The 124,005-nt window shown below is 39.0% G+C and overlaps 4 protein-coding genes and 1 long non-coding RNA gene across 5 annotated transcripts; 2 read left to right on the forward strand and 3 right to left on the reverse strand.

Annotated features, from left to right (window-relative positions):
- Positions 1-6,369: 6,369 nt before the first annotated feature.
- On the reverse strand, positions 6,370-14,550 carry spi1b (Spi-1 proto-oncogene b). Its single transcript, XM_047363948.1, has 5 exons — positions 14,160-14,550; positions 13,559-13,649; positions 12,280-12,476; positions 10,032-10,182; positions 6,370-7,610 (listed from the first exon to the last, which is right to left on the reverse strand). Exons 1-5 carry the CDS (start codon positions 14,199-14,201, stop codon positions 7,297-7,299), a joined length of 795 nt encoding a protein of 264 aa, XP_047219904.1. The 5' UTR covers positions 14,202-14,550; the 3' UTR covers positions 6,370-7,296.
- A 6,813-nt stretch (positions 14,551-21,363) lies between these two features.
- On the reverse strand, positions 21,364-26,637 carry LOC124866662. Its single transcript, XR_007037871.1, has 2 exons — positions 26,332-26,637; positions 21,364-25,722 (listed from the first exon to the last, which is right to left on the reverse strand). It is a non-coding gene; the product is annotated as an uncharacterized LOC124866662 (long non-coding RNA).
- A 6,472-nt stretch (positions 26,638-33,109) lies between these two features.
- slc39a13 (solute carrier family 39 member 13) lies at positions 33,110-55,863 on the forward strand. Its single transcript, XM_047364172.1, has 10 exons — positions 33,110-33,267; positions 40,744-41,109; positions 42,669-42,776; positions 42,997-43,139; positions 44,666-44,788; positions 46,376-46,465; positions 53,397-53,447; positions 53,565-53,697; positions 53,789-53,888; positions 54,931-55,863. Exons 2-10 carry the CDS (start codon positions 40,782-40,784, stop codon positions 55,004-55,006), a joined length of 1,152 nt encoding a protein of 383 aa, XP_047220128.1. The 5' UTR covers positions 33,110-33,267; positions 40,744-40,781; the 3' UTR covers positions 55,007-55,863.
- Positions 55,864-65,536: 9,673 nt separating this feature from the next.
- On the forward strand, positions 65,537-87,450 carry tmem276b (transmembrane protein 276b). The gene is given in 5 exon segments (XM_047363683.1): positions 65,537-66,290; positions 70,287-70,400; positions 82,321-82,458; positions 82,694-82,827; positions 82,829-87,450. Coding segments are annotated over 5 exon segments (879 nt in total). The 5' UTR covers positions 65,537-65,911; the 3' UTR covers positions 82,943-87,450.
- Positions 87,451-88,569: 1,119 nt separating this feature from the next.
- gas2b (growth arrest-specific 2b) lies at positions 88,570-110,114 on the reverse strand. The gene is made up of 8 exons (XM_047363682.1): positions 110,025-110,114; positions 104,782-105,020; positions 104,073-104,182; positions 102,080-102,221; positions 99,659-99,722; positions 98,583-99,150; positions 98,382-98,489; positions 88,570-90,125 (listed from the first exon to the last, which is right to left on the reverse strand). Exons 2-8 carry the CDS (start codon positions 105,005-105,007, stop codon positions 89,898-89,900), a joined length of 1,446 nt encoding a protein of 481 aa, XP_047219638.1. The 5' UTR covers positions 105,008-105,020; positions 110,025-110,114; the 3' UTR covers positions 88,570-89,897.
- Positions 110,115-124,005: the final 13,891 nt, after the last annotated feature.

The raw sequence follows: 124,005 nt of genomic DNA on the forward strand, positions 1-124,005 counted from the left end.
CCACTTAGGAAGCAACACTGATTGACAATCAATTTCACATGTTGTTGTTCAAATGAAATAGACAACAGGGGGAAATCTTTGGTGATTAGCAAGACACACTCAATAAAGGAGTGGTTCTGCAGGTGGGGACCACAGACCACTTCTCAGTACCAATGCTTTCTGGCTGATGTTTTGGTCACTTTTGAATGTTGGTGCTGCTTTCACACTCATGGTAGAATGAGATGGACTCTACAACCCACACAAGTGGCTCAGGTAGTGCAGCTCATCCAGGATGGCACATCAATGAGAGCTGTGGCAAGAAGGTTTGCTGTGTCTGCCAGCTTAGTGTCCAGAGCCTGGAGGCGCTACCAGGAGACAGACCAGTACACCAGGAGACGTGGAGGAGGGCGTAGGAGGGGAACAACCCAGCAGCAGGACCACTACCTCTGCCTTTGTGCAAGGAGGAACAGGAGGAGCACTGCCAGAGCCCTGCAAAATGACCTCCAGCAGGCCACAAATGTGCATGTGTCTGCACAAACGGTTAGAAACCAACTCCATGAGGATGGTATGAGGGCCCGACGTCCACAAATGGGGGTTGTGCTCGCAGCTCAACACCGTGCAGGACGCTTGGCATTTTCCAGAGAACACCAGGATTGGCAAATTTGCCACTGGCGCCCTGTGCTCTTCATAGATGAAAGCAGGTTCACACTGAGCACATGTGACAGACGTGAAAGAGTCTGGAGACACCGTGGAGAGCGATCTGCTGCCTGCAACATCCTTCAGCATGACCGGTTTGGCAGTGGGTCAGTAATGGTGTGGGGTGGCATTTCTTTGGAGGGCTGCATGGCCCTCCATGTGCTCGCCAGAGGTAACCTGACTGCCATTAGGTACCGAGATGAGATCCTCAGACCCCTTGTGAGACCATATGCTGGTGCGGTTGGCCCTGGGTTCCTCCTAATGCAGGACAATGCTAGACCTCATGTGGCTGGAGTGTGTCAGCAGTTCCTGCAAGATGAAGACATTGAAGCTATGGACTGGCCCGCCCGTTCCCCAGACCTGAATCCGATTGAACACATCTGGGACATCATGTCTCGCTCCATCCACCAATGTCACGTTGCACCACAGACTGTCCAGGAGTTGGCGGATGCTTTAGTCCAGGTCTGGGAGAAGATCCCTCAGGAGACCATTCGCCATCTCATCAGGAGCATTCCAGGCATTGTAGGGAGGTCATACAGGAACGTGGAGGCCACTCACAATACTGAGCCTCATTTTGACTTGTTTTAAGGACATAACATCAAAGTTGGATCAGCCTGTTGTGTGTTTTTCCACTTTAATTTTGTGTGTGACTCCAAATCCAGGCCTCCAATGGTTAATAAATTAGATTTCCATTGATGATTTTTGTGTGATTTTGTTGTCAGCACATTCAACTTTGTACAGAACAAAGTATTCAATGAGATTATTTCATTCATTCAGATCTAGGATGTGTTATTTGAGTCTTCTCTTTATTTTTTTGAGCAGTGTATAACCGCCTGATCGCGCAGGTCTCATTTATGCTCGCAAGATTGAGGCATTGAAATGGCCCCATAAACCAGCAGCTCCTTAATGTGCCTAAAACCAAGCGCAAACTTAGAGGTGATGTTTTCATTCTAGCTGCTCCAGAGTTGTAGAATGAGCTGCCCTTGCATGTCAGACAGGCCTCTTCTCTTTGAATTTAAGAATCTTATGAAAATATATTTATTTGCTGTAGCCCTAGGCACAGGTTGGTCTCTATTTTTAACTTTTAAAATGTTTTCTTTTCTTTGATTGTTCACATCATTTGCATATGTACAGCACTTTGTGGACATGTAATGCTGAAACACTCAGCTGGACTGGACAATATTCTACTACAGAGGTGGGTAAATATCTAGTAGCCATTAGTGTAACAATACACAAAAATAATGTACCTCAGTTTTAAAGTCATAGTTTTTCATTATGTTTCAATGAAGAAAAAAAAAAAAAGTATATTGTTTTCTTGTACTCTATAGTGAATGAAAACAGTTTACAGTTTCTGACAATTTAGATTTTAATCAATATGATCAAGAAGGGCCAGAATAGAGCTGACTGGAGATCTGGTTTGATTTTAAACAAATGATAAATAGATGTATTACACAGCACAATAACAAAACAAAAAAATAGGTCAGTATTGTAATTGTAAGTATTGTAACAATCCAGTGTCCCAGTTGTACTTGAATGCACCATATAAGCAAACCTGTTGGGAAAGCCCTTGTTGTCACAGTGACTCCTCTGACAGTATTGGTATGTGGTCATACTGTATGTCTGCTGTTGATAAAGCCTCACATGACACCTGAGGCTGATTGAACACTATAGGGAGCTGGATTTGGACTTTTCCCTACACCAGTCATGTTTACATTCAGCCTAAAGTCATTTAAGGTAATTTAGTAGTTGAGAGTTATGCAACTGATCACTGTTGAAAAACACCGAGATAAGGGCTTTCGTGTGGTTCACCTCACTTTCTCCATCATCGCTAAGTAAGAAACCTTATTGTTCTCTCAGGCTTCAGTGGTAGTTGTTTAAAGTTGAATAATTCCCACATTAAAGGTTCTGTCTGTGTCTGTCATTTTACTCGTGATAGTTCTGACCCACAAGCAGAAAACACTCTGAAGAGGAGACAAGATTATGAAGGAGATTTGTTTTCTTAAACAAGAATTAATGTGAAATGTTCTGGAACTGGTACGGGCAGATCGCTAACTGTACAGAAAGAAAAGGAAATGGCTGGGGAGACAAGGAACTATAATAGGACTGAACTAGAGAAAAACAACTATTGTAATTGAGGATACGCTTACTATGTAGGAGTAGTCTAACCGCCAGGGGTTGAGGGATTTGGGGTCGAAGCTCACGACACAGGAGTGTTTCAGAAGGTTTCTCTGGTGCTGTTTAAGTGAACTAGATGAGTACAAAAAGAGGTTCAAGGTGAAGGTACTTGCGTTGGATGGTGGACAGGGTACGCTTATGTCTTGGTCCAGATGATGGAGAAAACAGGAAGCTGCCAGCTGGTTGTTGTCCAGACGAAGTAAACAGGAATCTTGGATCTTAATCCACAAAAATAGGAGACCTTTCTCCAGAAGACGAAAATCCCAAAACAGCAAAACAATGCTAAGAGCGAAGTCAGGCATCAACAAAAGTTATTCGAAGGTTCAGGTAAAACAACCAGCAAAGGAGCACAAACAAAGGTTACTAATAGCATAGCACATAGCAAAGATTTAGTTGTGGGTGGAGCTTGTACCACTGAAGGCAAACACTCTGGCACTGAATTGCTGGCAGCCTCCTGCTTAAGTACACCTCCAAGCAATCAGCAGATTGGTTGCACCTGTCACCCAGCACACCTGAGAACTCCAGCATCATCTGAGAAATGAAACATTGTTAAAAGCACACACACACACACAACCCAGACCCCGACAGTGTCAGGTATGCTACATTACTTTGGTACAGGTGCATGCTGAACTGAAAGGGCTATACTGAAACTGTTTGGTACAAACACATCTATCTCTACACCTCTAATGGTGAGAGTCATTTCTTTTTACTTGGCTTCCAAAGAACTATGCATGGCTTATTTTTACTAGAAAAAATTGCCAGAGCTATTTGACACTAAGATGTTTTTTTGTCTTTCTTACCACCCTCTTCATTGTGTGTGGCGTCAACATAAACATGGGTCCTCATTCAGCTTTGTTTGTCACAGTTAAATTTTTTTAAAGCTTTTTCCACCAAAGCAGTTCAGAGCCCATTCTGGTTCCTGAACGTAATTTCGAACCAGTGAAAGACAAGAGGTTCCAGAGCACAAACGTTGGTTCAACTCGGGCACTGAAATATGTACGTTTCTTCTGCATGAACCATAATATCACCCATAGGTGCATTGACGCTGCAGATAATACAAGGAACAAGTACAGCAGTGAAGATGAAGAATGTACAGTATAAAATTTTATATATTTGCAAAACCACGCTAAACATGTATTATATAACTACCGTAAATTCCGGATTACATAGTGCACCTGATTAAAAGCATGCTCTAATTTTAGAAAGAAAACCAATGTTGTACTTGTACAGGCTGCACCGGATATTAAGCTGCGGGTGTCCCATGTTGTAATATGATTTACACAGAAAGATATAACACGTGAGGAATTTTTAACTGTTAACTTCATCCGTGTGGTAATATAAACAAATGCATATTGCAAATGCTTTTTTTCGAACAGTGGCTAACACGGCTACCTTTAAATATACGTACGTCATCAGTAACACAGAAATTTCGTTGCTTATGCTTTTTCACTGAACAGTGCACGAACAACTTTCCAATATCTCCTAACTGATATACACTGCAGCCTACCAGGTCAAAAGTCATTGATCGCCTACTTCATCTACTTCCTGCGCACTGAAACCTTCAAAGTCCTGTTGTTCAGTGTCTGAATTGAACAGCCTCAGGATCTCATCACTCTCTTCATTGACGCTCTCATTTGAGCGCACCCGGTCCTCTTCATCTCGCAGTCCAGCCATTTGAAACCCGTTGGTGATTTTCCATGTTGATGAGGGTGAATATAAATGACTGATTTACAATACCGGTAATTGAATTGTGAAAGTGCTCTTGATTTATCGAACAAGTTCATGGGACCTCTTTGAGCTACTCATCAATTTGATTGATCTACTGTTACCAGGCAAAATCTTTTTGGCAGCATGAAAAACAACATGCATTAGTCGCACTGTTGTATTGACCGCAGTGTTCAAAGTGTGTGAAAAAAGTAGCAGCTTAATCCAGAATTTACGGTACTTGTTTCCATTACACTCATGGGTTCTGAAAATGTGCAAATAAAAACATTTTACATACCATTGTTCTTGCACGGAGTCGCTGTCTCCTTTTTCATATTAACTGTAGTGAACGCTCTCTTTAAAATTAAAATGAACATTGAGTGCAGCTCAGCAAGCTCCGCTGTCTTACTACCATGCTTTTTCCCCACGCTGTGAGACGCCCACTGTTGATGAGTTATGCTTGGTTCCTAAAACAGGTGGAAACGTGTGTCGGTCCACAACAAAACACCAAAGTTTGAAGGCATGTAAACCGAACTGGTCCAAGAAAGAGAATGGAAAAACGCTTTTTGAACTTTAAACTGCTCTATTGCACAGTTTTAGTTCAGTACATATCAATTTCTAAGAGGACTATTTTTTGTTGGTTGAGTCACATAACTATAAGCTTTAATGACTGAGGCATAAAAGGCTCCTAAAGGCCTATAATATAATTTGACAGACAAAACAGGCTTTGAGCATCATCAAGGTGATTCCCAATGAGCTTATAGCAGAAAACTTGACATACAGAAAAAAATCACCTGAAGGATTATGGATCTCTCAGGTCCTGTGTGAGGTTTTTCAAACCAAATACATAAGCATTGTCCTTATGCTTATGTATTAAGGAACACAGAACACAATATCAGAAAGCTTAAAGAACCCACACAACTTTGAAATAGCTGCATGAAAGGAAAGAAAATGTAAAGAAATTAGAGCTGCTTTAAAATTTTTGCACAGCACGGTATACATGTTAAACACGCTTTTAAAATGTGTAACGTAAGATGAATCAGCATATCAGCTCAGTAGATTGTATTTTGTTGAGTCATGTCATAATCAGTCCTCCCATCTGGTACTTATGGACACAAGCTGACCATTGTGGGGAGCTGTTGGGTCTTCAGAAGCCTATGGACAGTTTATATGTACATACTTTACTGCACATGTTAACAAAACTGGTTTCTCTTTTTGATAATTTCTTTTGAGTTCTTTAATATTGTCATTAAACCACAGTGATTTATGTCTTTAAAACCGGTTTTAAATGTGCAGCAAATAAAGCTGTAAAACTTTCATTCTATTTTTCTGCAGCAAAGGTGGTGCAACTGTAGAGAAATAAACAAAATATCTTCAGATGAATAAATAAAGCAAAACCTACTCTGTCTTTTAATATATAATAAACAAAACACTTTCCTTAATAGATAGACAATAACTGGACAATGACATTCAATTTGTATGTGTGAAGATTGACATGAACAAACCAGTTGTATCACTGCAGAGTCCTCACACCAGTCATAAGCAGATCGCAAATGCCTGCAGTTGGTCAGGATTCAGTTATATGAACCATCGTGTGACAAGACACTTCACCCCCTCAGGCCTCCATTAACCTCAAAGTTCCTAAAAGTTGAGCATTTATCTTTAAGATATAATGAAAGATTATAAACTTCATATGTAAACCCAACATTCTTTAACTTCACAGTTTGTATATCTCTTGTACTTTTATTTTTTGTTTTAATTCTGATGTGTGTTAAAGTTACCTCCAAATAATCTCTGCAAATGGCACAACACACATTAATTAATGCACAATTTATTCTTTACGAGCAATTCTCAGCCATACAGTTTGTACAATTTATGGTATAAGAAGGCACAATATATATATATATATATATATATATATATATATATTACCTAAACACAGAAGATGTTTTTCTACTTAATCACATCTTTGCCTCCAGGCTGTTTAAATATTAGCCTGCTTATATAAAGAGGCGACATTAACACAGAAAATGTACACAAATAAGAGAACTTGTGTCAAACACAGTGGAGAAAATGGGCAAGGCTCAACGAGATGTGAGGACTGAGGGCCTTATGCTACTCAAATTGAGCCTTCTCATATTGATGTATAAATCTACAGCCTAAAAACATTCAGACAGGTAAAGAAAGACAGAATAACTGTTTAAAGATGAGCAAATTCGCTACAGAGTCTTCAATAATAGTCTTCAAAAACGTCTGGGCAAATCTATTAAGTCTTTTAAATAAAATTGCAGATACAGAAAAAAATGGATTACAGGAAATATGAAGGAAATAAAAGGAAAACAATTATATTTTTAATAGCTTTGGTTGCCTTTGCTTATGAAGTTGTATTAATTTATTAATTTTGTTTCTTTTTTCAAATACTTCACTTACAAATCACTCCCATTTGTTACATTTAATAATAGGTTTTTATTCTATTAAAGCGATACTTTGTATGCTTCTTATTTGATGTTTTTTACTGAGTTTTGCACCTTAATGACCTTTTATAACTCACCAAGTGGTTTCCCTGCATATTTTCTCAAAGAATGAGCCTAGAGACCATGAAAGCATGATGACTAAAATATGTACCATGCTCTTGGGAAGACTGGTACTGTACAATATCATCTTTTTCATTTCTATAACGCTATCTAACTGATCACCAGGTTCAACAATGTAGCTACAGGTATACTAGAAAATATTTACAGCCTAAATGTAAGATTTTCTCTCCAGATGACTCTTTCCCAACACCTCGTCGCTGAACTGGTACGTGAGCTTCTTCTTAATTTTTTTCACCTCGCCTGTTTTGCCGTAATTGCGCAAGGCACGAGCCATCTTCTGATATGTCATTTTTTTCCGGTTTCCCTTCTGGATTCCCCAGCGGTGTGCAAGAGCCTCCTTGTGTTTAGACGAAAACTGAAAGGTCCCCTTGTCTCTGTCCACCCACCAGATACTGTCCTTCATGTCTCCGTTTCTTAGAAGGTCCAACAGGAACTGGTACAGACGAATCTTTTTTTTGTTACCTTTGAGAAAAACATGGTGTTACATCATTAGAACTCAAAATCTTTTGTTTGAATACCAGAAAATAAAGCGGTGTTTATGAAGAGGCCTGGAGTCACAAAGCACATGTGTCAATGACACATCTCTTCACATTTTTAATCATCAATACCCACACCACCCCCTTTTTCTTTTGTCTGTTCGACAAGCTTAGATCAAAACTGCCACCACTATATTTAAAAAAACTCAATGCTATAAGTGCAAATTTAAACACAAATAAAACTGAAGAGCTAATAAATGTGCTGAGATAAGAAAAAAAAATGCTCATATAGCTAGACCAAAACCTTGTTGACAGACACAAGAGAGGCTCAGCTGACTCAAATAAGCTCACATAAAAACAAAGAGGGAGAGCATATATGTGTTTCTATGACAGAGTAGTGGAGTTAACCACAATTAAACAAACAGGTGACAGTCACATTTATACAGAATAGAAAAAATAGAACAAATTACCCCCCAAACTTTCTAACATTAAAGCATCTCTTCAGACGGTGTCATTCCCGGATGAACAAACGTCCATTGCTCCATAGCTCAGTACACGCATGCATCCTTTAAACACTGCACAACATATGCTCATATACTATACGTCTGGCCCACCACCATTAAACATGCAAAACCAGCAGTGTTAAAAGCAGTTGTGCAACCAATAGTTCATTCTAAAAACTTTGCTCTCAGCAGAACACACAGCTGACTAAACTACACGACAAAACCTTTTTTTTAATCCAGAAAGACAACTTTAACAACTTTGCCCTCTCCCTTTCTTAGTATGTTGAGTGGTGTTTAATATCAACAAAAACATTTTATCACTTGGCTGATCGTAAATGGCAATAATGCAGCAAAACTCCTGATGTCTGAAAAACCTCAAAATGCCATCAGAATGACTGGCCGATGTAAGTTCACAACACTGTGCTATTTGCTCCATTGTTTGCACAGCTGCTGTGCACATCACCTGCTTCATTTCTGCAATGCGTTCAAAAGCCAATGTAGCTAAAATTGGTGTAAATTCTCAGCCACCAAGGACATGACAATACTAAGTGTTTAAATAGAAGGCAATTGGACAACTTATCTTGTTTCATAAAGATGTTTCACCTCCTATCCCAAAGACGTCTTCAGTTCTAAGCATGGGTAGGAAATATCAGGCTTTTAAGTTAAAGGGTAATTAAGCGATGGACTTTAATGATCTTATTAGTGTAATTGTTCTGACTGCAATATATAAGCCTGATACTTCCAAAACAGTAGTCTTAATGAGAGATGACACGTCCTCAGAAAAACAAGATAAGTCCACTTGCTTTCTATTTATGCACCAAGGACTTGCTCAATAGGATGAGTAGTCGTCTTGCGATTGGAAAGTTGTGCATTTGATTTCATCTCTCTTCCAAGCCACATGTCGTTTTCTGTCTGGGCAAGGCACTTATTCCCGATGTAAAAGTGGTTTAAGTGAAAAGTGGTTTATAAGTATGTTTAGTGAATCTTCCATATAGCAGATTGCACTAAATACAGGCATGTAGATGCAAACACATCGAATTCAGCAGAGGTGAACAATCTGAACTTATTTTTCAACAGCTCGTAGTTGCCCTTGCTTCAGCCACAAGCACAGCAGGTTGAGAGGTGTTCAAAGAGACAAAGAAAATATTGGGAACTAAGGTTCCTGGCAAGATTCAACTATAATTGCTCGACATTGGAGAAAGGTGTTTCAACAAAAATAATTTATGTAGATGTTTAAATGTGCCGTCGGCACCTCGTAAAAGACAGTGAAAATGAATTAATTTTATTCACTGGGTAAAAAAGCAAAAGATCTTTACTGAAGTTCAGTAGTAATCACATAGTGAAATTATAGCACATAGTCTAGAATAATATGTACTGTGTTCATTTGGTATGTTTTGTCATAAAGAAAAAGCATACATTTGTGCCTTCCTGACTGTGATTATGCCTTTTCTTAATTTTTGCTTTGTAAATGAAAAAGGTTCTTTAGTTTCCGTTAGGGGGCTGCTGCTTTACTCGGCCCCCAAGGCATAAATCCGACCGTAGAGTATTATATAATTTTTCATTAAATATTCTTTTGCATCTGATTGACCCCCAATTTAACATAGTTGTATTCCTTCTATGCAATCTGCATGTCACAAATAGCGGTGGTCTTTGAGAATCCAAAGCCTGGAATGCAGTTTACATAGACACACTTTAATATCGGGGAATTTCCCCCTTAATGTATGGAAAATGTCCCATTTAATCTGCTTTTGTACAGAGAGAGGGGTGGTAGTGACTCAAATTTGCTATTTTAGGAGTGTATATGCCAATTCTGGTTTGCGGACTATCAGCACTAATAAACAGCTTTGTTAGTTCATCTTACTGTGTACAGTACATTAGTACGAAAAGGTAATATGGATCCTTACCTAGCTCTCCTGATGTGACGTAAGGGACTCGATCTCTCAAGCACTCTTCATCTGATACTTCGAGGGGCGGACTCCTTCCTCCATGCTCCTCATCATCAGAGCTGCGTGGGGTTACACGAGGTGGATATACAGCTCGAGGGAAGAAAGCTACCTATGTGTGAATCAAAGTGTCAAACATCAGTATAATTCAATTGTGAACTCATTTGCCATAAAAAAAAAAACTCCATAGTGGAACTAAACAGTTCCTGCTACCATTACTATCAGACTAGTGAACTAGTAGAGGAAATCAAGTTCATTGAGTCTGACAAAAACTATTAAAAGGTTGAATATTATAGAATATGCATAATCTCCCCAAAGGTAGCAGTTCAAAAGTATTTTTATGAAAACAGCCATAATCCAGTTTGCCTTTCTAAGAAGCCATGCTGTTGTAATATCTGTTAGTTGCATTGTCTTTCCTAAATAAGAAATATCTTCCTGTTACACAACAAATGATATCCGGATTGTGGCATTAGTTGCTCCAGAACCAGCATGCATCAACCAGCACTAACAGATATCATGCCCCTCATACCGTTAAATGTCTACCTATAGTCATAATGTTTAAGCAGGAGGCACAGAGGACGAAATAATTCACATTCCTAAGCAAATTAAATAAAAATTGGAAAACCACATTTTAAATTCCTAATCTAATTTAGGCCAGTTTCTGTTAAACACATTTCAAGTCACTCTCCAATACCTGTAAAGTAGAGGAAATGTTAGATTATCCCAGAATCTGGAAGTTTAACTTTAAGAAAATGACTGTTTCCAGTTTAGGACTTGCAGTATATCTTACTTTAAACCAACATGGGTTTAACTTTGACTGCAGGCCTCTAACTGATATGTGAAAAGTGCTTAAACTGTTGCAAAAATGACTGTAACCAGCTGATTTGTAAGGTTTACAGATGAGAATCGAAGATATAAAAGAATAATTTTACTCTAGCATAGTTTTTGCATGTTTTTGTCAAGGTTCTTTGAAAATATAGTAATGTCTGATATATAAAAAAATGTATAGATTTTCCTGCCTGTGTTCAGGCTGGTAAGATACACATCACTTTTTAACAGACAGTATTTCACACCATACCCCCAAAAAACAGACAAAAATACCAACTGTGTTGGGTTTCTATTATGTCTGTGAGTGAAAGAGTTTGGCACACACTCTTCTCTGCATGAGCTGTGATGTGTGTATGCATCGGTATCTGTGTGCATGGCTGGGTAAAGCTTCTCAATCTATTAATAACATTCTGGTAAAGACAAAATAAAACTGTTAAAGGTGGACAACGGCCCCTGCAGTGGCACAATAGACTTCCCATTGTATTTTTGGATGACATTTGTATTGATGCAGTGACACCTCTCATTTTCACCTCCCCCTGATGCAAACACATCAAACACGGAAAAAAAAATTCTTTGGATTTCGAGGGATACCTACAAAATGAACTGAAAGTTTGCATTTGGTCTAACCTCTTTGCAAATGGTTTTTTAAATTCTTTCATATTTCCAGTTATGATATCCTAACTCAGATATAAAGAGTGATCTTTGTAGTATATTGTGCCACACAAATATAGTGCAGGATTGTTTTACTTAAGCATTTGTTAAACGTGAGTGAAAAGTAGCTTGTGAAATGCTGCAACCACACAGCGCAGAAGTAAAATGGTTTCAGACTGTCGATACAGTCGGAAATGCTGAGCATAAACATTGTCCAAAAACCAGAGGCCTCTGTTCTACCTCACTGGCTCACAAATGGAGGCTGAAGCAGACAGATGTGACTTTAAATTAGCCTAGCAGAGTCAACAGGGTCTATTCAGAGAAAACACTGTTTTTAAACTGATTAAAAACTGTAAGAAGACTAAAATTGAAGTGTTTTTCTGTAACACGAAGATTCACTTCCTGATTTTAGCTACGAGTCCTGAGAACGGACTCTCAAATCTTTTTTTTTTTCATCGGATTTTAATCCAAAGTCTGAACTAAAAAATGCATGGTTGTTTAGGGGTATTAGGAGAAAGTTTTTATCAAGCTGAAGCTCTCTGTTTTCTGATGATTTCTTTGCCATCCCACAGAGTGAGCTGTGGCAAGTTAATATTATGATCAGTCTAACTCACCCTTGTGAGAAAATCTTTCTTCAGTTGTCATCACTTTAAAAAGAGTCACTTCATAGTTGGTACTGACAACAACACAAACAAAATGTGTTGCTCACACTGCTGACAGGAAAACTCACTGGTTGCTGCAACACATGTGAATGTGCGGCTAGGTTCGGGTCGAGCAGGTTCTCTGCTTCATACCGCAGGGGGTCGTGCCGTATGAGGCCAGTCGGATGGAGAGCTTGGACGCTCTGCAGCTCTGTGAAGTTGCTCTCTTGCAGGTTTTCAAACTCAACAGGGTGAACGTGGGGGTGCGAATGGTAGTCCCAGTGATCTACACAAAAGCGAAGGGAAAAAAAATTATGATGATGGCAGCAGATGTCTTTGCTATTTCGCACTGTTTCAATCATGTGGTTCTCAACATTTTCAGCCTGTATTCTTATAGACATTAACCCCCGGATACTAATTCTGAGTTACACCTACACACAAACAAATGTCCTCGACAAAAGTTAATAAAGCGGAGACACTTATGCAGATGTAGGACTGAGCACGTTTAAAAATACCCCATCAGAAGCAACAAAACGTCACTGCGCCCTGCTAATTCATAGTGCTACCTCTACTGTAAATGTGCAAAATATTTTTGAGTTTGGACCTTTCTTATGCTTCTATGTTTGGACTGGAACAAATTTAAAAACAGAAAGAGGGTGCCTCAACACAAACAAGTTTTTCTAAACCAATAAAATACAAACTATTTGCATTTACCTACATTTCCGAAACAAAAAACTTAAAGCCCCTCATTTGCTTTAATAGTATCCAACTAGACATTTTTCTTTACCTTATGCTGCCTTATAGGATAATTTATAAACTTTCTCAGAAACCAATATCAGACCTTTTTACCATAAACGACCTCCTACTTACACCCAATTTCAGTTGTTTTAGTGCAACATTCAAAACAGTTGATTTCAAGAGAAAGTAAAGCACTCGCTCATGTATTAACAAAACCCCAAGGGGCAAAAGTTGTTCTATGTCTGTAGATGTAGCGGCCGAAAGAAAAGGCATCTGTTTCCTGTGTTTCCATACACCCTAATGTGGTCCGCTCCAGCTGCACACGCTGCTTTCTTTTTATGTACAGTGAACCAGAAGGGTTTGTGTTGCCACATTGGGTCATGGACTTATGATAAAAAAAGGTCTGGATGAAAAACTTAATAAAATAAAAAAGAAAAGGAATACTTTATAAAAAAAACCGAGCTATTTATTGGAAACCATCAAACTTCATTGGATTAGTTTTATAAAAGGTATATAATTTACTTAATACATATAATATTCATTTGTTTCAGTTGTAGAGGATTTTTTTTTGTCAGTTTGAATGGAAAATTACTGCTTTCAACTCAAAGTTTATGTTGAAATAAAACTTACCTGCTGGGATGTCAGCATCTAGTACATATGGGTTATAATATTCTGTAATTTGATGTCTGTAGATGTCAGACTCGTACATTTCTTCTGTGTGCTGAAAGAATAAATAAAAAGAAAAAATATTCAAAAACATGTGAAAAAAACTGTAATGCTGTTTTGTGCTGTAACCCAACATGTTCTAACACTTATAAGTCCTTAAAGTGAATTCAACAACACTTCGTTTTTATAAAATCTTCACCTAATCAATAAAGTTCCCCACGCTTTAAATGAGATCAGACAATGTTTCTTGTGATAAAGTCTTTTTTTTCTTTTCTTGTCTCTGCAGTTCTGAAACTCTCGAGAACTTTAGAGTTTCGTTTTCATGTCGCCTGTAGTATAAAAGACTCTTACAATTCGTGTCTTTCACTCAACTTGAAGCAGAGACCACAAAAAGTCATCTTATATGAAAAAGAAATCTATCATCCATTCTCTAGTCTATGAAATATATTTTTTCTTTTACTTTTTTAATGCTCGTTGAAGTCAGACCGCACCAGAACTGCTTCAGCTGTCACACCCTAAGTCTCCTGAAGGTTTCAATAAAATTAAAGAAATAAAATATACTTACAGGAGGGATGAGGTAGCTCTCCATTCTGTATGAATGCAACATGGAGACCTCTTCTCCAACAAACCGACTCTGAGACACTTTGCTGGCAAAAACCCTCTCACAACCTTTCAAAACTTTTGTGGCACCATTGCACAATGTTTCAAAATTTCCTCTCACTCAACGAAAACCAACCCCAAAAAAATGTCCCTTATTGTATAGCAGGAGCTTGTGACCTTAGCTGTGCTCAGAGGCCTGCAGCTTGGTCAGGCAAAATCAAACTGAACGAGGCCTCGTTGTTGTTTGCCAGTAAAATGAAAAAGGAACTTTTTACTTCTGTAAAATGTCTGTGGGTGGGAGCATTCAAGTGTGCCTGCTACAGGTTCCTGGCTATTGATGATTTGTCAGAGAAGACCATGAAGCTTCATATTTATCAGCGATAAATGTCCCCTCCCTCATTGGCCAATCATCGTCAAGGACTCTCCTCAGTGACAGTTTCTCACTTAAAGATTTGCTTCACAGGTGATAAACACAGTCTAAAGTAAGCTGTGTGAATATATATTTAACTTGTTAACCTTAGACTCTGCACATCATTTTGAAGATTGTCTTATATTCTAACATATAACAACAGAACATCTATTTAAATGCATATTAAACACAATAGACAACTTCTGTTGTTGTATGAGTTCATAGAGTTGTTTTCACAGTTATATGAATTTACATTTCTATCAGAAACATTTAATACTGTTCGTGAAAATTAAAATAGCAAGTATAAAATTATATTGTCCAAATCATCTCCACATTTTAATGTGTTATTATCTGCTCCACGGCTCATGTTGTTGTTAACTTGTGCAACAGATCTAGAGGGTCTCCTTCCTGTTGTCCCCACATGGGACCACCTACTAAGCAGGAAGAAGCTTGAAGCTTTATCCCAGGTAGGGGGGGGGGGGGTACGGGGGCTTGGGAGGTTGGGGGGTCTTTGGGGGGGGGGGTCAAATTTAATGTAATTTTCTATTATCTCCTTATAGTCTGCTGTTAGGAAATGAGGTCATGACTCTAAGAACCAACAGCAGCTGACTTATTCTGCTGTGATCAGAGTTAATACCCTGCCAGGTTACAGAAGCGTCAATGGGCCTAAACAGGGACTAGCACGACCAGAAATGGAAAAAGAATGTAACACAAAGTTATTAGATAAAATGTACCATTTTATCAAGGACTGCATGAGATATGAGCATTTGTATGACCATTTATCACCTTAATTCATCAACATACTTAAGAACACTCAAATAAAATCTTCATTCATCATCATTGTTTAGGTGCATGTTAAATGTTTACAGGGTTCAAATGGAAATAGGAAGGCACCAAATGGTAATGCGTTGACACGAATTAGGGTTTACACACGTGGCGATTGAGTCAGTTCCAGAATACTAAAAATGCACAGTCACACACACCACCACAAAGGAAACATATTAAGATATATGTAAAACATTTTTTAGCCCTTTTTCCTAATTTGTTAAATGTTAAACTCTCATTCCTTACAGTAAACCCAGTTATATTCCTTAATCTAACACGATGCATATGCTTTCAAATCATTTAATTTTCTCACCAACAGACTTCTTAAACTTTCATTTAGCATAATAAGCCATTTCTACCCCATCTTCTCTGCAGATCCTTAACATAACTCACTGCACCATGCACAACTGGAAGATAAGATGAAGGTACAGTCTCCATGCTGTAACCACTGTGAGCCGTGAAGCAAGATATGGATTACAGTTTTGCAGCAGTTCATAGAGAAGCCACTGTTTGTAACCATCTACAAGAGGAACCGAACACCTCTGCTATCATACTAGGAAACAGAGAAAAGGTGGTTTGTTTTCATTTACCAGCACGCTTGTATGTAATATGCGCAACTTAACTCTGGTCAAAACGTCTGGGTGACAATACGGTTAGGCGTGTTTTTGGCAAGTCTCCGAGGCCACTGTAACAGCTGAAAATAAACACACATATCCCTGATGCTGAAATAACTGTGGAATAGTACAGTAAGCATGCGGCACAAATCTGAATGTGTATTATTAGGGCAGCTTGTTCAAGAGGAAGAATGCTGCTTTGTGATAAGGCTGTAAATAGATTACTTGCTGTACATTTAAAATACTTAGTTATCTTGATTTCCTAGCCAGGATCAGTAAAAGCGCAAAGTTCTCCTCCACACATAAAATACAAAGTCAAAACACACAAACAGCAAAACATATGAGTGACTATCACTGGAATCGTTCAGCAGTGTGTGTGTTAGATAAAGATGTAGATTTATATGTAAACGTTCTTGATTATATGCTGTGAAAAACTGCATGGAAATTGTCATTATTAGAGTCCCCCATCCGGAGAGCTGTTAAAACCACACAACCCCCCCACTTGTCTGTCTTAATCACAGCTGGCTGAGCACAACCGATGAAATATACAGTAGCATTTTCTGACTGTATTAATAAACAGAGAGAGCTGCAGCTTGACCAGCACTTTTTCCATTACAACTAGTTTCAGTTTATCCTAAACATTGAATGCGTTCTGTTTGATGCTTAATGCAACCTGACTGAAAATTAAAAAGTCATATTAACTTTGTAACCACTTAAATTAGCAAAACTCATCAGTACCATAATTAATAACATTTAATGTTCTCACAGAAAGTATAAAACATTGAGTCAGTAACAGAGAAATATGGTTATGAAGGCTGTTGAACATCAGTGTAACATTAGCTCAGTTTATCATTAATTTCTAAAATAGGTTGTATGTGCAGTAGTATTAAAACACAGTACAAATACTTCAGCATGAGTAAAATCTATGAATAAATCAATTGAATTTGATGGATAACTCTGGCTTTTAAGCACCACATAAAGAAAAATTGTGTTGCAAGTTTGTATTTGAGCTGTAAAAAAGGAGCTTTGTAGAGAAATGCAATACCTGTATGTTTCATAGATCTTAAAGTTTGGCTTAGTTAAGAAAACCTTGACACCTTAGATGACCAACAACATTCACTGACCGCTGAATTAGGTACACCTGTTTAAAAGCTTGTAGCCCTTCATTGCCAAATGACATGATAGTTTTCTTATGCATTTAGGCATTTAGAACTGGTTAAGACAACTTGCTAAAGTTAAACCATGGACAATATAATGGGGATAAAAGACAATTGAGCGAAGTGACTCGGTATGGTTGTTAGAGCAAGATGGCAGGAGTGAGTATTTCAGAAACTGCTGGTCTGCTGTGATTTTTACTCACAACCATCTCCCAGGTTTACAGACAACGGTCCTAAAAAGAAAAAATATCCAGTTACCGACATATTTATGGGCAAAAGTGCTTTTGTTTAAGTCAGCTATAGTGTAGAATGGGGAGACTGGCTTGGGATGATAGAAAGGTAACAGTAGCTAAAATAACCAGTCGGTACAACCAATGGGCTACAGCAACCAGATCAAATGCCACTCATGTTAGCTAAGAACAGAACTGAAGCTGCAATCCACAGAGGTTAACCAAAACTGGACAATTAGAAAATTAAAAACTGGTGACTGGTCTGATGATTCTCATCTTCAGCTGTCTCATTTAAACGGTAGGGTGGAAACACCAAAGCATGGATCCATCCTACCCTGCTCAGTTGTTGGTGGTGTAATTGTGAGGGAGACAGTTTCTTCACACATGTTGACCCTCTTAGCACCAATGGAGCATTATTCAAATGCGACAGACTGTCTGAATATTGTTGTTGACCATGTCCATCCCTTTATGACCATGCTGTACTAATATTATGATGAATACAGCAGCGTAATGCACGACATTGCAAAGCTCAGATCATCTCAAACTGCTTTCTTGAACATAACAATGACTCCAATCTAATATCACTAAATCTTAATCCAGCAAAGCATCTTTGGGATGTTGTGGAAAAGGAGATTTAAATCAGCAACAGCTGAATGACACTATCATGCCAATATGGACCAAAACCGAATTGAATGTTTCCAACATTGTTGATTCTATGCAAGAAATATTCAAAGCAGTTTTGAAGGCAAAATGGGGTAAAGCAAAGTGCAAGCAAGGTGTATCTAAAAAAGGTGCCAAAGGGTGTATATTAGTCCTACCAGTTAAAAGTTTGTAGCTCATTCAACCTTCATTCTGAATTTCACAAGGATTTTAGCAAGTCCCATCATTTAAAGTCTCATTGATTGTTCTTTTTTCTTTAAAAAAAATCCTACTACATTGATTGACTGACTGATCTTTATTTTTGAGTAAAAAGCAGTGATCAGGGTTCTTGAAGATACAGAGCAATCCACAAGATCTACCATGTAAGCATGGGGCAGATTAAGTTTACACTAATGGTCCCTCTATTCTTGTATTGTGGTTTAAATAGATTTTAGTTTATTCTTTGCATTAAAAAGACTTAATTTGCATTCAAATGTGCAAAAACCATTCAAACCATTCTTTCTAGGTCATTGTGCTGCACAGATTATTGTAGTTTTCTTATTCAGTGCTGACTGAGCCTCCTAAAATCAGAAACATTTAGGGTAGCTTCAGGAATGTACAGTAATTGTTTCAGACTCTTCTCATCTTTACATGACATTATTCACAATGTACAACACTCCCAAACTATTTTCACTGTTGTACTAAAAAAATTGTATTTTTGGTTTCCTGAACCATCTGCTGATTCAGTGTTTGCTGACCAATGAACTTCTGCCCATGTTTTTTTGAAAAGTTCAGCCTCTCTTGGAAATGATGATAGCAATTATAACAATAACAACAGTTTTCATTTTGGCTGCTTTTCAAAACACTCAGTATTCTGCAATTAAAACAAGACTTAAACCCAGCAAATACAACAAGCAAATTGAGAACAAAATACGTAACCAGAATAACGACAACAAATCAACACATATGATCAAGAGAAAGTAAAAATATAATGATATATAATAAACCAGACTTTTTTTTTAACTACCTCTTCAATTGTTCAATTGTTCAAATAGTGGGAATTTCAGAGAAGTAGGAGAAAGATTATGGAGAAAAAATCCTCAAAATGAGAATCTCAAACTTAGTGCAATGGTGAAAGAGGAGTCAGTGAAGTTTTTGACAATGACCATGGTATGTTAATTAGGTGGGCAATCAGGAACAACATTTTAAAAAAGCAAGACTCAATATGAAAATTAATAAAGGGGAAGTCTAAAGTAGCTGTGCTGCTGGATGTGAACAGTTTCCCATGGTGGTTAATGATGTTAATGGTGGTTGATGAAAGTAGGCAGAGGGAGCAAAAACATGCTTGTCTTACTAAAGTATAAGAGGGACAGACTCTGGAATCATCAGTGATGACTGAAACAGAGGGATATTTCACAAAATTTGGGTCAAACTATTTCTTCATCTCTCCAGAATGGTCAGACAAGGTAGAAAAAGAAAGAATTGCAATTGGGTCTCATCGTCCAGGGTGAGTAGATAGAAAATGTATTTAAAAATGGCTTCAGGGCTGTGCTCTGGGGAACACCACTTGTAACTGGGCTATTATATTAATATTATTATTAAACACTGAGTGCTACTTTAAGGGTAGGATGTAACACTGCCATTGATTTGCTGAGCTAGCTGGAACTCAGATGTGGGAATAACATGGCATCTGAGTTGGGTGCGCTCTAGCTGCAACTTGTAAAAATAGTGAGTATTGCAAATTCCAGTGCGGCTGGCTGCTATAAGTAACACAACCGTAGTGCTAATGAGTATTGTTTATACTTGCAATTTTTACCATCTTTTATATATGGGGCTGCCATTTTGGACATCAAATTCCAGGGAAGGTTAAAGACCTTTGACCTTCCAAGCTAGAATTCCTACTTCAAGGAACAGTTTTTATGTTTTTCTAAATGGGTATTCAGAAATCAGATTTCTGAGAGGGATGAGCACAAGGCAAACAGCAAGTGATTTGCTGCTGATAGCACTGAAAGAAAGACAGTTTTCCATGAGATGGTTTTTAAAACAGCAGTCGGAGTGAGAAAGACAGATCAGATAAAAGACCAGAGTCAGCTGCCATTAGCAGATCAGTTTTTGTTTTTTTGGGGGTTTTTTTGCTCTGAAGAATAAATTATATAATCATTTTTGAACAACTACTTTAGGAATAAAAAGCAGATTAGGGATTGGCCAGATGTTTTTTAGATTCGTCTCATGTGTAAATGTATTGACTGTTGAAGGTTCTGGGTTTTGAGAATATATAATATTAGCAGAGTTTCAGAAGAGTGAATGATTTTAAGAACCGGAGAGAGAGTAGGCACAGTGAACTGAACTAAACTAGTGAGATATGATACTGGTCAGTTGTCAGTTGTTTTACTATCTGTCTTCTTTGTATGTATTTCTTCTTTTTCTTCTTCTTCATCTTGTTAAATATCATTATTATTATTATAAAATTTGTGCAAATAATTTGTAAATTTGTACATCTGCTATCTATATCTATTTAATTTATATGAAGCAAAAAGTCACACATAAGTCAAGAGATGTGTTTGTAATTTACACGTCTTTGAATCACAGAATCATGTCATTGTTTTGCAGTTTGCTCACTATTTCACCAGTATGTGAGATTTTAAACAAAATGATATTCATGTACTAAAGATTATTTAAAATGTTTACCTCTATCAGTAAGTCATTTCTACATGTTACTTTTGAAGGTTCTTAAACTGGTTTGTTACCCAACTTTGCTACTGTGATAACATTTTACCACAAAGCTTGGTTTTAAAAAGGTGTCACTGTTTGCTTTCCTTGTGGCCTGAGAGATAAAGAACATGCATTGCACATTACATGCTCAACAAGAGCAACATGCTGCTGAATGAGGAACCTGGAACTTGTTTTCAGATTCAGTTCCTTGAAAATTGTCTTTCAATTAATACATTTACGCGTCATTTGGCCAGGATGATCCAGACCTTAACATAGGAACTTGTTGAATTGTTGGTAGAGTTTCTTTCCCCCTTTTGTGTTGCTTGGTGGCTAAGCACATCCACTTTAATCACTTTCAACCTTTTTGCCAATTATGAATGCAAAGATACTCTATGTTTGAGGCTATTAAAATGTCACTATCGAAGCACTGAAAACAGTACATGAATTTTGGTTAAATGTGTTCTTATTTTCTATCCGAACATAAATAAGTAACTAGTATACAACAGTTTTGTGACAATCGCTTTGTGCACACTCCATGTAATGGAGAATATTGTGAAAGCCAGAAACTACACCAAACAGCTTGTGGAAGATAACAATTTTAGCTTTATTGACCAAAGTTATTTCTTACAACTCAGCAATGTGATATATGCTTATAAAGTAAAGCCAGGATTAATTGTATATTTCTTATTTATCTACTTAATAAATAATAAATAAATTATTCAGTTCATGGTGATCTGCTTTTTTTTCTTTCCCATATTCTGCAGACAGATTGCAACCTTATAAACAGCATATAAACCATAACAGATCACATGCAAGTGCTTTTCTAAAGATTTATTTATTTACCATGTGCAAAATTACTTCAAGGCATATTTAATAGCATTTTAGATGCCTCCTACTTCATCATACTATCTAATTCTACATCAAACAGCCAATTTTATTTCTACTAATCTAGGTTTTGCTGACATAGGTGGGCCTTATTTACACAAAAATGCAATTGCTACATGAAAGTGTTAAAAATATTATTAAATAGTTAGGACATCGGGTAACACAATGACAAAATTGCCAATAGGTCTTTATCTAGTCATTTGAATAATTTCAACACTGTTACATATGCACCTTCATCAGGGCCAAAAGTAGCAGATAAAGTTGCAAACAGTAAAAAAGGCAGACTGCACATATTTAAAACAATTGTGGAAATGTTACAAGCCTTGTCTTTTCCAGTCTGCATGTGCTGTGGGGAAGAAGACCAACACTGAATTGACAAATTTATTTTTCATTTTTAGAGAAAATATAATGTTTTCTGGAGTCATAGTAATATTAGGATATAATAATTCCTCTATGTGATGCCAAAAACACTTAGTTCCCTGTTAACCTGTATATGTGGCCACTACAGTTTTAAAACCCAATAGGTTAGATGTCTATTCATCTTCAAAAGATTTTTCTTTGAGGGGTTTATTTAAAAGATGAAAAAAACAAATAACTAACTAAATATCTCAGTAACAGGCTTCAAATTGAAAATGAATGTAACATGAAGCAATATATGTCCAGGCACCACTGTCAAAGGTCATTTGAGAGCCTGAAAAATTATTTTTTAAGACCTTTTGAAAAACTGCAAGGCATCTGGCTTCTTAGAAGTGAAATACCACATTATGAGGAGTGGTTGAAGATGTCTGCACATTATTTGAAATTCCTGTTTACTTCAGCATTCACAGTATGACTGGGTTCAGACATCAAAGGTTACTATGGTAAAAATGGCTCTGGATATTGAAAACTGTTTTGCATCAGAACAACTTTGAGCTTCATCCTGAAATAGACAATCCCATGGCCTTTATCTGTGTTTATGTGATGAAAGTTGGTGTTTTCCGTGTTTCTTCCTAAAAAAGACTTTGTAGAAAATATTATTTGCACTTTCATGAGACAGCTGAAAAAAACTGTTCCTTTTTTGTAAAGTTCTTAGTTTAAGATTTATTAGCTTGTTTCATGTCATTTTATTTCATAACCTGAAAATTGTACATTTTCCACTAGAAAACTTCACAGGGTTTGGCTGGTGTAATTAGAGCAGTCTCACCTCCTCTTACCTACAGTCACCTTCATGCATAAAAAGAAATAAACAGTCAGTCAGTCATTTTCTACCACTTCTTCCATTGTGGGGAAGCTGTTGCCCATCTCCATCTGTCTATGGGCGGGAGGCGGGGTACACCCTGGACAGGTCGCCACTCCATTGCAGAGCAATAAACAGTTTTTCAAAAGTATCTGTCATTCTGCACTGCACTGTACTCCACTGCATCATTTTTTCTCATCTTTTGTGCCCACAATATGCTCCATCTCAATTTGTTCTAGAATGCCAATTTCACTGCATCAAGATGCTTCGGTTTTGACTTCAAAGTCTAAAAACCATTTTTCTCTGCTAAGACAGGACACAGAAAGAGAAAAATACTTCCTCACGACTAACTCCAACAACCTGCCAACATTAAAACATAAGAATCATATTCAGGAAGGACTCTCTAAACAAATGTATGTAGAGCTACAGGTTATAAACAAAAGTGAAATGATTCAGTCTCTCAACAGATTAAGTCTAACTAAAAATCTTTGCTGTCTATGTATGATGTGTGCTGCATCAATTTGTACATAAATGCTAGGGTAAAACAATAATTTGTGCTTTTTTTAATGTTATAGTGTCCTGTTTTTTATAATAAGAAATGAGAAAAAGGGTTATTGGTTTCTCTCTCTCAGGTTGTTAGGGGTGTTCTCTCTCCCTGCAGGTATCCTCAGGGTTCCCCTCGCCCTAAGTGTTTGTTCCAACTCTAGCAAATATAGAGGTCCAGTGTCCCTTATTATGGGCAGCCAAAGCAGACATAAGGGTCATATTTATTTTATTTGAGTTATGTTTGTTACTCACTGAATATGAAGCACTGTGTGTTGTGATTTTCTATATTTAAAAAGTTTGTTTTCTTAATATAAAACAGAAACAACAAGATTGTATGCATTGCTTTGGAAATATATTTGTATATCAAACACCCCCCTTACTGGAATAGAGAATCAGTTATACTTTCAGTGACTTGCTTGCCTTATTTTAGTGAGACGAAAAACTTTCAGAAGACTTGATTTCTACGTCTTGCAAAAAGTGCTGGTCTTTGGGAACAAGATACTTTTTTAGTTTACTCTCCTAAATGCACAAGGCCCTGTTTAAATGCGAGGATACGGCATCAATGCAGATTTTGTCATTTGCTTGCTATGTAATTTGAGGAACAAGTCTTCCTTATGGGCTTTGTAAATTACATGGATGTCCAAACTCTGGTTTGGATATGCTTTTTTGCAAATAAGGACATTTATTTCTTTAGTGAATGAGCGTGTTTGTGTTTAAATCTGAAACACACAAAGGTTCTTACCAATTCAGTGAGCATATTAGCACTGTTTGTGAGCAGAGGATCCATCCATCCATCCATCCATCCAACCATCCATCCATCCATCCATCCATCCATCCATCCATCCATCCATCCATCCATCCATCCATCCATCCATCCATCCATCCATCCGAGAGGTGGGGTACATCCTGGACAGGTTGCCACTCCATCAGATAGCAACACAGAGACACAACACTGCCATGCAGTCACATACACCCACTCTCACCTAAGGGGAATTTAGAAAGACCCAAGAGTCATGTGTTAGGGCCGTGGGAGGAAGCTGGAATACCCAGGATTCAAACCTAGGACCTTCTTGCTGAATATTATTGAATTTTCACAATAATAATATCTGAACTGATTAGTAAATATATCTTAATATTTACATAAAGTTGGACTAGGGTCACAGTGGGTCATATAATAGAGCATTCTGCTTTAGGGTAAGTCTTTGATTAACCATATCTCACCATGTGCTTCTCTTTAGCTGAACTACGTTTTTGTATTATATATTTTGATGCAGCCTCCCTGTTTATCTAGCTTCTTGCTTTAATGCAGAGCTGATCAAGTCTCTGCAAGTTGCAACAAAATTCTAACAGGTACAACAATGGGCCCTCTATTGAATAAAATGCCAAATAGGCATGTGCCCTTCCTACACTGACAAAAGTCAAAAGGTCTCCTGGTAAAATCATACATTCATACAGTCTCACTGTTCGGAAGGAACCACTCTGAAAGTATTAAAATCTGTGTTGAGAATAAGTGAATAAAATAAAACCTTCAGCATATTTAAGTGTAAGTGTCAAATTGTGAAATTCCTTTCTTGTGACCTGCACCTCTGGCCAACAGAGCTGCATTTGGTTTGGTTGCACCACAGGCTGTAACTGTGCTTTTCACAGTTTTCAGAGTAAACGCTGTCACAAGATATGTATCTGTGATGGCCAAAAGCATGCACAAACACGCAAACAGTTCTGTTGGCACCTCTTAATCATGGTGACATAGCTTGGCCCCTCGAGTCACAGGCTATATGGAGGTGTCAATGTTCGCATCACTGTTTCTCCATACACTTATTTTAAGATGCTACTAATACTCAAAGAAAACATTGTCTGCTGGTTTCCAAATACTTCTGCTGTTAAACTTTCCTTACTGCTACAAAAGTCTGCTATTTCACAATAACGTGATTTGCCTGATCAAATTTTTGACTAAACCCACAGCCATTTCTCAACAGGCATGCATACGTTTACAGTTCTATTAAAGTGCTAATTTCTGCTGATGATAGATTTTTTTTTTTTTTTACACCTTTGGAGACTTTTAAAATTTCACAGAACAGGGTGACAAGACTGTGCCCATGCTGCTTTGCAGAGGGGAATGACACGCATGACCACTGATTGTGGAAAACAGGATACAGGGTACGTCGCAACAGGAAGTGTTGCATTCCTCCTTTGCTGAACATCAGTTTGGCCAGAATGACTGCAGTTTGATGTCCACACTCTGTAACTCCTGCAGCAGTATTCAAATTTCGTAATCATCTTCGCTCACCATTTCTTCTGAGCAAGTTGAGTAATTCAGAGGAAAAAAGATAAAAAGACAAAAAAAAAGGTTTTTAGCTCAAACAAGGGACAAGCTGTGTAATATTTTTAATATTTGTGTTTTTTAGAAGCCAATAAAAAATTCCCATGTGCTCATTTTATAGGTAAATAAATCAATCATATTGTGAAGATTTTTTTTTCAAAACAACAGCTGTACATAATTGTGCATTCAAACTGAAAGAAACATAAATTTTGTTCTCCATTTGTAAATTTAGGAATTTAAAATAACTTTGTGTACAAAAAACCCAAACACTTGAAAACATACGTAGGATTTTGATAAAAAATATTTACATGCTTGTTTGTGTGTACCACATTAAAGACTTTGCAGGGAATCGGGTTTAGATTAAAACAACTGAAAACAAACAACCTGCGTTGTGTTCCTTGAATCAATAACATTTAAGTACATATTTTAGGGTGAAAAAAGCATTTTTATTCCTAAATCTAAACTTGCCAAACACAAAGCACTGTGTAATAACTGAGCAGGAATTCATATCAGAGGGCTTCTTAGCAAGAAAGCCAGGAAACGCCCACATTTTCGCTCAGAGAGCTGATGTGCTCGGCTCTTACCGTTGTCCTCAGAGCAACATCCAGTGCCAAGCTGCCAAAGGTGTCTACCAGGGAGATGTTGAATCGTTGGAAGCAAATTGCCAAAGGTGGTTGAAAAATGCAAGCTTTCTATATATCTCAGTATTAGCAGCGGAACTAAAAACTTCCTTAATTCTACCAATTTAGGTTGGTCCTGTAAGGCTTCTGCTTCTTCTCCTTGTTCTTCTTCCTTATTAAAACAAGAAGGTGACAAACGGTTCTTACGAAGTGAGTTTAGTTTGTCTGTTTCCCACAAATCCAACATATTACTGCCAGGACTTTATTGAAATAAAAAGCGCAAAACCCACTTTTTTCATTTTTGATTACTACCACTCAAGTTTGTTTTTTGCAAGTCTAACTTTTACTGTGCTTCTGACAAAGCTGTTTTAACATGAAACTGAAACAGACTGCAATCACTGTTGGGGACTATAGAAGAATATCACCATGATTTGAATTCGGTGGCATTGGGCACAACCTTATGAGATGACAATAGCTGACGCTTCCCCTTTAACACTGACTTGAAATATACAAAATGCAGAACAGACTGGTAGAATTTAAAAAATCATACATTTACAGAAGTAATTTGTAAAATGAGCATTGCTTGGAAAAGAGAGATGCTTTGATTAATACAAATAAGTAGGTTTCAAAAACATCAGGAAAAATTATCATTCATAGCTGGTCAAAATGGTTATTTTATATATCACAATTAGATTATTACAGAAACGCTGCAAATTGTTTTTGTGTACACATTGATACTGTGGTGATAACTAGCTTGTTGGAGATTGAGCATAAATGTTTGCGTTTTTCTGAGCGTAGAGAACAACAGTGTGCATTAAAATATGCTTATGAAAAAATGCAACAACATAAGAATAACATGAAGAAATTAGTGTTACTCTAAACACTGCAAACTGTATATATTGAGCAAATACAAAATAATGGACCTAAACTCACAATTTATAAACATGGACACATAAGATGCCATTTTTTTATGCAGACGCTCATGCAGGAATGATTATAGATAAAATTAACCAGCAAATAAATAAATGATCAAATTCATCTTAAATGTTCACGAGCTTGATCAGAAGCTCTGGTTAAACACTTAGCTAATTTGCCCAGTACATATGTGCAGTGGATTTTAGCTGACAAGAAAGCTTCAAACAATTTTTTGACGATATTTTACTTTTGATACAACAAAAACCAAATAAACTACACAGGATATTTCAGTTCTGTGATTGTCGGAAGGTCCATGTTAAGGCCTTTGTTTCCTGGCTGATAGTCCGCTGAGGTTTCAGTGGCCATCGTGTGTTTCACAATGACATGAAACGCCCGGCTGACATGCAAGCCAAGGGGACATCCAGCCCTCTCACTTCTTATTCCTGATTCCTCATTTTCACTGGACTCCACAAGCTTCAGCTCTCAGACAGGGCCTGGGGGTATTATTAGACAAGAGTGAATCACGAGGCACATGGACATTCATACGCATGCGAACAAACAGTGGAAAAGCACTAAAATTCTGTTTCTGTTTTTTTATATTTCTACACAAAATAGATCAGCGTTTAGCTCTGCAAAGTCTGCCAAATCTGCCATCTCGCAATGTTCCACAATTTATGACTTTAACTTTTTATAAACCATTAATTCCAAAACTACACAAAAAAAATAAACATTAGTCCAAATTTATCCATATAAGGCTTTGGGCCTCAATCCCACCAAACAACCAAGTTCCTCTTTCTTTCTTTATGTATTGCTCAAGTCAGACAAAGATGAGTCAGTGCGGATATTAATCATGCTTTTTGGTTATCTTCATATCTCACACTGTTAGGTCTGCCTGTCCGTTAGTCTATTTTTAAAAAATTGAGAACTTCAGACTTTGGTTAGTCTACAATTATTAAAAACATGTCTCTGAAGAGCACAATGTCCATTTAAACTCTGCAGCCTGTTTAGACCTCTGATATGATCTGATATAAAGCAACTGTTGTTCAGCAGGTTTGGTCAGCCTTTTAATGTTTTTGACAACTATTTGTGTAAATATAAATGAAGATGTAGATTGCTATTTATTCTGTAGCTTGCTTTAAACTGCCTAGAAACATGCAGGCATTTTTTGCAGCTCGAATCCCCAAAAATCAAAAGGGCTACTGGAAATGAAACTTCTTTAATTCATCTCAAATAAATTGCTTAAAGTATGTACAAAGTTTACAACAGAATCAATGTAAAGACTAATATATCAATACATTTAGTCTCATATAAGCTGACATTATCTCCTGACCCCTATTAAGACAAATGTCAATCCGCATTTGCATTAAATGCCTGTCACATGCACCACCTGGTGGCAGGGCAGTTGATTAATAAAAAACTTTTGAATGCTCTTAGATGGAAGGAGGATGAGTGACTGGTAGGAGGTAGGTGGTTGGGATGTGGGGTCTCAACATGGGAGGAATTCACAAAAATTAAATGCTTTCTATGAAGGATCAGCAATTTGTATATCTAAATACTTTAACAAATTAGATTTTTCAAAGCTTCCACATGAAGCAACTGAAAATTGAAACAAATAAATTCTGCAAAGTCCAAATTATTTAAAACAAACATCTTCATTTATCCCAATGAGGAAAATTCAGTTGCAGCAATACTTTTTTAATCACTCTAATTAGTCACGACACTACGTTACACACTGTGTGCCAAAAAAAATAAAAAAATAAAATGCATGAATACAAGGGATACAAGTGGAGGACAAAAGAAGGTGAGTCAGACCTACAAACTGCAATAGATGAACGTTATCTAAAAACTATCTCTTTAAAAAGTGATCCTCTTGAAATTGATAATCCAATGTATACTTTCAAGTTTTCAGTTCAGCTTACAGTCATTTGTTTATTGCCTTGTTGGTGCTGAAAAACATGGGTTTAAACTGTCAGGCTGAGTTGTCATTGGGATGTTTTAAAAAATTTAAATAAAGAAATGAGAACAAGATTTATCTCTTTGGCTACTGCAACAAAGTTCCCAGAGATCCCATTTAAAATGGATTATTTGCTGAGAAGTCTTTTATGTGTGGATAAAACATTTATCCACACAAAAAAGATTATTATTATGAATTATTTATGCCAATAATTCAATAGTCAGTAGATAATAAAAATAATAATAATAAAAATTTTTGAAAACGATCTGGGACTAGTTTGAGCTGACGCACAGATATTTATATATATGTATATATATAGAATGCATTAAAAACGTGCAATAATACAAAATCACGATCTTAATGCAGTTCAGGATACAGGTTGAGGTAGATAGCAGCTGTCTGGTGGTCAGGGTCAGGCCGAAGGTATAAGTGGAGTTTGCCATGCCAAGGGTTCCCTCCTGGCCTAGGGATCCTAAGAAAACCTAAAGACTTTGGACAGGTTTACAAATGCACCAGTAGTAGCACGCACATACAGAAGCACTTCAGCTTCACAGGGTTGTAATTTAAAGCTGACCTAATCATTTCTGCTGCTTCTGTCTGAGCTGAGAGAACATTTCATGTACCTCATTACTATTTATAAATAGAATAGCAAGAAGTGACTTTATTTTTGTTGTGCCCCATTGTAATGTGATTGAAGAAATGTGATACACCCGCTGCCACTTAAATCTCTAACTCTTTTCACATTAACAGTCATATCTGAGCTCCTGGTTTCAAGTGGCTGTAATGATTGAATTTAATCTTAAAATGTAATTCTGCTTTATACCTTATTGTTACAGTGTAACATAGTTAATTTCTTCTTTGGTTAAGAACTTGTTGCTGATGACGTTTCTCATTCTGGCAATAGTTTGAGTAAATGGTTAGTTGCTACTACTTCTCTGTACTTTTACGCTTACGTTTAGCTGTAGAAGTAACAAGCAACTGTCTGCAGCAGACAAAAAATATGACAAGGCTCCAAAATTATTTTAATTCATTATTTACATGATCAACAAGATGAGAATAATTGAATGTCATAATCCTCTCAGTTTTTAAAAACATTACAGAATCACTGTGGAAATTACATATGGAGAAAATGTTTACAATTAGGATTTTATCCCAAATGGTCAGTCAGTCAGTCAGTCATTTTCTACCACTTATTCCATAGTGGGTCACAGGGGAGCTGGTGCCTATCTCCAGCAGTCTATGGGAGAGAGGCGGGGTACACCCTGGACAGGTCGCCAGTCCATCGCAGGGCAATCCCAAATGGTGTTTATTCAATACTTAATGTGAAAGAACTGATGAGATTATTAAGCAAAAGCACTGTAAAACACACTTTATTGAATGCAGAATGCAAAAAGGATCAAGTATGGAATATATGAAAGTAGAAATTCTGTTCAAGGCTTCATACAACCTTGCTGGTGGTTGGATGTTTATTCGTCTAAATGATGATTCAGTGTTATATCTGCAGTGGCTCTAAAATGAATCCTGCGCAGAGGGCTGGGACACTCAAATGGTATTACAGTTCCCCTCCCTATTTTCTATAGGGCCATCTTGTCTGCCACATGCCATAACACATGTAGAGTGGCTTGTAAAAGTATTCATACCCCGTGAGCTTTTCCACATATTGTCGCATTACAACCATAAACATAAATATATTTGATTGGAATTTTATGTGAAAGACCAACATAAAGTGGTATACAATTGTGAAGTGGAATGAAAATTATAACTATAAAATTATAATTATGAAAACATTTTTTACAAAGAATAAACTGGAAAACGTGGTGTGCAAAAGTATAGTGCCTTGCGAAAGTACTCGGCCCCCTTGAACTTTTCAACCTCTTGCCACATTTCAGGCTTCAAACATAAAGATATAAAATTCAAATTTTTTGTGAAGAATCAACAACAAGTGGGACACAGTCATGAAGTGGAATGAAATTTATTGGATGTGTCAAACTTTTTTAACAAATAAAAAACTGAAAACTGGGGCGTGCAATTTTATTCGGCCCCCCTTGCATTAATACTTTGTAGCACCACCCTTTGCTGCAATTACAGCTGCAAGTCGCTTGGGGTATGTCTCTATCAGTTTTGCACATCAAGAGACTAAAATTCTTTCCCATTCTTCTTTCCAAAACACCTCAAGCTCAGTGAGGTTGGATGAACAGCAGTCTTCAGCTCTTTCCACAGATTCTCAATTGGATTCAGGTCTGGACTTTGACTTGGCCATTCCAACACCTGGATATGTTTATTTGTGAACCATTCCATTGTAGATTTGGCTTTATGTTTTGGATCATTGTCTTGTTGGAAGATAAATTTCTGTCCCAGTCTCAAGGAGAGCACTGATCAAAGATGCAGCCAAGAGGCCCGTGGTGACTCTGGATGAACAGCAGAGATCCACAGCTCAGGTGGGGGAATCTGTCCACAGGACAACTATTAGTAGTGCACTGCACAAATGTGGTCTTAATGGCAGAGTGGCAAGAAGAAAGCCATTGCTAAAAGAAAACCATAAGAAATCCAGTTTGCAGTTTGCCAGAAGCCATGTTGGGGACACGGCAAATGTGGAAGAAGGTGCTTTGGTTAGATGAGACCAAAATTGAACAATTTGGCCAAAATGCAAAATGCACATCACTCTGAACACACCATCCCCACTGTCAAATATGCTGGTGGCAGCATCATGCTCTGGGGGTGCTTCTCTTCAGCAGGGACAGGGAAGGTAGTCAGAGTTGAGGGAAAGATGGGCAATCTTGGAAGAAAACCTGTTGGAGTCTGGTAAAGACTTGAGACTGGGGTGGTGGTTCAACTTCCAGCAGGACAATGACCCTAAACATAAAGCCAGGGCTACAATGGAATGGTTTAAAACAAAACATATTAATGTGTTTGAATGGCCCAGTCAAAGTCCAGACCTAAACCCGATCAGGAATCTGTGGCAAGATTTCAAAACTGCTGTTCACAAATGCTCTCCATCTAACCTGACTGAGCTTGAGCTGTTTTGCAAAGAAGAATGGGCAAAAATTCAGTCACTAGATTTGCAAAGCTGGTAGAAACATAGCGATCTATTCCGATCTATCAGAAATAAAAAAAATTACACTGTGAATGCGATGAATGATAAAACTGGAGGCGCCAAAATGAAGGCAGTGAATGAAAACAGGCAGTGTTAAATTTGATAACCTTAACATTTTTAACATTAATATTTACCATGTTCTCATTTTAATAACCTCCAAATTAAACGGACTCTAATTTTCACAGAGGCGATATTAATCACGTGTTGGGTTTTACAGCACTCAATTTGACCATGTTCCGTATTTCACTCCTTCAATTCATTTCAAGTTATTCATTTCAACTGTATATCACTTTGTGTTGTTTTTTCACATAAAATTCCAATAAAATATATTTATGTTTTTGGTTGTAATGTGACAATATGTGGAAAAGTTCAAGGGGTATTAATACTTTTACAAGAAATGTTCATGTTTCATTACCTGAATCTTCTAAAATGATTTATAATGAAACATTATTGGTACAGAGTAAAATTAATAACTAGATAATACTCAGGTGTCTTATTAGTCTAAGTAATGTTTTAAGCCATGCTTGGATATATTTTAGAAATGCATCACAATGTTAAAAAGTGGTTACATGGTTGCATAAAATGGTTGCTGTAGCTGCATTATATACAGTAGACAGAAAGCGTTATTTTAATAATTTCATGTGTATTTGAAATTCAAAATCATCAATATATCCATCCCCCTACATTCATCCTTATTTGTTAGTCTCAAATATAATCCATTCAAATGTGTTTTTGTGTTTTTAGGAGGATACGTCCTACAATCTCCGGTGGGGCGGGTTCCACGCTGTGACTCCCCTCGCGTGTTTATATTTTCCCTGGTGCTCCCACTCATGGTTCCTGATACGTGGCTGCAAAGAGTCTGCTGGAAGTCACGCTGCTTTTCATCAAGGTCTGGATGGCAGAGACACACTGGTGCGCAGACTGTCGAAACCACAAGGTATGCACATACGAATAGTTCAGCTTCTGGTTGTATTTTTGGGGTTAGGGTTTTTTAAACCAGCTTTTTTTTTTTTTTTTAAATGGGAGTAAGTTTGTGAAACTGGTGCTAGCTGTAGGATAGCAGCCATTAGCGTTAAACTTACTGCGCGGCTACGTGTCTGAGGAGCTAATCTTTTTAGCCAACTGTGTCCGACTGCAAACCCCGGACTGTTATTAGCTTGCTAACTTTGAGCTACAAACATCAGAAATGGCTACTACATTATTTTCCTCACAAACCAAGTTGACCTCACTTTTAGCGTAATGGCGTCCCGAGTTTTTCCAGCTCATTTACTGCCGCAGTTCAACTGATTTTAATCAACATTTACTCCACGTGTTTTTGCTAACTCTCAGACAGGACGAGTGCAGAATATTTAATAGTGATATAAATCCGTGCATCCTTTATACATGTATTAAATTAAAGGTAGCCACTTCGGCTGGTCAGATACTAAAATAGGTAATGGAAAAAAAAGTATAAATAAGCAGCCAGCAGGAGGAAGTCTGACTGGAAGTCTGCTGCTTCTGGAGTTTTCCGTCTCTGTCCCAATTTTCAGCAGTACATTTCTAAGCATATTACATATTTCGTACAATGGTTAAATGAGTTGATGGCAGATTTTTGCTTATTATAGTAACTGAGCAGGGATCTAACTTGTGCATTACCTGGTGGTGATAATGGAAAAATGGCAATATAAACAAATGTGTGTGCTATAGAGTTATAGCTGGAACTTACACTAATTGCTGCCTGTAGTGGTAATAATTATTGGCAAAAGGTAAAAACTAACAAATTCACTTTGTTGTAAAGGTAATAACCACATATTAGTTGGTCAAGCACGTTGATCTTTCCTTAGAAACTTCTTCAAAGGGAAGTGATGTAGGTAAGATTGAGGGGACTCCCAGCTGGAACTGAATCTGACAACAGTGAACCACTCAATAAATGCTGATTGCTACTATAACTAATGCTATGTTACAGTAACCTCTGAATTTGGAACTTGGATCTGGGAATGACATCAAACCCAACTGATCGGTTTTTACCCTAATTAAGGAAGGTAAAATAATGTCATATTGTAGTTAAATCATATTTGTGTCTCTTAACTAGAAAGCAATCTGTGTCTTATGAACAGAAATTGTGCTTTTCCAGTCATACCGACTACTCAAAGTGCCTTCCACTAGAGCCATGTTCACCCAGTTGCACTCACGAATCCGCATACATTCACCAGCAGGCAACTTGATGTTAAGATCCTTGCCCAGAGGCACATAAACATGTAGCACACGCAAGCGGGAATCAAACCCACAACGTTTTGATTGAAAGACAACTATTCTTCCCACTGAGCCACGTTGTTTTTCCTTATTATGGGTATCGAGTATGAAATTTTAATATTGTTACAACCCTAGTATCTCATTAAAACAAAAAGGAATTGCTTCAAACTTTGGAGTTATACCACAGAGCTTTCTTTCTTTGTGACTTTAAATGCTAAAAAGTCTCACCCTAATCCTAACAGGTGTTAAGATAAAAACTATTGGTGTCGTGGAAATAGCTTCGGGATATGCATGAAATGTTGACCAAGTCAAGCTCTGATGTTAAACAAAAATCCACAAGTTATTATGGTTCCTCTGAAAATGGGTCAGTTCTGATCAATAAGTTATGGATTAGTGGGTAGCACTCCTGCTATGCTTTGAATTCACTCAAAAATCCCTTTTGATCAGTTGCAGCCAAGCTATCATTTTGATTTCTACTATAGTCTCCAGCATTCACAGGCGGTAAACATTATAGTTTTCGTCTCCATACCTAAATTTAATGTTAGAAATTCATTATTGCTAAAAAAAAGTTGCATCAATTGGGCCTTACACACTAAGATGATAGTCGTTCTTGTTTAATGTAGAAAGACTGCCTGCTATGCAGGATGTCTTGTACATTTTCTATAAAATTATGGCCAATTTAGAGTTATCTGTTTTTTTAATGTAATAGATAAAGAAATCCACCTATTAATTTAAATGGCAACATCCTCTAAAATGAAGTCTGTCTGTTTTCTAAGAAAAATACTCAATACCACTTTTGATACCACCGGAACATCTTTTCAATTCAATTCAGTTTTATTTATATAGCGCCAATTCACAACACATTGTCTCAAGGCACTTCACAACAGTCAGGTACATACATTCCAATTAATCCTAACCATTGAACAGTGCAGTCAGAGTTAGTTATTTATTCAAATTGGATACAAAGTTTTTCTGTCTAAGGAAATCCAGCAGATTGCATCCAGTCAGTGACTTGCAGCATTCACTCCTCCCAGATGAGCATGTAGAGACAGTGGACAGTCACTGGCGTTGACTTTGCAGCAATCCCTCATACTGAGCATGCATGTAGCGACAGTGGAGAGGAAAAACTCCCTTTTAACTGGAAGAAACCTCCAGCAGAACCAGGCTCAGTGTGAGTGGCCATCGACCGACTGGGAGTTTGAGAGAACAGAGCAGAAACACAAAGAGAACAAAGAAGCAATGATCCAGGAGTACTTTCTATGGGAAGGAAAAGTAAATGTTAATGGATGTAGGTCCTTTAGTCGTTTCACCTAGAAAGAAAGAACAGATAAACTCTGAGCCAGTTTTCAAGGTTAGAGTCTGAAAAAGAACACATATAATTAGTTACAGTAAAAGCTCAGTCAATCGACATGTCTAGGAGAGAGAAAGGGTTAAACACTGAAAGACAGGGCTATGTGGATCATCGGTAGAGGGTGAGCATTAAGTTGTTGCCAGCAGAAGCTTGGACGATTCCCCTCTCTAGAAAGGTGTCACAGGTAGACACAGAGCCAGGCCAGGTGTAGCTTCTAGAAAGAGAAAAGAGAACAAGGTTAAAAGCTGAAATAACAGCAAATAATACAAAATTGGAGAGTAGTGTGAGAATGTAGCGAAGAGGGTGAAAGTGGTCATTATGTCCTCCAGCAGCCTAAGCCTATAGCAGCATAGGTTTCTTGGGCACTGGGATGATGGTGGATCGTTTGAGGCAGGATCGGATCTCACATTTCTCCTGTGATTTGTTGAAGATCTTGTGAAGATCGGAGCGAGTTGATTTGCACAGGCTTTCAGGCATGATGGGGAGACGTTATCAGGTCCTCCAGCTTTCTTTGTTTTCATGCGCTGAAAGAGCCTGTTTACATCTTCCTCAGAGATCTTTAGTGCAGGCAGAGGATCTGAAGGCAGGGGGTTGGTTGTTTTACGGGTCAAATTTGTTCCTGAATGGGATGTAGAGGGGATGATTTGAGGTGTGAATGGCTTCTTGTCATGTCTGCAGTAGAAGCCATTCAGACGGTTGGCCAGGCGAGGACTCTGTTCAGGAAGGGTGCGGGGGCTCCTATAGGCAGTCAGGTTTCTCAGACCAGTCCATACAGCTGAAGTGTCACCAGTAGAAAGGCTGTTCTTAAGCTTCTCACTGTAGCTTCTCTTGGCTGCTTTGATCTCCTTTGTTAGTCTGTTCCTGGTCTGCCTGTACCGCGCCCAATCTCCGCTGCTGTGAGCTTCTTCCTTGTCCTTGCGCAGATTCCTGAGGTGTGGAGTAAACCATGGCTTGTTATTCCCAAAGGTGCAGAAGGTCTTGGTCTGCACACACATGTCCTCACAGAAACTGATGTATGATGTCACCACATCAGTTAGTTGGTTTAAGTCAGTTGCTGAGGTTTCAGAAACAGTCCAGTCTGTGCATTCAAAGCAGGCCTGTAGCATCTGGTTTGATTCCTCAGTCCACTTCATAACAGTGTGAACCGCGGGTTTGGAAGCTCTTAGTCTCTGTCTGTAGGTTGGGATGAGGTGGATTAGATAATGATTCGAAAAACCCAGAGCAGCCCTGGTAACAGCATGATATGAGTCCTTTAAAGCTGTGTAACAATGGTCCAGTGTGTTTTGGTCTCTGGTGGGACACTTAATATGCTGTCTGTATTTGGGGAGTTCATTGGAGAGGTTTGCTCTGTTAAAATCTCCCAGTATTATGATGAAAGAGTCCGTGTATTTTTTCTCCAAATCTGTAATCAGCTCAGCAAGATGTTTTTCCGTGGCAGAAGTGCAGCCATGCGGTGGAAAATATGAGCCAATTATTATAAACGAGGAAAACTCTCGGTGAATAAAACGGTTTACAGATTATGGAAAATGACTCCAGATCCAGACTACATGCTTTTCCCAGCACTTTTACGTCTCTGCACCAACCTTCATTTATATAAAAGCAGATTCTGCCTCCTCGCCTCTTCCCCGATAGCTCCGCGCTGCGATCCGCTCTGAACAGCTGGAAGTCCGGCATCAGCAGTGCGCGGTCCGGGGTGTTTTCACTCAGCCATGTCTCGGTGAAGCAGAGAACCGCTGATCCACGGAGGTCTGAGTTTTTACCGGTGAGAAGAAGCAGCTCGTCCATCTTGTTGTTTAGAGAGCGGACATTTGCCAGGTTGATTGAAGGCAGTGGTGTGCGAAGCCAGCACGCTTTCCCCTCCAACGCTTTCGGCGCAGTATCCCGTATAGTGCCGCAGCTCCGCTTGCCAGGAGCTCAGTGAACCTCAGATCGATGAAAGATGGTGAAAAAATCCCAAGAGAGGACTCTCTGATGTTGAGAAGTTCCTCTCTACTGAATGAGACCACAGGATTGTGGCCCGAGACGACAGTACTGTGACTCGAAAAACATAAAAACAAAGAGAGAGCGAAGCTCCGAGGCTGACATCGTCGGCGCCTTCTTGGTTGTGTTGGCGCCGACGATGTCTGCAATGTTCCGGAGGTGAAAGAAGGAAATCCTAGAAACCTGTTTAATATGGGATTTAAATGACATGTTCTGGTCAAAAATAACACCAAGGTTATTACCGGAGGTCAATTTAATGCCATCCAGGTTAAGTGATTGACTAAGCAGTTTCTTTTTTAAAGACTCCGGTCCAAAGACGACAACTTCTGTCTTGTCTGAATTTAGAAGCAGAAAACGTAAAGTCATCCAAGTTTATATGTCTTCAAGACATGCTTGTAGTCTATCTAACTGGTTGGGCTCATCAGGATTCATGGATAAGTAAACCTGAGTATCATCAGCGTAACAGTGAAAATTTATCCTATGCTGCCTGATAATTTGACCTATTGGAAGCATATATATAGTAAAGAGAATTGGCCCAAGTACTGAACCCTGTGGTACTCCACAATTAACCCTGGAGTTTAAAGATGATTTATCATTTACATGAACAAACTGGAATCTGTCAGACAGATGAGATTTAAACCAGCCTAGCGCTGTTCCCCTGATCCCTACAGCAATTTCAGCCTTTCTAAGAGAATATTATGGTCGACTGTATCAAATGCAGCACTGAGATCTAACAGAACCAGTACAGACACAAGTCCATTATCTGAGGCCATAAGAATATCATTAGTGACTTTGAGCAGAGCTGTTTCAGTGCTATGATGAGCTCTGAAACCTGACTGAAACTCTTCAAACAGGTCATTGCTGTGTAAATGCTCACACATTTGATTAGCAACTATTTTCTCAAGAAGTTTAGATAGGCACAGGGTTCTTTCTAGTGAACAGAACAAAAAAATGCTATAATTACAATATGACAATATTTTTTTTTCTTCTTTAATTAGAGCAAAACCAATAAGCAGTGGACACATCAGCCCTTGTTTAGAAAAATATAGAATTTATATAATCAGTAGTTTGTTTTATTGCTTCTGTCCGAGCTACTGCACCCTGTTGGCGGTTAGATGCCTCGGAGTTGTTCCCCCATCAAACCCAATGTACTAAACTTTATGTCAAACCGTAGGTTATTTATCCTTGTAATGTACGTCAATAAGGATTCTTATCCATATCCTAACAAAAGTGAAAACATTAGAATTTATACTTTATCATTATAGTGTGTGTGTGTAAAAACTTATCTATAACTAACAATAACAAAGGTCATTCCAAACACTTCATTATTTAGAAGCTGACTGAGCCGTCAGCTGATTAACATTTCTCTGCATTGACTCGTACCACAGTAGAAGGGAGCGTTGCGTTGTTCGGAACTGCGCATCTGGGAGGCGTATCTCGACCTGGGAGTTCAGACCAACAGAACACTCTTTAGGCTGTTGTGTAAGTGAAGCTAATATTTAAACGGATAGCTTTAGCTTATGTTGCCCTGAAAGTTTACAACTCTTTAGTCAGCTAAAGAGGGTGGCATATGCTTTTTTCTGGCTGTACTCGCCATGTTAGCAGAGGTTTATTGTTGTGGTCAAGTGAGTGACTGCAGGAAGAGGAGGGGCGGCGTGTCTCTGTTATTCCAGCGCTGCAGCCGAAGGAGTGCCACAGTTTAGGCAAATGAGACAGTTTATTTCGATTTTGATGCAAACATGCATTGTTGAATAATTCCTTTTTTAGTATCCATTATATCGAAATATCTATTATTTTGACAACCCTACTTCACTGTTGCCTTGCAGCAAGAAGGTCCTGGGTTCGACTCCCGGCCTGGTGTCTTTGCATGTTCTCCCCTTGCATGTGTGGGTTCTCTCCAGGTACTCCGGCTTCCTCCCACAGTCCAAAAACATGACTGTTAGGTTAATTTGTTTCTCTGAATTGCCCTTAAGTGTGTGCATGGTTGTTTGTCCTGTGTGTGTCTGTGTTGCCCTGCGATGGACTGGCGACCTGTCCAGGGTGTACCCCGCCTTCCGCCCATATACTGCTGGAGATAGGCACCAGCTCCCCCACGACCCACTATGGAAGAAGCGGTAGAAAATGACTGATGACTGACTGATGCTCGAATCAAGTTTTTTTTCTCCAGACACTGGGGATTTGGAGAGATATTTGGGTGCTGGCAGCTGCAGTCAGTTTGGTGTAAAAGACACGAACTAGAGAGCAAAAACAGTCTTCGGTGGCAGAGCCTTTTCAAAGACAATGGAATGCTTGTCAGATCAATAGCAAAACATGCTCCTAGTTTCCTTTGGCAATCTCTGTTGCCCACTGAGCAAACTGTCAGCTCTGAGCTCTGCTGTATGTTGCACAGAGATCCAAGTGTTTGCTGCAAATAACCAGAACCCTGGCTGTATGTCATTAGCTTCAAACTGAAACAGTTTTTACTGAAATTGTTATTTTCTTGGCTGTTGAAAACAAGTGGTCTGCAGTATAATGCGGTGAAGCGATCTGGCTCTATTTGTGAAAGTACACCTGCAGAGTGGTCAGAGCACAACATCATGGAGCTTGTTTAAATCACATACAGCTTTTGCTTTTTTATGTGCCCAGAATTTCTACTGCCATTACTTCAGTCATACATTTCACTATGAACCATTTTAGAAATTATTTGCAACCTAAAGGATTATCTCGTTATAATTTCTTTATTTTAATTAGTGGTTTATTTTATCTTTTTTGTCCTCAGTGGCATTAGAATCCAACCCTTTGAATGTAGCAAAGTAACACATTTAAACCTGTAGTTTCTTAGTCTTTTTGTCTCATCTTACTCTCTTACAGCGTCACTGGCTCCAAGTGTGTTTTGGGCTGTGGGACGGATGAAAAGTGGAGGTTTTTGGAAGCCCAGCTGGGCTGTCGCTGCTCTGCTCATCCCCGCTGCTCTGCTGATGCTCACCTCCAGGGGAGCATCAAGCAGCCAGAAGATGACACAAAGCTCTATGGCTCATGCAACAGCTACAGCTGCGGGACCAGGCCCTAGTCTGGCAGATGACCTCCCAGGCCTGCAGGCGGTCGCAGACTTTTTAACCAGTGAACACACGCATGTATGGCTCCTGTCCCTGGTGGGCTCAGTCGCTGTGGGCCTGAGTGGGATTTTCCCTCTGCTTGTTATTCCTTTTGAAGCAAGAGCTGCCCTTAAAACGGAAGGTAGGAGATAACAATATATGGCGTAACTACAGTTTAAAAGTGACTCATAATATTGATGTCTGTTTTGAGTTAAAACTCAGCATTTTCATTTTCATGTTTTCCCACTCACATGAACTCTTATTAAACCATGTTTTTGCCCAACTGATAAATTGCTTTATTATTTTGGAAGCAGATGTGTTTAGAGTTCAAATGTCTGTAGCAATACAATGAATCGTTCCTGTTTTGTCTTATCAAATGAGTTACATAAATACTAAATTGTTAAATATCTTCCTAAGACAAATGCATACAGCTTTTTTTTGTTTCTTCTGTTTTGCTGTAGAGCTGGTATAGGGGGTCATTCATGGCCACTACAATTATTTAAAAATGACAATTTGTAATAACAGATGGTAGTTTTTTCTTCTTCTTCGGTCTGTGGTTTGAAATTGAATAGTTTTGTGATGAATCTTAACCCCACACAAGAAATATTTCCTCCAGAGGGATCAACAGTTGTTGCTGTTGGAAAGCAGACATGCAGCTGCGTTTTTGCTGTTGCAATATAACGCACAGCTTGAGGAAGACTTTCAACAAAGGCAAAGTACACACACGGCTGCACATTATCTAAATTAGGGATATAATGTTTATATTATGCACTACAATGACGTGAGTTCAAAGCTTTTTTTTTTTTTAAAAGATCCCTGTCTGTAGTAGAGTTCCCTCTTCTGAGTGGGAAGAGCTTCAGCTGCCTAGTGCAACAAGAGATGAAACAGCGCTGTGTGCCAAAACATAAAAAAGCATAAAGTTTTGTACTTATTCTACAATGCTAGATTTAAATACAAGAGTGCTTTCTGTTTAATTTTATCTTGATGGTCAGCTAAAGCCGAAAAAGTTTAGTTTATTTTGTATTAAAGGTTATATTTTTGTTTGGGAATTATTTACATCTTTGTTGGATTACTTCTCTGAGCCTTTGAATATGTATTAATGAAATGGCAATCTAATGCAATTGTTTGATGTTGAATTGACTTGTTAATTACTCGATGATTACTTCTTAAAATAGGTTTGCGCACTGAAAATATCTGCAAGTAGCGGTTTAAAGCACTTCTGGATATGTCCAGTTTAATCCCGATGTGGAACTTTTAAATCATTCTGATAATCTACTGCACAGGTTTCTTATTCTTGTACTCCAGTGATCTGGCCACAGCCTGAGGGCTGAAACCTTTGACGGGCTCCACCCACACCAATGTGGTATTACAGATTTATTTTAGGCTGAGTGCTGACTATTGCAGCCCTAACCAGAAGTTCGTCTTTGGGAAGGAAACATTCAGGGGTTTTAGTTTCCGTAGAGTGTGTGGGTGTGTCATTATAGGTGGTGTAAGCATGGTGAGCTGTAATGTACTGTGCATTTAAGTGCCTCATATGTTGAATGAGAACAGGCTGAAAGAAGAGATGCTAATTCATAACAATCTCTTTAAAGCCATAAATTTGTATTTTTAGCTTATCATAAACTGTATTTAAAGCTAAAACAGCAAGGATATCTCTGTTAATCATACCGTGACATAATTGGTGCTGTGTTTCCTTGGCAGCTGGATGCCAGAAGCTGAAGCAGCTCTTGAGCTTTGCTATTGGCGGTCTCCTTGGTGATGTGTTTCTTCACCTCCTTCCTGAGGCGTGGGCGCTCTCTGGCCCTCCAGGTGGGTCTCAGGGGCACCTTTTTCATAAATGCAATCAAATTCTAATGTGTTTCCCTCTTGTGAAAACAAAAAATGGTTCATTAAAGAAAGAGATTTGCATTTATACATTGCTTCATTTTGTTCTGTGTCAGCTTTTAGAAGCAGTGTTTTGGTTGTAGCGCCAGATCTCTAGTGTACCTCTCATGCCCACATATTTACAGTCTATCTGTCATCTTTCCAGCTAGTAAACACAACCACTACATGACCCAGGGCTTGTGGGTAATCATCGGTCTGTTTGCCTTCCACCTGCTGGAGAAAATGTTCCCGGACAAAGACGGCCTTGAGGATGCCCCTCCAGATTCAGACATGAATTTTAACCTATCTGTAAGTGTTTCTGCTATTTCTCTTGATCTCGCATGTCAATACAAGCCTTCACATATCTGCGCCTTTGTTGACACACACTGTGCAGATGCTAAACTGCTTAGTCTGCACATCTGTCAGTGTTGTTTTGATTACTTGTATCAGATGACCCACAGCACACCCAGGAGTTTACAGCAGCTACACATTTTGAAAGGAATCCCTATTGATATTCTCGCCTGTCTTTATAAATGATGTGAAAAGCAAGTGCCAACATAATGTGAAGCTTTCTGCCTTTTTAAAAAAAGAAGCAAAGCAGATATTCATCTTTTTATTTAGGATCGTACTGTAGGTGGATATGGCCAGGCTGCTCCTATTTCCCCTTTGCCAGTGTTTGTGCTTCCCTATTGCATATGGCAGCTTACTCTGTATGTATTTACCCAGGTGCATCATCTACTTCAAATGCTGTCATCCAGTCAAAGGCTAAAAGCATTTATCAAAGAGCCGCTTAACCCTCACGGATGCTGTATTTGCAGCTCACAGATTTAAAACAGCTGTTCATATTTATATTTTATTTCTCTGCTTACTCAGAGATGAGACACCATGTCCAATATACATCAAAGCATGAGCTTATTATTTATTATTGAAGTGTAAGCTTTTTATTCACATTTTAAACTACTTCGGTAAAAAGTAAATGTTTATGCTAGCGTCTTGTTGCAGTGTGTTTTGTAAAGGCAGAATACATGCTCCATCCTGTCTTTCTAATGCCAGTGAGGGAAAGATTGCAATCCACGTCTCAGCCCCTCTCCTCGTGTCTATTTTTAGTGCAGGGGATGAAGCAGCTGCTTCAGCCATTTCAGTGTCCACAGGAGAGCACCGCTTTTAGGCAGAGGCAACAATAGACATGGACAGAGATTTACAGCGAGGGGGAGGCTATAAATGTTTTCTTGTAAAACATTAAGTGCTTGTGCTAATCTTATTTAAAAAAATGCAAGAGAAGTAATGAGCTGAACAGATTTAGTCATGAATTATACCAGTGTTTTGCATCGATGCATCATTTTTAGACAAGACTTGCAGATAGCTCTGCATTGAAAATGTGGCTCCAATCTGATGGAGATGATTTATAGTCCTTAAATTGATCACACTTCATTATGTCCTCATGCTTCAGTCAACAAGATGGAGCAAACATTTCCTTGTGGCAATCCGGGAGACTGCAGGTTATCTCCTTCTCGCTCAGTTCAAATGGCAACATAAGTGGTTTCTAAATGATGGAATAGGGAAGTTGGCTATTCTCAGAAAACAGAAGCCCTTGTATGAGATAAATATAGGGGTCATCTCATGTTGACTGTGGGTGAATCATTTAGCACAGATTAAAAGCAAAAGTGATTCCCATTTAGATTCCCATTAATTTGCTGTTTTTAATTCTGATTGGTAACACTGGGAGCTTTATGATTCTACTGGGGAAACTTTATTTCCAAGATACTGGCATATGCATGTCCTCAATTGATGACCTCACATGTACTGTAAAAGTTCAACTTTGTTTTTCTCCACAGTCAAATTCAGCTTTCAGCGTCAAAGCAGAGACTCAGAAACGGACACTCAGAAACAGACACAATGCTGAGTCATGGAAATCCTTCAAGCAACAAAGTCTCCAAGATAGCTCAGAGAAAATTAAGGTAATGTTGACAACCGAAACATATCCCAAAATATGACGAAGAATGGGGCAAGAGTGGGGATAAACATTTGACTTTGATATGGGCTGCTTATATAAGATACTTATATTTAATGAATTCTTTGCCTGTTAGGTCAGACAAGACCAAACGACAAAGTGGAAATACGGGGCAATGAAAAACGTTTTTGTCCTCTTAGATTTCTTCTGTTTTTTCTACTTTTTACATATTTTTCAGATCATCAAACTAATTTTAATATATAAGACGGATTAGATGAGTAAATACAAAGCACAGTTTTCAAATGATGATTTTATTTATTGAGGAACGAAAGCTGCCAAAACCACCTGTCCCTCTGGAAAAGTAATCTCCCCCTAACTTAATACCTCCCTTTGCCATGGCAACAGCTTCCATCTAGCCCTTAGTCTTTTACATCACTGTGGATGAAATGTTGCCCACTCTTCTCTGCAAGGTCATTTTTATTCATCCATATTGAAAGGTTTTTGAAAAATAAAACAGCCTGTTTAAGGTTATGCCACAACCTCTCAATAAAATTTAAATTCCAACTTTGACTAGGCCACTCCAACACATTCATTCTTTTGAGCCGTTCAGGGGTGTAGTTGCAAGTACAATTTGGATCTGTGTCCAGCCGTAAATACCAATTGCTTAAGGTCACAGCCTTAAGGTAACATCTTTTATGCTAGAAAGCAGAATTCATGGTTCAGTTACAAGTTATTCAGGTTTTGACGGAACCATCATACTAGCACTACCACACTTGACGGTAGGTATTTTTTTTTCTCTTAAATGCTGTTAGTTTTAGTCCAGGTGTAACGAGATGCACACTTTTTCAAACAAATTCCACTTTTGTCTTGTCAGTCCGCAGAATATTTCCCCAAAGGTCTTGGATCATTTTTTGGAAATGTGAGATAGGTGTATGAGGTTGTTTTTGGTCAGTAGTGGTTTTCACCTGGGAACTCTCTTTGCCCAATCTCTTCCTTATTTAATCATGAGCGCATATTTTAGCCGAGGCTACCAAGGTCAGCAGTGCTGCAGATGTCATTCAGGTTTAATTTGTGAACTTCTTGATAAGTTGTTTATGCAATCTTTGGGGAGTTTTGGTTGGCTGCCACTCCTGGGAAGGTTTACCACTATTCCATGTTTTCTTCATGTGTGCATAATGGTTTTCGTTGTGCTTCGGTGGAGTCCTGAAGCCTTAGAAATTGATTCTTATTTTTGCCTACTTGCCTACTACGCATGTTGTCAGTGAGGTCCTATTTAAGTACTTTCTGGATACTTCAGGGCTGGGTGTGACTATTTAAATTGACCGTAAAATGTGGCTGATTACAATTAATTCATGATGTTGGAACATTTAAGTAGGAAATGAATAAATAAAGCAAAGCAAAATAATCTGTGGAGACAAAATACTTTTTCACATCAGTGCATCTTTAATAAGCATGCATGACAAAATTACATTTTAGGTGTATTCTTGGCATCGATGTGAACCTCAGTGCAGTGTAATAAAAAGAACATGTTATGACATTACGTCTCAATGTTTTCTTAGGTTTTAGACCATTTTTTTCCGTACATGTGTTACAGACAAGTGGATACTTAAACCTTCTTGCCAACTGCATTGACAACTTTACCCACGGACTGGCAGTAGCTGGGAGTTTTTTGGTGAGCAAAAAGGTAGGATTTCATTTCACAGTATTTCTTCACCTCTACAAATCTTCCCATTTCAGATTATCTCAGCTCAAAGTTGCATTGGGTTAATATATGTTTTTGTGCATTTGTGTGTTGAGAAAGGCAGCTTCATTACCTACGGTCAAATAATCCAAAAGGAGCTGATGCTGTAAATCAGAAGTTAGTCATTAGTGCATCTTTTGCACTAATGACTAACTTCTGATTTTCAGCATCAGCATGAAAAGAAAAAGACAATAACTAGCTGTAGAAGCTTGGAGAATCGCGCTGTGTGGGGTAATAATTTGCTTCAGTGTGGCCGACTTCATAGGGGGAAACGATGGCAATGATGGACGAGTGGAAATGTCCGGATAGGTTCAAGAGACGCATTCATTTCGGTATTTTTAAAGATAGTCTAGATGGATAAAACGGCCGACTTCTGCTGGAGCCGAACAGAGTCACAAGCCAAAGCTGTTGTTGCTGCTAAGGGTGCATTTTACAGGAGAAGGAAAGAAAGTGTTGACAGAATTCATGCATTAAATGTTGGTGGTAGTTTATATAAATAATATCTTTATATACATTTTTAATTCCAAACATAAAGTAGTTGTTGTTGTTATTTGACACTTGCTATTTACACTTTGAAGATTAAGGATATAGAAGCAACTTTGTAAATATGACCAAATAACTGTTTTCTTGATAAGTTAGTGATGTAAAATGAGTCATTTTCAGACAAACATATTGAATTAAGGACAGTATAAATGTAGTGGTGGTTAATGCACACAATGTTTTGGAACTGTATTACTGACCAATTTAACTTACTACTTTATAAAAAATGTAATAATCTAAATATATTAAGAATAGTGGATTCAGAAGTTTTTTGTTTTTCGTACCAGAAGGCAAAATGACGAGGCAGTGGCAAGATTAGATGCAGATTCTCTGCATGCGAGTATTATGTTTTTGATTAGTGTACCCTGTAAAATTAAAACATGAAAGACACACCTGGGAGAACATTGTTTTGCTTTATATACAGGCTCGCAAACTTGGCCATCTAATTATGAAGACCACTGACTGAGCACTTGTTAGACGGCTCGAAGCTGTTCACATTCAGTGTTTTTATTTATTTATTTATTTATTTTTATACAAGCTTGTTTAAGAGGTACACCTTAAACTGCAGGAACATGGATTTGTAGTGCTTCAGTAGGTTACCATGTATCTGCAGTTCTGGGACATGAGTCCAGCTGGAGAGACAGAAGGCTAACAGCATGAAGTATTGATCAGTGTGCCACAAAGGAAGTTGACTAGATATTTCAAACATGCGCATGCAAGACTTTTCACCAACATTTTCTGTTTACGGGGGGTATGTTTATCACAGTTTTAATTTTGAAATATGCACACAAAAAAAACTACAATAAGCACAATGTAAATAAACCTGAAGAAAATGGCTGACAGACATTTTATAAACTAATATCCTAATTTGTTAGTCTTTTCTCACTTAGACTCACTTAAAATAAGCAAATTGCCATTTCTGCAACAGAATTAGCTTCAAAGGATTGAACTAAATCTTATTCCTTTCATTTTCCCTTTTAAAAATGTTTATCTTAGGTTTTTGAGCCAAGTTTTCTCATGAGGCTTCCTTCATGTTAAAGGGGACATATCATGCTTTTAAATCCTTCCTTTTCACACTTAAATCATTCAGTTGTGGTCTATATAAAGGTGCTGGTCATAAAATTAGAATGTAATGAAATAATTGATTTATTTCAGTAATTCCATTCAAAAAGTGAAACTTGTATATTACACTGCTCAAAAAAATAAAGGGAACACTTAAACAACTCATTATAACTCCAAGTAAATCAAACTTCTGTGAAATCAAACTGTCCACTTAGGAAGCAACACTTATTGACCATCAATTTCACATGATGTTGTTCAAATAGACAACAGGGGGAAATCTTTGGTGATTATCAAGACTCACTCAATAAAGGAGTGGTTCTGCAGGTGGGGACCACAGACCACTTCTCAGTACCGATGCTTTCTGGCTGATGTTTTGGTCATTTTTGAATGTTGGTGGTCCTTTCACACTCGTGGTAGCATGAGACGGACTCTACAACCCACACAAGTGGCTCAGGTAGTGCAGCTCATCCAGGATGGCACATCAATGCCAGCTGTGGCAAGAAGGTTTGCTGTGTCTGTCAGCGTAGTGTTCAGAGCCTGGAGGCGCTACCAGGAGACAGGCCAGGACACCAGGAGACGTGGAGGAGGCCGTAGGAGGGCAACAACCCAGCAGCAGGACCACTACCTCCGCCTTTGTGCAAGGAGGAACAGGAGGAGCTCTGCCAGAGCCCTGCAAAATGACCTCCAGCAGGCCACAAATGTGCATGTGTCTGCACAAACGGTTAGAAACTGACTCCATGAGGATGGTATGAGGGCCCAACGTCCACAAATGGGGGTTGTGCTCACAGCCCAACACCGTGCAGGACGCTTCGCATTTGCTAGAGAACACCAGGATTGGTAAATTCGCCACTGGCGCCCTGTGTTCTTCACAGATGAAAGCAAGTTCACACTGAGTACATGTGACAGACGTGACAGAGTCTGGAGACACCGTGGAGAGCGATCTGATGCCTGCAACATCCTTCAGCATGACCGGTTTGGCAGTGGGTCAGTAATGGTGTGTGGTGGCATTTCTTTGGAGGGCCGCATGGCCCTCCATGTGCTCGCCAGAGGTAGCCTGACTGCCATTAGGTACCGAGATGAGATCCTCAGACCCCTTGTGAGACCATATGCATCTGGGACATCATGTCTCGCTCCATCCACCAACGTCACGTTGCACCACAGACTGTCCAGGAGTTGGCGGATGCTTTAGTCCAGGTCTGGGAGGAGATCCCTCAGGAGACCATCCACCGTCTCATCAGGAGCATGCCCAGGCGTTGTAGGGAGGTCATAGAGGCACGTGGAGGCCACACACAATACTGAGCCTCATTTTGTTTTGTTTTAAGGACATTACATCAAAGTTGGATCAGCCTGTAGTGTGTTTTTCCACTTTACGTTTGTGTGTGACTCCAAATCCAGGCCTCCAATGGTTAATAAATTAGATTTCCATTGATGATTTTTGTCTTATTTTGTTGTCAGCACATTTAACTTTGTACAGAACAAAGTATTCAATTAGATTATTTCATTCATTCAGATCTAGGATGTGTTATTTGAGTGTTCCCTTTATTTTTTTTGAGCAGTTTATATTCAGTCATTACACACAGACGGATATATTTCAAATGTTTATTTCTTTTAATTTTGATTATTATAACTGACAACTAATGAAAACCCCAAATTCAGTATCTCAGAAAATTTGAATATTGTAAAAAGATTCAATATTGAAGACACCTGGTGCTACACTCTAATCAGCTAATTAACTCAAAACACCTGCAAAGGCCTTTAAATTGTCTCTCAGTCTGGTTCTGTAGGCTACACTATCATGGGGAAGACTGCTGACTTGACAGTCCAAAAGATGACCATTGACACCTTGCAACAAGCAGGGCAAGACACTAATGGTCATTGCTAAAGAGGTTGGTTGTTCAGAGTTCTGTGTCCACGCACATTAATAGAGAGGTGAAAAGAAGGAAAAGATGTGGTAGAAAAGAGTGTACAAGCAATAGGGATAACCGCACCCTGGAGAGGATTGTGAAACAAAACCCATTCAAAAATGTGGGGGAGATTAAAAAAGGGTGAACTGCAGCTTGAGTCAGGGCTTCAAGAACCACCACACAGACATCTGCAAGACATGGGTTTCAGCTGTCGCATTCCTTGTGGCACGCCACTCTTGAACAAGATACAGCGTCAGAAGCGTCTTGCCTGGGCTAAAGACAAAATGAACTGGGCTGCTGCTGAGGGGTCCAAAGTTATGTTCTCTGATGAAAGCAAATTTTGCATTTCCTTTGGAAATCAAGGTCCCAGAGTCTGGAGGAAGAGATGAGAGGCAGAGAATCCACGTTGCTTGTGGTCCAGTGAAAGGTTTCCACAGTCAATGATGGTTTGTGGTGCCATTTCATCTGCTGGTGTTGGTCCACTGTGTTTTCTGACGTCTTCCAGGAAGTTTTAGAGCACTTCTGCTTCCTGCTGCTGACCAACTTTATGGAGATGCAGATTTATTTTTCCAACAGGACTTGGCACCTGCACACAGAGCCAAAACTACCAGTACCTGGTTCAAGGACCATGGTATCCCTGTTCTTAATTGATCAGCAAACTCGCCTGACCTTAACTCTATAGAAAAGCTATGGGATATTGTGAAGAGGAAGATGCAAAACGCCAGACCCAACAATTCAGAAGAGCTGAAGGCCACTATTGGAGCAACCTGGGCTCTCATAAAGGTGCGTTCACACCAAATGCGATTTCTGCAAAAGGAGTGGCCAATTTACATGTTATCCCTATGTAGAGGCGCGTTCAGGAGCGGTGCGGTGCGAAGGACACGGAGGACGCGGCGCAGCAAGCGAAGCGGGAGCGGAACGGCGTGATGGACGAGTTGAAAAATCTGAACTTTTTCCTAAATTCGCGTCGCGTCAACCAATCAGGGACTGGATGTGGCTGTGACGTAGGGTGAAGGACCAAAGCGGAGAAGAAGCAGTTGTCAATGATGGAGGACCAGATCATAGTGGCGGTGTGCGGCAAGCCAGAGTTGTATGACTCAACTAATTACTTTTACCGAGACAAGTACAGAAAGGACCTGGCCTGGTTATGTTTAGGCACAAATATCTTAAATTTAGGAGATGTGGACATTAAAAATCGGCTGTTTTTTTACTGAGCTGAGATTTATTTACTCACCGAAGACAGATGGACAGGCGTTCAGCGGCAGGGATACAGCGCCGTTAAACCGTGGTGAAGTTAGTTTGAAGTTGGATGTTCAAGCTCCGCGGAGTTAGCGGCATCTAGCTCATGGTTGATCCGATTCAGGCATTCAGATTTTCCACGATTGTTTGGTACAGAAACTTATTGACGGTCCCTAGCGAACCACCGCGCGTCAGAAGAGGGAGCAACAGAGAGCAGCTAGCCGAAATCTGGGTGCCTGACTCGGATCGGCCGTGGGCTGGATGCCGCTGGTTCCGCGGAGCTTGAGTGTCCGGTGTCCGGCTTCGGGCTGGCTTCACTGCGGTCGCCGGTAGTTGGCGTCCCGGAGGCCGATTCGTCTCCCAACACGGGGCAGCAGATAGTCGAACTGGGTCCTGGATAGACGGAAGTACCGCTGAAATCGACCGTCATCCAGACGCAGCTCCTGGAGTAGGTGGTGGTTATCTCCGAACTGTTCCCGTCCCTGAAGAAACTGGTGAACCGAGGGACGTTGACGTCGGCGGCGTTTTTCGGCTCTCCACAAGTAAAACACCGTGATTACCCGTGAAATCCATGTCCGCCATGTTCAGTTGAAACCAGCAAGCAGCAGATGGAAGCTCCTCCTATTTGATGATGCGGCGAAGCGTTGCCGCTTGTTGCCGAATGCCAACGCGGAGTTCACGCGGAATGTGAAACGGGCAAAAGCACATAAATGAGGCGAAAAATTCGCAGAAATCACGTTTGGTGTGAACGCACCATTATACTTTTCATGTTAATTCTTTTCAGTTGGCCAACATTTCTAAAAATCCCTTTTTTGTATTGGTCTTAAGTAATATTCTAATTTTCTGAGACACTGAATTTGGGGTTTTCATTAGTTGTCAGTTATAATCATCAAAATTAAAAGAATTAACATTTGAAATATATCAGTCTGTGTGTAATGAATGAATATAATATACCAGTTTCACTTTTTTAATGGAATTAGTGAAATAAATAAATTTTTTTCACTATATTCTAATTTTATGACCAGTACCTATAAAGTGGAAGTGCAATGCTTTGGTCTGAATTCCTTGTTATTGTTGCTCCACAGGCTCCTCTTTTACTCCTGTTCTGAGGTGCGCTTGAGAGCAACTGGTTTTGGTTCTGTCTCTTTAAATGCTCTTGAAGCTCTTCACACCCCGCCCCCCTTCAGGTCAAAGAACGTTCCACTTTGACCCGTTCGGTCATTGTTGTAGTTTGATAACAATTATCTAGCAGTACAGGAACGAGACAAAAACGGCAAAACAAAGCAAAACTGTTTATGTAATACCATTCAAAACACGCAGTACAGTTCTGTCCTCAAGAAGCTAAAAGCAGCACACAGCGCTGACATAAGCAGAAGGCACGATGCTACAACTATCAAAACAATGGCCAGGACGTCATATCAACAAAATAAATTCATGTGTAAAATTAAGTTTGTCGTCATTTTAGCGTTACTTGCAGCTTATCGCTTTGCTGTGTCGGTCGTTTCCATAGACAGAAGGAACTGACGCCTTTATCAGATTAAGTCTTACAGCAAATCTTACTTGATACTGGCAGAGGTTGATGAAACACTCGTTCTTGAAGTAGGGAAATTTTCCCACAGATGTGGGGAACATTTCCATGAAAAATAAATTTTAACCAGGCACTTTGAACAGGTTCTGATGCTGAGGGGCGGCGTAATTAATTGTGTGGGTTAATACACCCAACCACCGACCCAGACTTATCCTCTTTAAAGCGTAGGCATACTTGAGTTGGACTACAAAATCGCAGTGAGAAATATAAATGGCAGATACGTGACATTGATCAGCCAGAAGTCCATGACCTTATTTAGCTGTTCCACAGCAAATAATGTGACGTAACAGTTGGAAAAACGTAACAGATGAGAGAGAAAACTCAAAACTAACTGAAAAATATGACCCAAACAGAATATAAGATATCTCTGCAACACCTGGAGAGACTAAATTCAGTACACAACAAAATATATTTAAAGGCTAAAAATTGGATGCATATGTCTCCTTTAAAACAAATCAAGTTTAAGATGATGTGTCTAAATCACCTTGTCCTTTGCCTCTGCTTTTAGGGTTTATTTATGTTTTGTTTTTCTGTCTGTCAGGTTGGATTTCTCACCACCTTTGCTATCCTGCTACACGAAATCCCCCATGAGGTGACAGAATTTTTATAAACCTGCATTTCAAATTTTACATAAAAAAAATGAAATGTTTGCATATCTTGGAGCTTTATAACATACCTGGCTTGTTGACAAAAATGTCATCATCCACAGGTGGGAGACTTTGCCATTCTTCTGCGAGCTGGGTTCGATCACTCGAGTGCCGCCCGTATGCAACTATATACAGCTCTGGTTGGGGTCTTAGGAGCTTGCTTTGCCCTGTGTGCTCAGTCACCCAAAGGCGCAGGTAGTATAAGACCATTTTACATGCAGCCACTATATTATAGATTTGTAAAATTTAACCAGTTTATCCATGAATAATTTTATTGTGTTTGTAGAAAACTCCTCCAGCTGGATTCTGCCTTTCACTGCCGGGGGTTTTCTCTACATTGCCTTGGTTAATGTTGTACCTGACCTGCTACAGGAGTCCAGTTTAAGGTAAATGCAAACTTAAAAGTCTGTAGATATTAAATAAAAACAAATTCAGCTGGTGTACAAAACTGGGCTAAAATCTTTTAGTCCCTTGTTTTATTATTGCCTTATATATTGCCTCCAAGGAGCCAGATTTTATCTGTTAAATTAATCTTAAACAATATTTCATCAGGCTTTTAAAATGTGCTTTACAGTGTTCCTTTAGATTAGGACTGTTTGTTTATGGCACTCATTTGAGCCCAGTGCCTTCTTGGAGAGAAATTACTTTTTTACAAAATTTATTTGAGACTTACAAATCATTCATCCTAAAAGGTAAGGCTGAAACAGTTAATCGGACTTATTCAACTTATTTAGTAATTGAATAATTGTTAACTGAAGTGTACAGAGATTAATCGATAAGCAAAATAATCGTTAGTTGCAGCCCTAATAATAAGTCTAAATACAAAGGTTGTGCATGGAATCGGTTTTAATTTAGACTTTCAGGCATTTTGTTGCCAGAAGCCTGGCGTAAACAAACTGAAGGATGATGCTTCTTGCTGGTCCTGTGTCAGGGTGTTTTCCTTCTTCCTGAAGACATGACTTTAAGATCGTTTTCATCTGCTGTTAGTGGTTGTTTAGGCCACACTTACAGCTTCCATTTGTCCACTTTACCCGATTCTAATTGTCAAAGGTCTCGATACTTGAAAGCAAAGCATATAGAAATCATGGGAGCTTTAAAACATTTTCACAGTTCAGTAACATTCTAGCAGAACAATCAAATGATGTCTGAAGGAATATGCAAAAAAGTCTACCTTTCTGTGCAATTCACAAACACTTTGACCATTTTGGCAACCCTTCACATCTCAGACAAGAAATTGAAGGCATCATTCAGCAACAGCAAGAACCATAATCACAGAATAAAAAAAACTTTTAAAATAAATAAGTAAACAATAGCAGTAGGCTGTTATTGATCTGTTCCACTTTTTTGTCCAATCGTATGACTGTTGAAGAGCTTACTGGGGAAAAAAAAGAGTATTTACATCTGTTTTTTTTTTTTGTTTTTTTTCAGACACTCCCTGTTGCAAATACTGCTCATCTTCTGTGGGGTGGGTACCATGGCCTTGCTCTCAGCTATTGTTGAGTGAACATGGGAGGAGACGGCTCTCTTGCCTTATCAAACACTACTACTGGAGGGAAATTGTCTTCTGCACCAGCCTCTCATTCACGGAAACATTATTCTGACGAAGAGGCTTTACAAGATCTCTGGCATCACTGTCATGGACCACTAAAGCAAATATCTGACAAACAACAGCACTTTATTTAGGGATGACTGAAAGGAATACCGTCTTGATAAGCAGACAGGATGTTAGTACGTGGACACTTTGAAATATGCCCTACTTAATTATCAAGGATCAGAAAAGAAAGTTAGTATGGAAATCTGTTACCAAATGATCTTTTAGACAATCATGATGCTTTGCACATACATTTACAACAAGGTACACGTGACATACAACCTCATTATAACAAACATAATAATTCTAGATCTTAACTGAAGTATTTCTAGCCCAGAGCAAGGACCTTCCTCTAAGTTTTTTTTATGTTATGTCACTGCTGTTTGCCATCAGTTTGTCTTCAAGCTTCTGAATATTTATTGAAAATGAAAACTGGTTTGGTTACCCTTTTTATTTTTATTTTCTTTTTTGTGTTGAAAAAAGAGCCCATTGGCAAGAAAAATCAGTTACTAGTGTTACTTCCTACAAAAGTACCTTTTTATCTCTTTGCTTTCCACACTGTGTAGCCTGCACCTTTCGAGCTTGTGCTCCTCACACAGCATTCGTCATGAACATTTTGTAGTAACGTTTGATGAAAATACTTGGATGCTCTTTGTAATTTTTGTTACTAACTGTAGTTGGGAGACTAGATACAGTTTTTGGAAAATTCATAACAATGGATAATACATGTTTTAAAAGACCTTTTGAAAAAATAAACATGTTTTAGACAACTGTGTGAAAGTATTTGTGTTTTATATTCTGGGAAAATATGACAAACCAACCCAAACAACTGCAGGGTTCCTACACAGTTTTAAAAGATGTAGAAAAATATGGAAGTTGAAAGGTGTAGAAAAACATGTAAAAAGGAAATAATTCAAGGAAATTGCATCTTATTAATGGACTTTATTCCCTGTTCCACCTCCTAAATGTTCCATACAATTTACCTCAAAATCTCTGATATTTAATCCATCACTCATGCAAGTATTTATCCTTCACTTGCACATCTGTTTGTCCTTCCATGCATCCTCCTCCCTTTTATTTTTTTTCATCGTCTATTTTACAGGTTGTTTTTTGAGCTGTTCTATTTGAAGCCAGAAACCTCCATAGAAATATCTTCAGTAAATTCATAGTAAACATTTATATGTATAGTACCAAAAGCAACGGAAAATGTTGATAATTGTCTGGAAAAGCTTGCATGAACTTTTAGCTTCGGTGTTTTGGAACCCTGCGTTTAGGTAACATTCATTGTAGTGATGGCAGAATTTTTAATCAAAATCTCGTTTTTATTAGTAGATCTGTATGAAGGCCTGCAGTTGTTAGCCATGCTACCTTGCAGCAGCAAGAAGTGCCTTCACTCTAATTGTGTCTGGTTTCTATTCTGCATATACAGGTCCTTCTCAAAAAATTAGCATATTGTGATAAAGTTCATTATTTTCCATAATGTCATGATGAAAATTTAACATTCATATATTTTAGATTCATTGCACACTAACTGAAATATATCAGGTCTTTTATTGTCTTAATACGGAGGATTTTGACATACAGCTCATGAAAACCCAAAATTCCTATCTCACAAAATTAGCATATTTCATCCGACCAATAAAATAAAAGTGTTTTTAATACAAAAAACGTCAACCTTCAAATAATCATGTACAGTTATGCACTCAATACTTGGTCGGGAATCCTTTTGCAGAAATGACTGCTTCAATGCGGCGTGGCATGGAGGCAATCAGCCTGTGGCACTGCTGAGGTCTTATGGAGGCCCAGGATGCTTCTATAGCGGCCTTTAGCTCATCCAGAGTGTTGGGTCTTGAGTCTCTCAACGTTCTCTTCACAATATCCCACAGATTCTCTATGGGGTTCAGGTCAGGAGAGTTGGCAGGCCAATTGAGCACAGTGATACCATGGTCAGTAAACCATTTACCAGTGGTTTTGGCACTGTGAACAGGTGCCAGGTCGTGCTGAAAAATGAAATCTTCATCTCCATAAAGCTTTTCAGCAGATGGAAGCATGAAGTGCTCCAAAATCTCCTGATAGCTAGCTGCATTGACCCTGCCCTTGATAAAACACAGTGGACCAACACCAGCAGCTGACACGGCACCCCAGACCATCACTGACTGTGGGTACTTGACACTGGACTTCTGGCATTTTGGCATTTCCTTCTCCCCAGTCTTCCTCCAGACTCTGGCACCTTGATTTCCGAATGACATGCAGAATTTGCTTTCATCCAAAAAAAGTACTTTGGACCACTGAGCAACAGTCCAGTGCTGCTTCTCTGTAGCCCAGGTCTGGGGAATGCGGCACCTGTAGCCCATTTCCTGCACACGCCTGTGCACGGTGGCTCTGGATGTTTCTACTCCAGACTCAGTCCACTGCTTCCGCAGGTCCCCCAAGGTCTGGAATCGGTCCCTTCTCCACAATCTTCCTCAGGGTCCGGTCACCTCTTCTCGTTGTGCAGCGTTTTCTGCCACACCTTTTTCCTTCCCACAGACTTCCCACTGAGGTGCCTTGATACAGCACTCTGGGAACAGCCTATTCGTTCAGAAATTTCTTTCTGTGTCTTACCCTCTTGCTTGAGGGTGTCAATAGTGGCCTTCTGGACAGCAGTCAGGTCGGCAGTCTTACCCATGATTGGGGTTTTGAGTGATGAACCAGGCTGGGAGTTTTAAAGGCCTCAGGAATTTTTTGCAGGTGTTTAGAGTTAACTCGTTGATTCAGATGATTAGGTTCATAGCTCGTTTAGAGACCCTTTTAATGATATGCTAATTTTGTGAGATAGGAATTTTGGGTTTTCATGAGCTGTATGCCAAAATCATCCGTATTAAGACAATAAAAGACCTGAAATATTTCAGTTAGTGTACAATGAATCTAAAATATATGAATGTTAAATTTTCATCATGACATTATGGAAAATAATTAACTTTATCACAATATGCTAATTTTTTGAGAAGGACCTGTAGTTTGCATGTTCTGGCTGTGGTCTCTACTAGTTCACTAGCTTTCTCCGACCACTCACAAACATGCATGTTACGTTAGCAGGTCATCCAAAATTGCCCTTAGGTGCATAGGTGGAAGTGTATGGGTGTACTGTTGTTTGTCCTGTTTGTGTAGGTGTTGAACTCTCATAGCAATAATCCAGTGCCTTTCTCTTTTTTTTTATTGCTGAAGATGAGCAGCATCCCTTTCGTGACTACAATGAGAGAGTTAGCAAAATAGATGGATTTAAATAAAGATGCACAGGTAGCTCACGGTGTCAAACTGACCTTTCTGCATAAACATGTTCACCATGAGAATTATCCTACTGCAAAGGGTGATAAATTGTCACATGGAAGTAAGGGGGGCAATGGCTCTGTGTTCACACATTTCCAGTTTCCGCTGTGTATTTGGCAAGCTTATAATGCCATAACGACTCAGCAGCAGGTCGCCTTCCTTAGTCATCAGGCTTTGAGCAGCTTAATGTCTGTGGGAGCCTTCTTCAGTCACAGCACATGAACACAACTATCACCGTTTACACTGCAGTGAAAGACGGAGAGAAAAAAGAGTAAACATACATTACCGTTCTTAAAACGGTTTGTTCCAAGAGTCCTGGGTCCAGACATTGCTACACGTATTATCAAACACTCTGACAGGACAATGGTGAGGGGGGGCAGCTTTATATTTTAACATCCATTATAGATTATTTACATTTGGGTTTTTTTTCTAGTTCCAGACTGTGCTATGAAATATTGGAAGTTCCTGGAAAATAAATAGTCAAGCAAGATCTTTTTTACACCGATTGTTCCAGCAGTTTACTTTATCACCAATGTCAAATCTGGATTTTAACATTAAGGCAGAGCCATCCCCACATGCACTCATGCACCTGTAGGTTTTCATTGACAGATGTTACTCCGGTAATGGGACTGCTTATGACAAGGTTGAACAACTTACTTTTTTACCTCAAGAATTCTTGATTTACATTTACTGTACTACGCAAAGGTCTTGGACAATCTTCCAGTATACTTTGCTTCCAAAGGGACAGGTTTTCGTTATCTTCTATGGATTTATACAGTTTCTCAAATGTTTTGATAGTCTTGAAAAGTTTTCCTTTGGACATTGAACACTTTTTTGCTAATTAAAACAGCCTTGTATCTGATTATTTTGAATCAAATATAGTTATTAGTTCATTAAGCCATCTAAGTCTGACCTCTAAGTTATTGAGATATGTTAGATGCAATGTTAAAGAAAGAAATAATGTTTTATCTACACAAAACAAAGACACCTTTTAAATTAGATGGTTTGGCACAAAACAGAATCCCCTCTTTATCTACTAAACAAAATCCTACCACTAACAAAATATGACATGCAAACTTTTTTGTTTTTGCAACAAAATTGTAATTTCTAAAGAACTATTTCCAAAACACTACATTTCTTGGCATGACCTGCAATTTGTCTAAACAAATAATGCAATTGGACCTAGTGCAGCACAAAAGAATATGTATCAGACCAATAAAGGCTAAGATACAATAAAGACGTTGAGAAAGGCTTCAGTCTTTTTTATTGAGCCAGCTACAGTATGCAAAGCATTTGTTAGAGGAATTACAGGAAAGTGTGACTCCCTTAAATCGTAATGAGGACTGGGTGAACATTGGTTTTCTTTATGTGTCTAACTATAGCTCTAAGGTCTTCAGTAAGTAGGCCGTTGCAGGGATGAAAAGCTTCAGGGTTCATATCATCTGATTACCTTCCCCTCATGTCAACAAAGATAAATATTTAAATTGCAGGTAAGCTGTTAAGAGCATGATCACTATCACTTGTAACCACAGTTCCAGTCAGATGTTCACACATATTGTGTGACACCACTGTCATTGGACTGATCCAGGACGGTGATGATTCTGCATACAGACAGCAGGTGGATCGGCTGGTACACTGGTGCGGTCAGAACTACCTTGAACTGAACCCACTCAAGACTGTGGAAATGGTGGTGGACTTTCGGAGAACACCACCCCCCTCACCATCCTCAACAACACTGTATCGGCCGTGGACCACTTCAGGTTCTTAGGAACCACCATTTCTGAGGACCTGAGATGGTCTTCACACATAGAAACTGTTCGAAAGAAGGTCCAGCAGAGACTACTTCCTGAGGCAACTCAAGAAGTTCAACCTTCCACAGGAGCTGTTGGTCATCTTCTACACTGCCATCATTCAGTCTGTCTTGTCTTCATCCATCTCAGTGTGGTTTGGCTCATCCACAAAACAGGACAGGTCCAGACTGCAACGAATAATCAGGAATGCAGAGAGAATAATCAGGGCTGACCTTCCCTCCATCCAGGACTTATATACAGGTCCTTCTCAAAAAATTAGCATATTGTGATAAAGTTCATTATTTTCCATAATGTCATGATGAAAATTTAACATTCATATATTTTAGATTCATTGCACACTAACTGAAATATTTCAGGTCTTTTATTGTCTTAATACAGATGATTTTGGCATACAGCTCATGAAAACCCAAAATTCCTATCTCACAAAATTAGCATATTATTAAAAGGGTCTCTAAACGAGCTATGAACCTAATCATCTGAATCAACGAGTTAACTCTAAACACCTGCAAAAGATTCCTGAGGCCTTTAAATCTCCCAGCCTGGTTCATCACTCAAAACCCCAATCATGGGTAAGACTGCCGACCTGACTGCTGTCCAGAAGGCCACTATTGACACCCTCAAGCAAGAGGGTAAGACACAGAAAGAAATTTCTGAACAAATAGGCTGTTCCCAGAGTGCTGTATCAAGGCACCTCAGTGGGAAGTCTGTGGGAAGGAAAAAGTGTGGCAGAAAACGCTGCACAACAAGAAGAGGTGACCTGGACCCTGAGGAAGATTGTGGAGAAGGGCCGATTCCAGACCTTGGGGGACCTGCGGAAGCAGTGGACTGAGTCTGGAGTAGAAACATCCAGAGCCACCGTGCACAGGCGTGTGCAGGAAATGGGCTACAGGTGCCGCATTCCCCAGACCTGGGCTACAGAGAAGCAGCACTGGACTGTTGCTCAGTGGTCCAAAGTACTTTTTTCGGATGAAAGCAAATTCTGCATGTCATTCGGAAATCAAGGTACCAGAGTCTGGAGGAAGACTGGGGAGAAGGAAATGCCAAAATGCCAGAAGTCCAGTGTCAAGTACCCACAGTCAGTGATGGTCTGGGGTGCCGTGTCAGCTGCTGGTGTTGGTCCACTGTGTTTTATCAAGGGCAGGGTCAACGCAGCTAGCTATCAGGAGATTTTGGAGCACTTCATGCTTCCATCTGCTGAAAAGCTTTATGGAGATGAAGATTTCATTTTTCAGCACGACCTGGCACCTGCTCACAGTGCCAAAACCACTGGTAAATGGTTTATTGACCATGGTATCACTGTGCTCAATTGGCCTGCCAACTCTCCTGACCTGAACCCCATAGAGAATCTGTGGGATATTGTGAAGAGAACGTTGAGAGACTCAAGACCCAACACTCTGGATGAGCTAAAGGCCGCTATCGAAGCATCCTGGGCCTCCATAAGACCTCAGCAGTGCCACAGGCTGATTGCCTCCATGCCACGCCACATTGAAGCAGTCATTTCTGCAAAAGGATTCCCGACCAAGTATTGAGTGCATAACTGTACATGATTATTTGAAGGTTGACGTTTTTTGTATTAAAAACACTTTTCTTTTATTGGTTGGATGAAATATGCCAATTTTGTGAGATAGGAATTTTGGGTTTTCATGAGCTGTATGCCAAAATCATCCGTATTAAGACAATAAAAGACCTTAAATATTTCAGTTAGTGTGCAATGAATCTAAAATATATGAATGTTAAATTTTCATCATTACATTATGGAAAATAATGAACTTTATCACAATATGCTAATTTTTTGAGAAGGACCTGTAGGTCTAGGGTCAGAAAAAGAGCTGCTAAAATCTCTGCAGACCCCACACACCCTGCACATAAACTGTTCAGAGTTTTACCTTCAGGCCGCCGCTACAGAGCACTGTTTACTAAAACCAGCCGCCACAGAGACAGTTTCTTCCCCCAGGCTGTTTCTCTGATGAACATTCAATAGAGTACAAAACAACAGCATACAGATGTTGCAAATGCACCTTTTTATTATAAATGTGTATATTGTACATTGTAAATATGTATATTCTGTAATACAAAAACAAAACCAAAGAGCAAAGTGTACCGGAGTCAAATTCCTTGTTTGTATGCACGAACTTGGCAATAAAGCTGATTCTGATTCTGATATTCTGTATGGACAGAATGTCACATTAACTTAGCTTGAATTAAGTTAGAATTTAAGTGGATTTTCTCTAATTCACACAAAATAATAATTATACATACAGGCTCAAATATATACATGACACCCACACTACTGTTTAGATAAATTTCCACGAATGAGTTGTAGAGAAACCACCTTTTTGAAAACATCAACACAGCCAAGTTATTAATTTTGCTGTTAGTCAGTATCTAGTAGGAACACACAGTTGTGTTCAAGTTTGAACTATATGAACCAAACCATCACTTCAAGTGAAAAAAAATAAATACAAACTGACCATGATATTTTGAAATAACCCACGATCCACCATGGCTCTTATTAAAAAAAAAGAAAAAGGAAAATGCTGGAACCCCAAAGTTACAGTCCACAGTGAAGTGTGTTTAACATCATGGGGTGGCCAAGAAGGAGGTGTCTGCTACAAAGTCAAGCCCTTCTTGCTCAACAGAATTTTGCAGCTGCCCACATGGACAAGAGAGGGTTTTTATGGTCAAATGAAACAAAGATAGAACTATTTGGTCACAATGACAAGAAGAGTGTTTGGATGAGTCTCAGTGAGACCTTGACACTTAGAACACTGTACCAGCTGTTTAGCATGGTGGTGGTAGCATCATAATAAGGGTCTATTTCACTTCCAGTGGTAATCTTGCATTGCAGATGTCTGTGGCAAGAAGACTACCTCTAAATCTTTTTAGCACTAAAGAAAAACCAATAACTAGATTATTACAACTTGAGTGCAATTAAGTGTTTGATCAGGGCAATCCTCCCAAACACACTTTGAAACAAGTTTTGAAAAGGATAACGTAGGCTAACAAAAAAATCTTTGGATTGGTCCTTACCTCAAGTCTTACGAAATCTGTGGACTATGCTTAAAATCTAACTCCCCACCAGAAGATTAACTTGTTTAAGTGATCTTTACCATTTCTAATAAGACAAGGGGTCTATATCCAACCTGAATCATTTCAGGGCCTTGTTGATGCCTTAAAGCATATGTCCGTAAAAGGCAACGTCCTAAGGTTAGACATTGATCTAAATACTATTGGGGGATTTATGCATATACAGTGCCTTGCGAAAGTATTTGGCCTCCTTGAACTTTTCAGCCTTTTGCCACATTTCAGGTTTCAAACATAAAGATATAAAATTCAGATTTTTGGTGAAGAATCAACAAGTGGGACACAATTGTGAAGTGGAATTAAATTTATTGGATGTGTCAAACGTATTTAACAAATAAAAAACTGAAAACTGGGGCGTGCAATATTATTTGGCCCCTTTACTTTCAGTGCAGCAAACTCACTCCAGAAGTTTAGTGAGGATCTCTGAATGATCCAATGTTGTCCCAAATGACTGATGATGATAAATAGAATCCACCTGGTTGTAATCAAGTCTCCGTATAAATGCACCTGCTCTGTGATAGTCTCAGGGTTCTGTTCAAAGCGCAGAGAGCATCATGAAGACCGAGGAACACACCAGGCAGGTCCGAGATACTGTTGTGGAGAAGTTTAAAGCTGGATTTGGATACAAAAAGATTTCCCAAGCTTTAAACATCCCAAGGAGCACTGTGCAAGCAATCATATTGAAATGGAAGGAGTATCAGACCACTGCAAATCTAACAAGACCCGGCCGTCCCTCTAAACTTTCATCTCGAACAAGGAGAAGACTGATCAGAGATGCAGCCAAGAGGCCCCATGATCACTCTGGATGAACTGCAGAGATCTACAGCTGAGGTGGGAGAGTCTGTTCATAGGACAACAATCAGTCGTACATTGCACAAATCTGGCCTTTATGGAAGAGTGGCAAGAAGAAAGCAATTTCTCAAAGATATCTATAAAAAGTCTCGTTTAAAGTTTGCCACAAGCCACCTGGGAGACACACCAAACATGTGGAAGAAGGTGCTCTGGTCAGATGAAACCAAAATCGAACTGTTTTGCCACAATGCAAAACGATATGTTTGGCATAAAAGCAACACAGCTCATCATCCTGAACACACCATCCCCAATGTCAAACATGGTGGTGGCAGCATCATGGTTTGGGCCTGCTTTTCGTCAGCAGGGACAGGGAAGATGGTCAAAATTGATGGGAAGATGGATGGGGCCAAATACAGGACCATTCTGGAAGAAACCTGTTGGAGTCTGCAAGAGACCTGAGACTGGGACGGAGATTTATCTTCCAACAAACAATGATCCAAAACATAAAGCCAAATCTACAATGAATGGGTTCACAAATAAACGTATCCAGGTGTTGGAATGGCCAAGTCAAAGTCCAGACCTGAATCCAATGGAGAATCTGTGGAAAGAGCTGAAGACTGCTGTTCACGAACGCTCTCCATCCAACCTCACTGAGCTCCAGCTGTTTTGCAAGGAAGAACGGGCAAGAATTTCAGTCTCTCGATGTGCAAAACTGATAGAGACAAACCCCAAGTGACTTGCAGCTGTAATTGCAGCAAAGGGTGGCGCTACAAAGTATTAACGCAAGGGGGCCGAATAATATTGCACGCCCCAGTTTTCAGTTTTTTATTTGTTAAAAAAGTTTGACACATCCAATAAATTTCATTCCACTTCACGATTGTTTCCCACTTGTTGTTGATTCTTCACAAAAAATTAGAATTTTATATCTTTATGTTTGAAGCCTGAAATGTGGCAAGAGGTTGAAAAGTTCAAGGGGGCCGAATACTTTCGCAAGGCACTGTATTTCATCTTCAAAGCGATTTTTTAAAATCTGATTTAATTAGAGAAAATAGCCAATAAATTCAAACATGTGAACCAATTTTTATTTTTTAAATCAAATTTGAAATTTAAAACCCAAACGTAGTGATAACATTTAGGTTGTGGAATGTATTCTGACTGGCACTGTTTATCTTAAAGTTGTTCTTTTGTCTATTTTCTTTTAATAAAAAGATTTTAAAAATAAATAAATGTTCGAATTAACATTTTTGAATACAGACTGTTAAATACAACCCATTTCATAGCCATAGATGAATTGAATGAAATAAATTACAATAGTTTTGCTGCTGTTTAATGCACCTTATTTCAAAAGAGGCTTAAATGTCATTTGTTAATTACATTAATGCAACCAAACATACACCTAGGTTTTAAATATTTACCGTAAATAAAAAGGTGCTTATCCAAGCATTACAAATGGTCACCACCCTCAAACAGAGCACATATTTCTGTCTGCTCCCAATCCCGCAGCAACCTGGAGGAGAGACAGCGCAACTACATCACTGCCCCTGCCTCTTCACAGCGTTGGTCGCCATCCATCCCCTCTCCTCCTCCTGTACCATAACAGATGGTGGGAACAACATTTCATGCACCGGGCACCACAACAATAGACCGCAGCATCCCGTCCACCCCGCTCCGGCCTTGCAGCATCATGCTCCCAGTGCAGGTCTGCAGGAAGCTCTGAGTGCCGTCGTGAATTGTTTCACGCCGGTACCAGCAAAACCACCACCACCACGGCCACGGAGAAACCTTCTTGCCACTGTTTGGGCTCTCCACCGAGCAAAGGAAGATGGCCGCTATGAAAATATTAACCAGCGCAGGGCTTTTCTTGGCTTTCTGCGCGCTGGGTCTTCTCGCCATGGCGATCTGCACTGACTACTGGTACGAGACCGACGCCAGGAGACACCGAGAGAGGTGCAAAAACTATGCCAACAAGCGAAACGACCCCGGTTACATCTACATTTCAAACCACAACCTCCCCCTTCAAATGCCTCCAAAGAGCGGCCCTGATGCTGCTCCTCTCGTTAGGGGGAAGCGGCACTTTCTGCCCGCGGCGTCTGCCATGGAGTCCCACTGCAGCCGACAGTTCAACTCTACTGTCTCCGGGCTTTGGAGGAAGTGTCACCGGGAAGGATTCGACCTGGAGACCGAGGACCTTATTTACAAAGGTAAACACAGGGGGGATGGAGACCTGGCTGTTGGCATGCAGCAGGCCGTGATGCCTGCTGCATGCCACAGTGGTTGGTTTCCGCGTAAAAATGTTTATATATTTGTTGGCAACTGTCCATGTTGTGACTATTCTCTGTCCATGGTGCTGAAAAGAACCATACTGTTACAGAGTCAAAGAGTGTTTTTACTGCCAAGCATGCTTGCAGCAGCTGATAATTTTCCTTTATGCCTCCAAGAATATATATATGTAGACGGTCTATTTTGTTACAAAAGGAAAACCGTTTTCTTCGTCATTGTCCCCTGTTTACCTTTTGGAGAGACAACACAATGTCAAGCTATTCTCTGGAAACATACAGTAGTGCACATTTTCATCCAATGATGCCCTATCAAATTCATTCAGAGTTACAAAAACTGAGGCAATGCACAAAAATAAGGGCTTTCCTAAAACAGATGTCTAAAGTTATTATCTTAGGGAATGTTTTGAGCTGGAACAGATGAACCCTTATTGATCAGCTGACCCTAAGACACCATAATGAATAGTGTCTCTTCCAACAACCCATTGTGTTAAGTATTAACTACATTTACCTCTTTTTGTAGCTGTCCTAAATGCTCCAAAAACTTGTGAATCTTGACAAATGGCTATGCAATGACAACAGAGTAAGCTGCAATGGAAAGTATTGCTTGCTATTTCAAATTCTTTTCCCTCTGTTTTATATCATAACATACTAATCTCCATGAGTTCATTGGGGAGTCCCAGATACAAACTGGCCTCAGTTTTAATACATAATCAAATATTTATGGCGGTTTAAATGGCGCCGGATGTAAATGTTTTATACAGTCAGATCTAATAGATGCTATTTCCCAGATTAGAAAGCTTTGTTTGTTTCAGAAATCACATTTCACTCATTTCATGCTTGAGTTGTTGTTAAGTGAAATAGCAGTACTAACAATGTAATTTGATTTTGTGCATAGATTATTCACAATGATCCGTTACCAAAGGATATTAATGAACAGTTTCCAATGGGCTATTTTCTGTTTCCAACCTTTTTGATTGTGTGTTTTTGAATAATATACACTGATATCACACATTACTTAACTTGTTTGGTTTTTTTATATCAAGCACGTGTACCTACATGTACACCAACTGATTTAATAGGCATAGCTGGTATTCATTGGGATTCTGTTTCATTTCAGTTTTCACCAGGCAGAAACCTAATATAAAGATAGAATTATTACTCCTACAATTGTAAATACACAGGTCTCATTTTATACCATTTACCAAAACCTGGTTAAGATAAATCATAAAGGAAGAGGCAAAATGGAAAACATCTCTTATCACACAAGTGCAGGATATCATAGCCTGAGATGTGTTGAAAAAAATCAGATATGTTAAATATAGGTGATATTATAAGGAATAATTTACATTTGTCCGATCTTCATTCTGATTGCACACATTTCTCCACATATTTTCTCAGGGTGGATTCTTCAGATCAGTCATTGGGAAAATGAGCACATGAGATTTAAAACTATGTATTTCCCTTGACAGTACATCTGTAATCATTGTTTGCCCAGATGTTCAAAAGTATATATTTATGTGTTTAATGTTTTAAACTAAGATCTGGTTGACAGCTTAAAAATGGGGTCTTACTTATTAACAAGTATATACAGATTTACATGTATTCATGCATATATTTATAAAAATATCAGGTATAGCCCTGTCGGTTTGGTATGCATGTGTACCAAACAGTACAGCCTTGTTTTATACATGAACACATACAGAACGTTTATGTGAGGAACTAAGTGTCTAATGCAACTTTCTGTAGTGCAACTTTAAAATTGACACTAAAACAAAACAGAGAGCACTCCCATCTATCACTAAACTCTGCTATTGGGAACATTAAGGTTTTCCATGCAGCTACAGTGGACTGAATTAAACTTTATGTCAGGCTACACTTTTGTCAACAGCAATAATGCATGTAGTTCACTCTGCACTTAGCTGAATTACTTCCCTTAAACAACGTCAAGCTGAGTGTAAATGTCACTGGTACTGGAGAAAAATCCGCTGACGTCCAAATTTGTTCTCAAATATGGGCAGAGTCGTTTTAAAAAATGTCTAAGTATCAGCACTGCCCATTTTCAAGTAGTTATATTGTTTTATAATCTATCTATCCAGGCATTGGCTATGCCTGCTTCTACTACTTTATTCATTGACAAAACAAGTAAGTGTTTTTAGATTTTTTTGAGATGGGAATTTGGGATGCACGGCAGCGCAGTGGTTACCACTGTTGCCCAGTCGAGGTCTTTCTGCATGGAGTTTGAATGTTCTTCCCGTGTATGTGTGGGTTCCCTCTGGGTACTCCAGCTTCCTCCCACGGTCCAAAAACATGAATGTTAGGTTAACTGGTCTCTTTCAATTGGCCTTAGGTGTGAATGGGTGTGTTCATGGTTGTTTGTCCTGTGTGTCTCTGTTTTGCCCTGCAAAGGACTGGCAACCTGCCCAGGGTATACCCCGCCTTTCACCTGTAGACCGCTGGAGATAGGCACCAGTTCTCCCAAGACCCTGTATGGAAGAAGCGGGTATAGAAAATGAATGGATGGATGGATGGATGGAGATGGGAATGTCTGAGGTTGTTATTAGCAGTGAATAGTCCCTTTCACTAGTCATCTAAAACCCGACCTGAGATACTTTCTTTCTGTCTCTGTGTGATTTATGTATGGACCAAAGTTGTAAGTTTGATAGAAGTCGACTTGCTCCTGTTATGCTTTCTAAGCCCCAATGTAGGTGGTGTCAGACCTACGTTTGTGAGCTGATGTGAAGTGAGGGGGGAGTCAAAGCAGCACTATTTTATCAGCAACAATTTTGTTGTCAGATAGGAGTTTTGTGATGTCGTCTTGATTTACATAAGCACACATCAGGACAGGCCATGGCTGCCTCTAGTGGTTGATACTTGAGGGGTTTGTATTTGTGGCAATTTTGCAGAACTGTTTTGTGAAATGCCAAAAACGTTCTTCTGCCTGTAGGATCCAGTTCTCCTTGCTACATTTTACAAATTGGAACATTGTTAAGAGACCACACACCTACAACGTAAATGACCACAGACTTTTTTTTAAATATATATGCTCTTTGAATTCGACGCAGGAAATCAGATTTAGCTTGCTTGACTTTGGTTGGAACTAATTTTTGTTTCTCCAAACTGAGATTGTTCAGACAGGTGTGGACTACAGGAAAGATACTGGCTGCTAAAAAAAACTAACAGAAATTCACTTTGATAATCCAGACTATCCCTTTAACAGAGTATCTTTTGTTAGCTGCTTTTAAAGCATGTTCAATTGATTTAAAAGCACCTTTAGATTAAATAACATTACTGAGTTATACATATGGATTTCATTATCAGTAACCTACCATATGAAACCTCAAAGATTCTTGGCATAAACAAAAGAGCTGTACCTCTATTAATGTATTAGGGGCTGCTGTTTTGACCGAAAGATTGTCTGAATTTTGGAATTCCTAAAGAAATTATAAACCTTTTCAAATGTCTTATTTGACCTATACAAGAAATTGCAGTTCATAAGCATAAATAAGTCCTTTTTTTAATATGTAGTGTTGCTTTGCTCAAAGACTGCTGGAAAGAGTCAGAGCTGGATTGTTGAGATGGAGGCTGAAAAACAAAATGTATGCAAAAATAAGATGTGATTCACTTTAAATCAGAACAGTTACGTATGAGACCTTTGGGAGTATAATCCATATACCACATTGTTTCCTAATCCCTCTTTAATTACTATGCCGGAGTGGGGAAAAACAAGGTTAAAAGGGCCAGCTCGGAAAATGAAAACTCAGACAGGGTCGAAAATAAATGCTATGTCTGTGCACACATCATCGCATTATCCCAGAAAAAAGAACAAAGGTTTAGACTGCAATTCTGACTTCACTCTCTCCTTCAATTAATCTTACTGCTCCAGCTATAACTGTCTTTTTAATTTTGTCTTTTTACCAGGAATGATTCAGAGATGTACCCCAGTCAAGTATCACTATTCCTCGTCCATCCTTCCAAGGAATTTACCCATCAACATCACAAAGACCATACGTCAGGATGAGTGGCATGCTCTCCGTAAGTCTGAGAGTCTTTCTCTTTTTTGTCACTTTTAATCATCTGAACTTTCCAGTTTGTCTGTTTGAGTTGGGTGAAATGTGAAAACCATGTTTTTAAGCATTAATGAGTATGATCTTGGATCACTCTTACTGGTTTTGCATTGCACATATGACATTATTTTCAAGTTGTCAAATGAATCAATCTGTCAGTAACATTTAACTTGTAGTTAAAGTGTTGAAATCATATTGAGTGCCTGTTATTCACAGTTGTTCTAAATATTATTTATAGCCTTACAATTTGACGTCATTACACAGCAGCAGTGGAGACTGTAATAATTAGTGGTTAGCTGCTGCTCAGGCAATAAATCAGTCATCCTCCAATAAGAAGGTTAATTATTTATTCGCTGGTCATCTCAGTCCATTTGTCCGCGAAGTTGCAGAAACCCAATTTGCTTGTGGATATATTAGGCATCTGTAGCTCGTGTGATTAGCAGCAATATGCACTTAATTTATAGAATAAGAAATGTGACTGAATGAGTAATAAAAGCTTATTGTCACTGGAACAATGTAAAAGTAGGCGAGAATGCTTTATTACATACAATGCTTTTTTTACAAGGGTAAATCTTGATCTGATGACCCCTCAAGAAACTATTTCTTAGACTCTATTAAAATTACTTGAAACTTTAGGTTTAGTTTAAGATTTTGCAGCTAGGGATAGGGTTGGGTGATAGAATCATATGATTTCTTAATTAAAAACTCTGCTATTCATTGATAAGATGAAGCTATTTAGTAGAATTTCATTATGAAAAAATGACATTCTGTGGAACCTGTTTTGTAGCCATTCTTGCTGTGTAGTGGAATTATTTTTCCCATCCTTTTGTCTGCTGTTTTGAAAAAGGACTATAATAACTATGGCCACATATTGGCATGATATATGGTATACACAAAAGCTCCACTTTGCCAGTGTCATAAGCTGCTCAGACCAACACAATTGCACAAGTCTTAGAATGACATGTTTAGTTTACAGAACAATAAAGTCACACAAATACTAAAATACTAATAACAGAACATTTGTATATTATGCAGGATAGATCTATTAGCACTGCTTTCATGATGCTGAAGCACCCATCTGAGCAGAGCCTAAAAAGATGTGCAAAGCTTCAGGTTTTGAAATTAAAGGGTCACTTACCATTAAAAGATGTGTCATAAAGGCTACAGGTTGTACAATGAAGGAATAATCACAAAAAGAGCTGCCAAATATTATTTAAATCCTGTGATTCCTAAAATTGACAGTGACAGAATCCAATTACACTTAGTGCGTTGATATAAGAACACTCTCTGATACATGGTAGAATTCATTCTTGCTGCAACAAAATATCCACAAGTCATGACACTTCTACCTCCATGCTTCACAGCTAGGAAAGGTTGTTTTCTTGTACTCCAGTTATGACAAATATGTTCTGTTTCTTTCTGGGAAACATTAGTCTGGACTTCGTGTTTTATGGGGGTGTCCTAATCTATTCCTACCCAGTAACTGCATTTTTAATGCCTTTACAGAAAATTACTGAAAAGGTTTTCCTGTAGTTTTTGTGGTTTATTTGTGTTACTCATAGTAAATGTTTTTCTGTTACTGGCCACAGATATTAGCTTGTAACTAATTTGTTGAGCTCATCAACTCCCCACCTACATCCTGTTATATCTGCTCATACCTAACCATGATAGCGCAGATTTAGATAGTATATTAAAGGCTTATTTGAAAGTATCTGTCTTTTGCTTTGCTCATTGAAGTTGGTAATGGAGGCTGATTCAGGCAGATGAGGCAATGCATGTGGTATGATCATTTAATCTAGCAAAGAAGAAACATTCAACCCTGGACAAGCAACAGAACAAGTAATGCAACCATTGTTAGATTAATATAACGCAGCAGTGAAATTAGTAGTGATGGACAATGATGGTTCCCCTGAGCAGAAATAGATATGGAGCTTTTCTCAGAATATTATTTCACTATGTCTCAAAATGATCTATTAGGTTGCTGTTGTGTAAAGTGATGGTTCACAGTGCATGTGAGAGATAGACACTGGCTTGTAAAGAGCTGCTTTATGTGACATTGATACCCAATATACATTCACTATATTAGGTACACCTTGCTAATACAATGATAGACCCTTTTTGCCCTCAAACTGCCTCAGTTTTTATGGCATAAATTGAACAAGATGTCTGAAATGTTTTTCAGAGATTTTGGTCTTTATTGACATAATAGTGTGACACAGTGACCGCAAATTCATTGGCTGCACATCCCATGATGTAGATCTCTCACTGTTGATATAAGGCAGGATGGATTCACGCTTTCATGTTGCTTATGCTGACCTGACCATTTCAGTGTTGTAGCTGACGTTGAGACTTATCGAACCAGATATCAATTTTCCTGTCTGATATTGTCCAATTTCAGTGACCCTGTGTATACTGTAGCCTCAGTTTCCCATTCTTAGCTGCCAGGAGTGGCACCCAGTCTGGTCTGCTGCTGCTGTAGCTCATCTGCTTCAAGCTATAATGTGTAATGCTTACAGAGATGGTATTCTGCACAACCTGGTTGTAGTGAGTGTTTCTTTAAGCTCCTGCTGCTTTTCTATGATGTCAAACTATTCTGCTACTTCTCCTCTGACCTCTGAAATCAAAAAGGTATTATCCTCTACACAGTTGCCACTGACTGGATATTGTCTCTTTTTCAGTCCATTCTCTGTAAACCTGAGACAGTGGTTGTGTGTGAAAATCCCAGTAGATCTACACTCTTTGGCATACTCAAACCAGGCCATCTGGAGCCAACAACGACACTATGTATAAGTCCGTTGAATCAGCTTTTTCCCCCATTCTTTTATGGTTTTATTGTTATGTACTGCGGTCTTCTTATTTGGATGTTTTTAAACACTTTACAAATCAATAAATGTAAATAAAATTAAAATTCTGATGCTTGCTTTTAACTTAAACTTGTCTTCAATGTGATCACCATTTCTGTTATCAACCAATTCAACAGGTTTACATAATAAAGCAGCCAGTTAGTGTATGTCTTAAATGACAGATTCATAGCTTTTACAGAGGTAGTGTCAGCATACCGCTGGGTCTAAATATGCATTTATTTTATTTCATACAATCATGATTAAAAAAACAAAAGCAGTACACCCTTTAAAATTGTAGGGTTGTACATTTTTCATACTTATCTGTTATTTTGGAAGTGTACCTAACTTTTCCACAAAAGTTTTCATTATAGCTTCATTGGTTTTTACAGTTTTTCTTTGTAAAAGACAGTGCATAAAGTTCAGTACATTTGCAAGAACCTGATAGAAAAGTTTATTCTTTCAAGTTTCATATACACACGGTTAAACCCAATTTTATTTTATTTTAACCAAAAAGTTTGTTTCTGAAAATAAGATCACAATCTTTCAAAAGATAACAAAACAATGTGAAACGAGTATCAGTTTTTATTAGCTTAAATTCCAATAAAAAAAATGCATGTTGAAATTATTTACACCCTCCTCAATAATTAATGGAAACAATTTTATTGGTAATACAGAAATTAAACCCTTCTTTGTCATGGTGGTTTTAATGAAACCCTTAAGCAGACACAACAACGGCCAGAGCAAGCAGTTCTTTTCAATGATTTATTTCTTTTCAGCAATAGAATGTAAACGTTTTCTGCAGGAAGCATGAACAATCTCCGAGCAGCTGCTTGGGGAAGAGACGACTGTTAGTGTGAGAGGATCCAGGGAGAAGTTCAGATGCTTGGTAGCAGAAGATGATCCAATCGATCTCATAGCCAGAGTTCTCCTGAGAAACAACATCAGATTTGTCAGAATCAGAATCAGGATAGACTTGGAGATGACGAGCGAGCTGGAGCCAGACTGTGAAGGGACTGATGATGGTGAGGATCTTGTAGAGACCCAGGAATTGTGGGGACAACTTGCGGGTACAGGACTTCACGAGAAAATCATTGGCAGAAAGCCAGGCCTTTTGTCTAGGTATGTATGCAGGGATCATCTCAGGATGTTTTCCATCTCCTGGTCCATGCGCTCGCACAGCCCATTGCTCTGAGGTTTGAAGCCAAAAGTTAGAGAACATTTGGCACCGAGAGCAGAACAGAATTTTTTCCAAACCTGAGAGATGAACTGTGTCCTCGGTCAGAAAGGATCTCAGAAGGAATCCCATGGAGCTGGAACATGTGCTGGATCAGGATTCTGGCTGTCTCAGGAGCTGAAGAAGGTTTCAAAAGGGCCACCAAATGACAGGCCCTGGAGAACCGATCAATTATGGTAAGTATGACAGACTTATTATTGGCAAAAGGGATACCGGTGACCAAGTCCAGGGCTATGTGAGACCAGGGTCTGTTGGGGATGGCAAGAGGTTGGAGGAGGCCATAAGGAGGATGGTAGGAACTCTTACCCCAAGCACAGATGGTGCAGGCTGACTTGTACTCCATGACATCCTTGTTTAAAGAGGGCCACCAGAAATATCATCGTATAAGGCCTACAGTCCGGCTAGTCCCAGGATGGCCAGAGAAACGAGAGGCATGAGCCCAATGACTGGTTCTGGCTCATACTAAAGAAGGTACAAAAAGACAATCGGGGGGCTCCCTCCAGGATCTGGTTCATGTCGGAGGGCCTGTTGAATTTGTCTTTCCAAATCCCAGGTAACAGCTTCAGTAGTGCAGCTTTTAGGGCGGATGGACTCAGAGGTTGTGGAGAAGTAATCGACTGAGATTTCTCTAAACAGGGAGTCAGGCAAAGAACAGGGACCAGCGGAACTGACAGGGTTTGAGACGTCGGGCGGACTGGATGTAAGCTAGGTTCTTATGGTTGGTTGATATGATGATGGGTTTGGCTGTGCCTTCTAGCCAGTGTCTCCATTCCTCAAGGGCGAGTTTTATAGCTACCAGCTTTCTGTCTCCGATGGTATAATTTCTCTCTGCTGAAATGAATCCTCTGGAGAAGAAAGCACAGGGGTGCTTTCCTCTCCATGGTTTATTGTCAGAGGTGGAATTTTGTAAAAACACAGCCCCCACACCCATGTCTGAAGCATCCACCTCCAAGATAAATTGGGAGGTCTGGTCAGGATGGACCAAGATGGGGACAGATGAGAACTTCCTTTTCAGTTCTGCAATGGCAGAATCTGCATCAGCAGACCAGTTGAATGCTCTTTTAGTGGAGGTTAGGGTGGGAAGAGGAGCTGCAACCAAGCTGTAATTACAGATGAACCTCCTGCAAAGCCAAGGAACCGCTGATGTTTCTTCCTAGAAGTGGAAGTGGGCCACTCCTGAACTGCTTGGATCTTCTGGGGGTCCGTCTTTACCTGTCCACCCTCGAAAACATAACATAAGAAGGTGATGGAGGTGGAATGGAAGTCGCATTTCTCAGCCTTGATGTAAAGGCGATTCTCCAGCAGCCGTTGGATGACCTGTCTGACATGTAATTTGTGATCTTGAAGACTTTTGGAAGAGATCAGAACATCATCAAGATAAACAGACATGAACTGGTTCCGGACTTCTCTAAGGACTTCATTGACCATGGCCTGGAAGACAGCTGTGGCACTGGTGAGGCCAAAAAGCATAAGTAGGTATTCTGAATGTCCCACATGCGTTTCAAAAGCTGTCCTCCATTCGTCTCCGTCTCTAAGGCAGACCAAATGGTAACCATTACATAGATCCCATTTTGAAAAGACAGTAGCATCCTGCAGAGTTGGCTAGAGGGGAAAGTGGCACCTGGGCAGGAACAGTCGTATGGATGATAGGTTGGAAGAGAGAGAGAGCCAGGTCATTGGTGAACACCATCTGGAGGTCATGGTATTTGGGGGGAGCATTAGAAAGATCAGGAAGATTCTGAGTACTGATGACAGGTAAAGGAAAAGGAAGAATGGCAGATTGTTCAGGAGTAGGGAAATACATCTCTCGTGGGTAGAGAGAGGAACTGGTGGCTGAAGCAAAAAGGCCTGGAGTTTGGTTATTTTCAACCTGGTTAGGTGGTGCCATCTGCTGCATCTGCAGGGAAAGATTAACGGCTTGGGTTAAAGAAGCTCGCTGTTCAATGAGAGACTGTAAAATGTGATGAGATAAGAAGACTTCCTTGCCCGGTTAACGATGTTTGTAATTATGCCACAGGGTTTTGTTAGCCAGAATGTTCTGTCATGGTGGTTTTAATGAAACCGTTGAGCAGGCACAACAATAACCAGAGCAAGCAGTTCTTTTCAATGTTTTATTTATTTCCATCAATAGAATGTAAAAGCCATTGGCAGGAAGCAGGAACAATCTCCGAGCAGCCACTAAGGTAAGAGACGACTGTTAGAGTGGTTAGAAATCAAGAGGAGATAGTAAATGTTTCTTTGAGAGTAGTTGTGCCTACTGTTAAGGTGAGTGAGATGAACATTCAAGGAAGGTATGCTAATCCACAGAACTGAGTTTGACAGGCGCTGGGTGTATTGACGAAGAAGGTTTTGTTGTTTTACTTCCAGGAGGAGTTCAGGGAGTTGCAGAGCGAGCGAGAATGGACAGGCAGGTGAGCTGCGGTTTGATGAGCGTACAGGTAAGCTTACTCCAGGAAATGTGAGGAAAAGGATCCAGGGAGACTTTCAGATGCTTGATAGCAGAGGAAGATCCAATAAATGTCTGAGCCAGTGCTCTTCGGGGAAACATCTGGTTTTGTCTAAAAAAAGCAGTCAGTCGAGGATCAGATAACTGGAAGCAAACAGGAGCTTACGTTCTAGTCTCTGTGTCCTGCTCCAAATTCCCTTTTGAAGACCTTCCTGATGAGCCTAATGAGCTGCAGCCACAAAGGCTGCACCTGTCAGTCACACCCTGTAACAGAATGGGAAGGAGAAACACCCAGACAGCCTGTGGACAGTTTTGTGGCTATAATAATTGCTGATCAGCTTTTTGCATATTTCTACAAGACAATTTATCTTTGGTCATAACTCTAAGTCTTTGGTGGCTGGAAGGCCTCTTTGCAATAATCCTAATCTTTATCTCCCTGCACAGATTCTCTATCAGATTCAAGTCTAGACTTTTGCTGGATGACTTCAAAACTTTGAAATTACATTGTTAGCCTTGCATAAAATTAGTAAGGCTAGTGTTCTGTTGACAACAGGTGATGGCTAACCAGCCATTGTGGTACTAGATAAAGCAGAAAGAAAGCAGTAGTGATAGACATTGCAATGCCAAATGACAGCAACATCAAGAAAACGTAACATGAGAAACTTTAGAAATACGAAGGGCTAAAAGAGGAAAAAAAAGGTGTGAGGAGTCAAGGCCACAGTAGTGCCAGTGGTCATCGATGCAAATGGTACCAAAACTTCAAGGAGTGACTGCAGCAGATTCCAGGAACAACCTCTGTTTAGAGGAGCACGGTCCAAGGATCCAAAATACATCAAGATATTGTGCAGAACCCTAGGATACAAATTCAGTTTGTCCTTTAGGTTTGACTTTTGGATAGCAGTACATTGAGTCAGACATGGTCAGAGGGACTGACTGGAATGAACTACAGTCAATTTATGTGAAAATGCTTTCCTATAACAAAACGGCATGTAACAAAATATCACTAATGTCAGAGAAAAAAATAGAACTCCAAAAATGGAACCCTGTAAAGGTAAATTTACTCAATTTATCAATTGAATTATAGACAGAATTTAAAAGATGACCATTAGAGGAAATACTTGCAAGAAAACAAAAATGAGTAAAAAAAATGGCTAAAATTTAAATAATATGCAACACTTTGTAGACTGTAGCTGGATTATGTCTCTTTTTTGTTGCTGCAAGAAGAAGGTGTAAGATATTTGAAAGAGATTGTTAGAGAGCTAGATGAATTGTTAAAGCAAGAGTTAATGTGCAATAGGTCTGTGCAAGACTGGAGTGACCACAACTCAGATATACTGTAAATTGAAAGAGTTTTCATAGATACCTAAACAAATTCTACTCTCTCTCTATTTATGCACATCTAGAAAATTTGTGATTTTCTTTCTTCAATTTGTCTGTGTATTGTTTCCTTGAATATAATGCCTAGCAAGCATTCACATTTTTGCCTCATTTTCTGTTTTTGGCAGAAACTTTAATGTATGATAACAGATAAGTAGGAAAGGGAGGGAGGGTGTCACCTCACTGTGGGGGAAGGAGCCTTAGCTTGTGCGGGAGGTCGGGAGATATTGACTAGAAATAGTCGAGCTCACCTCCACGCACAGCGTGGGCTCTGGAACCCATATCCTCGAGAGGGGCTGGATTATCTTCTACTCTGGAGTGGCCCAGGAAGAGAGGCGGCGGGCTGGGGTGGGTTTGCTTGTTGCCCCCCAGCTCAGCCGTCTCGTGTTGGGGTTTACCCCAGTGGATGAGAGGGTCGCATCCTTGCGCCTTCGGGTTGGGGACGGGTCTCTGACTGTCCTTTCAACCTACGGGCCAGGCGGTAGTGCGGAGTACCCGGCCTTCTTGGCGTCCCTGTCAGGGGTGCTGGATAGTGCCCCTCCCGGGGACTCCATTATTCAGCTGGGGGATTTCAACGCTCACGTGGGAAACGACAGTGACACCTCGAGAGGCGTGATCAGGAGGAATGGCCTCCCCGAGCTGAATCTGAGTGGTGTTTCATTATTGGACATCTGTGCTAGTCACGGAATGAACACCATGTTCAAACATAAGGGTATCCATCAGTGCACTTGGCACCAGAACACCCTAGGCAGGAGGTCGATGATCAACTTTGTTGTCGTATCATCAGACCTTCGGCCGCATGTTTTGGACACTCGGGTGAAGAGAGGGGCTGAGCTGTCCACTGATCACCACCTGGTGGTGAGTTGGATCCGCTGGAAGAGGAGAAAGCCGGACAGACTTGGCGGGCCCAAGCGCATAATGAGGGTCTGCTGGGAATGTCTAGCAGAGGCCTTGGCCAGGGACGTATTCAACTCCCACCTCCGGGAGAGCTTTGACCAGATTCCGGGGGATGTTGAACACATAGAGTCCAAGTGGACCATGTTCTCCGCATCTATTGTCAATGCTGCTGCCCGTAGCTGCGGCCATAAGGTCTGCGGTGCCTGTCGCGGCGGCAATCCCCGAACCCGGTGGTGGACACCGGCAATAAGGGACAGTGTCAAGCTGAAGAAGGAGTCCTATCGGCTGTGGTTGGCTTGTTGGACTCCTGAGGCAGCTGACGGATACCGTGATGCCAAGCGTGCCACGGCCCGGGCTGTGGCATAGGCAAAAACCCGGGCCTGGGAGGAGTTCGGTGTGGCCATGGAGAAGGACTACCAGTTGGCCTCGAAGCGATTCTGGCAAACCGTCTGGCGCCTCAGGAGGGGGAAGCAGTGCTTTGCCAACACTGTTTACAGTGGGGGTGGGAGGCTGCTGACCTCGACTGGGGACATTATCGGGCGGTGGAAGGGGGTCTCATCAATCCTGCCATCACGCATTCCGTGGTGGAAACAGAGGCTGGGGACTCGGGGTTGGACTCTTTCATCACCCAGGATGAAGTCACCGAGGTGGTTAAAAAGCTCCGCGGTGGCAAGGCTTCGGGGTTGGATGAGATCCGGCCTGAGTACCTCAAGTCTCTGGATGTTGTAGGGCTGTCATGATTGACACGCCTCTTCAACATTGCGTGGCGGTCGGGGACAGTGCCTCTGGACTGGCAGACTGGGGTGGTGGTCCCCCTTCATGAGAAGGGTGACCAGAGAGTGTGTTCCAACTACAGGGGGATCACACTTCTCAGCCTCCCTGGTAAGGCCTATGCCAGGGTATTGGAGAGGAGAGTCTAGCCAATAGTCCAATCTTGGCTTCAGGAGGAGCAGTGTGGGTTTCGTCCCGGCCGTGGAACACTGGACCAGCTCTATACCCTCTACAGGGTACTTGAGGGTTCATGGGAGTTTGCCCAACCGGTCCATATGTGTTTTGTGGAAGGCATTCGACTGTGTCCCTTGTGGTGCCCTGTGGGGGGTGCTCCAGGAGTATGGAATCGGGAGCCCTTTATTAGGGGCCATCCGGTCTCTGTACAAGCAGAGCAGGAGTTTGGTCCGCATTGCCGGCACTAAGTCGGACCTGTTCCCGGTGCGTGTTGGACTCCGGCAGGGCTGCCCTTTGTTACCTGTCCTGTTCATAACTTTTATGGACAGGATTTCTGAAATGAGCTTCCTTCGTAGGGTTGCCGGGCACTCCCTTAGAAATAGCTCGGAGTAGAGCCGCTGCTCCTTCACATCAAGAGGAACCAGTTGAGGTCGCTCGGGCATCTATATCGGATGCCTCCTGGACGCCTTCCTCGGGAGGTGTTCCAGACACATCCCACCAGGAGGAGGCCCAGGGGACGGCCCAGGACACGCTTAAGGGACTATGTCTCTCGGCTGGCCTGGAAACGCCTTGGGCTCCCCCTGAAGGAGCTGGAGGAGGTGTCTGGGGAGAGGGACATCTGGGTGTCTCTGCTGAGTCTGCTACCCCCACGACCCGGTCCCGGATAGAGCGGAAGACGACGAGTACGAGTACGGGTGGGAGGGTCATGTAATGCATTTTATTTCAGTCTGCATCTAGATTCTGATCTAATCACTCTATGGCCATCCTACTCAACATGTCATGAAGTGATGAGCTGATCTCTACCCCCTAGCCATGTCTTCCACATGTCAAGAAGTGAAGAGAGGATATCTGACCTTGTAGCTTAGGGAGGATGATAGGGTGGTGGAGGGGCTAAAAGGAAACAAGCAAAATCTGGCAGCAGCAGTCGATGTCAAGCAGGCAATTCGGCAGCAGAACATGATGTGCAGTGTGCATCAGGATGCTTTGCAGCTTAAATAATCCACTCAAAATGTTAGGGAAGCAGCAACACAGTTCAGGTTGACTAGCTCTTAGACATCACCTACGTGCACAATCACAATGAGAAAAATACATGACTTGGATGATGAATAATGTCCCCATAGATCATCAAAGTACAGCACCTGAAAGTTTAAAGATGCCACAGTTGAAATGAACTGGAATATTTTGTTTTTAATTGACTAAGATCAAAAAGAACTGATCCTAAAGATGCATTTGGCTCATTGGTAAAAATGCATTTTAATTCCTGTGTTGGGGTATTCTGAATTTGTGTCTGTTGGCTTTCTCGAGTGGCTCCAGGGTCCTCCCAGAGTCACACAATTTGTATGTTAGCTTAATTACTGACAGTTAATTGACCTCAGATAGAGTGAGTCATTGTTTTCATGTTCAGGGTTTTATTTAAGCTTCTTTTGCCTGTGATTTCACATCACGTATGTATATTCAGCTTTACTTGGCTTCATTATGTAAATTTTTTTTTTTGGCTTTACTGTGTTCAGTTGGTTTTTGCTCTGCTTTGATATTCTGTGTTTACTTTCTGTTCTTCCAGTTTTTGTCCTTTTAATAGTTTTTTTTTTTTTTTTTTTAGTCCAGGTGTTTTATGTGTGTTTTGCAGATCCTCATCTTAATTTACTTTGTAGGATTTTTTTAGTGGAAGGCCTTCATTTATTTCTATTTCTCTCAGTATCTTGCCTTGCAGCATGCTTAGTTATATTATAACTACCTAGCTTTCCATACCAGATTCTTAAATGTAGCCTGCATTTCAAAAATGTTGGGCCAAAACAATAATGAAATATCATACTTTTGCCTGTTGCCATTATATAAATTGACAGCTTCTTTATATGCATTTCTGCTCTGGTTGTTGCTATTGGCTTGTTTAATTCAGTTAGAAAATATTTTCCAAAAAGGAATAGTACTAACCCACCTAACTATTTTGTAGCTGAAAAAATAAAATTCGTTTATGATCAAATGCACCAAATAAATAACATGTTGTCAAAAAGTAAGTCGTTTATTGCCTCTTTTCAAAGCCATAACCTGGTTTTATTTGAGTGGTTTAATACAAGTTTCAAATTTTTTTTATTCATTTTTAAACCTCTAAGTCAACACTGACTCTGCAAAATTTCTGTCCCTTCAGATCTAAGAAGAATGACGGCCGGCTTTGTGGGCATGGCTGTGTCAATCATTCTTTTTGGCTGGATCATTGGAGTGCTGGGATGCTGCCAGCAGCATGACCTCATGCAATATGTAGCTGGCCTACTCTTTCTTATGGGAGGTACTGTGAAAGCACATATACACACATCCCCACACTAGCATGCAGACAGAATCTGATTTCATCCAATTACTGTGTGTATTTGGTGACAGCTGAGTGCACATCTGGGTTAACATGAGATATCAGATCAATGCCTTGCAGTAACATGATCCTGCAGTGTGATGTGCAGTGCATGTAGCAATTTAAGCATCAATCAGGACTCCCTTTAAATCACTGTTGGTCTCTTCTGCTCATACAGGAACATGTTGCATCATCTCTTTGTGCACATGTGTGGCAGGAATCAACTTCGAGTTGTCCCGCTACCCACGCTACATGTACGGCCTCCCTGAAGACATTAGCCATGGCTATGGTTGGTCCATGTTTTGTGCCTGGGGGGGGCTTAGGCCTCACATTGTTGGCTGGCTTCCTCTGCACCCTGGCTCCCTCCCTGAGCACTCCCACTCGCACGACGACCCACAAACCGAGGCAGGAGAACGGAACCGTGTGACAGGAGGCGTTACAAAGAGACTGACCCACCTAACGCACAAAGCACACCTTTCCATGTTTAACTCTGAAACCGTTCTAGTGTAATCACCGTATCACAACACCCTCAACGTGGCCATATCCTTTCAGTGTACAGTGTGCCTGATCTGTGACAAAAAGCAGCAAAATAAAGATGAACTTCACACATCAAATCCCTTGATGGACCTCCAGGAACATGAAGAACAACTTGTACAGCAGATCATGAATAGGAAACGTCTTCAAAGGCCTTTTTTTTTTTGGTGTTGTGTGTTTTGATTTCTGAGATACAGATTTGCTGGCACTTTAAAAGTACCAGATATCTCTGAATAGAATTATTCTTAAAATGGTGCTTTTTGAAATAAATAAAGCCACTCACACTCCTACAAAGGAAACACATACACAAACACATATCATATCAGTTCCTCTAGAAAGATCTGAAAACAAACATTAGTCCAGAACATCCTTTGAAAACTTTGATCTGTGTCATTGTTTGTAATTTTAAAAAGGCATCGACAATGCCGTGTTGTTGTTCGTATTTAGTAAAACACACAAACTGAAAAATTAGTCTGGTGTATAAGGTCCCAGCTTGTAAAAAGTATTACAGTTTGATCAGTGAGTTAAAACACGCTAAAGAAAATTAGCCTCAAAAACTAACTAGAAAAATGCACTTCTATGTTGAGCCAGATGTTTGTGTAAAATAGATGTTCTTTTTTTTTACATATTACTTTTCTGTCCTAAAGGTAAATGAGGCTGAGAATTTGCAAACCTATAAACCTGAACATTTAAAAAAAAACTTTAAGAAAAAAAACCAATCAAAACACAGCAGCTGTTGAGCTCTGACTGTTGATGTTACAGCTCATGCAGCTTACTTATAACCTAACAAAAACATGTGAAACCCAACTATTAGATTTAGTATATTTTTAACGTTTTATCTTAATGTTGGACAATGTTTTTTTTTTTTGCAATCTCTAAATACAAGCACGTTAAGGTATTTCAGAAAACAAGAATGCATTGGTAGTCATCAGTGTAGCGCCACACACAAGATTTCTCATCCTAATTATAGGGATACTGTATCTTCAAACATTGTGAGAAGGCCAAATATCTTCATATCATCTGCAATACAGAAACAAGCAGAAAATGGGCAGTGGTCCTAATCATATGTACTGCACCCTTTGCAATTATTGACCCCCTTGTAAAGATTTGTAAAAAGGCTTAAAAAAATATTTTATCATAGCAACATCATCTTAACCCAATAAAAAAAAAAAATCTACCTTTATGTACATTTATTCAGCAGGCAAAAAAAGTTCCATGTTGAGAATCCTTTTTTTTTTTTATCTGTGAAGTAGTTTTTGATATCCCTAACAATTCTTATAAAACTTGAGGTTTTCTTTTCTAATTTATATATTTGATGAGAGTGTTATGGAACTCAAGCTGGCACATAGCACAGTTATCACTGTGGCCTTGCAGCAAGTAGTAGTCCTGGGTTCTAATCCTAGCAAAGGCCTTTCTGCATAGAGTTAGCATGCTCTCCCTGTGCATGCATAGGTTCCTCCCACAGTCCAAAACATGCATGTTAGGTTGTTTGGTTCTCTAAGAAACCAATTACCTCTGGCAAGAACAAAATCAAATACAGACAATGAATGGTTTAGGAACCTTTAATTAGTAAACAGCTTCTGTTTACCTGGGGTACAAATATGATGTGACACAGTCCATTTCATTTTGCCACCAGACATTAGTATGGACAAGCAGCCCAGCTTATTTTACCACTATGCAAAGTGAGGAGAATGGTAAAGAAGGGCACTATTAGAGCACTGCAGCAAAGACTGGCATATTGGGCTCACCAAATCTATCTAACAACAGGTTGTTTGGGAGTTTTTTCTTTAACCATCACAAATATAAACCTGTGCAGTTTGCAAAATGCTTCCTGGACTTTGTCTGGAATTGTGTTCTTTGGTCTGATTAGACCAAGATTGAACTTTTCAACTGCACTCCAGGTGGTCTTGTATGAAGCAAAGGAAGAATATGTTTGGAAAAGCACCTCATGCCCACTGTCAGTTATGGTGGAGCATCTGTGATACTGTGGACCTTTTTCTCTTGCAAAGGCAAAGGCAATGGGAATCTTGTTAGAGTGAATGGGATCAGGAACTCTTTGAAATACCAGAAAAGGCATCCAAGGCTTTCAGAAGGATAATGATTCAAAACATTATTAACACATACAAGATTCTCCTCACACAAAATGGCCATCTTCTTCCATGGCCATCTCAGTCCTCAGATCTCATTCCTATTGAAAACCTGAGGTAAGCTGAAAAAGGGGGACACTCAGACAGGATCCAGGACTAGTAAAGTCTAGTAAAACGCCATCTCTCTGTATGCTGCAACCTTATAAGATGTTATAGGAGAGCACTAAATGCTAACCTACTGGCATAGGGGTTTGTGCAGAGTATTAACAACAGGGGTGCCAGTAATTACCCCACTTATGATTGGTAACAATAAAAAAAGCATTTCCTAACATGGATTTTTGCTAGAAAAGGTAGATTTGTTTTAAAGCTTGTTTAGATTTATTTTATACTTCTTTACCAGAGGTGCCAAAAAGTGTGGAGGGCGTTGCACATTATAAATGGAACAACCTCTTTGTAAAGAGGTTTTGATTTAAATATAATAATTTATAAAGATGCACAAAATCAGAAATGAGGTGTTTATTCCATACAACAAGTTTAACTCTGAGGTCAGGGTTACCTATCTGACAGTCTCAAAGATCCCTTATCAAACTGTAAATTTTATTTTCTGTTAAGCAAATACAGATTTTATTGTGTACTTACTTTTAAAATGTAAGACCAAGTAAAGATTTTATTGTCCATGTTTGTTTTCATTTGTAATTTGATCTTCAGAATCGGATATTCTTTAAAAAAGCACAGACAGTAATAGACTAGACACAGCCACTTGGTTTAAACACTGATGGAAAGCACAGCATCCATATCAAACAGGTTGTGTTTTTGGATGCAACAATAGTTATGAAATATGAAATGACTCTTTTCTAATGGCATTTCTGAAAACAAACTGAAGAGTAAAGTTAACGTTTTAAACTCTTGTTTTTTTATTTAAATTGGCAATGAGGATAAAGTCTAATTCTTTACAGTTCATGTGTTACAGAATAGTGTATTTGTGTATTATATTGTGAATAGCTCTGAAAGTCATGTTGAGCCAAAATGATATAAAATTCTGTTGAAAGGAAAAAGAGACTTATTTTTGTTTTTCCTAGTGATCATTTCAAGTACCAGGAACTAACAGAGAACATTCTCTTCCAGTTTATAATTGTTTCCCACTGACTAAAACACATTCATAAAAAAATATGACATTAATCATTGGTTCATAATGCAAGTTTTAATGTCAGGTGTTCATTGCCTGGTATGAGCCTTGATCATCCTTCTGTCAGCTATGTCGAATAACTCATTTACAAAATAAGGTGTCATAGTGTGTTAACAACACTTTATGTGATGTTCAGTCCTTCCAGTATTGCCATTTAGGAGAAAATTAGCTAACGCATGACTGAAACTTGTACCGTCAGTGTGTGGTGAGATCTTTGCACTTGGCTGCATCATGGAAAGGTCATTTAGCCTGGAGTCTAAGACAGATGTGGTTTTGTAAGGTTACACAAGAGAGCAAATGACGATCAGAGTGTGTAAGGAGCTTCATTTCATGGTGTTTGCTCAGGGTCCAGGCTCTTACATATATCAGAAACTCTGACTATGATATATAAAGACTTTTGTGTATGATTGTTACAAAGAAAATTATTAAATGCAATGCAACAAGATGATGTGGGTTTCTCCAGTTTTGGGTTTACACCCAAACTTATGTGCATTGACATAAATATTGCTGAAAACAGTTAACTATTTGTAAAGGTTATTTACTGCAAGTATTAAGTGTTGTTGGGACTCAAACACAATTGCACAAGTTTCTTGTGAGTTGTTGGTGAGAAAATTTGACTTCTCTGGCCCTGATGTGCCATAATGCAATCAAAACGTTTTACAAATGTGTTACACCTCCACATCTCAAATGGCAAACATCAGGAACACGTAGCAGCATCTGCAGCTGTCTCTGACTTGATACAAAAGAACTGCAGCACACCGTAGCAAGACTTGCAACATATAAAAACAAAGAACACTTGGGTACAAGTAATTCCATCACATTGTATTCAGAAAGGTTGTAAAATTCTTCACAAGTGGTTCTCTCCTGCGTGTTTCCTGAGGAACTTCGTACTACGTGCAACGAGAGAAAATGCCGCCCCATCAGAGTGGCACGTGTTTCAGTAACACAGCTTTTATTTTCTACATTTCATTTATACTGGGTGCATCCACTTCAGATGTTGTGTGGGATTAAAAAAAGACATTACAGTCTTGCATGATCTCATTAGTTTCTTTCAATATATGATGAAAAAAAATCTGTGTTCTTTTTAATTGATTTATTTTAATGTAATAAAATATGCATTTATTAACATGTTGTGAGTGCTGTGTTATCTGTTATGCCCTCGAAGGACCTCCATCTGCAAATTATCCCAACTGATCCAAGTTTTATTTATTTTCTCCTTTAAAAGTGAATACATGACCGGTGTGTGTATTCCTGACAGCCATATTACGTTGCCGACAAAGCAGAGGAATGTTTATATTAATCAATCCGTGGAGCTGAAACTGATAACAGTTTTTCTTTGCAGTGATGTCCAGAAGAGGTGAGAGTTGATCTTAGCAGCAGAGTGCTGCAAGGATAAGGCATGGTCCTCTGTCAATGAGGACATGGTGCCATCTAGAGGGAGCTTTTACATTTGAATGAGGTTGATGAGAGGCGGGGCATTTCTGCAGGCTTTTAGTATGCTTTGCTTTCATCATTAATTCTAACTTACGATAAGTATTCTATTTCTTGCATATGATGAGGATAACGTTTATCAACAGCATTAGTGTAAATGGTTGTAGGAGTTAAATTAATTTTAAACAAATTTCAAAATCAGCTTGTATTAAGTTAAAACTAGTATTTTAATTTTCCTTTAACACTTGTCCGAAACACAATCTAGAGCATATACAATACAGGGGAAGGTTTTGTAAAGGCACCATGACAAAACAAACCAAAATAATGTCATTATTTCATTTAATGAAGCACAAAATGGTAAATATGCAAAAATTATTTTATACGGTGCAGCGATATTAAAGGCTACATTAGCTATATTTATATATAGAAAATAATATCAGTCTCATTAAACATTGTCTCAGTCTTAATCAAAGTAATGAAAATTATTAGTAATCAATTAAACTCTCTTATGGCCAAAATTAAATAGAGGCCACCTGGATTTATTTTGATCTTATCATTGCAGAATTATATGCAAAAAGGCAGAGAGTGCTTCTGGCATTTTTTAGGACAACTTTAACTTTCAGTTTCTAATAGTTTTTAGGTATCACTATGTGGTTTTTTTTAACACTTTAAGGGAAAAAATAAATAAATAAAAATATGCCAAATCCCACTAGCACCGACAGGACGGTAATAATCTGTTAAAAGAGATATGATGACATTTTGAACATTTATAAAACGTTTTTATTTTAAGAATCACAATATTCACATTTCAACTGAAGCTGAATTATTGGTGCAGGTTACTTACAGAATTAAAAGTGAACTTCTTAGTCATCACACTAATCTGATGATCTAATTTTAATGATATTATCACACATGGAAACAGAAACAAAACATTACTACTTTCCATAAAGAGCTAAACGTTCAAAATGTTAGGTGTGTAACAATCTAACTTCATCAAGGGTCTATTGATCTCTCTGAAGTTGAAAGAGAGGTTTTATGTGCATATTTTGATGCTATTTTACCTGAATTAACTGTGAAGTAAAACTTTGTAAGCATAAAACTTTAAAAACACAAACCTTAACATACAGTAAACCAAAAAACATTATTATATACAGAATCATTTACAAGGTAATCTGTTTTGATTTCAATCAGGCTTCTCATCTTGGTGCTGTGGATCTGTTGTCAGTGTCTTTCTCAGAACTCACAGAAGTGGCCTGTAGTCATGTCAAGATCCCTCTAATAGTAATACTAATTCTAATACTCCAATACAAAAACTTAATCCTTTTTTTTTTAACCCCATTCTGTAAATCACAGAGAGACAAACACATGAAACAATCAGATTAAATCATCTATTGCTGGCAAGACCTGCTTACTCCCCCAGAATTTCACAGTGTTCGATATACAGTAAGAAGAAAAAGACAAGTTTGCATTCAGAGTTGAACACATTAATCATTATTTAAATTTATAACTGATCCTCAATTATTTCTGGTTTCTTATAAAAGTTTATTGACTTCTAAACTAGAAGAACAAGATTGTTCCCTTCAAAGGGCACTGCCATGTATTGAAAAGTGTATAAACAGTTTGATCATAACACTTCAGGTTCATAAACACATTGCATGTTTTGAAGATTCAGGAACATCATCAGTGGGATAGGCAAATTATAATGAACAGATCCTAATTCATAAGAAAGGCCTTGGTCAGAGCAGTAAAACATGGGTAACAGATCAGATCCTGTGTGTCATGGTCGCCACAACTGAAAAAACTGGTTCTAGAAGCAGCTATCTCAATGTTAATCCCTTACTTCTCAAGGTGTTAGATTTTCTGCTTTATTTAATCGTGTAAAAGTCAATAGTAGCCAAAATCTTTAGGTCAGCTAGACTGTTTAGATTTATTGACTGTCAAAGTTTTTAAAGGTTGATAAATGTCATTTTTAAGCCAGCTACTTTTTGCAAGCTACTACATAAAATCATCACAGATATTCTAAAAGTCATCTCTGTCAGTAATCTATAAAAAAAAAAAAGATGGATTTTAGACACTGAGGTAAAAAGGGTTTCCAACAGTTTGATTAAAATAACTGTTCCTAAGGCCAGACAACGTTTGAGACTCTACTTCTTTCCCCGATGGTGGACACCAACAACCATGTAATTTTCTGTTGATACGTTCAGGCTGGCTGGCTTCACTTTGTCCCGACAGACCCTGACATCAGACTTGCCTGGCATCCCCCTTCCTCCTCTTCCTCCTCCACCTCTGCAGGGGTCGTGTTTCTGCAGGTAACTAATGAAAGTGTCCCACCCACCACCAACACGAACCATGACATCACGTTCATTCAGCATCTGCAAAGGTGACATGAGACAGGAAGGTCAATGCATGTTTGGGGATTCTTATTAATCTGAAGAGCAAAACATTATGTGCACACACACACTTACTCATACATGCATCCACACACACACATGCACACACATAAAACACTGTAATAATCACAAGCTTCTTGTGCACGTGTAGCTCTGGCTATGAGAACCAAATAATCTCCTGGGTAGCTTTGTCCAATCTCATTAAACCAAATGAAATTGCAACTCATGGTAACAGCTGAGCACACATGCAGCACTAATCCAGAAATAAGCATGCATGCTCACATACACACTTTCTCACAAGCATGTATAGATCTGAAGCCCAAAGCATACAAAAGGAACGGCAAAAAATAAGGACCACTACATGACCAGTCTGTATGTTGATTATAGTTCCAATAAGGTAAGTTGAATCTGAATCAAAACATAATTTATGGATTAGATTGTCAGTGTGAAGCCTTGTAAATGAAGAAGAAATTGAAATGTGTTCAGCACAGACCCTTATCTCTCAGGAGACCACCCATCCCCCCCCCCCCCCCCCCCCCCTCCACCTCCCCGCTTCCTGCCCGCCCAATCGCCAATAAACCCTTCATTACTGAACCATTAAGAATGGGATAATACAAGCAGATCTGCTCATCTAATGTGCAGAGGTGTGTTTAACATCGCCCACTGCAGCTGGGGGTGGGGGGGGGGAAACAAATATCATTGCTACAATGCTACAACCAAAGACATGCGCAAAGAGGCTGACCACTGGAGCAGCTTCAAAGGAAACTCCAGACACGGTTCGGCTCAGCTGTCATCCTGCGGATTAAAATGTTAAGCTTGACAGGGGTCAAGTCTGGATAAACCTCCCACCAGTCACCATATAATGAAGGAACAATATTTTTTTCTATTTTTGTTCCCATATTGTGTCAGCTAATAAAACTGGAGGTGTTTGACTTGGCATCTGTATCCAACCTGGTTTATCTGTTTTATAAGCCTTTACAGGGGCCTCGTATATTATTGCATAGTTTACTAAAGTGTACGTCAGAATAAAGGAAACATTCTGTGGCAAAATATTCTGCAGAAGGTCCCTTTGTGGGCTGACCCATCTATATATGTGTCTCTGGAGCCCCTTCAGCACCCCCCGCAAACAAAACAAACAAAGCGTGCTACGTCTGCCCGTAAACCCTTGTCTGGATTCCCATGTCTCCTCCTTTCTGGCTGCTCCATTGATTCTTTCTCTCCGCTCCTGCTGAAATATGCATGAGTGTGTTCGGGATAAGGACAAACACCTGCCAATAGGAGGCAGGCTTCAGCCACATCCACTGCTTTGTTTGACATGTGAAAGTGCACCCATTTACATTTTACAGTAAAGAAACAAACTAAAAAGAATAAAAGAAGTCATATTCTTATGTCCTCGTCTGCATGAGACATGATTAGCAAGAATCACAACTTTATGGTCATTCTCACATCCGTTTATCAGATTGGTCAGTGTTGTAGTATAGGCATGATAGGAGATAATTGCAGAAAACAAATGTGCATACACAGGTGGGTATTTATACAGAGTGTGTCCCTTTTCCTGAACGTCATCTAAAATAATTTGCCTGATGTTTCCAGCACCACACCACACAATATTGCTTGAGGGTTTCTGAATAGGCACAGTAATGGAATTTTGGTTCATATCAGTTTTTGACTTTAGTAAATTGTTATTTTCTGTGTTTTTTGCCTTGGCTTAGGTAAGCTTTAAGTCCAATGCTGTTTGTCCATTACCATAGTATACTAAACTAGTAAACTCCGAAGAATATGAAAAATCTATTTAATGGCAACAGTGGTCCTTAATCTTTGCTAGTAGTGAAACTGTAATGGTTGTCAATAAGATTCAATTGAATTTGATCATATCAACATCTAAAACCTGTATTCACTCCCAGCTTATTTTTTAACTTGTTAGACATAAGAGGTCAGTTACAAAAAAGCTAATTTATTATAATGTAATATTTTTTTAAACATAACCAAGAATCTTTTGTTAGGACTCAGGTACAAAAAAAAGATTAGTTATAAGAAGATCAACATGCTTCAACACTCCATGGATGCAGACCAAGTAATTAATGACAAACAACCTTGACAGGGTGTTGACAATAACATTGTTCTAGGGATAACACCAGAGTCAGTCCAAGGCATAAGGAAACTAAGCAGCAGCTCAGGTCGCCAGCAGAGGAATGGTCAAAAAGGTCAGATTTACAAATTAATAACTATCAATGATATACCATTAAGGATCACACAGCTGAGATATATTGTTTTATGAGTTCCATCCTCAACCCAGCCACTGTTATATTTATAGCTCTAGAAACTGAAGAGGTTCCTAAAAACAAAATACTAAAAATAAACACATACATAAGAAAATGCACTATTCACCCAGAGTGCTAGAAATATATTTTTGTTAAACTCATAAATTTACAAATAAAACAAAGTGACATATGACTCAAACAACAAACATTTTGGCTTTACAGTCAATTATAATATATTTTGTGTGTTGATTAAAAAACTGTTATAAAGGTTATATTATATGAGTAATGCACAGATGTTCAAACCTTGAAGATTATAAGGAAATATCATCTGAACTGTGGTAAGGGATGGTAGTTGGAAGCCCAAAACAAGCCCCTATAAACCTTGGGCTGGATTATTCACTGCACCATTAGCTAAAGCAAACTGTATTTTGGGACTTTAACACATGAATTTTAGATGGGAAGATGGATAACATCGGCTTGTGATAACACCGAAATCAGTGAGCACATTCTGAGCACTTGGAGCTCATATGGACACTTTGAATAAAGAGATAAGAGAGCACATTGCACAGGAATTTACTTGACAACAGCACAGTCTTGCTCAAGTGCTGACATCCTCTTAACTTTCAGCTTTAGACCAAATATAGCCTTATTTTACCTAGATGAGTATCTTATTTAGATGTAGTTTAGACTTATTCTCAACAAGAACGTTTTTTAGATTTTCTGTCACATTAAGTTCTGGACTCTGCCTTGGTCATTCCAAAACTTTGTCATCTGGTAAAGACCTTGGTACATTGTTTTGGACTCACTGTGGTGCTGAATGATAAATTCCCTCTCTTCATAATTTGAGCAGACATTTGTACATTTTGGGTCAAAACTGACTAGTATCTGTAGGAATCTTTTAGCCAGGCCTCAATGTTTTCTTTGAAAGAAAATACATCTTTCTCGCAGCTGTACGTTTTCACCCAGATGCATGTAAAACACAAGAGATTGTTGTTCCATCTAGAACACAACCAGTAGTTAACAGAGTTTTTTAGAGCAAACATGTTATTCAATAAATTTTTTCATAAGCTATTAAATTTTATAAATCAACAATATAATTTTGTATACTGCTGGTTTCTTTTTTGGTTGATTATTTCTGATGTTCTCCATCAGCTATAGGTTCAGAAGTCAGCTTGTGGTAGAGGATAAAGACCAGGGAGCTAATTTAGTTAATGTTTTAGTCAAGAATACTTGAGAGGGGAGAAATAAAGAGGTTTACTAATAAATTGCCAGGCTTAATGCTTTCATGGTTTTACCGAGATACATTGTCTTCAAAATAAGATGTCTACTACATGAAAAACAGATATGAGTTTGCATGGTGATCTGGGGGTGTTTAAATGGATTTCCTTTCTTTGGACACCATCAGTCTGTATCTCTGCTACAAAGCTGAAGGAAAACCTAATTGGTTTCAGAAAGAAAGGAAAGCCTTCCTCTTTTTCAACACCGATGAATGGCAAAGCACTCCACAGCCAGCATGACTGAATAGTCTCCTAAGGGAATAGAAGGGGGTGGCAGGAGGGGTTGGGTGTGAAGTTTACAAGTAAGGAGGGGCGGTCATGCTCCGCCGCTCATTAACAAGCTGTCTGATTAAAGCCCCTTGCTAATGAGTTTGCCTCAGTAATCAATAATATTTGCTCTTTAAAAAGGTCTGCACACAGCAAGTGCTCGCCCAGAAGCAGCACTGAGGTTATCATGATGTATGCTAATTGAGGTGTATGGCATGTTTCCCTGCGCATGCAGAAACATCCATGTGCTTCAATGTAGCGGAAGACGTGAGGGTCGAAGGGCCATTTTGCTCTGTTTGAACGGTTGAGATGTGGTTGCTGAACAGCAATCATGTGAAAAGGAAAAAGGAGAAGTTGTTGTCTAAACTGGTAATTATGGCTGAAAACTGACAGCTGGACACCGTTATAGTATGTTCACATGTAGTAAGGCAAGTCTGCATGGAAAGGATGAGGGCAACAGGCAAAGCAAAGCAGGTATACTGTAGAGGGACTCATTTTTTAAAATTTTGTGATAAAATTAAGTAAAATCTTTTAACTTGCTCTTGTTAGCATATCGCTTATTTAGCCTCGGCTGTCTTACTGATGTTCAGACATGTGCTGTTGTGTAGCTGAGAAGCCAGCTAAAGAGAAACTGCAATTCTCTAACTTGAAGGTGTGCATTCTCCTTTTATAGGAGCATCAACACAATTTGTTACATCCATAACAAATTACCCCCGACAGCAGCAAAAACCATTTAGGAAACTATGGATTCATGTCTTTAGTGATTTTAGCCAGTGATCACAATTGTTGTATATGTTAGACTGTAAATAGTGTTGAAGGCAATCTTTGTATGTTTATTTACGGAAAATATTCCACTATTGCCACATCTAAACACCTAACAGCACTCAAATACAGGTCCTTCTCAAAAAATTAGCATATTGTGATAAAGTTAATTGTTTTCCATAATGTCATGATGAAAATTTAACATTCATATATTTTAGATTCATTGCACACTAACTGAAATATTTCAGGTCTTTTATTGTCTTAATACGGATGATTTTGGCATACAGCTCATGAAAACCCAAAATTCCTATCTCACAAAATTAGCATATCATTAAAAGGGTCTCTAAACGAGCTATGAACCTAATCATCTGAATCAACGAGTTAACTCTAAACACCTGCAAAAGATTCCTGAGGCCTTTAAAACTCCCAGCCTGGTTCATCACTCAAAACCCCAATCATGGGTAAGACTGCCAACCTGACTGCTGTCCAGAAGGCCACTATTGACACCCTCAAGCAAGAGGGTAAGACACAGAAAGACATTTCTGAATGAATAGGCTGTTCCCAGAGTGCTGTATCAAGGCACCTCACTGGGAAGTCTGTGGGAAGGAAAAAGTGTGGCAGAAAACGCTGCACAACGAGAAGAGGTGACCGGACCCTGAGGAAGATTATGGAGAAGGGCCGATTCCAGACCTTGGGGGACCTGCGGAAGCAGTGGACTGAGTCTGGAGTAGAAACATCCAGAGCCACCGTGCACAGGCGTGTGCAGGAAATGGGCTACAGGTGCCGCATTCCCCAGACCTGGGCTACAGAGAAGCAGCACTGGACTGTTGCTCAGTGGTCCAAAATACTTTTTTTTGGATGAAAGCAAATTCTGCATGTCATTCGGAAATCAAGGTGCCAGAGTCTGGAGGAAGACTGGGGAGAAGGAAATGCCAAAATGCCAGAAGTCCAGTGTCAAGTAGCCACAGTCAGTGATGGTCTGGGGTGCCGTGTCAGCTGCTGGTGTTGGTCCACTGTGTTTTATCAAGGGCAGGGTCAATGCAGCTAGCTATCAGGAGATTTTGGAGCACTTCATGCTTCCATCTGCTGAAAAGCTTTATGGAGATGAAGATTTCATTTTTCAGCACGACCTGGCACCTGCTCACAGTGCCAAAACCACTGGTAAATGGTTTACTGACCATGGTATCACTGTGCTCAATTGGCCTGCCAACTCTCCTGACTTGAACCCCATAGAGAATCTGTGGGATATTGTGAAGAGAACGTTGAGAGACTCAAGACCCAACACTCTGGATGAGCTAAAGGCCGCTATCGAAGCATCCTGGGCCTCCATAAGACCTCAGCAGTGCCACAGGCTGATTGCCTCCATGCCACGCCGCATTGAAGCAGTCATTTCTGCAAAAGGATTCCCGACCAAGTATTGAGTGCATAACTGTACATGATTATTTGAAGGTTGACGTTTTTTGTATTAAAAACACTTTTCTTTTATTGGTCGGATGAAATATGCTAATTTTGTGAGATAGGAATGTTGGGTTTTCATGAGCTGTATGCTAAAATCATCCGTATTAAGACAATAAAAGACCTGAAATATTTCAGTTAGTGTGCAATGAATCTAAAATATATGAATGTTAAATTTTCATCATGACATTATGGAAAATAATGAACTTTATCACAATATGCTAATTTTTTGAGAAGGACCTGTATTACATCCTGCAGTCATCTATAGTGCATTGATGCTTTTTATTTGTGTAGATGGATGGATGCATAAAAACAGTGAAATAGAAGCTCCCCTCTCATGTTTAAAACCTCCTTCACACATATGGTTTGGACTCCCAAGTGGGCTGCCATTTAAACCGCACACCAGGGTCACATCTCTGCACACTCACCCTCAGAGAGCCGGGCTTGTTTTTTCTCCAGGTTTTGTGCTCTTCGCTGAAGGTCTACATCCTGAATGCAATCATTGTCAGCAGAGTCCTATCCCAACCCCTGGTTGCCAAGCAACCCTGCCTCCCATTCCTTGAGCCTCCATACGGATGCATAAGAGCGGAGCGTGACTGAAGGCTGAAAGGTACACAGTGACTGAACCTCAGTTGCTCTGACACAATTCACTTGTTGCTAACTAAGCTATTGATTTACGTTCTGAGGGTACACGATACGTTACTTTGTATTTATATACTGTTCTCATTATTACAGTGTCACAAAAATCCTATAAGCCAAAATGTTACATTGAAGCTTTTGATCGGAGTTAAAAGGAGAAATCAAATGTAGCTTTATGTCAATGGTTACCTGTTAGAAATCCAGAGTATAATTTAAAATCCTTCTTCATGAACATAAACCTATGAATGATCAGGCTACTGCTCATGAAAATATTAATGTTCCATGTTTTCTCAGCCAAATACTTTGCTTTCAGGTTTACTGCTGGTTCACAAAGTATAAAAGAAGAACAGGAGGCAGATTATTCAGATATCTGGTTCTTCTCTCTGAAATATTTTCCAGTTTTTGTCTGTGAGGCACACTGCTGACTTTTAACACTAAGCCTAAAACATCCCTTTTAGATAAACCTTTCAGTTTATATACAGCTGGCTCATGGCATGTTTTTGGATCTATTGCTTATAGGGAGTGGATGGACCAGGTGCACTAAGCACCTCAGAAAAGGTTTTGGTTTCTTATTTTACTTTTGACGGCAATGTATACCTTTATGATGGCAACTGTGACCTTTTTCTTCCTCCTCCTTTCTGCTGCCCTTTCTGTCAATGTTTGTCATATTTTGGAGTTTTGGGCTTTTCTTAGAATCCAGTTTTGGACTTTTTTATGGTGTACTGGTTAGTTTTTCTGATAGTTGGTTGTGACTTACACCACCTGCTTTGTTTAACTAATCAGCTCACCTGTTTCTAATCACTCCTTCTAGGCTGCGGATATACAGGTGGACCTCAATAAACTAGAACATCAACAAAAGGTACTATATGAAAGTAGTTTAACTCAAAACGTTTACCTTTATTGTATATAACCATTGCGCACAAATTGATACAGAGTGCTTATCTTTTGTTAGTTTTGATGATTGTGGCTTACAGCCAATAAAATCTCACAATGTGGTTTTCCAGAAAACATGAATATTATATAAGACCAATAAAAAGTTAATTTCAATACAGAAAGGTTGGCCTACAGGAAAGCATGTCCTTGTTCTGCACACTAAATGCATTCAATAGCAGGTCGGGACATGTTTTGCACGAATTACTGGATCAAAGACAGTGTTAATGTAATCATTAAAGCAGTTATGTGTACTTTTGGCAGTGTGGACAGGGGTGAAGTACTGCTAAAAAATAAATCAGCCATAAAGCTTTATGCAGGAGAGGGAAGCTTGAAAACAACATAACATTTCTGTATTAAAACTACTTGTATTCTTGTTTGGTTTATGTTGTGCAAATTGTGGTACAATGCATCGTTGCCTGCGGTATTATCATCAAACAGGTCAGAATGACTTTTGGTTTGTTTTTTTAAAACATTGTTTCAGAAATTTGTGTCTCTGTAGGTATCATTTGGGTATAATTTTTAGAGCGAGGTCTAGAATGGATGGTGTCTAGGGCGTTAAAGGCAGTGAAGTTCTTTCATATGCAGTCTATGATTTATTTGTATAATGTGAGGCTTTTTTAAGACCAAGTCAGTGGGATTCTTACCCGTAAATACAGAACCTTGTCCCCTACACGGTAGCAGCCTTTTGGCTGCTTTTCAACAGGGAACCTGGTGGGACAACTGCAGGGGGGATTTTCGATAATGGTTCTCACCTAAAAGAGATAAAAAAAAAGATTGTTTCAGGGCCAAAGAACAAAATAAGTAAAGGCAAACAAGGCTCATTTTCCTGGAAAAAAAATGCATACAATATCATCCAAAATGCTTGTGCTCATGCTCCTCCGGTTTTTGGACTTGTTGGAAGAACTAGAGGTTTGTGTTGCTGGCTGAGAGGTGATGGCAGCTTTGCAGACTGCAGGAGTATGTTTGTTTTCTGTGGCAGGGCAGACCTCAGCAGAGGATCCCAGAGTTTGGTCTGTTAGGTGTGCTGACAGCAGAGCTGAAGCAGATGTGTCAGCGGCGCAGGATGAAGAGAACAAAGACGGTTGTGTTGAGGCTATCCTTGTACAAAGGTTAGTGGCTGAGAGGGGGGGCTGGGGAGGGGGAGAGGGAGAGGATGTAGGCAGAGGGTTTGTGGTGGCTGATGGAAGATCAGAGGCAAAGGAGGCAGCGAGAGGTTCAGGCAGACAGGTTGTGTTCGAAGTGAGGGGGGCAGGTGAAAGAAGAAGGGAGGAGGCGGGGGGTAGGGAGGATGTTGGTGGTGAATACAATGATGCTGGATAAAAACAGTAGAGAGGAGATGATGGAGATAAGCACCCAGCCTCCTCTCTTTCTATGTTTTCCAGCTTCACCAGCCCTGGTGGCTCCACTCCATTCCTGGGAGTGAGAGAGTGAGATTTAAAAAAAGATAAATTGGTACCGATGAATCAACATGAAATCTAACAAGGCGTTGATTTACAGTCAGGGTTATGTGTAACCTCAAATTCCATTCTGGTAACAAAAAAGTAAATGTGCTGCTGATTAAAGTGAAGCGTACACATCCTGAAGTAATACCTTAATGAGCTCAAAGTAATGAGAAACCAATACAAATATTAAATGTTCATTCAATACTGTACTATAGTCTCACAGCCTCAGAATTCAGAATATTAAAGACTTGATGCATTCTGAGACATTATTTCGATACCCAATAATATGTCAAATCATCTGATCCCTTTAATAAAGACCTTAGCCATAATGTCCCTTCTTTTTGTCTTTTGTTTCTTAACATTCTGAACAACAGCACCAGAAAAACAGAAGTCTCAGTACATCATTTTTATGTCTAATTTAATTCAGTTAATTTTTGAAGATCATCTCCCTGAGTGGGGATTTGTCAAATTTTGTTTACCTGGCTGCAATCCGACCCAGCTCCATCAGGCATAGGCACACCTCCCGAGGTTGCTTATGGAGGACTGCATCAGGAGACACAGGACAAACGATGAAAAAAAGAATGAAAATGTGACTCATCTGAAAGGAAAGACATTTCTGGAGATAAACATCTGTTTTTAACTAAAGCAAGCAGGAGCTTCAGCAGAAACAGGAGAGGCCGGTTCGGGGAATAGCCTTATTCAATGTGCCTTCCTATCTTCAAAGGTGAACAGGAATTCCTGTGGGTTCCTTCAGGTGAGGGCATGGGGGCATTAGAGATTCATTGACAATAGAAACCTCTGCAACCCCAAATGTTTTCTCATCAACAAAAACTGGGTTATTAATGTCACTTAATCCTATTTAAATTGTTAAGATGGGAAAAAGCCCAATAAAAGCCACATGAGTCAAGCACAAGGGCTTTTGACTTTGTACCATAGATTAGAAAAGAAGATGGTTTGACTAAGAGAGGAAACATCCTTTTAAGCAGGTGTAAAGCCCAGTACGCTTCCTGTCACACATTGTTTGGGGATTTATCTGCATATAATCATGGCCACACATCTCTGGCTTTGCTTGGACATGCCCTAGTTGGACGTGTGCAGAGAAAAGCAAGCCTAAAAAATACTGAACTATATTGGTCTGCAATTCTGTCCTGAATGATACTGGTAATGCAATAAGTTGGTTTTAAACAATATAATGACATGTCACAAATATACCTTCCCCTTATAAATTATCATCTTTGTTAGACATAAAAGATTGAGACTATGATAAATAATTTAAAAGCTCTTTATACCTTTTAATTATACAGGATGACAATCATCCTGTATAATTAAAGTAAAACAAACATGAGGTGAAAAAGGCATAGTAACCAAGTTTCATCAAAATGCCACCACCCTTTGAATTAGTTGCAGCATTGAGCTATTTGCTAGAAGTCAATCAGCATGTCACATCTTGACTTGTCAATATTTGCCCAGTCTGCCTCCATTTCAGATTGTGACCACGTGTCTTGTTCATAGCCCTCTTTAGGTGACCCCCCTTAGATTTTCTGTCACATTAAGTTCTGGACTCTGCCTTGGTCATTCCAAAACTTTGTCATCTGGTAAAGACCTTGGTACATTGTTTTGGACTCACTGTGGTGCTGAATGATAAATTCCCTCTCTTCATAATTTGAGCAGACATTTGGACATTTTGGGTCAAAACTGACTAGTATCTGTAGGAATCTTTTAGCCAGGCCTCAATGTTTTCTTTGAAAGAAAATACATCTTTCTCGCAGCTGTACTTTTTCACCCAGATGCATGTAAAACACAAGAGATTGTTGGTCCATCTAGAACACAACCAGTAGTTAACAGAATTTGGTAGGACTGCTGAAATTTGTTTCAGGTTAATCAGTTTCACTATAACAGATGGCTTCTTCTCAAGAAGAAGATAAATATTACTTGAGGAGTTTGCACACTTATATAACCAGGTTATTGTAGTTTTGCCAGTTGAATTCTACAGGATATACGTCATATTTCGTTTTTTAATTATTGCTGTGTTTACATCACACAAAAGCTAGCTTTTTAACAAAGCTTTGCTTTCATGAAATGGTGTCATAAACCCAAATAGAGATGAGGAATGGAGGTGCATGATGACAACTGATTTTAATAGTAAATGAATAGAGGAAACCAACAGAACAAGCTGGTGGCAACAACAGATGAACTTAAACTGACTGAGAAAACCATTAACACTTTATACTGGGGAGTTTCATTACTGGAATGCTAGACATGCTAGAGTTCATAACCAGATGAGAGACAGCAGGGAGCTGAGACACTGAGGGAATGTACTGGGTAAACACAGAAAAGATTCACTAACCAAAATTTAGGAACAATCAGAAACTTAAAATGCTACAGATAGTGACATATGTGCTGTTTTTATGTTCTCTGTTCCAAGTTTCTTGTGATTTTTTATTTTATTTTGAGAGAAACAAATAAAAAAATGTTTAAAACGATACAATAATTTTGAAAACACAAACTAAGTTATCTTTAAATCATAGATTGCAATTTCAATATATACATTCAAACATTATTTCAAAGTTCAGGCAACTGATCATATCAGCAACAAAGTAAAAGAGCAAATAAAGTTACTATAAATTCAAATCATTGCTAGAAAATGAGTTGTGAACAGCATAAAAGATACATGTCATAGTAGTGGAAAGACTAAACAGAAAATGTAACATCATTAGGTCTCCACAATATCATTTTATCAAACTTGTACACATACCATAACACACACATTTAACAATTCTAAGTCTGAAAGCCTTAGTTTTGAATCAAATGCATAATTACTGTCACATGACAGTTTATTATCAGAGGGAGAAACATGTCATAGCTGTCTAAAGGGGGAAGAAAATCCAGGTTTAACTTACCTAAATCCTCAGACTCAAAAAGGTACGCCTCATCAACTCCAATCTTTCGACACCAGTAGAGGAAGTTGGCGGTATTGTCACGGGCGAAAAATGATCCAGAAGTTGCATCAGCTCGCCAATGGAGCACTCTTCTGACAAAGGACTGCAATGGTTTTAAATGTATGAAGTAAGTCTGTAGTGGGAACATGTTCACCTTTTCCTGCAGAAAACCCTAATTAGATTTAAGGCAGTCTTTAAACCTGCATAATGGAAAACAATACACACCCATTTTTTATTTATTTTTTTAAACACAGCTGTGTGTTGATATAAGTAGCTGCTGGGACATTCTCCAAAATGCTGATTGTTCTGTGCACAAGGAAAGCAATTCAGGAAAAATATCAAAATACAACTGTAGCAAATTGAGACTAATAATGGAAAAGATGACTAGACCGCAATCATTAATTCATTTTATTACAGCCTGGGAGCAAACTTGTTTTATTATTCTGTTGAGTTTAACAAAGCTTCTGTCAAGCAATATATTTTAAAAGCTAAATCAAACAAAATGTACATCTTCATTTGTTCTGATTGTTAGCCTTAATTGCACTCTTCATCTAATTTTTAAAATGTATTGTTAGAATTTTGTAATGTTTTGTTAAAATAGATTTTCCACAAGTTGATTGGAGTTGATTTTATTCAGAATAGAATTCCAAATCCTCCTGCACACATTTGAGGCCATCCACTATCTTTCCCTTCATTGTCTGACAGATCTTCGCCACATGGTCACTTCCTTCCGCTCCCTCAGGCCATCCACCTCGCTGTACCCTATGCCCGTCTTAGCACCATGGTGAGCAGAGCTTTCAGCTTTCAGCCTCTCTGCTCACCGACTTTGGATTTTAATCCTGCCGGACATTTAAAATATTGAGTCCCCCCCCTCTGTTCAGACCCAGAGTCAAAATCCATCTGCATACTCTCTGCAACCGTAGTGTCTCAGTTTATTCTGCGTGTAATTGCTTTGTTTGTACAGACTCCTTGGGCATTTTCAAATGTGCTTATAAATAAAACTGTGTGAGTATGTGTGAATATGTGTGGGGGAGTGCGATAAGTATATCCCCATTCCTCAGAAATGTGTTGTCACACTTAAATGTTTCGGGTAAAATTATATTTTATGTCAGACATAGATAAGCTAAATAAATTCAAAGAGCAGTTTTTAGATGATGCTTTAATTTCTTAAGAGAGATAAAGCTATCTAAACCAACCTTGCCCTTTGTGTAAATATAATTACCCTCTATGTTTAACCATGTTTTCTGGCTCAGGGTCATTAGTCAGACTCTGGTACATGCATGGTAGATTAATTATCCTCTCTCAAGTTAACTTATGTAACAATGTCTGTACATGGTTGTTTGTCGTGTGTTTCTCTGTGTATCCAGTGATTGACCAGCAAACTCTCCAGTGTTTACCCAGCCTCTTGCCCAATGAAGGGAAAAGACACCAGCTTCCCTCACTAACCCTGTAGGATAAACGGGTATAGATGGATGTAGGGAGAGTGCCCTGAACACCTATCGGTGGAAAATCTAAATGTGAATTATGATTAAATGGTTTAAAGTAGAGGCGACTGTGGCTCAGTAGGAAGAGTAGTTGTCTTGCAATCAGAAGGTTGTGGGTTTGATTCCAGCTTCCTCCTGCCATATGTTGATGTGCCCCTGGGCAAGGCACTTAACCTCAAGTTGCCTACCGATCTGCATATCGGTGTATGAATGTGGCTCTAGTGTAAAGTGCTTTGAGCGGTCTGTATGACTGGAAAAGCGCAATTTAAGTTCAGTCCATTTACCATTTAGAAATTCATAATTGTTTGTGCCTCTGTAGTATAAATATGACATGAGCCAGATCTTTGCCATTCTTAAAATGGGAAAGATGAGAGAAAATTATATTTCAGTTGTAGGTGGGTTGATTGTGATAAGTTTGGGACACTGGTGAATGGGGGAGGAGCTGTGAATAATTTGTGATTGTGCAGCACCTTGTCATTGCTGGCGAGAATCATCTTCTCTTGGAGCATTTGTGCTAGTTGACAGAGGAGAACGCCATTATCCAACTTTTCCATCAAACTGTCTGCTGTGAGGTTCAACCCTAAGGAATACACATACACACATTTACTCACTTGCACAAATGTACACTGATCAAACATACTGTAACAACAAAACATCTGTCTAACTATGTCCTATCGTTTCTATTCATCAAGCACAGTTTTAACCCAAATGACTAAAACGTGAGGAGAAAATTAACAGTTCAACAATGTGAACCAGGGATTTTGAAGGAGGACCTTTTTATGCAAGACATTTATCAAGTTTGAATCACTCTGTTGGCATCTTTCAACATGCTCTGACATGTGCAGACTCTTTATAATTTCCTGCACAATGCAACATAGTGCAAAGAAACATCTCTGAATGTATAGGGCTTTCAAGGTTTTGGGAAAATACTTAGCTTAATTTGTTTTTGTGCTAAAGAAAACTGCATAAATTGTACTAAGTGCTTTAATCAAAATAAGAAGTTTTAGGGTCCTTTTCATGTTCAGCAAACAAAGCTTGAAGTAAGCTGCTTTTAATAAAATACCTTTGAAGTGCTTTAAATGCACAGATTGAAAGGCACCTGTGTTTTCATAGTAAAAGAAAAAAAGTTGTTTTTCTTTTCTCTTTAAAAGACTGCAGTAAGAAAAGAAGACTTCCCACCCATAATGGAGTTGAGCCAGAGGGCCAGATCCTCTTTCATAGGCAGGAGGCTGGCATCATGGCGGTAAGGTATCCACTGGTTGTACTCCTGAAGACAGCTGAGCCCCGGCCCTAAGTGTTTGTACTTCGGAGAGAGAGGACAGCTCATACCCAATCCGGTTAGCTGTCTTGGACTCAGAGGATCATCAAGGCTGGTTGTGTTCATCATTCCCGTTTCTCTTGTCATACTTCTGCTCTAACTGGTGGAGCAAATGTTAGATATGTTTTACATTTTCCTCTTTGTTTTACTGGCAATTAAATGGATTTAAAATGTGAAAATATGTAACAAATCATATTGTACCTGTGTGAGAATGTGTTTTTGTGCATTTTGATTAATGGAATTCATAAATCCATTAAAAATGGTCTAAACCTGATGGCTGAAAATCATAAAATGAATCCTTACCGTGAAAGCAAAATAACTCATACTAGCACAATCACAGTGTAACATAAATAGAAAACATGAAGCCACTTATTGAACTGATTCTGCATGTGATCCAAGAGGACCACACATATTTAGATAACAGTTAAAATATTCTTTTTACTGGTACTTCAGTATATTGTGTATACAAAGGTATAGGTAAATAGATTGTTTTGCACTGTTAGATGGAGAACACTTACATTTCATGTTATCAAAAGAAGAATAGAGCATCTGAGAGAAAACAAAATCTCATAATATGTCTATATGTGGGTATTATAATTTGGACCTGTCCTGGTGAGCACGTGCCTACATGGGGGAAGGTATTGTTTAAACAATTAGATTTCTTTCTTGCGTTTTAATACTGGGCCTTACTCTTGCACACATGTAGTTTGGCTGTAAAATACAGTGTGTGAGTGACACCATGCTTTTTGTGGCTCCAACAAAATGCATGAATTGTTGGTTTGTGTTAAGTCAAGGTGTTCAAACACGTGTTCTGAAAATTCAGATGGTCCCTTTCTGGTACCAGTGTAATGTCCTTGATTTTAAGTGAAAATTGAAAAATTACATATAGACGTCTGCTTCTATTTAAAATCTTAAAAATTCTTAAAAACTTTTAAGAAGGTTTTATAAAATATATCAAATGAGTTATTGGGTTTCACTTTGGATTGCATGGGTTCCTGTACCCAAAAGATGTAAACAGAAGGATTTGCCACCACCACGATAAAGACTGCACCCACAAAAACAACATGTTGAAACACATAATGTGGCTGCAACATTTCAACATCTTTGATGCACAGACCTCGAATTTTTAGCCAAACACCAGACATCCATTAATCAAAGGGATTAAACTGACTTTAGACAGATTGTGCTTAATGGGACGTACAGCCGTCGTCCTGAGCCAGTCTCCTGGAGCTGCTACATGGCTCATTTATTCGGTTCCCACACCAAACTCCAGCAGAAAACTTGGCCCCCAGTAGAGACATGCTCTGACTATTAGCAATACTCTGGCTAATCAGCTGGAATTAAGGTGAAAACACAAACAGCGGGTACCTGGTCTTAATTGGAGTTAGACAGAACAAACAGCTCAGTTTGAAATGTAACAAAAAGTTCAAAATTAACAGATTAATATTGAAACAGCAATTAGCAGTGGTGTTTTTTTTTTAACTGGGCCAAATCTCAATAAGATCTTAGTTCAGTTTGTGTATCAAAACCAAACCCTTATAAAACAAAAACCAAACGTCTGGATAGAATAACTTCTTTGAGCAAATTATTATAAATAATTTTGAGATATTAACATCAATCACATTAATATTACTATTAATAGTAATAAATCCCACAGGACCTCTTTCCTAAACACACATAGTCTCCCAGTCCTTATGAAAACCAGTGGCAGTGAAGTTTTCGGAAACAGCATATTGTACATATGCAAAGGTGGGTTGTAACTAGTTACATTAACTTGAGAAACGTTTTGAAAAAAAATATACTTCTAGGAGTAGTTTTACTGCATTGAATGCTTTACTTCTACTTGAGTAATGTTATTGTGAAGTAACATTACTCTTACTTGAGTACAGTTTCTGACCACTCTATCCACCTACAGTTACTTCACACAAGAAAAAAACAAACATGTTTAAACGAAAATCTAGTCAAACTTACAGTTGTTAAAGTGAGACCTCTTGTTTGCACACAAGCTTCTTGTTCCAATGTCATATCCTATCTGACAAGCCTGCTGAGCCATTTGGAGGTTTAAACAGTATGTATATTGTACCTGGTAGTACTTTGCACTGTTCTAACATGTGTACAATACATCACGTACTATAAGTATTGGGTTCAAATGCGTCGTGTTATGAAGAATATATTGTGGAAATGTTTTGTTCTGCAGCCTGAATTTGTTGTTTTATCATGTTGTTGTTAATTATTTCTCTGTTCTTATTTTTTTTAATACCAGAATTTGCATGTAACTTTACATAATTTTTCATAAATTAGACCAGATGTTGTGTTTTGCAACAGTTTTACCAAATGCTTTAGATAACTACTTTTACCTGTACTTGAGTAAAACTATTTTGAAGTAGTGCTACTCTTACTTAAGAACAATCTTTGGCTACTCTACCCACCTCTATATATGACCACAGGTAGCTACTCTGCCATAAATGGTTTACAGCCATCCAAATAGCTCTTTTTGCTTACGTTTACATCTTGATACAATATTTATCACTTTCATCATCCCAACTTCCTGGAGCAATTATAAATGGCAAAGTCATTAGGATGCAGTACAAGGGGACTATAACGGTCAGTGCAAAATATCAAGACAAGCCATCTAAAAGAAGTGTGACAAATATTTTCTCTTTTTGGCATAATCTGGAGGACAGGTCTTTTTTGGTTAGAGAAGCAAATAACCAATATGCATCTAAATGGTGCCAAAATAGGAGATGAACAAACTGTACCATTTTATTTAAAAAAATAGTAAGATCCCACCTCCCTCCCAGTTTCTGGTAATTGTAACATTCAAAACATCTCTCACTTACTTTGATAGTCAAATTAACCAAGATTTATGTAAACACATGTAAGGACTAAACGCACAATGAGCAAAGACAGATGGAAACAAAGGTAACCCTGTTCTGAAGGATTTTTGTCAGCTTCTTTGTGGGTGCCGGGGTTGTGCAAAAGTGCAAAAGAGACAAATGTTTGCAAAAGGTTTAGCCTTCCCAAGAAAGGATGAGTTTTGTTTCTTCGCTTAGTGCAAAGTTCTGGGAAAGTCTAGATCAGTACAATATAGAAGTGCCAATTTAACCTTTACAGTTCACAATAGCATGGAAAACATGCAGAAAGTCTGCTGTTAAACTCGCAACACATTTAAATCCTACGGTAGCACTGCAGAAAGAATTGTCACCCTGTTATGATCACTAAAGTCAAATGGGCTCTGGCATACTTTGGAAACTCATAGCTGTATGAAATGTATTGAACTGTATTATGCAAACGGACAAGCATTAAATCTCCACAAGATGTCAAAACAGTAGCTTTTTTAGCCACTCTTGCCTTGATTTGAAGAATGCAAGATTAACATCTGTCATATAAAGTTAGTCTCCCACCTAAGCACCTAAGATCTTTGCAGACTCTTCTTTGCTGACTCTTGGCAACTTTTTTATCAGCTTAGGGTGTCAGTTTTAAAAGTTGACAAAGCCCAGGCCAGTGCAGATAGAGATTCCAAAGTTATGTAAAGGAGTGCACTGGTGTCCATTGCACAGGAATGAATGTAAAATTGACAAGAAAGGTTTATTAGAATTTTGATATAGATGCTACCATCAACACAACATGTTTTCAAGGAAAGTTTTAATTATTTCAGTAGGAAAGCTTTTAAATACTGTTGAGTTGCTGCAACATTTTATGTAGTAATAATGTTTACAGAATCCTACCTCAAACATGTAATTGTTGAAATTTCAAGGTCTCAAATTTCACAAATTATGAATACATGAATTAAAAGATAAGTCTGAGATAACATAATGGTTAGTGAGCCTTTTTAGTCACTCTTTAAAACTAAATACGTACAAACTATGTACAGTGTACATATAGTCTGTCAGTAAGTTTGGACTCTGCTCTGTTGGACATGATTGTATGCCAGTTATTATATGCTTTTCATAGGACATGGTGAAAAAGAGTCTTTGTAAGCCCACCATCCAGACATGGGACAGGTCTGCAGGGTGTGTTTACAAGGTGTATATATAGGGCACAGCCTGCCAAGTTTGAGGTTAGTCTTACTGGTTGACCTGCAGACCATGAGAGCCTTTTTCTAAGAAAACATCCAGGTGCAAGATTCACGCCTCTGCTACAAGACGACTCTGCTGGGAAGACCTGGCAGAGGTCACCCACAGGTCCAGTTCACAGACACTAGCAGCCTTTATACTCCTGCAGAGCTTAGTGTTGAATCTATCTGCACACACACACAGGTCTATGCATGTATCTGTGTTTCTATTCCACCTCATTTATTGTTGCTTGCCTTGAGTGAATGCTTGCAGAGAAGATTTGCTTCAGTGGTATCTCCAAGCTCTTAATTAGGCTATTAAGAATTTTCACTGCATTTAGGTAGCAACAGCTGATACGGCACGCCATCTGCTCAGAATGATGCATCCAAAGTGGTGGTTCTGAAATAAATCAACGTCTTAAAAAGCTGTAAATATGTTGTATATAAGGAAAATGTGAGTGTGATTGATGCTTCTTCTGGAAATAAAACCAGTTTGTATTTGGCAAACAGCTTTTATTTCCTTCAGCTGGTATGACAGCTTTCCTTTTGTCTCTGCTAGACCACGTAAATTTCAGACCATCAGAGCTGGGAGAGGTTAACGCGATTCAGTTTCACAAATAAACTCATGTTTTTTCAAATATGCCGATTACAAACAACAGTACATGGAGATAATGTCTTTACTGCTGTCACATCATGACACTTGTGTCACATCATAACACTTGTCACTAACATGATAGCTCAATCTATTCACAAATCCAAAATTCAAAATACTATAGGTTTCATCTCGATAAGTAATAGTATAATGCAAAAAATATGAATAAAAATGTCTAGTCGAATCATCAAGACCTCATAGCATGTAATACATTTCAAAACCTTCAAAACCTAAATCTAATATATGTTTTATAACTCTTTCTCTTAAGGTTTAAAAAAAGAAATTGAACATTTAATAAAAATCTAATTTAAGCACCGATTTATACAGGTGTTATAGCAGTTACATTCATTTTCTCAAGATCGACTATCCCAAAGATCAAATAAAGATTATTTATATACTTGCCAAACTCCAACACTGCAAAACCTTTCCAAGGATGTGCTTTCTTTCTTCTACAGCAAATTATCCTCACGCTTACATGCATACATGACTCAGAACCAGAAATTCATCTCCCGCAGCTTGGGCGCATGAGAGTGAACAAGAGTGAAACAGGGGGAAGAGTTAAAACAAGACTTCATGCACATGCCTGCAAGTTTCTGGTGTCACCTTACAAAATGAGATCAGAGGAGCAAGCACCTAAACTGAAATTATCATCAGCGCAAAGGTTGTTTACATTCCAAGTGTTTTTTTTTTTATGTAGAAAGAAAGAGAAAAAGTTAATTAAGTAATTTATGTGGTGCTTAAATGAACGTTAAACCAGTCATAAAGAATGGAGTAGTCTGTGAATAAAGGTTGCTAATGCAAGATCATGTAAGTAAGTCTGTTCCAACACATGCATGTTTATTCCAACTGATTCTTCCAATTTTGTTATGACTTTTGGGTTTTACTCCTCCCACAGTTAAGGTAAAGGCCATACAAAAAACATCATCTAAAGACTTTCATGTTGAGGTTTTAGTGTCTTAAACATAAAGCAATTGTGCTTTGAGTTCTCAGCCTTCTCACTTGGGTTGCCAGCAAATTACAATACCATACAGCAAAATGTAAATAACTGAAAATTATACTGGTAGTATAAATGATTAGTGGTAAGAGAATATGTATGCATGAGGCATTGAGCCTAAAAGCGAACACAGACCAGTGCCACTGAGCAGTTTACACATCATCGGCATGAAAATCATATTATTTTGAGGATTTTGGTGATGCATTTTATTCTTTCTTCGTTGGAGATGGAATGATTATAAAACTCAAAACGTTAGTGATTTTTAAAAACAAAAATTAGGCGCACAAATATTTTCTTTAACCCTCACAGGTTCAACATTATACATACAGGCTCAAATATATAGATGCAGTCCCACAAGTAATTTAATAAATGTCCCTTACCAATCCTGCCATATTTCTGTCTGGATATTTGATTATTCTTATCAGAAATAGTTATTAGGTTTTAAATGGGGTTTAAGACTAAGCTCTGCCTGGTGTAGTACTTGGGTTGTGGATTTAGAATGGCCCCAAGTCTTAAGTCACTCACAAACTACAAAGCAGTGAAATATCAGTGGTACCATTCACAGTAAACATGGACTTCAACATGGGCTGAAAAGGTGTCGATCAACACAGAAAAATCGACATATTGAAGCAAGTCTGAAATTTGTGGCTGTCTGCATGGACAAATAAAATGGCTTCTGAGGAAAGGTTTTATTGTCAGACGAGATAAAGGCTTCTTCAAAGTCCTCCCAAATCAATAACTAAGGATTCCATATCAAAATAAAAACTGGATAAAGCATGCTGACATTTGGCATCTGGAATGGCCCTGACCTCAACCCTTTCAAAAATTTATGGACTGGATTTAAAAATTCACATCAGGAGGCCAAACCAGTGTCAATGAGCTCTACCAAGAAATAAGAGTGGTTAAATGTCCAGCCAGATTACATCTGAAGCTTATTGTCAGCTACAAAACATAGGTTATTTCTCTGTAACTTGCTAAAGAATATTTCTCCAAATATTCATGGGGCATATATTTATATTTGAGGATAAATGTATAGTTTTGACCCTGTCTAGAAAACTTTGAGTAGCACTGACGGAGAGCAGTACAAGAAAATAAAAATAAGGAATTATGGTGCTAAACTGAGAATGTATGGTTTTGATTTGTGGCTAAAATTAACTGTGATGCTATCGCCCCTTTTCTTAATGTTGTTAAGACAGGGTACTGTCACCGCCTTATTGCTATTAAACCCAATTTATCTTTGTATGAAATAAATGCCAAAATTTGTGCATGAGGCAATGCATTAAAACATCTTACACTTTCCACAGTTTACATAGCTAGTTTGGTATCAGGTTTTGAACTGGGCCGAGATGCTGCCACCTTCTGTTTGGTTCTCTGAAGCTGTCTAGAACCTTATTATGCACATGTGTTATATAGAAGACAGTATGATTTTGGATCTTAATCATTCAGTCAGGTGGTGGGCTACCAACTAAACCCAATATTTTCATCTCCTGTTATTGTCCATCCCAAGTGTTGCTACTGGTTCATTTGCAGCCTGTCCCTGGGGACATGTCCCTCATGTTGCTACCTCTAACAGACACTCCCCACTTCTTCCCTCAGTACACCTCTTTTCTGACCTCCCTGTCATAATTGGGGGTTTTTGTGGACCAAAGTGTAGAGACAGGCGAGGAGACGACATGGCGAGCTGAACGATGATTTATTTAAATCCAAACTGGCAAAGCAGAAGGCAGGCAGGCAGGGTGTACAGAGGGTTTTACAGGAGTCCAGGTCAGACAGAGTAACGAGAAAACAAAGGGAACTAGATGCAGGGAAGGTGATACAAGGAAGTTGAAGCAACAAACCAGCGAGGAACAAGGAAAACAGACCAACTAATGTACAGAGGGTAAAAAATGTGGAATAAAAGACAGGTAATCAATAGAACTAGGGACAGGTGTGACATGGGAAGCTGGGAGATTGAAGGACAGGTCAAACTAATACAAAGACTAAACCATGGGAGAAAGGACTAATTAACAAACTCAGAGAAACAGACCTAAGCAAACTACAACAACCTAAGATGTAAGAACCTTGCAAATAAGAATTAACAAAAGAAACCATAAAGGAAACCCTAACTGCAAGAGTAAACAAACCCAAACAAACACTGACCAAAACTAACTGGAAGGGAAGCAGAGAAAGCGAAGACTAGAATAAATATAAACAACAAGTGGAATTAAGTATAATGGTAACAATAACTACAAGCTAACCTATACAAGAAACTGAAACAATAAAAACTAACACGGGGGACTAAACTAGGGATAAGGCTGGGAAGAACTACAAACATAAAGGGAAACAAACACTGAGTAAATAACTGAAGGGGAAACTAATGACAAGAGGAGTAACAGGGAAAAGAAACTAATAAACTACAATAGTGCAGCCATAACAAATAACCTAACAATAAACAAGCATAGAGAGACTAAACAGGAACTAAACTAGAGAACCCAAGAAATCAAGACAACTGTAATACTAATAATGATAATAATAATCTGGAGAAAACCATTCAAGGTAATAAATAAATGAGAAAGCAACCACCAAAGGAACTATGGGCGAGGGGAGAAAGAACTACAAACACTAGGAGGCCGGAGTGAGAACAAAACTATTAGGAAACAGAAGGAAATAAACAAACATGACAACAAAACCCAAAGAAATAGAAACATCTAGCTGAAAAGTAAACAAACACAAAACCACAATAAAGTCCAAAATGGCAGATCCTAACACCTCTCTGTTTTCCTCAGTTAGTATTAATTTGTGCAACACTATTGTGAATATAAACATAAGCACCAGTGCATTAATCTCACATTCATAATTAAGATTAAAATAAATGGTCTTGTTTACACCAAACAACCAACCCTCCTTCTTGTGTCCTGTGTTGTTTACAGAGATTTAACAGACAGTGAACATATCCAGCATGAATCAAATCCTGTTTCTTTTTTAAAGGCTTGTTCTGCCTTTGAAGCAGGTTTGGTATGGTGGACATACTTATCAATTTTTAAAGTTCCGTTAAAGTAATTTTAACAATGACTCAGATGCACCCACAGAGTTAACAAATAATGCCTCAGCACCTGGAACACAGCCTTGATTGTGAAATCAAGCCAAAAACACATTTTGTACAGTTTGTATTTGCTTAAAGTGAAAGGGCAGAATTATTCCACATTCTCATTAGTGTCAGGTAATAACTGCACATGAGAACGGTATGCATTTTTCCAGGAGCTCTGTCTGGCCCTAAGAATATGATTAAATTAAAGCAAATTAAATGTGGATCAACACATGCATGACAGATGGCATTTTCGGTTTCCAAGACAACCAAACCCTAAATCCACCTTTATCTTGTACCCCCCACTCTTCCACTGGTGTGATTGTGGTGGGATAGGGTGGGGTGCGTTGCAGTTGATCATTCAGCTGTGCACCATGTGCTGTGTACCACTCAAATTGGTCCCCTGGGCCAAGAGGACCTGAGGCCCATCAGATGGGCAATACTTATTAGAGACTCACAAGTGTTTTATCATTCTGTCAGATGAAAGCAGATCTAATTTTGATGCAGAATGATGTGTCCAAATAAAACTGACACATTTTGTATGTGTCTTTGTGTTTGCTTGTTTTTGAATCTATTTTTTGTTCCAAACTCTGGTGTAGCATGTCATCAAGCTAATTTTACACCAGGTTCAGGTGGGACTGCTGTGCACATTGCAGGTATTTTTGTTTCTGATAAATCAATTAATAAATCAATCTTAATTTTTAGAGCATTTTTTATACACAACCAGGGTAACAAATAGTGCTTTACATAACATAAAAACAGGGGAAAAACAAACAAACTAATAAACAAACCAAGAAGAAATAATGAGCTTAACAAGGCTAAGGTACAAAAAGGAAATAAAAAATGTTCTGTTAACATAGCTGTTGTTGGTTTAAAAGACTGCAGAAATGGTATATGGTAATGATGAGGAGACACTCAGGTTGATTCTAAAAGTATAGATTATATCGATTATAAAATTCTTGTAGGTGTTAAAAGTAAAATGAATAAATGATGATAACTATGAAATGACATTGTAAATGAAATGACAAAAGTAAAAGTGTAATGGAACTCCAGATTTAATTACTTTAAATTGAGACTAGGAATGAGAGTGAATAGCAAAAGTCAGCTAAAAGCCAAACCATAAAGAAAAATGTAGGTTTTCTTTTTAAAAATATCAATGTGTGATGTGAGGGTATTGCTTTCACCTGATTTTCTAATAAATGTTCAGAGTAAATTAAACCGTTGCTTGTCAGATATATTTATTCAGTTCCAATAGTAGTAGAACCATGGACCTGCAAGCAGTTACAAAGCCCACTGACTTGTGTTACAAAAAAGGCCATGGGTTTCACATTTGCACACTCAAACGTCTGTGTTTGAGTGTGCAATCAAGATGTACTGCTAGAGCATAGTATCTACTGCAAAGCATTTGACAAATATTCACCATGTTTTACAATAAAATACAATACCAAAACTGTACAAGTCTTTCTGTATATTTTGCATATTATCACCTTACACCACCTTGGTTGCCAGTGTGTAAAATGTCTTGCATTTCATTGAGACCAATGCACAATAGCACATCTGGACTCAAAATGGACTTTGTATGAAAGCATTTTCACTCTAGCCCCTCAAAGTTTTCATCTTTGGACGCAACGACTGTTTATTTTGACGTGGAGGAGGTCTCCCTGCGGTGTTTAGGGACAGGTTCTCTTGTCGCTCAATAAAGGTTGGTCACTTTTCTTCGTTTGAACTACAGCTGATTAAAGTTGGAAACAAGGATCCTCTGTACTGTGCTGTGGTGTACCGTCCTCCTGCCCGGAGTAACATGTTTTTAAAGGAACTTAGTGATTTCTTATCATTGACTATAAAGTTGTCCAGGCTGGTCATAGTTGGGGATTTTAATATTCACATTGATGATGACTGACCTGTTCGCCAGAGGTTTTATTAGCATCATGGATTCTTTTAATTTTACTCAGCATGTGTCCTGCCCCACACATGCTAAAGGACACACTCTGGACCTTGTTTTTACTTTGGGTCTAAATATTGATTCTATTTATTAGAAAGACATTTTTGTTTCTGATCACCATTTTATTCTGTTTAACTTGTCTTATCATGTCACTCCGTCCCCTGCCCGCCGGGTGGTTATTTCTCGCATGTTAAACTCCTCTACTGCAGAGAAATTCTGTCATAAAGTTGAGCGTCTGTGAAAGAAAACTCTTCCACAGACGTTTACACGTTCATTTGCTTCACTTAAAGGATATTTTAGTCTCTTTTAATAATGCAATCAAAGATGCAAGGGCAGCTTACTTCTCAAACCTGGTCATAAAGAGTAGAGGGAATCCAAAGGTGTTATTTGACACAATTACTGATATCCTTACTCCTGCTCTACCTGTTGTTCCAATTTCTTCAAATGAGGATTGTAATAATTTTCTTTCTTTTCTGGTAGATAAAATCAGTAATATAAGATCTAACATCTCCCCGTCTGGTTCTTCACTGACCGTACCTGTTCCAGCTCGGCCTGATGTTATAGAAAGTTTTTCTCCTATTTCTTTAATTGAGCTGGAAAAATTTGTGGACTCAACGAAAGCATCTTCTTGCTCTCTTGATATTCTACCTGCCTCTCTGTTCAAAAATGTTTTCCACTATATCAGTCCGTGCGCTTTCGATAATTAACACTTCACTGGCCTCCGGTCAAGTACCCACTTACCTTAAGAACGCTGTCATTCACCCACTGTTAAAGAAACCCAAGCTTGACCCTGACCCTTCTATTTTCAACAGTTATAGACCAATTTCAAAATTACCCTTTTTATCTAAGATTCTGGAAAAGGTTGTATCTATGCAGCTGATAGCCTTCATGGACAAACACAATATCCTTGACAAATATCAGTCTGGTTTTCGTAAGTTTCATTCCACAGAAACAGCTCTTGTTAGAGTTTCTAGCGATATCTTGTTGCGTAGTGATGCAGGAGAGTGTTCTGTTGTGCTGATGTTGGACCTTACTTCTGCCTTCGATACTGTTGACCATCATATCTTGCTCGAGACATTGGGTGGGTGTATCTGGTTCTGCTTTAGAATGGTTCACTTCATATCTATCTGAACGATGCTTCTGTGTGGCTGCCTTTAGGTACAGGTCCTCTCCAGCCTCCCTTTCTTGTGGTGTCCCCCAAGGTTCTGTCCTAGGGCCCTTGTTATTTTTATTGTATTTGCTTCCTTTACAGCATATCCTGAGCACTTTTGAGGGCATTTCTTATCACTGTTATGCTGACGATATTCAGCTGTATATTTCCTTTAAGCCTGAACATGTCTTTAAGTTACAGTTGCTGATTGTATGTTTTGAATCTATCAAAAGTTGGATGGCTGATAACTTTATCCAACTTAATGATGAAAAAACTGAAGTCCTTGTTTGTGCCCCTGATAGATTTATACCCAGGATAATGGAAGCTCTTGGTCCTCTTGGCAAATTTGCTAAATCTTCCATCAGGAACCTTGGTGTAACCTTTGACTCTGCTTTCTCCTTAGATACCCACATCAAATCTCTGCTTCACTCTTGTTCTTATCATTTACGGAACCTTGCTAAGTTAAGTCCCATTGTGTCACGTTCTGAACTTGAGATTACTATCCATGCATTCATTTCCTCACGTTTGGATTACTGTAATGCTTTATTTACCTGTCTTAGCAAAAACTCCCTGGAACGTCTCCAGGTTGTTCAGAATGCTGCTGCTAGACTTCTGACAAAATCTTCTAAGTATTCCCACTCCACACCGTTACTCATCCAGCTGTACTGGCTCCCCATTAATTTCAGAGCTCAGTTTAAGATTCTGGTCCTGACTTATAGAGGTCTTCATGGTCAAGCCCCAACTTATATCAGTGAACTCTTATATCCGTACAATCCCCCCAGGTCTCTGAGGTCATGCGATAAAGTCCTACTGGCTGTACATCACACAAGGCTGAAAACTAAGGGTGATAGAGCTTTTGCAACAGTAGCTCCCTGACTCTGGAACTCTATCCCTTTGTGTATAAGGACTGCGGATTCGGTAATGTCTTTTGAAAAACAGCTAAAAACTAATCTTTTTAGGCTTTCGTTTGGTTAGTTTATTTTTGATTTTATCTTATCTTCTTCTATTTTACATTTATAAATATATTATTCCAATTGTACTTTGTTTTAGTGTTGTGAAGCACTTTGTGATCTGTGTCTTGAGAGGTGCTATATGAATAAAATGTTACTTACTTTACTTTGAGGTTTGAGGTGATATGAAAACACAGCAAAAAGAAAACTGATTTAATTGAAAAGGGGGTTATATAAAATTTGCTGTTTATGCTGTATATAATTTTATTCCATAGGAAAATGCTGTAACCTTATAATCATTTATTTTATTTAAATGTGTTGTTTAAATTTATGAATCCTTCCATAGTATAAAGCATGTCTCAGCCACAGCCTGTCGAAGTCTGAGTAACACTGAGCTGCTCATATAAATGGCTATTAAACAATATGTCAGTCAGCCTGGTAAAGAAAAATGAATTCTGGTTCCCTTGACTCAGATTTCTGTGCCAAGCGGCCAGTAGCTTTAGGGTAGACCTTATTTAATTAAACTACCTGTCAAGCCAAGCCTCTAATGTTGAGCTAGTCTGGTAATTACTTTATGTTTAGGTCTATCAAAGCAAACATGCAAAGATAATGTGACTTATTTATTTTCCGTGTGTTTTTTTTAGCTCAATAAAAGAATAAACAAACATGTACAGTATACCTTCAGTAAAAGTGGCTGTTATGGTGTGTCCAATGTAGGACACTAGAGGGCAGCATAGCAACTTAATCTTAAATCCTATTGTTAAAAGAAAAGGAAAAGGATAGCCATCTTTTTAAAAGATTGAAATCATAGAAAGGGGCATGGTCAGTTTTATGTTGATTATAGTAAAATGATTAATAAAAGTTCAAGAATGAAAAGCAGAATACCATTGCTCACTAAACCTCAGAAAACAGATCTGTTAGAACCGAAAGATACTTCTTTCAACTGCTGCGTATGTGCACCATCATTTTTACCTGTAAAAAGGCTTAATGCACTTCAAAACCTTCAGTTAGACACGTAGAGAGCTGAGAAGACTTGGCTCCACAGCAGCTGACTCGCTGTCATTCCTCTCTGTCACTGCGATCCCAATCACTTGGACACTAAGGAGATTAGCAGAAGCGAGGGGAAGCAATGGAGTACCAGTGTAATGTAATTATCAAGTGATGGAGTGCCTGAAAGGTCTGTATTATCGCCAGCGAGTTTCTTAACCCCTGTCAACACAAGAGAGATCGGACTGTCACTCACCCCCCTGTGCATTGATGTGCCAGGGTTTACCTGGAGTGTTGTAGAAAATTATTGCATAACGTATATATTTTAAATTGTTATAATTTATAAACAGAAGGAGGATGATTGCATTGATTCTTTTGTGTTCATACCACTGTGACGCTGGAAAACAGGAAACTAAGAAATTAATAATGAACCCTGTAACCTTATTCTTTTAAGTCAAGTCAAGTTTATTTATACAGTGCTTTTCAGCAACAAGGCAGTCAAAGTGCTGTACTGGAGGAAAAACCTTACAATGATACAGAAAATCAAACAGAAAAACAAACCAAATGACACTAATACAGGTCCTTCTCAAAATATTAGCATATTGTGATAAAGTTCATTATTTTCCATAATGTCATGATGAAAATTTAACATTCATATATTTTAGATTCATTGCACACTAACTGAAATATTTCAGGTCTTTTATTGTCTTAATACAGATGATTGTGGCATACAGCTCATGAAAACCCAAATTTCCTATCTCACAAAATTAGCATATTTAATCCGACCAATAAAAGAGAAGTGTTTTTAATACAAAAAACATCAACCTTCAAATAATCATGTACAGTTATGCACTCAATACTTGGTCGGGAATCCTTTGGCAGAAATGGCTGCTTCAATGTGGCGTGGCATGGAGGCAATCAGCCTGTGGCACTGATGAGGTCTTATGGAGGCCCAGGATGCTTCGATAGCGGCCTTTAGGTCATCCAGAGTGTTGGGTCTTGAGTCTCTCAACGTTCTCTTCACAATATCCCACAGATTCTCTATGGGGTTCAGGTCAGGAGAGTTGGCAGGCCAATTGAGCACAGTGATACCATGGTCAGTAAATCATTTACCAGTGGTTTTGGCACTGTGAGCAGGTGCCAGGTCGTGCTGAAAAATGAAATCTTCATCTCCATAAAGCTTTTCAGCAGATGGAAGCATGAAGTGCTCCAAAATCTCCTGATAGCTAGCTGCATTGACCCTGCCCTTGATAAAACACAGTGGACCAACACCAGCAGCTGACACGGCACCCCAGACCATCACTGACTGTGGGTACTTGACACTGGACTTCTGGCATTTTGGCATTTCTTTCTCCCCAGTCTTCCTCCAGACTCTGGCACCTTGATTTCCGAATGACATGCAGAATTTGCTTTCATCCGAAAAAAGTACTTTGGACCACTGAGCAACAGTCCAGTGCTGCTTCTCTGTAGCCCAGGTCAGGCGCTTCTGCCGCTGTTTCTGGTTCAAAAGTGGCTTGACCTGGGGAATGCGGCACCTGTAGCCCATTTCCTGCAAACGCCTGTGCACGGTGGCTCTGGATGTTTCTACTCCAGACTCAGTCCACTGCTTCCGCAGGTCCCCCAAGGTCTGGAATCGGCCCTTCTCCACAATATTCCTCAGGGTCCGGTCACCTCTTCTCGTTGTGCAGCGTTTTCTGCCACACTTTTTCCTTCCCACAGACTTCCCACTGAGGTGCCTTGATACAGCACTCTGGGAACAGCCTATTTGTTCAGAAATTTCTTTCTGTGTCTTACCCTCTTGCTTGAGGGTGTCAATAGTGGCCTTCTGGACAGCAGTCAGGTCGGCAGTCTTACCCATGATTGGGGTTTTGAGTGATGAACCAGGCTGGGAGTTTTAAAGGCCTCAGGAATCTTTTGCAGGAGTTTAGAGTTAACTCCTTGATTCAGATGATTAGGTTCATAGCTCGTTTAGAGACCCTTGTAATGATATGCTAATTTTGTGAGATAGGAATTTTGGGTTTTCATGAGCTGTATGCCAAAATCATCCGTATTAAGACAATAAAAGACATGAAATATTTCAGTTAGTGTGCAATGAATCTAAAATATATGAATGTTAAATTTTCATCATGACATTATGGAAAATAATTAACTTTATCACAATAGAGCTGGTTCTAATCCAATCTTTCTAATAGAGGTAAGTAGCTCATTAAGTCCTCTGTGGTAAGGAATCCATCCTGTGCAAGAAGAAAAATGATAATATTAATCTGTGAGGTCTCTGGTATGAGGCAGTTGTGGTCCCATCATTCAAATAAGCTGGGTCACTGGTATAAAACAGTTTTAGTCCAAACTTTTTAAATACTAATAATGTTTGTCTGTCACTGGTATGATATAGTTGTAATAAAATCCTTCTAAGAAATCTAAAATTCTCTGGTCATTGGCTTCTACCAATGACCAGCTTCTACCTCTTGGCTTAGACTGCCTCCTGACAGCCTCATTTGTCTTTTGTCCCCTTTTAATTTTTCCTGGTTACACCACGGTCTGCATAGAAACTTGTATGTGCACTTAAATGTTGAACAAAAGACAGATAAACATCAAAAATATTCAAGGACACACAGATGTAAGACGGAGGAATGCAATGATTTGCAAAATATGCACATGTACAAACAGTGCAGAACCTTCACAATCAAGAAACCTTCAGTGAAAATTAAATAAAGAAATGTTGAGAAATTGTTGTCAGAAATCTGCTAAGAATTTCTCTCATCGCTGCACATAAAACAGTCATAATGAAACATTTATTTAGTTAATTTAGTCAATTTGAAACTTCTAATCAGAAGAAATCTATGTATTAAAGCTAGAAAAGAAGGGCAAGTTGCCTTCTTTCCAAATTCTGCAAATCCAGCTTTCATACGTGACCAACAACAATTATACATCAGCTTTGCTAAAAAGTAGCTAATTTGATTAAAAGATTGTAAATATATTATGCTTCTGTGCAATTTAGATTATTTATCAATATATTTCAACATCTTTTATGGAAAGTTCGAAATTTAAAAAAAGAAATAACATAATTCAATCAGGCATTTTTCAGGGATTTCAGGGATTTTTCAGAAAAATGCACTAAAAACAAGAAAAAAAACTTTAATCACAAATATGAGAGGAGTCTTTAATGAAAGTATTCATCGGATTATGGGAGGGGTATCAGTCCTGGTTCAGGTTCTGTGTACCATTGTTGGAATCTCCCTGATCCTAGCAGTTCACCATGAACTTGAGTGGGTCATCTAGAGTAAGTCATCAAAAAGTGTCAACTAGTCAACTAGTCATAGACTAAGGATAAAGAGACAGATATGTCACATTAGACAGTCAATAATAAAAATATTTTTATTATCCTTTTAAGTACATTGTTCTGACCATAGAGAGACCAAACATGCCAACAATCTATCACTGTAAACAAAATATTTTCTTCTGTCAGGTTAATTGGTCTCTAAAAATTGCCCTTGAGGACACTTGAGGGTCTCATACATTTATACTATATTTTTTTTAAAGACCAGTTCGCAGTTTTAATACATTAAAAAATGCCTAAAGTTGTCCAATCATTGAATATTTTATTCTGAACTTTAACACGTTTGAATAACTTTGACACATATTGAGAAGCATACCACTCAAATTCATAAAAACATTTTTAAGATTCTGAGACATCATCAGCATTGAATAAGAATTTTTTATGAGCATACCTATAATGATAATTTAAAGGCCTTGGAGGAATGCAGTTAAATGAAGTAAAAGATCATATCTGAGATGTCAGCACTGCAGCACAGCTAGCCATTATAGGAAGTTACAAAATAATCATTTTAAATTTCCAATGAACCATTGCTTCAAAGTTACTGAACTTAGGCAAATAATCATTTTAATAAGTAGACGCTGTTACAGTAACATTACAGATTAAAAGCCACCTTGATCAGAGTTCCTCTACTAGCTGGTGTGCTGCCACTGTTCATAGGATGGATAAGGACTGTTGTCGATAACACCAAAATGCATCAGTCATTCGTTCATTTTCTTCCACTTCTTTCATGGTGGGTCGTGGGGAAGCTGGTGCCTATCTCTAGCAATTTATGGGCAGGAGGCAGGGTACACCCTGGAAAGGTTGCCAGTCCATCGCAGGGCAACACAAACACACACAGGACAAACAACCATGCACGCACTCATTCATACTTAAGGGCAATGTAGAGAGACCAATTTACCCAACAGTCATGGTTTTGGACAGTGGGAGGAAGTCGTTCCCAGAGAACATACAAAGTCCATGCAGAACCCAGGACCTTCTTGCTGCAAGGCAACTGTGCTACCAACTGCGCCATCATGCAGCCCCACAAAATGGATAAATTAATTCAAAATTCTATCCTTTTGAACCTGGATTTCAAATGCTGAAATATTGTGCCATGAATTTGAATGATTTGATTGACTGTATTACAACTATTTCATACCAGTAAAAGCCAAACATTATTAGTATTAGAAAGTTTGGACTAAAACTGTTTTATTCCAGTGACCCAGCTTAGAAGGATTCATAGATTTTTAGATTTCTTAGAAGTATTGTATTCTTACCAGTAAACCCCCCAAGGATTATTAATGTAATTTGATTTGTTTTTCTGTTGTTTGCTTTTCTGTATTATTGTAATGTTTTTCCAATGTGTACAGCACCTTGAGTGCCTTGTTGCTGAAAAGCGCTTTACAAATAAACTTGACTTTACTTGATGAATTACTTAGGTGTGAAAGTATTAAGGTTTATAAAATTAGGTTTATAAAATGATTTTTCTCTTATTATGAACCTAAAGTACACGTTAATTTGTTCTTTGTTGAAGCCTCTATTGCAAAGAGTTTGGATGCATTGGTGTGAGTGGGTATTTAAGTGTGTGTGTAGTATGTGTATAGATGGTTTAAACATTTCACCACCATGTCTGCCAACAGTCTGCTGGAGGAGAAGGAGACAGACTGACAGATGGACAGAAACAGTGAGAGGATGAACAAAACCTTCCTCCTCTGAGGAGCAGAGGAGTGTCAAATTTGCAACGAGTGTACCTTTTAGTGCAGCAGCGGTCAGCGCAGTGTGAAAAGAAGACCATTAAAATCAGCTTGTTTCTGTAACTCAGGTGTGGAGAAGAGCCCGAAAACAAGCATTTGGAACTTTGATCATGACTTCTCCTTGTCTACAGCTAGACGTCTGCTGGAGTTTAACCAGATATACTGTGTGTTGAAAATGGATCATATGGCATAATCACAAAATTGTGTCCCCGCAGTATTTGT

This window comes from Girardinichthys multiradiatus, chromosome 4 (genome assembly GCF_021462225.1).
Source record: "Girardinichthys multiradiatus isolate DD_20200921_A chromosome 4, DD_fGirMul_XY1, whole genome shotgun sequence".
NCBI classification, from domain to species: domain Eukaryota; kingdom Metazoa; phylum Chordata; class Actinopteri; order Cyprinodontiformes; family Goodeidae; genus Girardinichthys; species Girardinichthys multiradiatus.

Coding starts and splice junctions, on each gene's coding strand:
- gas2b (XM_047363682.1), bottom strand. CDS start 105,007: ATGACAAGAGAAACGGGAATGATGAACACAACCAGCCTTGATGATCCT. Junction 104,183..104,781: donor CTGGCTCAACTCCATTATGG/GTGGGAAGTCTT, acceptor TGTATTCCTTAG/GGTTGAACCTCACAGCAGAC. Junction 90,126..98,381: donor ACAAGGTTCTGTATTTACGG/GTAAGAATCCCA, acceptor TCACCTTTGCAG/ATGCTGAATGAACGTGATGT.
- slc39a13 (XM_047364172.1), top strand. CDS start 40,782: ATGAAAAGTGGAGGTTTTTGGAAGCCCAGCTGGGCTGTCGCTGCTCTG. Junction 44,789..46,375: donor ATAGCTCAGAGAAAATTAAG/GTAATGTTGACA, acceptor CATGTGTTACAG/ACAAGTGGATACTTAAACCT. Junction 53,448..53,564: donor TACACGAAATCCCCCATGAG/GTGACAGAATTT, acceptor CATCATCCACAG/GTGGGAGACTTTGCCATTCT.
- spi1b (XM_047363948.1), bottom strand. CDS start 14,201: ATGTTGCATTCATACAGAATGGAGAGCTACCTCATCCCTCCT. Junction 10,183..12,279: donor CACATGTGTTGCAGCAACCA/GTGAGTTTTCCT, acceptor ATTCACACATAG/GTAGCTTTCTTCCCTCGAGC. Junction 7,611..10,031: donor CGTCACATCAGGAGAGCTAG/GTAAGGATCCAT, acceptor TTTTTCTCAAAG/GTAACAAAAAAAAGATTCGT.